This window comes from Panthera uncia, chromosome A2 (assembly GCF_023721935.1).
Source record: "Panthera uncia isolate 11264 chromosome A2, Puncia_PCG_1.0, whole genome shotgun sequence".
NCBI lineage: Eukaryota > Metazoa > Chordata > Mammalia > Carnivora > Felidae > Panthera > Panthera uncia.
In genome coordinates this window covers 107,346,907-107,480,283 of record NC_064816.1, presented here as the reverse complement: position 1 = coordinate 107,480,283, position 133,377 = coordinate 107,346,907, and the positions used below count along the sequence as shown (strand labels likewise).

Sequence of the window (133,377 nt, the reverse complement as noted above, 5' to 3'; positions counted from 1 at the left end):
TTTCTTTCTTTCTTTCTTTCTTTCTTTCTTTCTTTCTTTCTTTCTTTTTTTCATGCACACAATTTTCTAAACCTGGATAATATCCGACAGAGGTTTGCCTCAGGGCTTCTCACTCTGCATGCTTCTTCACCCTCAATCCAAAGCTAAGACACTTCCGACTATGGTAATTTGGGCTAAGCGGATGGAAAAGAGGAAAATCCTATGAATTTTGTAAGCCTCTTCCTCTAAATGAAATGCAATGGCTCAAAGAAACAGTATCTCCCTTCCAAACGATATCAGATGCCTTTTCCCCAGACCAGCCTGTGTGCCACTGAGCTTCACAGCCTCAATTAATCTCACTGAAACAGGACGATAGAAAAAGGTATGTCCATCTATCCCTACATTTCCCAGAAAAACAGTATTTTTTAAACATTCTGAATGATCACTGTCTGCCTAAACAAATAATACAGAGTTTGAGCAGGCAGAGCCACAAAGCAGCACAGAGCCTCACAGGTGTTTGGTAATTTTCGTTGCATCCCCTCTTCTCTGTTGCGCTCTTTGTAGCAAGTATTCGCAGATGTTCCCAGGACTCCTCCCACTCCCCAAAGAGGAGGAGTTTGATACACCTTCTCAAATCCCTTCTATATCCCTCCTCTATCTTTATCCACCTTCTCTGTCCTCGTGGCCGCTGTGGACTCGTGCCAACTTGCCACAGTGACTGTCCTCCTCTTCGCCTTAGCTCTCATCCCTTCCTCCTCGAGGACTCTGCCTCACCACTTCTCTTGTGCTTCTTCACTATCTCTACTCCTGTGGACCGCTGCCTTTTATTTACAAATGTAATCAAACCATCCTTACACACAATACCTCTATTTACCCACTTCCCAATCTCTCCAAAATTTCTAATATTCGCAAAATCTTTGACTTCCAGAATATTACAGCAAGAAAGAAACTTGCAAATCTTTAATCTAATTAAATAATGTTGCAAATAAAGGGAAAATTCCATGCCTTTGTTAGTCTTTCCTCTATGCCCACAATTTTAAGAAATCCATTCAAAGGTAAGGAATGACTCATATTTATTTTTTCTTAGTCTTTATCTTTTCTGGCTTTGCTATTTTTGGTAATTGTTTCTTCTCAGAGAATTATTTCCTCCCAGTTACCCAGAACCCTACATTTATTCCAACATACAGTCATCTGGGATCATCCCAGATCCACACAGCTATCACCAGCCTTCCCATAAGATCTTTGCCCCCAATTCTTAGAACCATCCATGATTCCCTCTTTTCATTCTTACTTTAAAAATAATAAGAAATTGGGGCACCTGGGTGGTTCAGTCTTGTAAGTGTCCAACTTTGATTTCAGCTCAGGTCATGATCTTGCAGTTCATGGGATCAAGCCCTGCATCAGGTTCTGTGCTGAAACTGTGGAGCCTGCTTGGGATCCTCTCTCTCTCTCTGTCCCTTCCCTGCTCATGCTCTCTCTCTCTCTCTCTCTCTCTCTAAATAAACGTTAATAAAATAGTAAAAAGAAATTGCATCCACATTCTCTCTTTTCTATTGCCCTTTATGGTTCTTACTTTTTCTTTATGAGCCCTTATAACAAGCTCCTAAACAGGATCCTCACATTCTCTATCCTCCCCAGTAAAATTGCATGTTGGTCACTCTACCCTTAAAACCATTCTTAAGCTTAAAGCTCCAACCCCAAATGCAGTTGCCAGCTAAATAAACTACAACATCTAGCACTCAAAGCCATTCTGAATCTGGTCCCAATTTTTATTTCAAGCTCATCATTCACTAGTGCTTTTTGAACCTTAAATTATAGTCAAATTGAGGGACTGGATGCTCTATAAATTTATTCCATGATTCGCACCTGTATACCATGCCACTCTCTGTTACATTCATTTCCAGTTTCCTATACTTCTTTCCTTCACCACCACTTCTATTAACTAAAAGACTCATGCAAGGTAAACCTCAAGGAACATCTCACTCATGTAGCCCATCCTGATCATTCAAAGAGAATAGAGCTTTCTCTCTTTGGGAAATCACAGCACCACACATTCCATTTGATGCCACCTAGGATATTCTGTCTTATCTTTGAAACACTTGGGTCCTTATATCATTCCTTGCCTGAGAGTATAACTGAGAGGCTTGAAATTGTTTGATTTTGTTCCTTCCAGAAATCTTTGCACATTGTCTTGTGTTTAGATAATCAGCTATCAGCTATAAGTTTAGGTCTTGTCTTACAGATTTTAGAAAACTCAACATCATTTAGACTAAACACTCTACCCACACCCCAACTTGATCCCTTACTAAAATTTCTCTTTACAGAAAAGCCCTAGACTGGGCTAAGGGTCCACCAGTGATTTGGTACTCCAGTCCAAAAAGCTCAAAGTCTTCTTAAATTTCTCATCTTTCAGCATAATTCCCACCAATCATTCACACTGGTAAATAAGTCTTGTTGATGTGCTATTCAAACTCCTTATTAATCTCTCACTCTTTTCCATCAACACTCCTCCATCTTAGATCAATTCCTCAATATTTCTTACTTTGACCATTGCCATAGTCTGGAAACCGTATCTGACTTCTCCTTGTGACCTGCCTTCCACACTGCAACTAGGGTGATTTCTCTCAATAAGATAACTGATCATTTTAACCTTCTTTAAATCTTTCCAGGCTCCCTATAACTTAGAGGTGTGTCCAAACTCTTTGTATGGCTTGCAAAGTCTTTCACAATTTGTCCTCTGCCTTCCTTTCCAGACTCATTTTATGTTACCAGTTTACATAAATCATGCAAACATAGAAAAATTTTATAATGCCACTCTCCCTTAAGTAAATTCTATTTATTCTTCAAGACCCAACTTGATCTTCCTTCTGGTACACAACATAAAGGTATATAGCATATCTTTTGTCTGTCAAATCACGTAGTAACTGTAAATTTACTTACCTATTTTCACCAGAAACAGAGAATCTCTCCAGAATGGAACCGTGTAAAATTTTAGTTCATATTCATAGGGTTTAACAAAATACCTCGAATATATCTGTAGAATTTTAAAAAATGTATAAATTAATTACAAACACACAGTAATTCACCTCTGATTTATATCAAACTACATGTACTTATAGTAGCCTTTTCATAAGTTCAAAAACAAAGAAAACTAAGTAAGGTTTTGTTTAGACATGCATATTTAAGTTAAAAGTAAAAAAATAAACAAGAATACAATAAAAACAAATTTTAAAATAATTGTTTATTCTGGTGGGAAGGTGAGGAAAGACAGGATAGTGGAACACAGAAGTAGATACAAAATACTGTTAACCTACTTCTTTAACTGGACAGTAAATTCACTGTTGCTCATTCTATGTTGATTAATTATGTTTTTAAAAATGTGGCCATTCATGTACCAACAATAATAAAGTGTCATGAACCAAAGGATGCACTTAATCTAATTTAAGGGGGTGTTTGGAAACCACATTGGGCATCAGATTTCTTTGGCTACTAATTAACAAAAACTGCAATATTTTATTACTTACATCATAATAATCAAATGTTTATTAAAAAGTGATGTTTTTATAAGAGGATGTGCCTTTTGAGAGAGAAAGAGAGTGCAAGCAAGGGAGAGAGGTAAAGGGAGGGAGGGAGGGAGAAAGAGATAGAGACAGAGAGAAAGAGAGAGGGAAAGAGACATCTTAAGCAGGCTCCACACTTAGCACAGAGCCCAACACAAAGCTCAATCCCACGACCCTGGAATTGCGACCTGAGCCGAATCAAGAATCAGGCACTTAACCAACTGAGCCACCCAGGTGTCCCTCACTATACTCTTTCTGATCTGTTGTGTCATTGGGAAAAATATGAAAATATGACAGAACAGATAGGACTCCACAAATGTGAACGTGCAGACAAATATATCTACACTAATGTTCAGATTTGTATGTGGAAATTTACTTACAAAACGGATCTCTTCTCTGAGGAAAATTAACTACAATAAAAATAATACTCACAATTGAGTGTTCTCTTGAATACACTAATTAGATTAATTCAGTCTGTCATCAAGCATTTATTGAGGAACGGCTATATTCCAGAATACAACAGATACCGGGGGCACAAAAATAAATACAACAGGATTTCTGACAACAAAGAGCACACACAAACCAAAGCTTCCTCTTATGTCACATTTGTATCTTGGAAAATAGGCTTAGCAGCAACTTGATAGAGTGCAATTCATAGAAATGATTTCTCCTCTGTCCAATTCAAGTGAAATTCTGAAAATTTTGTGAAAGGTTTCTTTATATAAATTTAACAGGATGAACTGTTTATGGTACCTTAATTCCCACTATACACGAGTGCTTTTTTTATTTCTCTAACAAATTCTCCAGCAAAAATCTCTAACAAGATGAATGTGACATTTTAAAAGTATCATTATAGGCTGGTTTCTCGGAAAATTAATATTAAATGCAGTAATAGTTATCAAATCTTCATATTATACTTTTAAAGCCTTATTATTCAGTAATTTATAAAGGGAGTTTTATATAATTTTATTTAAAATGGAATAATAGCTTCGGCCCATTTCATAGTGACTTTGGAAACACTGTTTAAAATAATGTGAATCAAATTATAAATTCTGACTTCTTGCCTTTGGAATTTTATAGTAATTATTTATAGACCTTTTTGATATATACACAGTATCTACCCACTTATTGGTGATATCATACGTAAGAAACAAAAGTGATACAAAACTTCATTCAAATGAGAATGGAATAAGATATATGTACATCAGAAGACCACAAATGTGAAAAAGTATAAATAAAACTCACTACAGACTTTATACAGAGTAACATTACCTGTGAGTAACAGGCATGGGGGAAATGTTATAAGTTGTGTGTAGTATTGTGAATAGCATACATGAGTTAAAGATTCAGCTCAACACTGTTTTATGGTAAGTAAAGAAAGTGAAGGATACAGTGACAAAGTAGAAAGGTGAGATTAAGGTAAATGATAAATCGTCTGATTCTTTTTACTTTTATTTTACTGTTATTTAACATGCATTTCACAATTACCATATGATTCACAGGTGATATGCTTGGAGGGGGAATCCATACTTGAAGAAAAGTATTTGTACAACACTCTTAGAAGTGGCATGTGTAGTCTAAGTCATCTAAGTCATCAAAACTTCATAAAAGGAAAAGAAAAAGAAAAAGAGGGAAGAAAGGAATGATAGTTTTGTTGTAGGGATAAGCCTATGAGATTTCAGTGATTTATCATAATGGAAAGGCAGTAAGTAAAGAGAGAAAAATGAGAGCTTTAGCAGAAAGTACTTAGCATAAAACTTCAAAGAGACTTTCCATAATGTCTGTGATCCTAGTTATAAAGAAAAAAGAAAAGAAAATATCCATCTACTTAAATCTAAAACAAATGGTCATTTATATGGCATAAGTACCCTTGGTCCAGACAGGAGGGTCAAACCTGAGAAAAGAAAGAAGGTAACAATTCCTTCTTTGGAACACAAAGAGAACTCAATTTCATGGCTACACTTTCTAATGTTAGGAATGGAAAATCTGAGCTTCCTTATTCTAAATTCTCTGCATTCTCAGTTTTGAGAACTGAATAAGCCAAATCTAAACACATCTTTATGATTTACATGTATACATTTGTTTCTATTCCCAATCATAATCTATCACTAAATCTTAAGACATCGGGAAGTAAGAGAGAATAGTTTTGTTTTTTCTCAATATCTTGATGGGTTTATAGCCACAAAAAATGACATCTGATGATTTATAAGGAGTTGAATATTATTTTAAATGTGAACTGGTAATTTCATGAATTGTTATTGCACTTTATTTTTTCAAAACATATGTATCAACTCATTTGATCATCTTGGCAGTGTGGTGACATACTTTGTCATGTTACAAATAAAAACACAATGACAAAAACATTAAACAGCTGACCTAAGAACTCAAACATGTCAAAGATAGATGTGCGAAGGAAGCCAGGCTCCATATGACCCAAGAGTACATTCTGAAAAGACAAAAAAAAACTCCTCCTATTACAATCAGGAGGAATTCAGATGACCATTCAGACTCTCAACACTATTTTAGGAGACCTGTCTTGGGAGGTGATCACCTGTACCTTCACCTTGTGAGTCAGTGTCATGTAACATTCAGGTGTACCTCTTAGTATTTGTGTTCTCCCTCATGCCAGCATCAGATGATCACACAACTACGAAAATTACACAAATAGTACACGTTGACTATGGAAAGACGAAAGGCAGAACAGATTGAGTCATGATTCCTAAAATATACCTTGAAATACCTCAACATAAGCAATGTGATATAATGTATACCACATTATATGTATAGTATGCATGTACATATTGTATACATATACATATAAGTAATAATACATATTACTTAAGTTAAGGCAACACCCAAGTGCCCACCAAGAAAGCATATTTGCAAAGTGGTCAACCGACATGCGAATCAAGAATACCAAGTTTCAACGCAGAAAGATACAGCATAATTTGAGAATGGGCCACACTTGAGAGGTGGCTACCTATTCCTACTAAAATTTCTGCCTTTGATCAACAGCCAACATTTTGTTAATTAGGTTACTGGATATCCAAAATGGGTTTTTATTGGTGAAACTAGTGACATATCTTGTTAATTTGAGTGATGAAATGAGCATTCATTAGCAAAATTAGAGGTAATTAAGATATATGGATTGCCTAAGATAATTTACAACTTTGCTACTGAAAGCAGGTCCAGTGTCCAACAGCATAAACATCACGTGGGAGCTTATCATAAATGTAAAAAATCTCAGGCTCCACTCCCACTGGCTATATCAGAACATGCATTTTAACATCATCCCCAAGTGATTCACAGATACTAGTTTAAAAGGATTCCTAGGCAGGTTAAAAATGAACTCTAGCGGGGCGCCTGGGTGGCGCAGTCGGTTGGGCGTCCGACTTCAGCCAGGTCACGATCTCGCGGTCCGTGAGTTCGAGCCCCGCGTCAGGCTCTGGGCTGATAGCTCGGAGCCTGGAGCCTGTTTCCGATTCTGTGTCTCCCTCTCTCTCTGCCCCTCCCCCGTTCATGCTCTGTCTCTCTCTGTCCCAAAAATAAATAAAAAACGTTGAAAAAAAAAATTTAAAAAAAAAAAAAAATGAACTCTAGCAAGACCTGTAACTTATACCCTAAGGATACTGCCTTGGGCTCAACCCTAGAGTGACTCTTCAATCATAACTTGGCTTCTGTTGACCAAAAGAATAACATAAAGCTGCTCTGGAATTCCGCACCTGCTTAAGTAAATCTTTTATTCACAGTGCTAAACAGGGTAGATGATAGGACAAAGAGCTTTGATTCATCAAATCTACAGATGAGGTAACTATACATCCAGGACAGACTTACTTTATGCCTACTGTCTCAGTGTAATTACATCTAACACTTGAACAACAAGAGCTTGAACTGTACAGGGTTCACTCATACATGGATTCTTTTAATAAATATAGTAGAATGCTATAAATATATTTTCTTTACTTGGGATTTCCTTAATAACATTTTCTTTTCTCTAGATTAGATTATTGAAAGAATATAGTATATAATACACTTAATATGCAAAATGTGTGTTAATTGACTATTTAGGTTATTGGTAACGCTTCCAGTCAATACTAGGTTATTAGTAGTTAAGTTTTCTGAGAGAGTCAAAGTTATATGTGGATTTTTAACTGTGCCCTTAACCCTGTGTTGTTCAAGAGTCAAGTATACTAATAATGACCCATTTCACTTTCAAAAGTTTGAGTTTACATTATAAATTATGTGATCAATCTAATTATCAAGTCATATGAATTTTCACTTTTGGGCTTGCTTATTAATAGTAGTCTCCCACATTGATAGTTTTTACGGGGATAAGAGATGCAGAGCTTTTCCTTTTGGACCTCTAGCATTTATGAGGTCTTAAGATTATCAGTTTATTCTGCCATCCCTACAGTTCATCCTATCTAAAAGAATTACCAACTATGATGAAGGAGGTCTCGGTGGATTGAGAATTACAAAAGAAATCAAATGTACTTTCAAACTTATAGTCTGCTACCCATAACTCTGTAAGTCAGCTCTTCTACAAAACATTTTATAATTTTAACAATAAGATGGGCTGGAAGATGCTCCAGTTCTAAAATAAACATATTGATGTGGAAGTAAATCAAAATTAAAATTTAAAATGTCTTAATCCAGGGGCGACTGGGTGGCTCTGTCTGTTGAGCGTCCAACTTCAGCTCAAGTCATGATCTCGCAGTTCATGAGTTTGAGCTCTGTGTCAGGCTCTGTGCTGACAGTTCAGAGCCTGCTTCGGATTCTGGGTCTCCCTCTGTCTCTGCCCCTCCCTCCTCTGCTCACTCTCTGTCTGTCCGTCTGTCTGTCTCTTTCTCAAAAATAAACATTAAAAAAATAAAAAATAAATAAAATGTCTGAATCCAAAAACTTAGTCCAAAAAAAAAAATCTAAAATGTTTATTATTTATCCAGCCACATCTTTGCTAGCATTAATACAACCACTAAAATCATATGCATTTTAGCCAGTATTAAATCTTAATCAATGTTTTGAATCCCTATCATAATATCTTACAATTAATAGGTAAATTGATGGAATTTTCAGGCTTTTTAAGTTCAAAAATCGAAGCACATCATCTAAACCAAACCACATTTGTAACAATGCAATTCAAGGCCATCATTCTAAGTTTTTGTTTTCTGAAAGTAAATAAAATGGTTTGGAGCTCTCATTTAAATAGATTCTAGATCTGTGGTATAGTTTTGGCAACGATAAGTTTTCTTGGTACATCAATGTTACCATAATGGTTAAGGAACTTATGAACATAGCATTTGTGGTAGTCAGTTTACAATTGAGAATCGAAAGATGCATTTTGGGGATCATAAATAAAACTAAATACCCTCTTATTCAAGAGAAGGAATATCCAAAACCTGACCAATTGTACAAGGATCCCAATTAACGAAGACGTTTCTTTCTAGCGTGCAGGCCAGTATGTGATTACAGTACAATTGTGGAAGAAGATCTCTGTGGACTTACTGTCTTAGACAATTCCCTTTTAATCTCAGCGACTTTCAACTATTCTTACATTAAACGTGGCAAATTAACTTGAACGTTAAGAAATAACAATAAATGCATTTATCAGACAGATTTATCAAGAACAAAATGGTAAATTGAAATACTGTATTGATTGGTCATAGAATTTTGTCAAAAAGATAGTTTTTGAGAGTACTGATAAATCAGGAGGAAAAGCTCACAACACACTCAGTTACAATGTTGCGACTGAATGAAATGCAAATAACCATTAATTTTTCATTCCAACTCATGTCATACTCCTCTCTCAATGGTTCTATATTAGTTTCTATTGGAAATTTATAAAGCACTGCTTTCAGAATTTGACAGAATACAGATAATTGTTTATAACTGACGAAAAATGGCCATTCAACACCACAAAACAAATCCATCCAGACAACTTAGCAGTCACACCAAAATATAGAAAGATAGGAGTATGTACACAGAACTGAAACACATAATCACTTAAACTAAATTTTTTGCCTTATCAGCAATCAATGCAATTTAAGAGTTAAAGAAATCGATGACAGTTAAATTCTCAACATTCCCATCATAACTGACATGTCAAATGTGTTGAAGACTAAGTTGCTAGAGATGTCTTTCAAATTGCAAATCTGTGAATATAAATTATTTTACCCTTGAACTTAGCAAAAGGAAACTAATGGACATCAATAACCTATATTTATTACCTACTATAAATTGGATACCCTATAGAAAGCACTAAATCAGAAGTTAGGAGATATCATAGGAGTTTCACTTCTACTCAACTACTCTTGTTTTATTCCTAACCACTGAGAGCATATGATCTAACTAGGTTCATATCTTAATTGAGCCACTTACTGGTCATGTGACCTTGGGCAAGTTACCCTCCCTTTGCCTCAGATTGATCATTTGTTATATGGGCATGAATATAATAGTTTTTCTTTGAATAGTAAGTGTGTTCATTCATACAAAAAGATTTAAAACAATGCCTGTCATAGAGAGTATTTAATAAATATTATCAGTACTCTGTAATGTGCTTGGTTTCACAAAAATTTAAGACAAGTGTTTCATAACAAGTATAGACTAAGTTTCTCCTTCCCCCTACATGCTCACTTGAGTAGATCTGATTTCAAGGCAGTCATCTTCAAACCTTTTATCTTACTCAGTACTGCATAGCTGAGGCAATCATAAGATAATCTTATTTAAACATATTTAAACTGTATTTTCAAACAGGATATGTATCTACAAGGAAATACCAAGGGAATATATGATGTCACAAAATAGTGTGACACATCCATATACAAATATAATCATATAAAAATTGAGGGGCTATAAAAAAGCAAATAATTAAACAATTAAACAGAACTATGAAGTAGAAAAGAGGTCACTACATTTTAAAGTAAAGCATAACAGAGATACTTCAATAGAATAATTTGAGAATCAGTACTCAAAACAATAAAGAAATGTGCCTTTTTTAACATTTATATCTCCGTGATTTGTGTAAGTAAACTTAGACCATGGATTCTACTACTGACGTGGCTGTTGACCTGATTTAAGTCAACTCTGGCACTAGAGGCTGAGAAATTCCAGCTGTCATTCTTGACAAACTGCTTCTTTTGTTGAAAGGTTCTTCTCCAAGGTTGTCTTTATGATAGCTGAGACATAACAATTTTATTATAACCAAAGACTCAAGTTCACAGGTTTTTGTAAAACCATCTTAAAGTTGCATGCATCAGTTTTATCTTTGTAAAAAAAAATTACTACTAACACTATGTACTTAAGAAAGCTCACAGTGGTTTTACCCAAAAGGAAAACATTGCTTTTGTCACCACACTGAAAACAAAAATACCTTTTAAAAACCTTGAAACAAAAAGTCATCCATCAAATACATCTTACTTATATAGAAACTAGTCATAGTTGTCTGGCAATGTGAATGTTTGAACTGACACACATGAGATTTTCTCATATCATAATAACAAGAATTTTGTACAAAATATAGTCATACTAAAACAAAGAAAGACCTTAAAAGAAAGGGAAATCCTGGTTTCCAGAATTATGGAGATATATCAAACTAGAAGTGGTAAGCAGAAGTGAGAGCTCAGGGGAGTTTAGACCCACCTGTGGGTTCAAGAGTCTGATGACTGGAATTCTACTGCTGGTATGGGTACAGGAGATGAGAAACATGGTAAGCACAACATCTTTAATAGCGCCTGAAAATCTACTTCCTCCTTGAAAAAGGAACACAGTCCGTCACTGACCCAGATCTAGAGACCAAAATAAAATAAGATGAAAAGAGGAGAGAAATCAAAATTTCAGGAAGGGATCAAGCATGAGAATGCAAACTGAATTTATACTATTTTGCCTTTATTGTTCTTGTATAGTTTTCTTTTTGTAAAACACAAATCCTTTGGGGGCGCCTGGGTGGCTCAGTTGGTTAAGCATCTGACTCTTGATTTCAGCTCAGGTCGTGATCTCAGGGTCATGACATGGAGCCGCACCTTGAGCCACATCTCATGCTGGGCATGGAGCCTGCTTAAGATTCTCTCACTCCCTTTCTACCCATCCCCTGTTTACACTCACTCTCTCAAATAAATAAATAAACAAACAAACAAATAAATAAATAAATAAATAAAATTACAAATCTTTTTTACCTCAAATTGTTAAATCTACTTTTTTCTAAAATTGTAACTAAAAATTAACTGAATTTTATATTTTATTTAACATTTTACTCCTCATCACTATATTTCCCAACAGAACTATTTGGTAAGAACAAAATTAAACTCAGAAGGAAGAAGTGGTATGCAATGATGAAGAAATAAAATATTAAAATGCTAGTAAATCTAAATAAGTATTTGCCAATAATAAGTAATAGTAGTACCTAATTTGGATAGTTTAAATATAAGATAAAAGGCACAGAAAGATGTAAATAAACAACTTTTTAATTCCCATGGTTGCCTTCAAGTAGAACTTGAACCAAAGCTTACTGGTGAGCTTGCTCCTTACTTGTACTCTCAACATATATATAACAAAATCACCCAAAACCCGAGCAACTATGACCATACTTCATTACAGCAATTATGAATGAAATGGAAGATAATATGGATAAATACTAAACCACTGAGTAGCAAAGGCTCTAGAATACATGCATTTAATTTAAAAGGCAGAAGAGTTCTGTGTGACTCAAAAAGAACACTAAAGTCAAGTTAATTTGTAATTTTCTACAAGGTTATTGAAATGATGCAGAACAAACAAAGGTTTTCAGTATGATGATCATTTGCATCATTTTGCTAATACAAGAAAAAAAACCTCTATATAAACCTACTTGACATTTATATACATATACATATATACATACATATATACATATACATATATACATGTATATATTTGAGACAATTTGTTTTGATCACCCTTGTAAACTTAGAGCAGATGTCTATGATTTGCCTATATTTACACATGAATATTTGTTGAATGAAAGAATGTAAATATTTGCCATATTTTTAAAATAAATAATAAATAAATGTAAGGAAACTAATACACTTGACAAAAATAATAGAAAAAAAATAGGATAGAGGAAAGTAGAGTTAAGGCATTCTTGAGTTCTTTTATTATTCCAGTGAAGGACTCAAATGCCCCTAGCGGCACCTGGATGGTCCAATCTGATGACCATCAGACTCTTGATTTCACCTCAGGTCTTGGTCCCAGGGTGATGTGATCAAGCCCCAGCAGCAGGAAGCCTGCTGGAGAGTCTCCCTCTCTCCCTCTGTCCCTCTCCAACTCATGTGCACTCTCTCTCTCTAAAATTAAAAAAAAAAATTATAATGCCATCTAAATTCAGGCTTTTTTAGTCAAATATGAATATTTAGTTCCCATAAAACTAAAGAAATAAAAGGTAGGGAAACATGATGAGGGAGAGAAAAATAGAAACTGCAAAATAAAATAGTTGAAATTATTACAAATATCTGAGAAATTATAAGAAGCAAAAAAAGCCACTTATCTATTAAAAGACCTGTAATTTCATCCTATATAATACAAGAGAAAATCCATGTATATCCTGTTGACAAGAATTTTGCAAAAATGAATAGCAAACACTCATAAATAAACTAGGACAAGGAAATAAAATAGAAACTACAAAATGGAAAGGAAAAACTAAAGTGTTACTTCTTGCATAAATATGATTTTCTGCATAATATATGGATAAGCATCTATAGAAAAATTATTATACCTAAAAAGAAAGTTCAGCAAGCTTTCTGAATTAAAGGTTAACATGTAAAAATCAACTGTACTTCTTTTTTTTAAATTTCTTTAAGTTTATTTTTTGAGATAGAGACAGTGCAAGTGGGGGAGGTGCAAAGAGAGAGGGAAAGAGAGAATCCCAAGTAGGCTGCTGCTGCCAGCACACAGCCTGATGTGGGGCTTGAACCCACGAAACTGGGAGATCATAACCTGTGCCAAAACCAAGAGTCAGATACTTAACCACCTGACCCACCCAGGCGCCCCTCAACTACACTTCTGTATAGTAGCAACAAATAAACAGAAAAATATACTTTAAAAATGTGTAAGGTCCCCCCCTGAAAAACTTAATCTGAGATTTCTCCATTAAAATATAATAAAAGCAAGAATAAAAATATTATTTAAACAACTGAAAAGTTATACCATTTTCTTTGATGGAACAATTCAGAGATTCAGTATGTTGAAGATATCAATTCTACCCAAAATAATCTACAATTCCAGTGAATTTCAATTATAATCACAGAAAGGTGTGTGTGTATGGTGTGTGTGTGTGTGTGTGTGTGTGTGTGTGTGTGAGATCAACATAACAAGCTTATTCTTAAATTCATATGGAAGGGTAAAGGGCAAAAATAATCAAGAAAAGTTTAAAGAAGTAAAAGAAGAGTCACTTGCCCTACTAGATAACACTGTAAAGCTAAAATAAAATTTAAAAACCTGGTAATAATTCATGTTTTATATAAATCAGTCAGAACAGAGAATACAGAAAGATACTTTTGCATACATAAGAACATACCGAATCACAGAGGGTAGCATTATTATAAATGAACAAGGTAATACTAGGATAGATAAGTAAGTAATGGTGGAGAAATGTTAGCCATAGAAAAAAAAGTTAGATTCCCACTGTATACCATCCATAAAAGTAAACTCCAGATGATCTAAATACAAATCTAAATATGAAAAACAGAACAATAAAATTTTTAAGAAAATATACAAGGATATATTTATGACCTCAATATCAGAAGCATTTCTTTAAAGCCATAAACACTAAAATCCATAAAGAAATATTTTGAAAGTTATGAAATCTAACATGTAGTAGGTACCTTCTCTGTACTGTTGTACTAGGAACCTGTGAAGTAGTATTATTGTTATTCCCATTATACAAATGAGTCTCAGAGAGGTTAAGTAGCCCAAGGTCTTAGGACTTACATGCAACCAAGACTTGATCCAAAGTCCATGTTCTTCATTATCATTTTATTTTGCATATTTGATTCAATTAAAATGAAAATCTTCAGTACACCACAAACCCAATTTAAACATAAGCCAGAAACTGAAAGACAACTGTCAACCTCTAGCCCATAAGTGATTACTATTGAAAAGATACTAACAACTCCCAAAATTAATTAAGGGCAATGCTTCTGTAAAGATAGGTAAAACAGTAACCACAGATATCAAATTAAAGCTACAGTAATACACTGGACTGGTAAAAATTTTAAAGTGTGCCAAATCAAGTATTTGAATATGTGAAGAGACAATTTCATAGGCTGCTGATGATGGTAAAACCAAACGAACCCTCTTCAAGTAAACTGGCATATGCTAACAATGCAGATCCAGTGATTTACGGTCTTAAGGAATTCAGGATATTTCTTATACAAGGAGGTGTATACAAAAATTTTTACTAGATCACTCATAATATCCGAACTGTTTGAAAATTAAAAGCCTATCAACACAAGAAAATATGAAATATTTATCATATGTGGAATTCTATGTAAGAGTTAAAAAGAACGCATAATTTGTCAACACATTCATCTAAAGTATATAATGCTGACTGAAAGACTGCAGGAAAAAAAGTACAGTATATCTGCATTAGTTTCTCATAAAAATTAGAAAACACTAAATATACTCTACATTTGTGAAACACATGGTTACGATAAAAATACAAAAGCTAAAAACACGGTTGGTTAGGAGGAAGACAAACAACTTCAAGATGTTCATTACATCTGGAAAGAAAGGGCAAAGAATGGGCTCAGAAGACATAGAAAGGGGACGTCTACTATATCTCTGATGCCTATGCCTTTAAGCATAGAAAGTTTGAAACAGGGGCACCTGGGTGGCTCAGCCGGTTAAGCACGTGACTTCTGCTCAGGTCATGATCTTATGGTTGGTGAGTTCAAGCTCCACATTGGGCTCCGTGCTGACAGCTCAGAGCCTGGAGCCTGCTTTGGATTCTGTGTCTTCCTCTCTCTCTACCCCTCCCCTGCTCATGCTCTGTCTCTCAAACGTAAATAAACATTTTAAAAAATTAAAAAGGGGTGCCTGGGTGGCTCAGTTGGTTGAGCTTCCGACTTCAACTCAGGTCATGATCTCAAGGTCTGTGAGTTCGAGCCCCACGTCAGGCTCTGTGCTGACAGCTCAGAGCCTGGAGCCTGCTTCGGATTCTGTGTCTCCCTCTCCCTCTAACCCTCCCCTGTTCACGCTCTTTGTCTCAAAAATAAACATTAAAAAAATTAAAAACAAAAAAAGAATTACTGGCAATGTTCTATACAAACTCAGAAAGTTTAGTGTTTCTCAAAGTGTCCCTGGACCACTAGCACCAGAATTACCTGGGGAGACTCAGAAATGCTTATTCTTGGACATAACACCACACATTTTGAATAGAAATCTCTAAAGAACTTGGGGTAATCTTCCTATTTAACATGTTTTCCAAATGAGTTTTTATTTTAAAAAATGAATTTAAGAACAACTGATCTGTAATTAGTATCTAATTAGTAACTAATCTGTAATTAGTATTTGAAAAACAAAATGACATTCACTACATTAAACCAAAGTCTTGAAAGCAAAGACACATACATAATGTATGTTAGGAGGACAGAGATTTTTCAACTTAAGAAACTTCTAATTTATTAAAGTACTGTTGCTTCCACCTGAGTAACGGAAGTACATAGCAATAAATGCTATGTATAAAAATATGCATTTTTTCAAAAGTAAAATTCTTTAGATTTGCAATTATTAGACCATTACCCTAGGACTCTATAAGATGATTATTTTGTAATCATGAAGAGTATTTTCTATAACCACTTTTGTAATAATACAACATAATTATTTTTATATTATGTATCCTCATATAATATAAATGTTAGGGTCGCAGCCTTCAGAGAGAAAAAAAAAGAATAAGTCAATTAGTAATTAAGGTCTAGGCCATTTTACCATTATTAATTGGTAAGAGCATGAGAATAATAAAAGATAAAACTACAGGTTTCATCTGATCCCCTAACTTTGAGCAATGTTACAATATACTTTTTTTTTATATTTATTGCAGCATTATTTACAATAGCCAAGATAAGGAAGCAACCTAAGTGTCCACTATTAGATGAATGGATAAAGAAGATGTGGTACATTTTATACATTATGCTAAATGAAATACTTAGAGAAAAACAGAGAAATTCCATAGGCTTTACTCATATGTGGAATCTAAAAAAAACAAAAAAACAAAAAAAAAGGGACAAACAAAAAAATAGAAACAGACCCATAAATACAGAGAACAAACTGGTGGTCATGAGAGGGGAGAAATGATGCTTTACTTATTATTTACATTACCATATTTTGTGTTTTCCATTTAACAAACAGTGGAAATGCATTAATAAGCACAGTACCTTCAAATATGGGCAGGAAATAGAAACTGGGGAGTTACTTTTATTAAAAGAAAAATTCTCATGGAACATTTCCTAACCTCATTATAAGAAGAGTGCATCAATAAAACATGGGAAATATGGAAGGAAATATATGAAAATAAAACAAAGAAGATAATAATATATCAAAGTAAGGGGTAACAAAAAATAGATATATGTAATATATTTATACAGTAGTAGGTCCTTTTTCTAACAATTTACTTTACATTTAAAGAAGGGTCTCTGGGAAGAGCATATAGTTGTGTCTTGTTTTTTGTCCAATTTGGGAATCCCTGCTTTTTAAATGGAGTGTATAGAACATTTACATTTAGTGTGCTTACTGATATGGTTGACATATTACTAGTTGTTTTATATTTGTTCCATCTATTTGTTCTTCCTGTCTCTCTTTTCTTATCGTCTTTTGGATTAACTGAAAAAAAGTTTATGTGTGATTCCATTTTATCGTTACTATTTGCTTTTCATGTGAACTCTTTGTTTCTTTACTGATTGCTCTATGGATTACATCATACACATTTAATTTATTATGGTCTACCATTAAATATCATACTACTTCATATATATTGAAAGACTCTTAAAACAATATAGTTCCAATTACTTCCTCCCATCCTTTCTATTTTTGTCATATATTTCACATTTTTGAGCAAAAAAATCAAGTATATAATAAAGACCATGATTTAAAGTTCTTTTTTTCTTTTTAATTCATTCTCTCTTAAGACCTATAAGAGAGCAATCTATCATTCCACAATCTGTACTTCTTTATTGAAGTTTAATTATCACACAGTGTTATATTAGTGTCAGGTGTATAATGATTCAATGATTCTATACATTACTCGGTGCTCATCAAGATAAATATACTCTTGATCCTCTTTACCTATTTCATCCCTTCCCATACCCACCTCCTCCTCTGATATCCACAAGTTTGTTCTCTGTATTTAAGAGTTTGGTATTTTGTTTGTCTCCTTTTTTCTTTGTTTACTCATTTGTTTCTTAAATTTCACATGAGTGAAATCATATGGTGTTTGTCCTCTCTGTCTGATTTATTTCACTTAACAACATACCCTCTAGGTCCATCCTTGTTATTGAAAATATCAAGATCTCACCTGTGTTTTTGGGCTGAGTAATATTCCATTGTAAATACATACCACACCTTCTTTATCCATTCATCTATCAGTCGACACTCAGATAGCTTCCATATCTTGGGTACTGTAAATAATGCTTCAATAAACACAGGAGTGCATATATCTTTTTGAATAAGTGTTCTCATTTTCTTTGGGTAAATACCCAATAGTGGAATTCGATTATGTGGTAATTCACTTGTACATGTTATAATTTTTAAATATTTTATTATTTTTCTTTTAGTTGTCAGTAATATATCAAGGATTTTTTTAAATATGTATTTCCAGTGATCTTTAGTCCTATACAAAGATATAAACTTTAACCTGCTATAATATTTTGCCTGACAAATTACCTGTAACTTTTCTTATAGCACAGGTCTGCTGACAATGAGTTCTCTCTGGTTTGTCTGGAACAGTCTTTATTTTTCTTTAATTTTTGGAAGGTATTTTGCTGCATATAATTCTAGAATAGAAATTTTTTGTTTGTTTGTTTTTTCTTTCAGTTAAGATGTTACTCTAGTGTCTCCTCACCTGCAAAGTTCATGACAAAAATTCTGCTGTCATATTTATACTTGTTCCATGTGTGTACTGTCTTTTTTCCTCTGCCTACCTGTAAACTGTCTCTTCATTACTTCTTTATCAGATATTTGGATATGATACGATTGTGTGGTTTTCTCCATATATCTTCTTGGAGTTCACTGAATTTTTGGATCTATGGTTTTACAGTTTTCAACAAATTTGGAAGATTTTTTACCATTATTTCTTTTATTATCATTTTTATTCTGCTACCTCTTCCTCCTGAATCTTCAATAACACATGTTAGAATACTTAATGTTGTCCCACAGTTCAATTTTCCACTACTTTTTTACAGATTTTTTTTTTCTCTTTGGACTTTGGTTTGTATGTTTTTCATTGCTGTATGTTCAAACTGAAAGAACTTTTCTGCAATGTTGAACCTGGTATTCATTAAGGCATTTGGTTGTATTTTTCGTTTCAAATGTTATGTTTTTCATCACTAGAAATTCATCTGAGTCTTTTCTATATATGTTTCTCTCTTATTAATATTCATTTTTCTTTACCTTCTGGAACATATAATAGCTGTTTTTCCATCTTTTTCTGCAAATTCTGTCATCTGTGTCATTTCTGGGTCTTTTCCTACTGATTGACTCATAGTTCTCATGGGCCAAATTTCCCAGCTTATCTGCATGCCTAGTAATTTTTAACATGATTCCAGGCAGTATGAATTCTATTTGTTGTATTACTTTAAATATTTTTTGAGAGAGAGAGAGACAGAGAGAGACAGAGTGTGACCAGGGGAGGAGAAGACAGAGACAGGGAGACACAGAATCAGAAGCAGACTCTGAGCTGTCAGCACAGAGCCCAACACAGGCTCGAACCCACAAACCATGAGATCACGACCTGAGACAAAGTTGGACACTTAACCAACTGAGCCACCCAGGCACACCAAATATTGTTTGATTTTAACTTAGGGATGCAGCTAATTTCAACGGAATCATTTTATACTTTGAGACCTGCTTTTTATCTTTTAAGAACAATTTCAGAAAAGCCTCTAATTGAGTATAATTTTGTTTTGCCACTAGGGCAATACACTTCTGAGGATTCCACCCAATGCCCTATATATTAGAAAATATTTCCACTTTGGCTGGTGGCAATGTAGATTATTTCCAGCCTCATGTGAGCTCCAGAGATTGCCTTGTCTACTCCTTCCTGTTGGTTACTTAGTTTCGTGTATTTTCCTCACATGTATGTGCACTGCAGGGCTCAGCTAAAACCTCAAAAGGATACCATGCAGATATTTGGAATTCTGTGTATGTGTTGCTCCCTCATATTGCTATTTTGCTCCACAAATTCTAGGTGACCTGGTCTCTCCAAACTCTCTCTCACCAACTTCACAAGGCTTCTAAGTATTGTTTAGATTTCTCTTAACTACATCACCTCCTGGAAACTTAAGGCCATGAGTTGAGGCAGTTATGAGATTCACATACTTTGTTCTCCTTCTCTTAAGGATCAATATTCTGTGCTACCTTTTGGCCACTTCCTGAAAATGAAATGTTCCACTTATTTTGTTCGGATTTACAGTTGTTTAATGTGAGAGAGTAAATTTGATCCCACTATTCCATCAGAGTGAAAAAAGGAAGTCTATACTGTTTCTTTTTCTGTGTAAGTTATTGAATGTTTTAAACAAGAGAACCTTCTAATAAGAGGAATAAAAGGTACAGCATAGGGAATATAGACAATGGTACTGTAATAATTTTGTATGGTGACAGGTGGTAGCTACACTTGGGAGCATAAATAGTATAACATATAAACTTGTTGAATCACTGAGTTGCACACCTAAAACTAATGTAACATTGTGTGCCAACTATATTTCAATATTTTTAAAGTATAACATTAAATTTTAATTCTTTTATTTCTATTCTAAGTTCTTCTCAATATACAATAAATTTTCAAATAAGATATGCTAGAAAATAAGTGCATTATGAAGCTTATTGTCATTGTATATTTAAATCATGTCTGAATATGTTATCAAATTGCTACATAAGATTGGCTTTCTTTTAGAGTCAAAAGTGTTAAGTTCAATTGTATTTTCCATTTCCAGTAAATATTGGGTTGCTAAATTCTAAAGACATTTTCAATGATTTCCTTTTCCTAAAAAGCAATCAGAATCAGAAATAATGCCAACTTTTAAAAAAGAGCTCCTCCTTGTAGAATTACATTTCAAAAATTCTGTATTTACTGTGGACTCTTCAAAGTTTTCATCTTTGCTTTTTCATTAATTATAGGACTAAAAGTAGAAGAGCCATAGCGTTGGGTCTCTCTATTGTTGGTTCTTCATAAGTAAGGGATAAAAGAATTTTTCATTCATCTCGGGGCTTAGAAGGAAAGAAGTTAAATGTTATCAAACATCATAGCTGAAAAGGAGATGTCTTTGTGAAGATAGGTTTATTGCCAATAAAACTATGTATCTGCTTGGGCTTCTCAGTCAATCTCCACTGAAAATACGGAGACAGCAATACAATTTCCAGTTTCTCTCAACTGAATATAAAACAGAGCTACTTGTGGTATCCTATTCAAAAGAGGATCATCTAATCATCCTTGCTTATTTCACCATGTTTGTTTGTTTTCATTTTTGAGGCTTTTTTTAAAGCAAGAATGAAAGATTGTCTTTGTCCAGAAAACTGGAATGAATCCACTGAGTCATCCAAAAAATTGAAAAAAGGAATTGAACTGAGGTAGACCCAAAATGATTGATCCCTGGATTTTAAATCCCCACAGCTCAATCTAGGTCAGCTAAGCCTTAATCTTTCATTTACAGAGTAAGTGCTTTTGAAACACATGTACTAAGAAAAGATTGTTTGGCAAAGAGTGCCATGTTCAGTGGTTGGGTAATATGCTATAATGACATTTTGATTGTGTACTACACAAAACTGTTATGTCGTTATGAAAACACTAGGCAACATTTGTCAAATCTAAGAGAAGGAGAAATTTCAAAGTTGCACCTAAAATTAGTGCAGTGTGAAATTTAAAATACTTTCATTTTTACTCCCAGACCAGATCTTGAAAGTGGTTAGAGTGACTCTTCCAAGATTTTGGATTAAATTAGAGGGCACAAACAATTTTTTTTCTTCCTCTTTAAATGACAGGAAACAGAAACAACTTCTCAATTAGGACAGACCTTAGACATTGCCTATGGAGAATGGTCACAAAACTGTTAGCTGCTACTCCCAGTTATTGTCAAGTCCTCTGATATGAGTCTTAACTAAAATTATAAGAGACCCATGGCATTTAAGCAATTGACATCTCCAATTTAAAATATTGTAAAAAAAAAAAAAGCAAAAGAAAATAAAAGAAAAAAGAAAACATGAAAAATACAATTTCAAAAAATTTCAAAATGCTATGAAATTAAAGTATATTTTTCTGAGTTACAATTTGAATCAAGTGGACTTAGAGGCTGGTGTAGTAGTGAGCCTTGGTGTCCACCCAAAGTATCTATACCTCACTTCAATGTTCTGATTTCATGGTTTCATTTATCTCCCTTCCCCAATGTTTTTAATAAGTCTCGTGAAATGAATAAAGCATTGTCTCTATAGAAAATCCCCCAAAATATCAAGAGCTAGCCTTGTTGATAGAAACAAAAAGAAAATGGAGTGGTCTAAAAAAGTAAGAGTTCCTTAGCCAGTAAACAGAAGTTATAGATAAATTAGAATAAACAATTCAAATGTGATGGTTGTATGAATAAGTTCACCACACACTATGTGCATTAAGTACAAAAAAGAAAAAAAAAAGAAAATATAACTAAGGAAACTACTTTAGCAATTACTTCTTACAGTACAAGAAGTGATCATTAAATGAGATAAAACTTTAAAAGAAAACTTGTGGTGTGAGGTTATACATAGGCCACACATAATTCTAAATGGAAATGTAATTGAGGAAAAAGCCAGAAGCCTATATAAGTACCCCATAAAGTAACAGGTGGCATAAGGCTTGTTTGTTTTAGAGATGTAAAGAATTAGAGGCTGTTCCTTAAAGTCAAGATTAGCTGATATAGAAATAAAATGTTTTTGCTCACATGAATCTCTCCAGTGCTTAACCCATGAACTATCAACACCATCCAGAGATACTATTTTAATTATGCATATTCAGGTAAGTCCATGGTTCATGTTTCCTTAGAAATGGTGTAGTGTGGAGTGTATTTTATTGGCATTTATTGTAAAAGCATGTATAAATGACTTCAGTGGTTTTTTTATACTATCATTACACATCTGGGGAGGTTCCTTATATTTTTCAATTTTATGTTGCTGATTTTTTATGGAGGTAATTATAAGGTAGAGTGATATTTTCAGATTTTTATTTACTAAAGATGATGGGATAAATTTTGTAGAAATAGCTAGGTTTTATGGCACACTTAAGGTGTAAAAACAATTGTTAAATAAAATTAGTGATTAAGATTTGAATATTTGTAGCTATGTTACACATTATGTATTCAAGTGCTAGACTTCATATGTAGAATTTTAAAAATGTGTATCAAGATTTCATTCCTACAATTAAATTCACAGTTTTGAAGGAATATAATAACAACCAAAATAAAGACAATTCCATTCAAATATGATGTTTTACATAAAGTTGGCAGAAAAACTGCTCAGTCTCAATATCTAAGATGGATTAACACCTAGACAGCCATCCAGCATGATGTTAAAGAATAGCTTGTTGATGAACATCAGTTGTAGAACACATGTAGCCCAGATGTCAACTGGCGTCTGCTTATGTCTTAAGATCTCAACTAGATTATTTGACTGCTCATTCATTCCATGTCCTTTAGATGAGTAATACCTTCCCAAACCTCTGGTCTTTCTGAGCAGCTGCTTCCACTGAATGAACTCAGTTTTGGATTATCTGAATATTCAGAGTGCTCTGTACCTGCCTACAATGCTTCAACCCAGATGGAGAATCAAGAACATTCTGTAATTTCTAACAAGTCAAAACAAAAGCCACTCATTCAAAATATGGGTCTGTCCTGTAAACTTTCCTGAAGATAATGAAGCAGTTTGCCTCAAGGGAGGGAAGATTTTCTATTACAACCATGTAGATGACTTCAAAGAGAAAATTAGACACAAACTTTTTTTAAAGGCTCCATCTGCCTATTTCTCAGAAATCACCCCATTAAATGCATGTCTCTTTTCCCAACCATAGGAAATTGGGAGATTTGGGAAGAGTTCAGCAGAGTGATTCTGACTTGGGCTGTGGTTTCAAGTAGACAGTAACAAGGGCTGCAACAGGTGGGGACTGGCTATACATTTCTCTCTTCATGTAGTCTCAGGGTTTCCCCATGTGACCTCTCCACACAGGCCAGTTTGTACTTCCTCACAGCATGGCAGCCTCTGAGAAACTGAACTGCTTACATAGTAGCTCAGGCTTTCACAGCGAACATTCAAGACATCAAGGCAGAACCTGAACTGCCTTTTAAGACCAGTCTCAGAAGTCAAAGAGGGTCACTTCCATGTAGTCACAAGTCCATCTAAGCTCAAGATCAAGTAAAAGACTCCCCTCTCAAAATCACATATAAAATCAAAGCATGGGATAGGACATACTGTGGCCATGTTTAGAAAACACAAATCTGCCACATATGTTTAATTATTTATCCTCAATTCTTACCCAGTTCTTTTTAACATACAGTACGAAAAGTAACAGTTACATATAAATGCATTAATCTAACGTTTTCTTACTATTATGAGTACTGTTTTCAGTCACTAATGGAATGTTTAAAGATCTGTAAAACAAACAAAAATGCATGTATTTTACAAAATTAATAGTATCTAATTAATTAGATACTAAGACTAATTCAGCTGCTACAGCTTTAATTAAAAGCATGTCAATGCCACTAAGTGTATAGAATCTAGAATTAGATTCTATTAGAAGAGGATAATGGTCTAAATCCCCCTGTAAACTCTGTGCCCTGAGGAAGGTGTTTAAACTTTCTGGCCCTTTTGGTTTGAGCCTCAATAAAATGTTTTTTTTTAAATAAATTTATAATGTTTTCTCTTTCCTTGACTGCATATAGGTATCATTATATCTTTTATAGATGATCCAATAAAGCTCTAAGAGATAAAGTATCTATCCAAAATTGAAAATCACTGTCAAAGTTAAGACCAAAACTGAGTTCTAAGTTCACTACTCTCAACCATGCAACCTACTTGATCAATACAACAAAATACCAACAGGTGAATGCATTATTATATCTAGAATAAAATTAGAGTGGCTACAAAATTGAATGCAATTTTCCATCTGCTTTATTGATAAAGTCACTAATTACTACATTTCAACCATACTGAAAATACAGTCAACTCAGGCCAATTTTTCTCATCTGAATTTGCCAAGATTTGTGTCTAAAGAATGCCAGCAGACACATCTGTCTTTGTATATGCCAAACTAGACTGACACAATCCACCCTATTGTATTTTGGGCATACTCCAATGGCTGCTCAACCTGTACATTTAATCTGTTCATACCCATAGTCTGAGAGTAAATGCACATTTGTTTACAGAGTGTACTAATTGCAGTTATTATGTTAACATATTTAGATGATGTACTAATACACAATGTAAAAATATGCTCAAATGCCAAAAAGGTAACAAGTTTGCATGCATCTGGCAACTTCTGATACATTGGCTTTCTTAAATCAAGAATGAGAAGGGAAATCCTTTGGATATGATTTAACAATTGCATTGCACACTATTTCTTTCCTTCTTATTTAAAAAAAAAAAAAGTTTGTTTATTGGTTTTTTAGTGCCAGGTGTTTATTTTCCCCACACAGTGAGATTGCTCACATATACAACACACACAGGCACTGGCACCATGGGAGAGAAGAGCACCCCCGGCCTCTGTGGGGAGAACAGGACTTTCTCTCAGCTCTTTGTCTCATGGCACAAGATGGGGGAGGAGAATGGCTTCTCTCTCCTACCCTCACTGGGGACTGAGGAGACCCATGAACAAATTCCACACCTTCCACCTCTCAGCCAAGGAGGAGCCACCTTGGTGACATGTTTAGTTCCAAACATGACAGTAGGTGGAAAAGGGACTGGCCTGGTCCCAACCATTATAGGGTAAGATGTAAATGATAAGGAAGGGGTATAGTTTGGCCACGAAGGGGACAGGTGACACCATCAGAAGCATGTGAGGGGTGGAGATGTGTGGGAGGTAGGAGCACAGTCACTGGGCTTCTGAGCTACCTACTCCCTGGCTTATCAGGAAAAGGAGGGGAGATGGATGGGCTTGTTTGGCATTGATGATATCCACAAACTTGGGCTTGAGGAAAGCCCCACCCACGAGGAAGCCATCCACATCAGGCTGGCTTGCTAGCTCCTTGCAGGTTGCCCCAGTCACAGAACCTCTATAGATGCTACGGGTACTCTAAGCCACTGCATCAGAGACATTAGACGTCAGCCATCCCTGGAGCTTTTCTTGTACTTCCTGAGCTTGTTGGGGCGTTGCAGTCTTGCCAATACCAATGACACATACAGGCTCATAGGCTCCAGTCAGTCCTTCACATTATCTGTGATGATCTTGGTTTGCTCAAAAACGACCTTCTCAGTGATGCCAGCTTCCCTCTCATCTAGTTTCTCCCCCATGCAGGGGTTTACTCCAAGTCCCTCTGCCAGGGCAGGGGCCACTTTCTGTCCAATCAGCTCATCTGACTTCCCAAAGACACGCCTTCTTTCCTCCCCCCCCCCCCCAGACTACCCACGTGGCTCCACAGTCTTTGATCATGGCAGGGCTGATCTCCCCAGTAAAGGCTGCGTTAGGCACTTTGTAGCATTCCTGCACAGCCACAGCAATCTTGGGATCTAGCTTCTGTCAGACAAAGTCGATTAGGCAGTTGGGGGGGTGGGGTGCACAAACCACTTGGATGTCATGTCAGCCAGCACCATGGTCATGTTCGGAGTGGTGATGAGTTCCTCCAGGTTCTTCTTCCGCCCATACATCTTCCTGTCCCCCTCCACATGCCCCCCTCCCCACGAAGAACTTCCTCGAGGGGGCCGTGGCGCTGGAATTGACACATGGAAGGTGTATCACCCTAAAAAATAACTTTTGAGATCTGTCACCTATGCACTTCACTCCAAGGGCACAGCTATGTACATTAAAGCTCTTTCTTGCAACAAAATTTGCATGGACTACTCCATGTAATTATGAAATTCTTAATTATACTGAGAATTTTCTAGGAAGAAAAAAAGTAGCTATCAACACTAACCCGGAGAAAAACAGAAAACTTGAATAGACCATCAACCATGGAGAAATTTGCAAAAAGCATTGACTAATCATTTTTACAAAAGGCTTCAAAGACAGATAGTTTTACTAGTGACCTCTTCAGAAATGCAAGAAACCTTTCATGTTTTGTCATAAAATTCTCTTAGGCTTTCTCAGTATATAAGCATACCTTCAAATATTAAATTGGATTTTCCTTTTTAAAAAAGGTAGTCTAGATAATCATTAAAAATAGGGTTACTGGAGTCAGATAGACCTGTTTTTGCATGCCAGCTCTACCGTGTATAAGATGTGTAACTTTGGTCAATTTAATTGACCTCTCCAAGTCACAGTCTCTTCATCAGCAAAATTAGAATAACAGCAATAATGGATTTCTAATAGCACCTGACGTATGGTAAATGTCATTAGATATCAAATAATATTATTGCTCATAACAATACTCATAAACATAATTATTGCTTTATTGGATATTCTGAACAATTCTAAAAGACACAGAATGGAAATAAAAGGTATAAGTAGAAAAGATTAAGTGACTATTATTATTAACCAGTGCACAATTTACATAACTGGAATTCCAAGAGAACTGCAAATTTCTTAGAATTATCATAGATTAGAAAAGTAGCCAGGTATAAGACAAATAAATAAAAACAATAGCTTTCCTTAATAAGTCAGAATAATTATTATAAAAGTATTTCATTTGTGGGGTACCTGGGTGGCTCAGTTGGTTAAGACTCTGAATCTTGATTTCAGCTCAGGTCATGATCTCATTGTTTGTGAGTATGAGCCCCCCATGGGGCCCTGCACAGAGCCTGCTTGGGATTCTCTCTCTCTCCCTCTCTCTCCCTCTACCTCTCTCTCTCTCTCTCTCTCTCTCTCTCTCTCTCTCTCTCTCCTTCTCTCTCCCTCTCTCTCCCTCTCTCTCCCTCTACCTACCTCTCTCTCCCTCTCTTTTTCCCTCCCTCTCTGCCTTGCCTCTGCTCATGCACTCTCTCTCTCTCTCTCAAAAAATAAACAAACATTAAAAAATATATTTCACTTGTATATGCAACAAAATTTTCCTGGAAGAATAAATGGAAGAGTATATATACAACAAATTTGGAAAGAAGAAGAAAGGGAAATTGATAAAGTTGTCATGAGAACTGACAGAAACCAATATGTCAGAAAATCTTTGTCTGGAAATACACACATTCAAACACACTTATGAGTTTAATATATGACAAAGAAAACATTGTAAATCAGTAGTGAAAGTATAGAACACCAATACTTGTTAGGAAAGCTATTTGGGAAATAATCAAGTTAGGTCTTCATCTATGTAATGACCACATGCCTACTGGTTGTGTCTGCAGCTCAAAATATTACCCCTTCCCCGGTAACTACCCTTCCCCTGATTCTTTGATAATGAATTTGATCCAGAGAATGGACTCTTAAAAGCCAGGGTTCATCCAATGTGACCTCATTTCAGGGCAACATTAAGCACCATATCCAAACTAGAAACACAGGGCCATTTTAGTGGAATTTGGACTGGAAGTGAAGATTTAGTCTTTCTCTGTATTGTTGGATGGTTCCCACTGGGACAAGGAAGTAGAGAAAACAAATGGGAAGGATGAGGAAATGGAATGAGGGCATAGGCCAGGGATGAAAAAGAATGGAATCCCAACAGCATGCCCATCCTGGTTCCCTGTCTCTCCCCAAAGTGTCACTGCATCCCAAACATGGTTCCGTGAAATATCCCTGTATTCATTAGAAGCAATCTAACCTTTGAAAGCTTCACAATTCTTGTGACTTGCATCCAAACTATTCCTAAATAAAATTACTTTATCTACCAAAATAAATCCCAAATGAAATATACACTAAATTTTAAAATGAAGCATAAGGCAACTATAAAAGTATTCATCTTTAGAAGGTAAAGAACATTCTAAACATAAAAGCTCCATAACAACAAAAAAAACTACATACTTAGTATTTCATACATATGTAGCATTAGTATGATTACAATCAAATAACGAAAACGTCTGCAACATATATGGCACAAATATACAAATGATTTATTAATATTTTCATGTAAAAAGCACTTTAAAATATGAAGAAATATACTAACACCCTAAATTAAAAGCAGGCAAATCAGAGAACACACAAATCACAGGAGAAATATAAAAGATCATTAAACACGTGAAAAATATTCTAGAAGTGAAAAGGAATGTTTTCACACTTAAAATGCGTATTACTTGTGTCAATATTGATACACAGAAATAAGTACTCCATGGCTCACAGTGCTGTCAGAAAGTAAATCGCAAGATGTATTAAAGACCTTTACATATGAAGCCAGTGTACTAAATCATAAATCAGCACGTCTGCTTACAAGGGCAGAAACCCAACTCAAAATGCTGTCATGAGAAAACGGATGGATTGGCTCACATAGGTAAAAATCCCAGCAGTGCTCATATGGAATCCCCCTGCTCAAACATGCATTATGAATCTCTTTCCATGTCCAGTCTGCTTTCAACTGTTATGGCTTTTCTTTTTTTTTCCTGAGGCAGGCCTTCCCTCAAGGTGAAAGATGGCAACCTGCCCTTGAGACTCCATGTTGTGCTGCCTCACTGAGCCGGCAGAAAGAGGACCTGAACTTCCCAATAGTTTACTGTAAAATCCCAAGATTACACCTCACTATATTTTACTGGCATGACTTGGGCCACATGCTCCCCCTGTGACACAATTACTTTGATGAGGAAACAAGTTCAACTTCTTGGGACAAGGGCTGGGTATGGGATTCACCCTGTGTGAATCAGGGCTTGACTGGCAGGGACAGAGATTAGGAAAGGTAGTTTACAAAGGAAAATCCAGATGCTATTTCTAAGAGAAGCAAGATGGATGTTGTAGACACATGATAACAGATGTCAATCCATACCCCATACATACAATTTTAACTTCTACTTATCTAGTCTAAAAACATAATGAGAAAGAAAGAGAAGATTGTGTAAAGCATTTTTAAATAACAGCTGTATTTCTTATAGTAGAAAAATGAAAATTTATAGTAGAAAAATGACTACATAAATTACAGTATAAGTATGTTATCATACAAAAGAGATAAAGTTACATACAGCTATCACATTCAATAGGGAGGGAAGGAAGGAACGCCAAGGGTTTTGAGACATTTGGGCTTAAGATAGATATTTTGAAGCAATTCGTGTATAAACCCAAGACATGAAGACAAGACAATACAATAGATGTATCATTTAAATATATAACTCTATCTAGTTTTATAAAAAATACATTTTTTTATTTTATTTACTTTATGTACTTTATGTATTTATTTACTTTATGTATGTATTGATTTTATGTAAAGTATAATGTAGACAGTGCAACCATGGGGCAAACACAATAGTATAAAAAAGTAGAATAAAAATCTATATACAGAGTATAATACCAGTTTTGTACATATTTGTATTTTCCCAGGGGAAGAAAAACTGAAAGGAAACAGACCATAATGACAATCTAGTGTGGTAGAATTTGGGGAATTTTCTATAGACACATATACTAGCTTTTATCAGTTAAAAACTCTGTTAAACAGTTACAAAATGCCAAAACTTGTTAGCTAATTATTTAGGTGCTCAGTACCTACTGTGCCTAGGCAGCCTGAAGTCATTAAATGCCTACATGCTAGTTAACCTCTGTACTACCTAAACCTGAGCATTGCTTGAAGACTTTGAACTTTAGTATCTACATCAGCAAAAGTGGGAATAAATTACATCTGCTTCGCAAACTTCACATATTATTATGAAAAGCAAACAGCATAAGTCAAAGCACTTTTTAAATTATAAAGTGCTAAAAATACTGATAGCTACTAGTGCCTGATACATACAAGGCACTTAAATGTAAATTCTCTGCCCACTTTTCTTCTTATACCCTACCTATTCCCTCATTTGTAAAATGTGCATGGCATAACTATTCAGAGTAGAGAGGAGAGTCGAATCCCTCCTTCCTTCCAGTTTTCATTTTTCCATGAAAGCCAAATCTCTTTCACAGAGCAAGGCAGTAGATTATGCAGTACAAAGAGCCAAACCAGTAGCTTCACAGATCCAGTGCTTACTACCTGGGGCAAGCTGGGCAGGTGTGACAGCACACAGTACTGCTCCACCTGTGGCTCAGAAGGTAGTTAGGCATACATAAAGGACCAGTGGGACTTTAGAGCCTCCAACATACCTCTTTCCAACTGGCTCCCCTAAGAAAATTGGGAAACTTAAACACAATGGATTTCATATGGAGTCATAGTGAGCGTATACACTACCTGCACACATTGCCAAATATTCAAGTTTAACTCAGTAAGAAGTGGGTCAAGGAATGATAAAAGAAACTACTTGAGAAAGCCATAGGACCTTCTAAATTTAAAAACTGTGACATTCCCTCTTTTGTCATAAAATTCAGCCTATCCCTATGACTCTGCCCCACTCCTGACCACCTAAATTCGGCCCCTCCCTTTTTCTGCAGCCTCTAGGGAAGTATATGCAGAATGCAAGTTCACCAGCGCCCACACTTCCCTTGCTCTGGCCTTGACCCTGTGGCAATTCTTCAAGACTTAAGACAAGAGCCTGTTTCTTTACCCAAATTACTACAGCCTGCTTAAAATGTTGGGCAGCTGAGAATGTAGCCTGTCCCCACAGGGTAGGAATGTATTAACCACCCTATAAAAGTTATTTTTAAAGTTTTATTTAAGGAACAGCAGCTGGAGAATAAAGAAAAGAAAGGCAAAACACAATTCCTTTATACCCAGGCTGCAATCCCTCCTACACCAATCTCCCATGGTTCTCTGTGGGAATTGCATCCATGAAAATGCTTTAAGCCTGACCTCCAAAACTGGAAATCAGAGAATCTAAAAATAAAACAAACAGGAAATGCAAAACAACCCTGTTTGATCAGACCCTTGTGGGTGCCTTGCTTAATTATATTAGGTAAGTTTGACAACAGGCTTGGAATTCTTTCATTGGATTTGGAGGGAATTACCAAAAAATTAAAAAGATATTAAAATACTATCATATATAATGAGCTCACTGCCATTTGGAAATTGTTTCTAATCAACAAGCTGTAGATGTTAACAATGAATATTTTCCAGGAGTTCATATCCTATCGATGAGAGAATAATCATTTGAGTAAAAGGGAAAAGAAATTTAGCAAACTACAAAGCCATGAAATAAATAAATACTAATGCAGTCTATATTTCATAAATCTCTAAATTGTGATAAAAATAATTCTGCCTCTCATTGCCTTTTTACTAATACTGCATTTGCAATATATGGTTGCTGTATTTGTTTGTTTAAAAAAAAATGCACTGCCAGTTTGCAATTCACCTCAATACAATAAGATTTATTGAAAGCACCTACTGTGCCTAAAAGACAGTTTCTACCTTAAGGAACTTACACAATCACAGAAGGAAAATATATATGTGCACACAGGAAAATAAATACACAAGATGGAAAGTGCTATGAGCTGAGAATGGGAAAAAAATCACATCCAATCAAGGGTTCCAGAAAAGGTCCACTGGAGATCACCGTGAAGAATGGGTAGAATTCTAACAGAATAGGAGAGAATAGTATAAGCAAGGGCAACAGTAGGAAAGGAGTGTGCATGTCTAGAAAACAATAAGTAATCTCTCAGCAGCATGAGACAGTGAACAAAGATTTCAGAGGAAAATGGGGTCTCAGCCTGATTCTACACTTGCTAGCTGTTTGACCTCTGGCAAGTTGCATAACTTCTCTAAATCTCTGTTTCCTCCTATTTAAAACTGAGCTACCAGTATGTGTGCCTTGTGAGGAAGACCATGCATGTGAAACACTTATCATTTGAACATATAGGGAATACTCAAAAAATGTTTAAAACAAATAAGGAAAGAGATGGAAGGAGGGAGAGTGGGAAGAAAGGAAGAAGAGTAGGAAAGAGATAAAAAGGAAGGAGGGAAAAAAGGAACGCCGAGGGTTTTGAGACATTTGGGCTTAAGACAGAGACTTTGGAGCAATTTGTATATAAACCCAAGACATGAAGACAAATGTCACAAACTAAACAAGGCAGAGGACAGAAGTACAGGGATACTTACCTTTTGTGGGTGGAAAGACAAAATGACATGTGAGGTCACCATGCAATGGAATAAGGATAGAACAAAGGTCCAGATTTTGGTTCTACCAAAGTCTGTGTAACTTTGAAAAAATTGCTAGAACTTTTTGAGTGGAAAAATATCTTCCCCACAGAATTGTCCTGAAGAATGAAAGAGATAGGATGTATATAAAAATCACATAACACCATGCCTTGTACATAGCTAACCATCTATAACTATTAGACCCCTCCTCACTTTCTTACTTGCCTCCCTTACAGAAAGGAAAAAGAACAACAAATTTAAAGAAAAAAAAAAACTGAAATAAGGGCATGACAGTGGCTCTAATGGAATAGAAGAGGAGAGAGAATAAGAAATGCTGTGAGAGTTATTGCATAGGCTTACCATTTATCCTAAGATTTCAGTTTCAGTAGAGGGTTTAGGTGGGAAAAATAGATTATAAATTGAAAATATTAAATCGGTGGTAAGGTCCATTTAGTGTGTTCCTACCTCATGTCAGGGTATTAAAGCAAAGATTTAAAAATAGTTTAACATGCATGGGAGTTAAGGTTAAGTGAATCCTATTAAATTTATTTAGGTATTTATTTTTATGGAATGGATAAAATGAAACCAAAAAGAAAATAGAAAGAAGAGGTACAGGATGAAGGCAAAATAAAAGGCATGTTTCATGGTGGCAAATTGAATCTAGTACATTGTTAGTCTTCAGAAGGAGATACATCTCCTCTTGAGTCACAGGTGTTGCGTTTGGTGGAGACACAAATTTCTTTTTTTGTTGTTGTTAATGTTTGTTTATTTCAAGGAAGAGAGAATGACAGGGGATGAGCAATGGAGGGGCAGAGAGAGAGGGAGACACAGAATCCAAAGCAGGCTCCAGGCTCTGAGCTGTCAGCACAGAGCCCAATGCAGGCTTCGAATCCACGAGCTGTGAGATCATGACCTGAGCCGAAGTTGGACACTCAACCAACTGAGCCACCCAGGCACCCTGAGACACACAAATTTCTTGAGAGGGAGAGGATGACAGCCAAGAAAGGTCATACTAAAAGTGTCCACCTTCTGAGTAGGATTCCAGGAGTGACTCTTATGAATGCCTGATACCCTGGAAGTAGGATGTTATCAATAGCTAAGAGTCCCCAAGTACTAGTGAAAGGCCTGTGAAAATGACAGATTATGGGGTGTCAACAAAACACATGGAGACAGAACAAAGGTGATAGACCAAAAGGATTCTGAGTTGGTGGAATGACGTCTTAAAATATCCATGGGAAAAGATGATTTAGAGTTCAAAGACTGGATCTAAGAGTTTTCAATTTTGGTTGGGCCCTCCCTTGCTGGAGGGGTCGGAGCATTAACACAATTGGAAGATCTACAGTTGATGGTGACATTCTTCTCAGCTGAGGCCTCAGGAAGATGCTAACATCAAGTGATTGGAGAGAATACCAACTAACAAACTGGATATAGGGTGAAAGAGATGGCCCAAACTGAGGATACCAAAAGCAAATAGTGAATGCAAAGGAATGAGCCAGCATTCAGCGAGCCAGTGAAGTAAAACCCTAATGGGTAAGAAGCATTCCCGGGGACACGCTTGGAGGAAGAGTCAGTTGCACCACAGCAGGAAGGGAGGCCTACCAAAGAGGCAAAGTAGACTCAACAAAAACTTTTCTATGCTCTAAAGGGGCTGAAGTGGAATGAAGGAAAAGGGTTCAGGTAGGCAAAAAACTGTAAGATCAGAATGCTAGAAAGCTCACTGATAGACTTTATGAAGTCTCCAAAGATGGTAACTGATGCACAGTGGAGAAATTGTTTAACAGACTTAACAAAAAATAGATGTAAAATTCCTGTGCACCTGGCTGCCTCAGTCAGAGGAGCATGTGACTCTTGATTTCTAGGTCATGAGTTTGAGTCCCAAGTTGGGTGTGACGCCTACTTAGAAAACAAACAAAATTAAAATTAAAAAATAAAAGTAGTGCTTCAATAAACATTCTGATGTAAAAAAAAAAAGAGCTAGCTTCCAGAATTTGAAAAAAGAAAAAAAATGATCACAGAATAAAAATTATGTACGTATCTTTAATTATAATAGCATATTATATAATTATATACTATACAATATGAAAGGGCGGGCCTACGCCAGCCGACTCCATCTTGTTCTGTGTCCTCCACCTTGACCACGCCTCCTCCCCTTGAGTAACTTCCCGCTCACCTGTTCAAACTTCCCGATCAAAACACACACAGCGACCTGCGTAACAGGGCTCTGACCCTTCCCCAGCCAATCGGCTAAGGCCACAGCCATTACCTCACCAACTGCCCCTAGACCCCAATAAAACCTTTGTGCTTTTGAAACTCGCTCTCTCTCCGATATCTCACCACTGCATCGGTGCAGGTAGAAGATTGAGCTCGAGCTAGCTTGAATAAAGGCTCTTTGCTTTTGCATCAGATTCGGCTCCCTGGTGGTCTTTGGGGGATCACGAATTCTGGGCATAACATAATATAGTTTATATAATAGTGTTTCCCTATAGTTACTACTATATATCTATAAAATAATTAAGAAATAATGTTACTCTAAATTGCATAAATGAATGTAGTCCTGTTTGAAGATGCTAATAGAAAATTAAATCTGGGGCACCTGATGGCTCAGTTGGTTGAGCGTCTGACCCGACTTTGGCTCAGGTCATAATCTCATGGTTTATGAGTTCAAGCCCCGCATCAGTCTCTGCGCTGACAGCTCGGGCCAGCTAGAGCCTGGATCGGATTCTCTGTCTCCCTATCTCTTTGCCCCTCCCCCACTCACATTCTCTCTCTCTCTCTCTCTCTCTCTCTCTCTCTCTCAAAAATAAATAAACATTAATTTTTTAAAAAAAAGAAAGAAAATTAAATGCTATAATTCCAAGGAAAACATTAATTTCAAATTTTTTAAAAAATCTGAGTGAATTATTTTGATTAAAATTTATAAAGCAATTATTTAGAATTTCTAGAAACTAAAGAATGATTGCATCTATTTATTTATTTAAAGAAAGTAATTTGTTTTCCTAAATATATAATGTCCACATGATATAGGCTGGAATTATTTTAAAAAATTGGACAGTCTTACATTTGATAAGTTGTACCAGGCAAAATGTGGATTATATAAATTATATAGCACACATACATTCAAAAATTAAGCTAGAACAATCAAAATGTTGTAAGATAATAACACTTGGAACACTGGCACATGATAAACTCATCTTATTTCCAATGTAGTTAATATTGAAGTGCTTACATTATTTTGTACATGTTTCTCTTCTTCAACAAAGCAGCCACAGAACTGCAAATGGCATGTTATAGGCATGTTGCACTATCATCCAAAACTTAATAAATTCTTATAATTACTGAATCAAACACATACTTCTACATATTTACTCTTCACATCTAAGTGCTACTATTTATATGCTAGAAACAACTTGCACGTTTCTATTAAGAATAGGCTCAATTTATTTTTTTAATTATTTTAAATTCTGCTGTTTAGATATGATCAATGGAAAAGAAATGTTACAAAACATCATAACAGAATATGTGCATTGGAATTAGCAGGAAAGAACTAACGGGGGTAAAAACATTTGTTCAGTTTAAAAAGTAGAGTTGGTAAATAATACACATACTGATAGGCTCCAATAATTATCAAACACCAAATCTACACAGGAGAGGTAGACTGATAATTCAATGGGTCCAGAAGGTAAGAGATTCCATAAGAATACTACTAAAAAAAACAAAGTCAATGATTTCTAATCCAGTGACAGGAAATAATTCCTTCTTGATCTGTTTTATCTTACTCTAACAAGGTGGTGAAAGAGCCACAAAGATACCAGAATACATAAGCAAAACCTGTCTCAGCTTTGGACATATTTCCACATGATATGAAGATCCTCACTGGAACCAAAAGAATTCTAACATACAATTATTAGGAGGCCTTTTATCATGCCTCTTTCAACTCAACATTAGATATTAGCAATCACTCCCTAATTATGCAAACACTCTTTACTTCAGGGCACCATTCTTTTCTGTATTTATTTTTTTTTAATAACTTGTTTTTTTTTATTTTTTTAAACTTACATCCAAATTAGTTAGCATATAGTGCAACAGTGATTTCAGTAGATTCCTTACTGCCCCTTACCCATTTAGTCCATCCCCCCTCCCACAACCCCTCCAGGAACCCTCAGTTTGTTCTCCATATTTGTGAGTCTCCTGTTTTGTCCCCCTCCCTGTTTTTATATTATTTTTGTTTCTCTTCCCTTAGGTTCATCTTTTTTGTCTCTTACAGTCCTCATATGAGTGAAGTCATATGATTTTTGTTTTTCTCTGGCTGACTAATTTCACTTAGCATAATACCCTCCAGTTCCATCCACGTAGTTACAAATGGCAAGATTTCATTCTTTTTGATTGCCCAGTAACGCATCTCTGGAGGCAAGGGAAACAAAAGCAAAAATGAACTACTGGGACCTCATCAAAATAAAAAGCTTCTGCACAGCGAAGGAAACAATCAGCAAAACTAAAAGGCAACTGACAGAATGGGAGAAGATATTTGCTAATGACATGTCAGATAAAGGGTTAGTATCCAAAATCTATAAAGAACTTATCAAACTCAACACCCAAAAAACAAATAATCCAGTGAAGAAATGGGCAGAAGACATGAATAAACACTTGTGTATTTCTTCACACAAGTCTGACCCAATTTCCAAATTCTCTTTCCCTAGTTTTTCTTTTGACTCCAATTATAACTCCTATATCTTGTCCAGTTTCCCCTTTTATTCATTCAACATACTGTATATTTATTCAGCTCCACTGTATGCCAGAAATTGCTCAAGGCACTAATATAAACAAAACATATTTAATTCTTGTTCTCATGGTCTTGACATTCTAATGGGAGGGGGAGTGAAAATGAGCACAAACAAATAAACTAATATTAAGTCAAGGTAGTGAGTTGATATGTAGTGAGTTGACTGGCACCACCATTGCCAAAAAAAAAGAATATGTCCAAGTCTTAATCCCCAATACGTATGAGTATGACCTTATTAGAAAAAGGATCTTTGCAGATATAATTAAAAATCTCAAGATCAGGTCATGATAGATTGCGGGGGGGGGGGGGGGGGGGGGGCTCAATCATATGACAGGTGTCTTTATAGGAAGAGTTTATATAATGAGTTAAGTATGCACTGACCTGTTTTAACAATGACATGATGGAAACAGAAACTTTCTGCAACACAATAAACGTAATTATAAGATAAATAAAAGAAAGTTTTTTGTTCAGCAAATAGCAGTATGCGAGGTCCATTACTGTAAGATGTGACAGAGTCTGATGATGCTCAGACTTAGCTCACTAGATTGTTTAGAGGAAAAGAAAGTTAAAACATGACATTTCATGGCATGGCTATTAAAAATGTGGATACCTGAATACTTACCACTCTTTCAGGTTATTTTAGTACTTTTGCCACAAAGATAAGATCTGTGAAGGAGACATATTAAGAAAATCTCATGCTCTCTCTTTTGAAAAGAGAATAAAAGGATGAAATTCTCCAAATACTTTGTTTCCCCCCATATTTACTAAATGAATGGGCCACAGCCTACAAAGGCAGGGCAATCAAGATCACTACAGAATCATGTGAAAGTAATTACTGCCACCTTGAGAAAAGAATGAATGACTTACAATCTGTGCCATGGTCTAGTTGGGAACACATCTAGATGTGGAAATAATAACAGTCATTATTTCCACAAGCAACAATCTTTAAAACTGCACCACAGGTTCTGGTAAATTTATGGTATAGATTTGTGGTCCCCATTTATTTGTAATTGGTCAAAAACAGCAAGAGATTTTAATTATAAAAATCATCTCAAAGTGAAATGAAAATTACATTAGTGATATGGATAATTTGGCCACAACTTAGACTCTCTATTGGTGTTTTGTTTTGTTTTGTTTTTAGTGAATGGGAGAAAATAAATGTTTGAAAAAGAGATAGCTATCACCACACAATCTTACCATTGGCTCTAAAGCCACCAGGACAGAGACAGAAAATTTGGGACTTCATCTTTTATTTCAAGGGCTCTATCTTATATCTTAGGATTCCAGGAATTCAATTTAGTTTTACTCACAATCTCATATGTTATTTTAAAAATTGCTGAAATTAAAAATAGTGGAAAGCTGATGGAAAATCTTTGTGGATGAAACATGTATTTTTATGAAGCTACTTTATTCCTGGCAACTATTTTCGTGGTATGGTGGTGATAGCATTCTTTAAATGCCAACATTCTGCTGGTACTCAACATTGGCACTTTTCACAAATAACTGAGAACTCTGAGGGCTAATCCATGTGAATTTCCCACCTCATGCTTGGTAGACTGCATCTCAGGGTAGACTGAACAGAAAGACAGAACCTCATAATGAATATTCAGATTTAGAGGTAGATTATCACTGTATATTCCCACTCATGCCTAATAAAATTTTAGGGGGGAAATGTGTTTAAACATTGAATCAATGGTTTCTTCCTGACTTCTGGTTTAGTTAGCTGGCTCACTAGTTATTTATTCTGTTTCATGTGAACATCCTAGTCTTTCTAATTTCTCTCCTTTCCTACCTTTCTTCCTGATGCAACTGGGAATCAAGGGACTGTACACGACCCTCTAGCGTCAGCCTCCTCAATGGTTCCTTTTTCTCCCCAACAAGCAACCAGAAATTTGTGGATCTTCCACATGGCATGAACAGGCCATGACCAGGAGTATAGTTTTTGGTTCATCTGTCTAATTAACCTATTCTAACTGTGGCCAAGGCTTGCGCAGAAAGCTATGTTTCTGCTGGAGTCTCAAGCTTCTCTGGACTATGCCTAAATGAGCAGACTTCTAATGCCAATGCATAATCTCCAAACAATGTACATGTTTGCCCATGCCCTTTAAGGTTTCACCCTAGTACAAGAACTTTTGCATCTGACTGTCTCCCAACTGTTCTGTTCTATGATATTTAGCAACCTGGATGTGTTGATAAAATTTTAAGGGATTTTGAAAATTCTTCAACTCTCTTAATAGTATTTTCCACTATAGACTCAAAAAAAAAAAAAAAAGCATCAGTACCTTCCCTCACCATCTCTTCAGTCAAGGTAACATCTGCTTTATTTCTGAACAGAAGAAAACCACTCAATGAGAAAGAAGTCAAAAGAAAACAGGATTTAATAACATTAAAATGCATCTGAAAAAATATCTAATTTCACCCCAGGAAACAAAGCAATAGTTTGTACTATCTACTTTCTCAGTACTGATAAACTTCCCAAATTCAAAGATAAGAATAGCCTTAAAAATGGTCTTCCAGAGATGATCTTTCTATCACTTCTGGGGGTACAAATGGGATAAGTGGCTGCAGAATGTCACAGCACATCTTTTAAAGCTGTTTGAAGGAAAACACTACATATTTAATGCTAAGTGTTGACAGCATAGTTAATGATGGTACAAAGCATGAAAGAGAATGTGCACAGTCCCTACAGATCTTCTCAAGAATCACTTTCATTAGTAACATATGCAGAGCCTGTTACTAAGACTGATTCCATAACCACAGTCCAGATTTACTGAATCAGAATATTTTAGAATGGAAGCTGATATTATCTATTTTAACAAGTTGCAGGGATAATTGTGATATACATCTTTTGGTATCCCATGAAGGGCTACAGACATTCTCCCTTCTCTAGAAAATCTGTGAAGCCTGTACTCCACTCCACTGGATCTATGCTGATCCAACCTTTGGTAGTTGGCTTAGCAGAGATTAGAGAAAAGGGATACATGTATTGGATTCTAAATAATAATACAAATAACATTACAATGCAAAACTTACTATATGATGTCCAAAAATCCCCAATTCATTATCTCCTGGCATGTAGCAAACCTCAGTCATCACTAATGATTCATCACCTATTGAATTATATTTCATTAATCATGAAGACTCTTCTTGAAGCTACTGATAATTTAAGGTTTTATGAACACACAATTTATCAAATTCATATACTGATTGGCAAACGTATCTGCTTTCATGTTAACGGGCAACAGAAGGCCTCAGCAACTTTACCTTATTTTTAAGGTATTTTAAATTATTGTTTTTTAATTATTTTTTAATGTTTATTTATTTTTGAGAGAGAAACAGAGGGAGAGAAAGAGAGAGAGAGGGACACAAAGAATCTGAAGCAGGCTCCAGGCTCTGAGCTGTCAGCACAGAGCCTGACATGGGGCTCGAACTCACAAACTGTGAGAGCATGACCTGAGCCAAAGTCAGACACTTAATTGACTGAACCATCCAGGTGCCCCAGTTGTTTAAATTATTTTTTAATTGAGGTATAGTGGACAATGTTATATTACTTTTACATATACAACATAGTGTTTGACAATTCTACACATTATGCAAAGCTCACCATGATGAATATAGTTATCATCTGTCACCAGACAACATTATCACAATATTATTGACTGTATTCTCTATGCTGTACTTTTCTAAAAGTTTCTTAATTTTTGATGCATCTGCCCACACTCCACACACAAATTACCTTATACATTTCTTGTCCTTATTTTCCATATTCCTCCAACATCATTTTTAAGTTTAATTAGCTTTAATTATTTATTTTTGTGAATTTACTTTTTGTTTTAATTATTTTATTTATTTTACTTTTGAAAAGCCACACATCAGCATATCTCCCCAGAATTTAGTTTTAAGTTATGTACCATTAGAAAGAAATATTTATTCCTCACTATTCAAATTTCCCTAAAGCGAGATTTCTGAACACTTCTAGTCTCTCCCCATCCTCTGGGAGAGGACAGGATGGAGAGCTGTACCTGACTAACAGGATGTGCAACAAGAAATTGACCCTCAGTCCCCTCACTCTTCTTCCTTTTGAAAACCTTCCTGTCTACATTGAGAATCCATTCTGGTTTGCTCTTCCAAGGCATACATTTTACAAGACAAGAACGCCCATGTAGGGAAGTCTGTGGCTGGTTAAGTCTGTCTGTAACTTGGTGGGTAAACCTAATTCTGAGGATCAACATGTCATCATTGCCACATCCTGCGATGTATCACTCATCTGCGTTAAGCTCATATTTTGATAGCCATCTGTCTAAATGGTTTGTGTCTATCTCCAAATTGGTATTAAACTCAGAAGGAAAACAAAAGTAACATTTATTGTATGCCTTCAAACCCCAAACCTATTATATAATTTAAGTAAATATATGTCTAATTTGTAACATACGACCACTCTTCTTGGGATTTCCTATTCCTCTTTGTCAACCTTCCAAGTAGACTCCATATTTACATTTAAGAAAAGCTATGTGGGAGTCTGCAAATAGTAGCCAATATATTCCAGAATAAAAGTCACCCAATAAATTGGAAGGTTAAGTGAGGCAGCATTATAAGATCTTTTTTACTTTAAATCTTAGCCGAAGATGATTAGTAATATCATTAAGGGAGAATTTCCATTCCCCAGTCCTTTGGTTTCTCTGTGGAAAAGCTTCTATTAGAGTAAAATACTTGACTCTGTCTGAAGGATGAAGTTATGAGGGAAAACCTGAGAATATCTGGCCCAGCCCTTCTGAATCCTTTCTTTGGGACAAGCCTACCTCAGAGAATATCTGTACTGGGTGTTCCCGAATAAGGAGCATTGGGGGGTGGCCTCTGCCTTTCCACAATTTCTTGTGTCTTTGCAGGGAATTCTGCTGAAGATCAGGTACAGTGATCTGAAGCCCATTATTTCCACCAACCTGAGCTATATTCTCCAAATAGTTTTGTCAGTAATTTAGGACACAGTTTAATCTCTGGTTTTCCCAACTCCTGTGCCTACTGGTTGTTTTCAAATCAATTGGGGTAGGAGGTGGGGGGGGGTGTTATTTATTAGGTGTCCCTAGACATCAACAATAATATACTTCCCATTTGAGCAGGCATTTTATTTTTTTCATTCCCATAGTGTCAGCACCTAGAATTGTGCTTATTGTACATTGGGCACTCAATAAATATTTGCTATATTTGTTGAAATAACTGGAATTTTATCATTTTCATACTTTACCTGAGGCAGTAACAATGATATATGCCTTCAGTTTTTCGAGGAAAGACTCAAAAAATATGAGGAACTGAAATTCTACTTTAGATATTTATATATCCTTTGGGATTAAAAGCTTTTTAAGGTTCATTTTATCTTCATAAGCCTAGAGATCTTAGACTCTTAGAATAAAGAATACTCAAAGCAACATCTTAAAACACAATGAACAGCTATCAAAATTCCTATAAAATAACAAGCACATCAAATGCTGATGAAGATGCAAAGGAAGTAGATTGTTCATACATTGCTGGTAAGAATGTAAACTGGTGCAACCTATCTGGAAAACGGTCTGGCAGTTTTCTTTAAAAAAACTCAATATGCAACTAACATACAACCTAGCAATTGCACTCCTAGGCATTTATCACAGAGAAGTGAAGATATGTATTTATACAAAAACTCGTACATGAAAGTTTATAGCCACTTTACTCATAATAGGCAAAAACTGGAAACAACCCACATGTCCTTCAGTGGGTGAATGGTTAAACACACTGGCATACCCATACCACAGAATATGACTCATCAATAAAAAAGGGGGGGGGGAACTATTGATATAATCTATAACTTGGATGAATCTCAAGGGAATAATACTGAATAAAAAAAGATCAATTCCAAAAGGTTGCTCAATGTATTATTCCATTTATATAATATTCTTGAAATGACAAAACCAGAGAAATAAAGAAGAGAGTAGTTGTTGCCATGGGTTAGGGATGGGGTGGAGGAGGAAGACAGATACAGATATAAAAAAATCATAATAAGGATCTTCACGGTGTTGGAACTGTTCTATGTCTTGATTGCAGGAGTGGATACACGAACCTACATAAATGATAACACTGTGTAGAATTAAATACACCCACACACATATGAGTACACATAAAGGTGGGAAATTTAAATAAGACCTGTGATCTTAGTATCTTGGTGCGATACTGTATCACAGTTTTTCTAGTATGTTATCAAGGGAGGAAATTGGGTAAAGACTTCACAGGATCTCTGAATAATTTCTATAACTTCAGGTGAATCTGCATTTATCTCAAAATAAAAATTCAATTAAAAAATCTAATTATTGGTGGTAGGGGTAGTTAACAGCAACAATCAGAAAGAAAGCATTTGTTTTTTCCTAAATTACATGATTTATGTTAACTCATTTATTTCCTTCTTTCTTTTTTATTTCTTTAAATATGTTTCAAAGTTTTTTTTTTTCTAATTACAAGAACAATCATACACACAGATAACAAGTCAATAAAGAAATGTGTAAAGCAATGTTCATAATCTTTTCCTCCCTCTCTCCCAACCCACTGTCCCCAAATAATAAACAGGTGTTCATACTTTTTAAAAACACTTTTAGATATATCCTTCTTACACCTTCTCCATGAAGCATAGACATATGTACTTATATGTAGCCTTTTTTTTAGAGAGAGAGAGAGAGAGTGTGCATGAGCAGGGGAGAGGGAAAGAGGAAGAGAAGGAGAGAGGGAGAGGGAGAGAGAGAGAAACAGAGAGAGAGAGAGAGAGAGAGAGAGAGAGAGAGAGATTCTTAAGTAGGCTGTATGCTCAGCGTGGAGTCCCATGGGAGGTTCAATCCCACCAACCCAGGATCATGACCTGAGCTGAAATCCAGTCGGACGCTCAACCAACTGAGCCACCCAGGCACCCCTATATGTAGTTTTTATATAGCAACATCATATTCCATATGGAGATATATCATAATTGAATCAATCAGTAATAGAAATTCATATATTGCCCATTTTCATGAGGATACTTGGTACCAAAATTAAGTTTTAATAAATATTCTTTTAGGTTTATCCTTATATTGTAGTGCCTTTATTTTTAGAAAACAGATTTTTCTAAATAAGTTATTCAGCCACTATTCACATTTTATCAACTAATGTCTAGATTTTAAAAAGCTCAACACTGAACATTACTTAAAATCTTCCATTTGAGGTCTTTATGAGTATCTAAGGAAATATGGGATAACCAATGACAGTCTGGTAATTATAAGTGTAATTTTTCTCCACTCAGAGGAAAAAGTCCAGAATTTCAGCATTTTAACGCAATATTTCATAAAAAAATTCTTCCCCTTTTTATACTTTGCAAGATTGTAATTTTTTTAAAATTATTGGTTGTCTAGCTTGCATCTTATATTTGGGGCTTTAACTTAAAAAATCTTATATTTAATATTTTAATAAAATTTAATTTTAATCTATAAATACTCTAAAAAGCTAAGAAATTTGTGTATGGTGCACTATTTGCACTATTATTATGCTTTCCAGTATATGTATCATTAACTTGCACCCAATTTTGTAATTTAGGTAGTTGACAGAGGACATTGATAGAAAACAGTAAAGAACGAAATCTATCATGATCCAAGCAACATTCCAACACATATAGTCTTTACAGCCAACTTCCTAGTAAACAGTCCCCTGTTGGGTTTTAATTCAATTGGGTACCGGTTTTGGCTGGTTCCCAGCGGAAGTCACACAGCCAGAAGCAGCTAGACCAGGGATGTGGAAGGCATCACGTTAGACCAATGAGGAGGAAACCTCACACAGGAGTCTTAAGGTTGGCAGCTGTGCTGGTCACTTAGGTGGCTGTCCCTTGCCCAAGAAAGACAACTTTGTATAAGAACAGGAATAAAGAGAGGGCATCAAGTTTCTGGGTCTTATTACCATTCTAGCCAGGGTACAAACTTCCAGCCAAAAGGCAGGCTTTCTCCTCCCATAGAGTAGTCATGGGCTAGAGGACTGCAACCTAAGCGACGGACATGAAAGTGTTCCAATAAGACTGTACTCCTTGAAAAGCCCCTGAAATAAAAGTAATGGAAGAAAAGAGAGAGTATTTGGGGTGCCTGGGTGGCTCAGTCGGTTGTGCGTCCAACTTCAGCTCAGGTCATGATCTCGCAGTTCATGAGTTCAAGCCCCGCATCGGGCTCTATGCTGACAGCTCAGAGCCTGGAGCCTGCTTCAGATTCTGTCTCTCCCTCTCTCTCTGCCCCTTCCCCGCTCATGCTCTGTCTCTCTCTGTCTCTCAAAAATGAATAAACGTTAAAAAAGAAAAAAAAAAAAGAAAAGAGAGAGTATTCACCAAGTTTGTACCAGCTCAGAGTCCAGATGAAAAGCACTGGAAGCCCTGTAGTATATCTACTCTTATCGGGATACCCAAATCTCGATTATGAATTGCCTGTGTGGCACAACCCTCTTGATTTCTAAAGTCCACACAGCATGCTGAGCAGGGGGACGTATGATTTTTGTTAATGCCTTCCAATCCCAATGGGTCATTTCATATCCATTTCCTATTGCTTCAATTATCTCCTTAGTAAAGGAGCTTTGGACACTGTTCTCAGCAACACTTCATTTCAATTCCCTACAGACAGTAAAAGGGAGGGAATCATTCCTAGGTTGATGTCCAGCAGTAGTAATGACAGGGAATGTATGAAACTCCCCAGTAGCATATCCCTCTGGTAAACATTGCTGCATAACCCATGGTTTATGTCCCTCCCATACAGGTATTGGTTTTAAGCAATCGGGAGGAATAGGGACAGGAGGAGACGGTGGAGGAAGGTCATCCGTTGTAGGAGGTGCCAGAGGAAAGGCAGATGTTAGGTTTTCTTTCTTAATTTGTTCCTTCTCTAGAGATACATGTAACATACAATATGCTGTAGGGACTAAACTCCAGGTCACTAAAATGGGAGCAGGAACCTTTTCTCCCTTTTTATGTTTTCTTTTTAAATTTCTTCCTTCTTGTTCTTGTAGATCTAAATCAATTGTACCATCGTTGGGAAACTAGAGGTAGATGTCTCATATTGTTGCTAACAATTTAATTAATTGATCTTCTGTAACAATACAATGAACCACCTTTAAAAGCTGCTGCAAAGTTTTTAAATACAATAGCTGTTTTGTTATCATTTGTTGACCCATAGTAAAGAAGGAGAAAAGAAATACTCTCACTGAATACTAGACATGTTGGCAGCTATCCCAAGCAGGCACTGCTGTCCCTTACCGAGATGAGGTCTGTTTGAAGTCTAGATGGTTTCACTTTTGTCTCCTGAACATGTTGATTCTGCTGCCTGAAAATCTTCCTCTCAAAGCTATCACTATCACATTGGGGTCACCAAGTGTCTGTTCTGCTCTTGGCTTTGTCCAGCAAAGCCAAGGGTGGCAGAAAGTATTACTCAAGACTCTATGCAAGTCAAAAGAGGTGAAAGGGATACTAAGGGAAGTTCTCCAAGCTGCTGTCAAGCTTGCCTATTTATTAAGTGTCCATTTAGAAAAAGAGTACACAATGCATCAGTGGGCTACGTGCCAGTAAGAAGGTATTGAAAGCCTGCAGAAAAACAAGTTAAGACATTCCCAAGACTACAAAAGTGGAGATGTAGAAAACAGGGTGGAAAACAAGATAAGATATTCTATATGATAACATGGTCTAAGGAATTTATGAGCACAGGCAGGACCCAACCCCTAGATATACATTAGATAACAGGCAAGGCATGCCCCTTAGGTATACATTAACTAGACAAGTGAAAGCTGTTTTCAGCAAGGCCAGAAAGCAGAGTTCTGCTTTGCAATGTGTTCCCTATGATCTCCTAACCCAGGACATGGCTATTTGATTTCCCACAAAGTTGAAAATGTCAATTTAAAATATTTGTTACTAATAATACCCAGTACTGGTAAAAGTACAAGAGAATTCACTGATTCATAGCTCCTTCTAGGAATTAGTAAATATTGACAAACAGCTGTGTATATATGCATACTCTTTAACGGAATACCTACACTTCTGGGAGTTTGGACAAGCAAATAATCACAAAGTAAAAATAAATTTTTAGAAAAAATATTCAATAAGATTGAGAAATGTCCACAATATGTTGCTAAATAAAATAGTTTATAGAAACATTATGTTAGTTAAGGTTATTCTGCTATTAAAATAAATAAAACCCACTCCAGCTCAGTTAAGCAAAAAAGAAACGTATCAAAAAAAAAAAAAAAAAAAAAAAAGACAGGAATTTATTGGAGCCTTGGAAACATTAACCATGGCCTCCATGGTATTTAGAACCCCCTCCCTGTTTCTGAATTCTGTTCTTTTCCACTGGTTTGCCTTACCTCCATCCCCTGCTGCAACCTGACTTTCTCTGACTTCCGGTCTACATGTCAGAAAATGTTTGGTTTCCTTGTGTCCAACAGACTAAGGAGTGTTAGGCTGGAATCTATTAATTCCAGTTCCAAATCCCCTAGATAAAGGTTTCATTGGCCCTGGTTAGGCCACTTACCCCCCTAATCAGCTGTTTGAGTATGGAGCTGGGGGAAAGGAGAGAAAGAGAGAAAAGCCATGTAATATGGCTATAGACACAGGGAGTCTTGCCTCACATGAGTAGGAAAGATACATGTATATATTTGTGGTTAGCCACCCAGCAATTTCATTTCCATAATATATTTAGGTGAATAGACATATAAAGCCATGGATATTAATAAAGATTATACTATTTAGGAATACATGTAAAACACATCTAAATGCTAACCAAATATTATCTGGTTATTACAGTGATAAGTTGTCATTTTTTATTTTTCTATATATTTTTTAAAATTTTCTCAATAAATATGAATTACTTTTATAATAAACACAAATATATTAAAATAAATATGTCAAATAAAGTTGAATAATAAATTATCAAAGACTTGCATTAATTTTCATTTATTGTTTCATCAACAGATGTTCCGAAGATGTACATGCAAGTTTTAAACTAAATCAGCCTAAAATATAGAAGGACATTTGAAAAGTACACACTCAGTACAATATTAAATTTAGTACACACAAATTACTGATATAGATTATAGACTTAGAATGTTAATCTATAGTGGCACCTGGGTGGCTCAGTCGGTTAAGCGTCTGACTTCAGCTCAGGTCATGATCTTATGGTTTGTGGGTTCGAGCCCTACATTGGGCTCTGTGTTGACAGCTTGCTCAGAACCTGGAGCCTGCTTCAGATTCTGTGTCTCCTTCTCTCTCTGCCCCTCCCCTGCTCATGCTCTACCCTTCTCGTTCTCTCAAAAATAAATAAATTATTGTCAATGTTATTGAGAATAATTACTAAAGCATGCCAAAAGAGAAATTTGGTTAATGAAGCATTTTACAGATGTAAGTACTGAATGTTTGTCTAGGATTATAATAATTACTATGCCTAAAAAATTAATGCGATAATTATTTAAGTTATTTTTATCTATATTTTTTAAACAAAACATAATATTCCTTTGAATATCATTGAAAGGGTCTTAAAAGCCAGTAAACAGACAGTAAATATAAACTATTATCTGGAAAATTTTTGCATGCCACTGTAGCTAGGTTTGTGCATTTTTAATGAATTTCCATTAAAGCTTGAATTAATTGTTCTGTAACTAAATATCAGTACACAGATTGAAGCCAGAAGTCAGCTAAAATAAGAAGACTGATTCAGGGAATAGGAAACTAGTCGGGATCTCTAGCTCCAGATCATTTCAGTGGTTTAACATTATTTTTATAATCTTTGTTCATTGATTTCAAAAATATAAAACATTATTCCATATATTCATACCAACAAATTGCAAGAAATATGAATGTAAACTCAATTTCTTGATCAAGAGAATCATAACTGAACTGTATTCAGTGAATCTGCCATTTTGATACTCTTATAATTATTGTGGTTTCCCTCTTGATACAATGCTGCTTCTTAACATCCATGTAACTCTGACATTAAGTTGTCCCTAGAGCCTGCGATTGCATCCAGAATGCCTGCGCCACTCAGATTTGATAAGTCTGCCACTATAAAGGGGCACATTAAATTCTGCCAGGTGTAACTTGCATCCACAAGAACGGCACAATTAGGTCTTGGAGTTAGCAGGGATCATACAAATGTTTGAACAGTTTTTAGATTATCTAAGGGCTGTGACTGTCTTAGAAAAACACTTCAGTTGTTTTGGCTGAAGTCAACCTAATAAAACCTCTCCCTAGGACAGTTGGAGTTAGTAATAGGAGGAAAGAAAGCAGGCTCTGAAAACACAATTCCCCTGATGATGTAGAATGTAGAAAACACAGGGAAATTGCCCACTCAGTCTTTGGTCCTCATCACAGGGTGTACCTACCCTAGTGTTCAAATATAGCATCCCCAATAAATGGGATAGGGCCTGGAGCTGGATGAAATCATCTGTGTACCTTCCAAAATATCCGTTCTATCCGTTATGCCCGTGCTATGCTGCTAGTTTTCCTTCAAATTAGAAGCCAAAGTAAAATTATGAACTCATCTAATGGAAAGACATATTCAGTTGTGTTTTTCAAACTCAGCTGCAACTATTTTTTTCATGCTATATTCTGCCTTTTCCCCCAGAAAATTCCTTTTTTGCTGACGCTGGAGAGCAGGAGCCAGGAGTGTGGTGGTCCTTACACCTTTACACCCCATTAGTTGAGGGACCGCTACCTAGAAGTGCCAAAACCTGTCACTTTGATATCTAGATGACAAGAAAAACTAAAAAGTTACATAGGGACACATGAAGCTAGAGGAAGGGATTACATAGATGTTGAATTCAGATTTCTATTCCCTACTCTAAAAGACAGAATGATGGCAGAGGCCCAGGAATCACTGGCCTTAAGCCCAGAGCTAGGCTTGTTAAAGGGTCCAACAGTGACCTTGAACACAGATCTAAAATCATGTGGGTTTGGGAATGGGAAAACACCAAGGCCTTATTTTCGTTCACAAACTCCTAGCAGCAGTTTGAGCTTCTCTCTCCCTGTGAGCTGCAAGATCTTAGGCAGATGTGATCCTAGACCATTTCTTTCAAGGAGTCTATCAGAGAGATAGCATATTTGACATGTCAATTTTGAAAAAAAAAACAGAGCAAAAATATGCTACTGCCTGAACATCAGTTGTAAAGATTAAAAAATAATAAGTTGGAAATGCTAGAAATATAAAACCCTTCTATAAAGTTTTATGCCCGCCGTGCTTAAAATTACACATTAATCCAATTTGCAGAGTTGGTAATCTGATAAAAATAAACAAAGCTCATATTTAGATATGAACTAAATTCCTCCATCTGTCAGAAAGCAACTACCATTTAAGCTGCTTTTTCACTAAAATGTGTCTATTTTGGGTCTTGCAACCACTAATGTGCTTGAATCATAAAATGAAAAAGCCTAAAATTTCATGTAAGATAACCTTTCCTCAGCATTCAAAATACTTTGCAATGTGATCCTCTTCTTAGTTTAAAAATCAAACTTTGGTTTACATCAAAAGCACTATGAATAATGAAATTGCTGTATGGTAAGCTTGGAAATAGATCAGAGCAGAAGTGGGGGAGGTGGATGGAAGGGTGCCCTAACTAGAAGACTTCAGTCTTGTTTCCCCAGTCAGGCTGTATTAGTTCAGGTCACCAAGAGCACAGAAGGCCTCCTTCCCTCCCCTAAGCCTAATCTTTATGTCTCTCTTTTTCACCCAGAGGCAATGTAAATAACTAAAGTTCATTAGGTAATTATTTCACACAAATCATTATGTTAAATTCTCACAACCCCCCCCCCCCCAGGAGGTAGGCCTTATTGTTATCTTCACTTTAAAGATAAGCAAATGGTTCACCCAGGGTTCCAGCAGCCTTATTCACAACAGCTCAAAGGTAGAAGCAACCAGGGTGCCTTGACAGATGAGGGGATAAACAAAATGTAGTGTGTGTGTGTGTGTGTGTGTGTGTGTACACGAATATCTATATCTATCTGTATCTGTACAGATAGATGGATGGATATAGATAAATAGATAGAGATATAATCCAGCTTAAAAATGAAGAAAATTCTGACATGTGCTACAATGTGGATGAAACTTACAATATTATGATATGGGAAATAAGCCAATGACAAAAAAATAATAACAATAATACTGCATGATTCCACTTACATAAGGTACCTAGAACAGTCGAATTCATAGAAACAGAAAGTAGAACAAGTGTTGCCAGAGGCTGGGGGGAGGAGAGAGGGAGCTGCTGTTTAAGGAGTACAGAGGTTTAGTTTTACAAGATGAAAAGAGTTGTGGAGACTGGTTGAAAAGCAACTTGAAGGTCATTAGCAAACTGTACATTTAAAAATAGTTAAGATGGTAAATTTTATGCAATGTGTATTTTACCACATTTTTAAAAAGATAAGCAAAGTGAGATACAAAGTCACAACACATTAACTTCACTTATACTAAATTACATATTAACTTCACTTAGAAGTTTTGTGTTACTACCATGGAACACCTGAGTGGCTCAGGAGCCTCCTACTTTGGCTCAGGGCGTGATCTCACCGTCCATGAGTTCGAGCCCCATCTCTGGCTCTGTGCCAACAGCTCAGGGCCTGGAGCCTGCCTCAGATTCTGTATCTCCTTTTCTCTCTGCCCCTACCCCACTTATGCTCTCTCTCAAAATATATTAAGAACATAAAAAAAAAGAAAAAAACTATTTTAAAAAACGTTTTGTCTTACTGCAATGCTATATTGAAATGGCTTTAATATTTTTAAAAATAACTTCAAAATTTTTAAAGGAAATAAATTCATGACCAACATCCAGTCAACCCCTAATTCTTATTGATTAAACCAATAAAATATCCCTTCTTTTTTTTTTTAATTTTTTATTTTTGAGGTGGGGAGGGACAGAGAGAGACAGAGGATCTGAAGCCAGGTCTGTGCTGACAGCAGAGAGCCCTATGTGGGGCTCAAACTCATGAACCATGAGATATGACCCGAGCCAAAGTCAGACATGTAACCAAATGAGCCACCCAGGCACCCAAATACCCTTTATTTCTATCTGTTCCTCCTTACCACAACTTCTCCTGCTTTATCCCAGGCTGTCATCACAGGAACCTCTGTATTCACTTCCTGTCTTATCTCCCTGTGTCCAACAAGATTCTTCATCCTGTGATCATGAGTCCCTAGACTGAAATCCGTCAAAATCAAACCCTGTCAAATGAAGCTTAATGTCCTTCAAGTGACAAACAAGGTCCTTCCTGCCAAAGAAATGTTTCATCCCCTATCTCATCTCATACCACTATCTCTGTTCCATAAGCTCCAGACAAAACCTGCACTCTGGAGGACCCAACTATGTCATGTGACTATTCAACTCTGCTGCCTCTGAATATGCTGTTCCCTCCATCTGCAAATCCTCCTTTCCCTTCTCACTAAAAAATATTTCCACTTATCCTTAAAGACTTATTTCACAGGTATCTAGTCTGGGAAGCCATTCTTAGTACCCAAGGCTGCAAAGGACTCCCTCACAATGATGTAATAGTTTTATCGACTATAGAAAGTAGATGAGTTAAAAATGCTTCTATATTCTCCATTTCATTATGGAGACTGAAGATTTGCTAGAGAGCACAGAAGAATTATTCAGACAGAGGCGCCTGGGTGGCTCAGTTAAGCGTCCGACTTTGGCTCAGGTCATGATCTCGCGGTCCGTGAGTTCGAGCCCCGTATCAGGCTCTGTGCTGACAGCTCAGAGCCTGGAGCCTGTTTCAGATTCTGTGTCCCCTCTCTCTCTGACCCTCCCCCGTTCATCCTCTGTCTCTCCCTGTCTCAAAAATAAATAAACGTTAAAAAAATTTTTTTAATTAAAAAATAAAAATTAAAAAAAAGAATTATTCAGACAAAAGAAACAGTTTCTAGAAAGAAGATAATTCAAAGCCAGTCTCAAGGGGTGGTCAACAGAAAAAAGTAATACTTTGACATAGACTAGGAAAAGAGAAGAAATTCTATTCCATACTATTGCAACACTCGATCAATACATATGAGGCTTTCCACAGAGGCTACAGCTAGAATTTTTGCAAGAGAACAGATGACACCTTTTTCTTCAAGAAATGGTTTAAAAAAATGCTGAGTCCTTGAAAAACCTGAAGACAATTATTAATCCCAAAATGAAAAGATGTACATTAGCAGTTGACAGCTTCCTGATTAAAAAAAAAACAAAAATACAAGGACCAGCATAATGAAGAAGTGCTGTGTCTCATTAAGAGGGGAGCTTATACTTCTGGAGCAAGTATATGAGATGTGAATACAAGTTAATCATTAGTTAATCAAACCCACCAACTGCTATCAGTTGATGACTGACTCACCTGGGAGGACACCTGCCTCACTCACACAGGAGAATTTAATACAAAAGAAATGGAGGGTGCATTTCTAATGACTTTAAAATCCTTATTGAAAAAAAACTGGAGGACTTGAGGGCTTAAGTATTATTTTTTTCCCCAGTTGAAGGTCTTGAATTTAAAAGGAAAGTAATAATGAGGTTGAGAAGTAGCTTAAGTCAGATCATGGAGCAAAGAATTTGGAGTTTACCCAACAAGTAATTAGGAGCCATTGAAGTTCTTTGCAGAGGGAAGTAAATTTGCATTCTACCTTATAAATTAGACTCGCATAAATTGAATTTATGGAATCAATTAAGTGCGACATAAATGTCTCTAGAATCTATTAAAACTAAATAATTTCACGAGACTTGAAAGACAAAGTATTAAATCCTGAGTGGCAATAACTCTACTAAGCTTTATTGGACCCTGAAATCATTGGCCAAATATTCTTCAGTCCTCTATACATCACTTCTTATTTTTTTAATCTGAAATGTGTAAGGGTACTTACGAATACTACATGTACATCAACTCATATGTGTCTTGCGGGAATGTGAGAACAGCCCACCCCGAGTCCATTCTTCCTACTAACAAGGGTAATAAAACAGCAGCAATAATAGTATAATGACACATATACATGCACATCTATCTTTCCTGAATTACATCCCCGAAAATGGATAGGTATGATCTCTCATTCTTAGAGGGTTTATTGGGGGAATGTCCATTAAAATACAGATTTATACCAGACATAAATTTTCTTATGGAGCCTCAAGTACCAAGGTACAGCAAGATGTTTATGTGTCTGCCAACTGGAAAGGATATGCCATATTTTAAAAGGTACATTGGACATAAATAAATATGAATTCATATTTAAAACTGAAAAAGTCTCGGCAGTATACTCTTAGTTGCAAACATGGTATTTAATTAAACTGCTTGTGATTTGTACAACTCTACATAGTTTGCCCAGGATAGTGAGAACAGTATTATTTTTAACTATGTTCAATGATTCTCCAAAGCAACCCAAATGAGATTAGAATGTATATGTATTCAACACACTGTTGCTAAAAGGATGTTCATTATGGGACCCATGGAGTCTTATACAGTTCCAATGAAGCCAAGAAAGCAGAAGGCCCAGCACTTCGTGTTAACTAAACTGTTTGACAGTACAAGTATTACTGGCCCAAATTTTATCACAACAATAGCTCATGTATGTATGTATGTATGTATGTATGTGTGTGTGTGTGTATACACACACACACACACACACACACACACACACACACACACATATATATATATATACACATGGCACTTGCTATATGCCAGGTACTATTCTAATACAGAAGAGGATAGATTGATAGATATATTCATTTCATCTCCATCTATAATAAATGCAATCTTCATAACATCCTATAAACTAGATATTTACTATTCACATTTACATAAGAGGAAACAGAGACACATAGACCCTAAATAACATAACCAACATCACAAAGGGAGGAAATGGCAAAGCTGAGATTTAAATCTAGGTAGCTGGGCTCCAGAGTCCATTCTCAATCACCAAGTTTCAATGGTGCTTCTATAAGTGTTGACTCCATTTCACCCTTGTCTGTGCTTGTACAGCACCCTATAAATGCCTCCACGGTGGTGCTTTTCAAACTATGGTAAAATAACAGTATATGTGTGTGTATACAGTAATATTTTATTTATAGATATACACTATATGTTTATAGAAATATAGTAATATAACATATTAACAAATAATGATATATTGTTAGGGATATATAAATAATAATATATTATTATTAACATGTAACAATATATTATATTAATATTATATTATATAACTATGTAATTTTTAGTAATATAGTCCAAAATCCACTGTGAGCCCATTTGGGGCAGAAAGGATAATTGTTCCACATCTCTTTGTGCCCATATTCCTAACACAGTGATCAATATACCATAAACACCTAATGAATATCTGCTAATGAAAACCCATGTAAACATCACAGCTGCTTGCTACTATGGGGTTTTCTTACCTGCTCAGCTAGCATTTGCACTGTCTTTATGACACCTGACTTTCACTTTCAACTTCTGAACCCTGATCCCCTTTCAAATTCCCGCCCCTAGAACTAAAGCAGCAACAATATAACACCTATTATTAATGAAAATAATACCCACAATAAGGATAGGAGTTAATATTTATTGAGCATCAACTATGATTTCAGTCTTTGTTACCCATCACTGTCACAGTGACTGGGCTCTATGTGATACAAAAAGGAGTCTTCTTGAAGGCTGGTCTGCATGGGCCATGCAACTGTCATCCCAAGAGTACTCTAGAATAGAATACTTATTCTAAAAAAAAAAATACTTATTCTAAAAAAAAAATAATCAAGAAACAACAGAGAGAACACTGTACTTCCCTGCTCTGTGAGAGAATCTATACCTTTTCTTTTTAAAATCAAACAATAGTTTTTTTCTTGTGGGTCACAGAGTATCATCTCTAGCCAGGGAGTGCACTTAATTGAATACAAAACCCTACTGCTTAGAATATTAGCTAATGTTTCAACCTACCTCTGGAATGCAATTAGAGGCAGTAACACTAAGTCACAGTTTATCTCACTGTAACGATTTCTGGCTTATATATATAAGCATATATATATATATATATATATATATATATATATATATATATATGCATACACACACATACACACACACATGCTATTAAAGAATGAGACCAAGAGCTTTCTTCTTCACAATTAATATTTACTAAGTCTCCAGGGCTGAAATTACCTCAGTCTTTTTCTTCAAGTCTACAATCACAGCTGTAGTTTTTTTTTTTTTCCATTACTATAGCAACCACAGGAATGCAAGCATTGTGTTTCCTTCTCTATCCAAAACATATAAAAGGGGCCAAAGTAGCAACAACCACCAAGAGACAGATAAATACCCTAAAAAATGGTCATAATTAAGAATTTACATTTATGGGGGTATTTTGAAAGCACAACTGACTTCAGAGTACTTAGATCATTCAACTATGACAAAATACATATTCATTCAAGTTTATTGAATCAAGATTCATTAGTTTCATTTACAGAGACTTCCCACAGAAGAATCCTAAATTTACCAGTTTTGTCTTTTTGTATAAACAAATGATAGGAAAAAATCTCCTCCATTAAAGTTATAGAGAACTTTCCAAATTACATAAAACAATGTCTTATTTATACCCAAAAGGGAGCTAGAAAAAGACCAAAGTGTAAGAAGTTAATAGGTTGATCCCCGATTTTGTTGTTTATACTTCAAAATCATAGTAATAGTAAGGACATTCCTTCATGCCTACAGTTGTATCTTTAGTCTAAATTCATTATAAAGTAACACAAGCACAGTATTTTAAAAAGAACTCAATGGAACTTTCAAACATCTGACTTCCATTCTGTGTATCTATGGTTGTGACTTAGAAGTCCTCTGCCCCATTCTGCTATAATAAAACAAATTTTAAGGTGAAAGACCCATGGCATAAATAACATTATTCTTCAATGTAAATCAGTAATTTGAGGTTTTGGACACAGGCACATCTGGAGATTTGGTTCATATATATATTTGGGGAGAAACACAGGGATCATCTATTCTGATCTCTTTTTTCAGAAAAAAGAACTGATGAAGAGATAAAATGATAGATAGGTAGAAAGATATCCCAGTTCTCACAAAGAAGGTTTCCATCATTGAGTAATTGTTGTTGTTGTTGTTGAATTTCCAAGGAAGATGGCTACCCTAATTATTTTCTAAGGACAATATGTGCACTAGCTCCGCCAGACTATGTAGGGCTCTTCCTTGGGAGATAGACCCCGACTTCAATATGTATAATTTACTGAGGTAAGTGCTATAATAGATACATTTACAAAGCACAATGGAATCACATAGGATGGGCCCAACTCTTCCTGGAGCAGCTTCAAAGAGGGAGGATTGCTTTCTGTTGGGTGTTAAACACCGTGTTCACCAGAGGAAGGCATGAATTTTGGCACAGGGAGCCATGGGAAGGAAGTGTGCCAGAAGCAGAAGATGAAGCAGAAAGTGAGCAGGAAACGGGAGAACTAGCAAATAGGTGATAATTTTAAAAGGATAACTGGGGAGATGGATTGCAGTGAAGAGAGACTGTAGAACAGTAAACCAAGGAAGAAGTTAAAGAAGTTATGGTAAAATAGAGGAGATTAATTAGAAAGATATTTAGGAGGGAGACTTTACAGGAGTTAATTGCCTTGGATATATCTAAGAGTCAGTGAAATAAACTAGTTGCAAATAACCATGATAACTTCTTTTTGTTGGTATATAATTGACATATAATATTATATTGGTTTCAGGTGTACAACATGATGATTCGATATTTGGATATATTGAGTAATGATCACCACAGTAAGTATAATTAACATCCATCACCTCACACAGTTACAACTTTCTTTTCTTTAAGATCTACTCTCAGTAACTTTCAAATATACGACAACAGTATTATTAACTATAGTCACCATGCTGTATATAACATCCCCATGGCTTATATATTTTATAACTGGAAGTTTGTACCTTTTGACCATCTTCACCTGTGATAACTTCTAATTGGAAAAACATAAAAAGCCTAAACAGTGAGTCATATATAAAATTCTAGATTTGTCCTCAAAATTATGTGTCAACTTCTCTATTTTGTAGTATTCTCCACTCTATGCACTCTATCTTTGCTCTCCAGTTTACCATTATAGTTAAAATTAGTTAGTTTAACACCTTCTCTGACATTTAACTGAAAATGGAAAACACGTACCAAAATAGTCTATGCAAAAAAATACCACAAAAAAAAAAATAAACAAGTGATCTCTTCAGTTCTCAAATAAACCAAGAGATTTAAATATGTTATAATTATTTTTCCTTCATCCTTTGACTGCCATTCCTTTTGAGAGAGAAGAAAAACTCTTTAAAAATGTAACAATCTGGACTGCCTGGGTGGGCCAGTTGGTTGAGCATGTGACTCTTGATTTCAGCTCAAGCCATGATCCAGGGTCGTGGGATTGAGCCCTGAGTCAGGCTCCGGGCTAAGCATGGAGCCTACTTGGGATTCTCTCTCTCTCCCTCTGCCCCTCTCCCCTGCTTGTGCTCTCTCTTGCAAATAAAAAAGAAAATGTAGCAATCCAACAAATATAGTTTTAAATATGAAGGAAAGAATAGCAACTCACAATCATATTATCGGGAAAAAAATCTACCTCAGTTTTTTTCTAATAAATTCATCTTATTAGGTAGTGTGTTAAGAAATAACTATAGCTTGGGTCACCTGGGTGACTCAGTCGGTTGAGCGTCCAACTTCGTTTGGCTCAGGTCATGACCTCACAGTCATGAGTTTGAGCCCCATGTCAGGCTCTATGCTGACAGAATCCTACTTCAGATTCTGTGTCTCCCTCTCTCTCTGCCTCTCTCCCACTCATGCTCTATCCCTCTCTCTCAAAAATAAATAAATATTTAAAAATAAAAAATTTAGAAATAACTATAGCTTTGGAACATGTTACATAACTATGTAATATTACTATAAAAGCTGCTGCCTTGCTAATAGGACAACATAAGACAAAACTATAATCATATTACTTCATTACTATTAAAGCATAAGAAAGAAAACAGCATATTAGAAAGCGTAAGTATCACATTCTCTATATTTCCTTCTTTATTCAATATTACATTGTTATGATTTATATCGTATGTCATTCAGTTCCTTCGTTTCTAACTGCTGCATTGTAATAGGTCACATCTATTTCATTTCTTGTGCAATCTGCTTGCATTAGATATCTAGGCTTCCTTCACCTCCCTGCTACCACAAATAATACTGTAAGAAATAGACTTAATTTTGCTATGTACTGTAAGATTGCTTTCCAGAATGACCACTTAGGTCTGCACTTTCATTAGCAGTGCAAAAAAAAATTATGTCTTCCCACACCTTTGCCTGCATTTGCTAATAACCCCCTTTCTTAATTTCTGCCATTCTGAGTGAATTGAATGATGATTGATATATGAATTTTCACCTCTTGCATTACTAGTAAGTTTGAGCATCTCTTCATATACTTGAAAGCCATTCATAGCTCCCCTTCTATGAATTGCCTAGTCATGCTAGTTACCCATTTTGCAACTTTGTTTCCTGTTTTATATACTCATTATATAAATTAAAGTCACAGGTGCACATAAACTCCTCACATTTTACATAGATAACTGAGTATTTTAAGTATGTGACTAAGTATACAAAGCACCTGCCTGTGAATAGGTTTGCAAAGTACTTTTCTTTCCTTTCTAATTTAACCTAACAATTGTAAGGCATTATTTATCAGAAACTTTATTCTTCAATATTCACATCACCTGAGAATTTACACTAAGTGAAAAATTCAATTGAAATGAGAATCTATAGGCAGAGCATCAGGAATCTCTAAAATTTCCACAGTAGCAGAAACGTGAAGTAAATTCTACTAGAACAGTATGGTAGAACATACTGTTACCAATAAAATTACAGTTACAAAGGTTGTATAATAATTCACTTCAGAAATACCTATTGAGTGCTTATGGAGGACCAAGTGCCACATTAGATGCAAGGAATACAGACATTACGTTTTGGCTCCACACAAAGAGCTCATCATCTAGTTAAGAGAAAATACATGCAATTATTAAAGATTCCTTGCATCCTGTATAGACATGCTTACGCACAATGTGCTATAAGATATAAGAGCTCAGATGACAAGAAACCTGCGCCAGGTGAAAGGGAAGTGCTTTGAAGGGGAGTCTAAAGGTAGGCTGAGTTGTAAGGGACATATGTTTGTCAAGTGCTCCAGCAGAGGAGAGAGACTGCCCTCTGGGAAGAAAAAGAAAACATATGCAAAGGCACTGAGGTGTGAAGGGAACATCTTGGGAATTCCCCACTGTTCCTTACTACTACAATCCTAGATATGTAACCAAGTCTTGCTGGAGTGAGATTCGAGGCTAGGGAGATATGCAGGAGGCATGTGATGAAAGATTTTTATGTCCTTCTGTGGAGGCCTCCAGATGCTGGACACATAAGTAACAGAGGCTTATAAACTCAGATATCAGGCATTGGCCTGGGGGTTGGGGATGTGGTGGTGTACAGGACAGACAAGCCTCTGTCGAAGGGTGTAAAGTGAAGAACTGACAATCCTATCTTATATTTTCAATGGTTGGTCTAGGTGCAGTGTGGAATTAAGAGCAGGAACTGAAGCATAGAGGCTAGTTACATTACTACTACAATACACCAGACCAAAACTAAAGCAAAAAAAGTATTTATGATATAATTATGGGAAGTAAAATATGCAGATACAAAGTTGTGGTAATTAGCACAACCACCTTTTGAAGAGTATTTCCCAGTATAAAAACTTTCAAGTGAATGGTCTAACTAATTCTTCCAGTAGTCTCTGAGAATAATATTATGATTGCCTCCATTTTTTAGGCGGATACTGAGCACCGTATCCAAGGCAAACAGCCAGGGGATGGAAGAAAAGGGATGCTATCGTAATTTACTTGGTTTGATATCCATCAAACGTTTAATGAATAACCTGTGCTATGTGTCCGACACTAAGAGAAGGGGCAGAGTGGGGGATTCCACCAAAGTAAACCCTTCTTCCCACAAGAGTCTGCAGTCTAGAGAAAGAAACCAGTAAGTGAATAGCCAAATACAATGCAGTACAATTGGTGTGCTGATCAGGGCTAAGCCAGAACTGCCTGTCCACTCAGAAATGTGTGAAGTATAATAAAGACATAAAGCCAAATAAGGAAGGAAAATCCATTGCACGAAGGGTGGCAGTGCTGGAATTTGTGTGTTTTCTTAAAAGTCACTTAATGTTGTTACGATGACACTCTACAAGGCTAAGGTCAGACAAAGGAAAGAGAATAATCATCAAACCCAGAGCAAAGATGACTTCATGGCAGTCATTTCTTTCCTTTCTATTAACAGAGCTCACAGAAACTGTGTGGTAACTCACAGGTAAATATTTGAAACAAAGGAGATAGCTATGTAGAATTTCCCTCAGCTTAAAGCTAAGTGTTTAATAATCAATACCAGGAAACAGACTGAAGAGGTGAAACATAGTAAAATATCAAGAACTAAAGAAACTGGATCAGATGACACTGTTTACAGTAAAGGATAAACATGTCAAATTGGACTTAATTACCAATGATGCCTACAGTTTTGCCAGCTGCATCATAATTCAAATCACTCCTCCACTTCTTCACCAAAATATGTTTGAGAATTTGTTTTGTGATACATGAGAACCTCATGTAACAAGTGCCAACTCTAGACTGAGTTTAAAAAAAAAAAACACAAATTCATTTTTCATATTGCATGAAGACATATTATCCACAATATGCTCAAGTAAATTAAGAATTAGGGTATTTGCCTGTTACATATAAATTGTTAGTTTGGGTGTGGGGGGAACTATGGGTAAGGGTGGTTGGGGCGACGGCCTGGAAGATCAAACCATTATTTTATCATTACATTACTATGTAGGTTTTGTCTTAGTACATACTACATATCGATCAGAATGTTCATCAGGTACAAGTCTGAGGGACAATATCTTTTTTGTCTTTGATGAGGCCGTGGTGGATTTTGGACAGAACACTGGATTTGAATCTGGAAAGTCTATGTTTTGGTCTACTTCTTGCCAGCTGTGTATCCTTGGGCAAGCCACTTAATAGCTCTGAAATCCAAATTCCTCGGGCAATTTCACATAAAGTTGTTGTGATGTTTAAGTGAGATAACATGTGCCAGCATTTGCAAAACAATAAAATGCCACATAAATATCAGTTATTTATTACCCTATGTGTAATTGTAAATGGCATTACTAAACTCTAATCAAAACCAAAACAGAGTTAAGTTTAAAAAAAAATTCTTGACTAGAAGCAGGCTTTATCTGCTTTCATTACCTTGTCACCTCATAATATTCGTGTTGAAGCTTTTTTTTGGTTGTTGTTGTTGAAGATGTAGGGTCATAATTGATGGGCTCCAACAGAACACAATCCAGAACTTTGGAGAACAAGGAAAAGATTAACATTTTTCAAGTGCTGCAGGGAAACTCTAGTAATTAAAGAGTGTACTTTCTGAGAATTTTGATACTCAAAATCCCTACATAATTAACTATTCCTCTGTCCATTTTTGGTTCGGGTTAGTAATTTTATCCTCTTCTTAAGGGAGAGAAACAAAGGTTAAGTGACTTATACAAAGTTCACGCTAGAAACAATCTTTAGATCTTCAGACTCTGAATCCAGGCCTTTATTAGCTATGTCACAATAAACCTTTCAAGTTGCCACTGACTCAGATAAAACCTTCACATCAGCCCATTTGTGCCATTGTTCCTTTATCTGTTGTGCCTACTTGAAATATTACCTTGTTTCATAACAGATCAAGATAGTGACCTAAAGCAGCCACATATTCCTTCCACTAACACTTCTGTTACCTTGAGAGATTCAAGCCACATCTAAAAAGCCTCAATGAGAAAACTTTCTGTGAAGCAAAATGGCAAATAAAGCATTTCTAAGCATTACATAGAGGAAATAATTTAGGTAAAGGTTCTTTTCTCATTAGCCTTATAATTAGCAAGTTGAAGTTCTGACAGGGGTAACACTAATTGTTTCCTTGAGTTCTATGATACGCCTATTTAGGGTAAAATACATTTTCTCTGGTTACTACATAAGTATTTCCATTATAGTCTGAGATAAAAACAGCAACAACAGTAATAATACCTGTAATTACACAGCATATACTGTGTGTCATACACTGTCCTATGTATTATATTACCTCATTGTCCCTACATATCACCAACACTATCTGTAAAAGTAGCCCACTGTTACCCTTCAGGTAACAACAATAATCTTTAGGAAACTCTGAAGCAGCTCCTAAAAGAGATACAAGTTCCACCCTCCTAGCAAAACCACCTTCTAGAAAACAAGCAGAACAATTTTAATCCCCTCTAGTGTCGTCAGGGGATTTAGTACCAAGAGGGAGGAGACATTCTGAGAAACAAAATTTTGTGAGCAACATAAGAAAGAAATTTCCTTCCAGATAATATACAAATGAAAACCGAACTTTTCCTGCCCAAGTTGAGGGAGGTCAATGAAATCCTGCTTACCCGAAGCGCAAAAGGCCTTTTGCAGCAGATAGATTTTTGCTAAGTGTTAGCAGAATCATTCACATTGAAAAAACATCTGCTTCCCAAAAATTGCACTTATTTGTGCCATAGAAAATAGGAAGAGAAATAACCAGGGCCAGTAGAAATACAGGCACAATAGCTCGATGCTTCACAGATGGCATCTGAGCAAATGCAGACATAAACAAAGCACTCTGCAATGAGGATATGGGCTCAGGTTCAAGGAAGTGATCAGTATGTGGGTCTGGAAGATGTGCAGGGCAGTACAGATCATGGGAGTGAAGACCCAAAGCCAGGGAAATGGCGGGAGGGGGTCTTGTATGATCATGTTCTCCAACACTATTCCAGCGTGAGCAGGTCAACGGCAGGCTGTTTGCTGTTTTGTTTTGATTTGTTTTAACTTAAAAGCTAAATTTGGTTGTTTAAAAAATGGTCTACTATGAATTCAATTCATCTTTAAGCAGTCTTTTGTTGAACTCATGAATCTGCTGTCAGAGGCTGCCTCTCTCTTTGTCTTGTCAGGAAGAATTCCCCAGCCTGTTGTGAGCAACCAAAGTTGTGGCCACCATTTTGAGAGGTCCATACGGGGGCAGAGCAGGCAGCAGCTCTTTTGACAAAAGTACTTTTCTTGAATCCGCACACCCTTCTTGTGTATATCCTGAGCACAGAGCATGAAGAGGCAGCAAGAGGGATTACTTGTACTAACCCCATAACCCTTCACAGAGCAAAAGGCAGCAATTACGGCACAAAAGCAAATGCACAAGAGCCTGACCTAATTCTGAAGCACTTTTAATTAACTTATAAACTAAACTTGAAATCACACCCAATCTCAACAGAATTATAACAATACTTTTCTTAATTCCAGACCACTGTGTTGAATCTAGAAATTAAGGGAAAGGGCACAGTTTGTCTTTTGAACTGGCCAAATACTGCTGATATGAAAGTAAAATAATTCCAAAATAGGAATCACAAAACTTTTTCTATAATTATTAAAGGCTGTATCATAGCATAAAGCTCCAGTTACTTAATTCCATTAAGTATCTACTTGACAACGCTAAATGCAGGCGAAGTACATTATTGTTGCTATTTAAAATAAGATGAAATGTTAAGCTCTTTAGACATTACAAAGCAGTGGAGCCTGATTTTCATACTTACAACTCGATATGACTATTTCCACAGAATAAGAACCCGGCTTAAGTTGTGTAATCATTTCAAAGGTCCCAATGTCTACTTCCTGGCTCTCTTCTCACCTCTCAAATGTCAAAAACACATTTCCTGACACAGCTGAGATGCATGCCAGCTCCCTGTCAATGAAAAGTAAGAATGAGAACTTTGACACGATGGCCATCAACAGCCCTCTGTGGACGCCACTGTTTGGAACCTGTTTCTCTCTCTGGTGATGAAACATCTTGGTCTGGTGCCTCTACTCTCAGTTCTACATCCTTTTCAAGCAATCGTGTCTTTGTGGGACTTTTCAAGATTCCAAACAAGCCATGTAATTTGTCTCTACTCTCAGCCACTACTTGGTTTTGGAACACAAAACCATTTCTTAAGATGATCAGGCACCAAAATAATCAAACCCTTAATTGTCTAGCATTCCTGTAAATCTGCAGTGACTGGAAACCCAAAAGAAAATACATACCCGGGGAAATAATACAATATGTAAATTTTAAGCTTACTGGAAGTTTAGGAATCAAATGATAAATAATGGAAAATTGAATTAGGACAAAAGTAATGTCAGGGATAAGTAGGATTGTACCATTTTGCCTTGTCATTTTATTTAGTGAACTCAGTGTTTATTCACAATAACTAGCATATAAGTATTCAATAAATATTTGCTGTTAGCATTTATAGTAGTGATTGAGGATCCAGGTATCTCTAAACAGGAATGAAAACAAAAGCAGAAAGAGAAATATATACTACTACATATAATATGAATTTAAAAATATTTAGGCAGAGAGTCTTCTGAGGAGATATTCCTTGGAAAAAATACTGTGCACATGGTAAAAGGCAGCAGCTACACTTGTGGTCAGCACAGCATAAGATATAAAGATACTGGGTCACTATGTTATACAACTGAAACTAATGTAACAGTGTATATCAACTCCACTCAAATTCAAAAATGTTTTAAATAATAATAATGAAAAAAATACTGTTATCAGTGGAAAACTCCATGGAGAAGAGATCCTGTCTTCTTGTTCTCTGTTTAAGTCTGAATAAATGGGAATAACGTCTGCCACATTTAAGACACTAAAAATATACTGAATGAATGAAAGAATGAATGAATGCAATCACTCATACTAAAACTTCCCTGTGAGATTCACAACACACATGTGCTAATCAAAGGCCCTAAGAAGTCCTGCTGTAAAAGAAGTCTATTTACTTTCTTTTTTAACCTACAATTTTTAAAATTTATTTGGCACAGAACACTTTTTCTTTTTTGGATGGGGGACTACTCATATTTCAGGGAGCTGATATATAAAGAAATGTATCTAAGGACTAGAAATTAAGGGACTACCCAGTAAGTGCAGCATACTGACCCCAAACATAAAGATACAATTTGTATCCTCAAAGAGCTCAGAGTCACACAGTAAAGACTGATATATTATCTATGATATATATATATATATATATATATATATATATATATATTATATATATATATATAATTATGATAAAAGACCAAGATGAAACATGCTATATTTATTATAAATATTTAAATATATTTTATATACACATTTTGTATACTACTATAAATGTTATATTAGTATAAACATATTAGTATAATATGTTAATAACTACTGTACTTTACTGTTACAATCTATCATAAAATATTAATATTGTGATCATATAATAGTATTAGACTAATATAATGTAAATGTTATTGAAGGTTAGAGGCTCTTGTGGTAAAACCAACTCACAGAGAGAAACAGGAGCAAACAATTTTTTTTAATGTTCATTTATTTTTGAGCACGCACGCGCACATGAGAGAGAGAGAGAGAGAAAGAAAGAGCAGGGGGTGAGGGGCAGAGAGAGAAGGGGACAGAGGATCCGAAGGGGGCTCTGTACCGACAGCAGACAGCCCGATGCAGGGTTCGAACTCACAAACTGTGAGATCATGACCTGAGCCAAAGTTGGATGCTTAACCAACTGAGCCACCCAGGTGCCCCAGAGCAAACAATTTTTTTTTAAATGAACTCTCAGTTTAATGTAAGATTTTAGTAAATTGAATATGTAAAAATTAAAGAGAATTCTCATTTCCCTTCTAAATCTTCCCACTTTTCCATTATGTACAAAATCACCTTGACATCAGATCATTCCAATGAATCTTTTATCATGTATGAGTCATAGCATCTTATCTCAGTAGGGTTAGCTAGCCATCAGTTAGTATAAATTTTCATTCACAAGATGACAAAAGAAACACCTAGTAAATTATTCTTTTCTTCTTTGCTCATATTATACATAATATTGTTCCAAAAAATTTCAAAAAAGCTTACACAAACATATTTTCCAACATTACTCAGGTAAAGCTGAAACTAAAAGTTGGAGACATTCCGAAAGTGTCAAGCACTTTTCTGATGCTCAAAAAAGATAGCGTGCCTCAATCATATGCTATCTCTAAAAGTGTTACTCTGTTATTTTGTTTTTAATCACTGTTGAAAATCCTAATGTAACAACACCTTTATAAAAAGGAATTAGGGCTTGGACATAACCAAAAGTGAAAAGCAGAATTCTGGTCCTGGTAGAAGTAGACACATGTACAGGTAATAATAACAAATACCAATAATAAAGTCCACACAGCTTACAACACATGTCCTGAGAAAGCCCCCACGAGATAGAAGAAAACAAATCTTTGTTCATCCAATGAGCAATTATATTCTAGATGGAGTATTTGAACGTTTACATCCATGACACCATGTAGTCCAACAATATTTACAAGTTGACATGATACCTCGATTAAAAGTACGAACACTGGGGTTTAGAGAACAAGACTGACCATTTCCAAATATTCTCCTCACCCTCTCCAAAACAACCAAATCGACAAGCATTAAGAATTAATCCACACTAGAACTATGGCTTCAGCATTAGATAGACCACACTCCAAGTTCAAATCATACCTAAGTTAGAAGAAAGATAAAACACATTCCAGCAGGGTTTGCACCACCTGTCCACCCCTGAAACCAGCCTGTGGATACAGAAAACAGTGACGGGGAAACTGAAAAGGATCTGTGAAAGGGCAGAGGATATACTTAGAGGAAACACAGGCAAAATATCCACAGAAAAAGAAAGTGAAACAATAAATGCAAAAATGATGTCAACAGGTACAGACTTGGTAGTTCATGAGCCTGGCAAAAGGGAAGGAGGTTGGAAAGTCAGGGGATCAGAAGTGGTGAAACCCGTGTGTAGAAACTTCTGAAATTCCAGAGGTGGGGGATGGCGATGTGGGAGGATACAGAGTTTGGGCTTGTTTCACTGAATTACATAGTTTGTGTCATGAGGCCGCCCACAGTAGGATGCATTTTCAACTATGGCCCCAGTCAGGAATCGGGAGAAGTAAAACATTCCCATACCTCACTCTTTCCAATCACAGCAGAGGTATATGATCACAGAACAGACTCTCCAGTTAGAAGTTGACCTGCAGTATTGAACAAATGAGGGAAGTCAATGCTTGAGTAATAATAATTCATAAGATATTCTGCAGGGCTTATGAAGGGGAAAAATAAAAACTTCCATAGTAATGGTATTGATCCATATTGAGAGATCTTAGACCAGTTGCAGTAGCAGAGATAAAGTATCTTCTGCAAGTAGAAACAGGGTCACTGAAACAAAGGAAAAAGGCACACAAGCACATGAGATAAGCAAAATTGGGAACACACAGAAGAAGATCATAACTACCTGTGTAAGACCAGAACTGAACAATTCTCTTATCCATACTCTCTTACCCATATCCATTTTCACCAAGTCCCTGAATAAAATGACTTGAGGTTTACAGTATTTCTCCTGTAAGTTGTTATATAATAATATTTAGATTAACTGAATAGAAATCTGTATTGTTCTTACTATAATTCAGTCATCCTCAAAGATTATGCATATCACCTTCATGAAGTTCTTGATTAAAGAATGTTTCTAAGTACTTATATTCAGATGTGTGGGGCTGTGTGAATTCTACCTCATTACTACAATCATATTTTGGGGCCCAAGGTCAGGAAAACCAGTTAAGTTACACCCTTTAAAAAATATACCTTAGCCACATTTGTTTGTTTCCATGTGTTACATGTGACACCTTGACTCATTAAGAATTTTAACTGAAATGGAGGGCAGCTAGTTTTGCAGAAAACAGGTAATGATGTGAACAAATTTATTTCCATGTATTTGTTATGTATCCAATTACAGACACCTATTTTAAGTTCGTAAGATAAAGATATTTCTTTGTTTTCGTGCAGTAACATTTCATGCAAGGGATTGAATGAAGGGTCTATTTCCAGGAGACTGTTTTTGCCATTGAAAACTCTGTCTTCTTCAGGCATCTGCTGAATGATGCATTAGCAGGAGCTACAAGGATCACATTGTTTCACACCAAATAGCCTCTACACTTTGATTCATATATCACACATGTTCTGTTTCTTACATTTCTGTTTTCACACCCACTACCTAAGTGCAAAGGGATTTGAAGACAAGTACCACAGTTTTCTAACTTTCAGCTGCTTTGGTTGTATTGATGGAGGAAGTTATGGAACATGTAGAAAATAGAATCAAGATTAAGGAGATCATATTTCTGTTTTATGCCCTGTGATACAGTGAAGTTCACCAAGTAACAATTACTCAAAACATTCATTTTAGATCATTTAGCTTCACTGAAAATCCCTTAAGTTGGCAAACACAACTTTTAAAAAAGATATTTATTTTAGAGAAGAGAGAGCCAGAGGTGTGACTTCATGGAATGTGAAGAAGGCTATCAATAACAATAAATGATTGTCATATAAGAGAAATTGATACATAAGTCTCCATATCTTTTAAGAAAGTCAAAATATGGAAGTAAGCTTAACTCACTCCAGGAAAGTTCATTTCTTATAGATACTGAGATATAATAATGAGGATGGTTACACACTTTTCTTAATGGTGTTCAAAAATACATGTGCGTTCTACTAATGAGTCCTGAAATCTTCAGTAGTTATACTGCCCAGTGATTCCCAGATTCTAAAAAAATTAATTAAACAGATAACCTTAGGGAGTCTTGTCTAATACTATTAATTCACCCTTTATAAATTACTTTAGGTAAGTTCCTGATCCACCAAGTGAATAGGTAACCCATGTTCAACTCCCTAATAGAACAGAAATAATAGAACTAATTTTATAATGGAAGGGACCCAAGTAACCAAATAACTAAACCCTTTCATTCTACAGAGGATGGAAATAAGGCTAGAAAATATTACAGACCTTTTCAATACCACATAGTGGTAGTAACGAATTCTGTATAGCCCAGGAACCTGGTTTCCAAGTCGATGGCTTTTGCCACTATATCTCATTTGCCACTTTATCCGAAACTACAAATTTGTTATTTTTGTCAGATCTACCTTGAAGGCAAGCTTCCTAACCTCCAAAGTGCCTGTAAAGAGACTTGAGTATCTGTTCTCACGCCACTGCACAACGTTTTCTGCATAATTTTTTAATGACCACCGTGGAGCACGTAGAGTGAAACTATAAAAGCAGTACTGTATTGATGTTAACAAAGTGAGGATGAGAAAAATCAAATAGAAAGGCAAGGGGTGACTTAGGCACAAATTAAATCAAGTTTATGAAGGAACAAGTGAGACGGTGACCAGAGAACAGAGAGAACAATGCCTAAAACATAGAAAGCACTAAATCAATATTTGTAAATCAATCAGGAGAGGGATAGAGAGTAAACAGTATCTACAAAGGATAAACATGTGGAGTCTTGTCCACCTCCTTTTATCTTTCTATCCTAATTCACAATTTCTACTTTTAGCAACAGTTTGCCATCCACTGAACACCTACCTACCACGTTACTCTGCTCTACCAGATTCTACTTTTCATTTGTCCTTAGCAAAAGTACTCCTGGAACACAGCTTAGCACTCTTATCTTTATTCAACTACATTCTAGTTTTCAACTTAATCAGAAACCTGAACAACCTATCAGAAGCATTGTCTAGCGGACCCAAAGACATTTAGACTGTTCAATGAAAAAAAAAATGCTTTGAAAACATATTTTTGACTAAGTAGGAAAAGATTCCATATGTATATTTGTTATATATATACGCACATGCATATACAAATCTGGCCACACCAAGTAGATGGAGAATAAAATACTAAATATCATTTAGCATTCAATGGCACTTACCCACGTTATCACCATTCCAAATGATTCTAAACAAAGATTGACATAAAACAAAAACAAAAATCTAATGTTTCCAAGCAAGGGCTTAATTAAAATAAAAAGCTGGTCTTCAAAAATCATTGACAGTAAGCACTAGGGCTTTTGATGGATAGAACATTTGACTTTAAAGAAATATAAATTCTACACAGAAACTCTTCACTATGTCAAAGAATAAAGTCAAAATTCCACTGTTCTGATTCATGAAATCCTTAGAGCATTTTCTAGGCATTACACATGCAGATACCCATGATGCTTTCCTCAAGTAATCACTGACCACTAAGGCACCTGGAAAAGAAGGAAGACAATAACTCTTAAAAAGGAGAAGATCTTATCGCAAAGGGAGGCCAGATGAAAGTTCAAAAAGAAGGGAAAAGACTATCAACATCAGCAAAGCTGTGCTTAAAGGCAACTCCATCAGTATTGACTTGTCTAAGATCATCTAAGAAGCTACACTGTTAGCATCTTTCTTAGACCCCTTGTATTATTAAAACAAAATTTGAAGTTGATTTTTAATGTTTCTTTTTGTTTTTAATAAAGTTTTCTGGTGATTCAGAAAAAAAGAGTACAGTGCAGTGTCCCTTGCCTTCTCCCCCAAAACAAGCACAGGATCCAGACCAGTCTCTGCCATTTCCCAACACAAGACAAGAACCCAGACATCAGTAACTAACTACAAAGGAAAGGTCTTCGATGTTAGGTCATCTTGGATAGCACATGTCTGTGGAGGGAACTGATATACCAATACCTGTATTTTCTTTTGTGAACAGTGACTGGGGAGTCTAAGCATACCTAAAGTTATCTAGCCTCTTTAGATTTGTTTATTTTATTTAAAGAGAGATTTCCTAGCTTCCGAGTCATTTGTATTAAGCCATATATATCTCTCCATATTTATGTTTAACCAAAAAAGGTACATAGGTACAAAGAAATTTCATTCCTGCCACTTGAAAAACCTAAAACCATCTGGTTAGAGCTATACATTTACTTTATAATTAGTATTTGATGAAGAATTACAGAGACCCATCTAGTCTGAAAGGTAATTCTTTGCTATGGTCTTTCCACATTTCACATGTCACCATAGTTTTTCCTAATGCATAAAATACTTTTATTTATTTGAAAAATAGCACAATTCTCAATCATAAAAAGTAGCCTTACACGTAATTCATAGGGTCCAACAAATACACATACCAACTGAATACCTGAAAAACAGCTGACATTACCTAGGTCCTTTATCAAAAGGCTCCTGATTGATTTTTAAAAGGTATGCCCCAAAGCATCTTGCAAGTAATAAGGCTACAGCAATCTCCTGCATAATAGACACAGCAAATCCTGCTAAATCCTACCTTTAAATCAAATATTTGCATTTAGCACACATGTTCTTGTCAGTGAACGTTCAGTTCTCAGAAACATAATCTAAATGGAATTCAGACAACTGATGACATATGCCTATGGGGAACCTGTATAAGTGCAGAGGACTTATAGCAGTGCCTTCAAAACCACTTTAATGTAATCATTGGAATTATTTTTTTCTATTTTTTTTTTTTTGCTTTAACAACATATATGAGATGTTTTTAAAAAATAGACAGTGGAAGACAGAATGGTTCATATACAACCTGTGTTCTAATGTCCCTCAGTTTTGCATGAGAGCCATTCTTAAGGAGAAAAAACTGACAAAGCGAGAACTGACAGAATAAAGAAAATACAAAGCCTTGATTCTTCCCCTCTGGATATCTAGGATCTCATATGATACCACATCCTCCTCAGTTCTTGATTTTCAAAGAAAGGAATGTGTATCTTATCATGTGGTCTCTATATCCAGGCACAAAATTATGTTACTATGTGATTTAATTTAATTCCCTTGTTTGAAGATACCTAAAATGAATTACTTATTAAAATTTTATATTTGCTTTTGACTATTTCTACTGCAATTTTTTTAGTAGTAGGAAAACAGAATTTTTGTTTTCTTATTAACCTGGTGAGGAGTTAGCTACACCTAGAGAGACCTCACAGCAGTGAGTGGATAGCAATGAGGTACCAATTGAACCTTTTAAAAAGGAAGAGCCTTTCCAAATCCAAGAATTCCAAAATCTTGTTTAAAAATATATAATCCCATGGGGCACCTGGGTGGCTTAGTTGGTTGAGCGTCCGACTTCAGCTCAGGTCATGATCTCACAGTTCATATATATATATATATATATATATATATATATATATATATAATATCCCAAATAGGACACATTTACCTCTTTCTCTACCTGCTTGGTCCCCATTGACCACTAGTGTGTGACCTCAACAGAGAGGAAAATGGATTTTTTAAATAATACTAAATAATCCAGATCCTGGAAGATACATTAAAAATGACGGCAGGATTGTCAATCTAAAGGCAAAAGGATACCACTGTATCATTCACGAACTCCCTGAAATCACATGCAGTTTAAATGAACTCTTCTTTTCTATCCACAATTATTTATTACCCCAATTTTAATGTTTTTAGGCAAAGCATAGCACATAGCTCCAAGCATAGCTCAGTAGCCATCTCTCCCGCACTGAGTCTTTTAACCCTATTTTGATATTTTGTGTGTCTCTACACTGCTTTGTAATCATATTTGTGCTTTTATCCTTTACCTACTCCCTCTTTATCAACTTTCATTTATCTTTAAAATGAAGATAGACAGGGGTCCCTGGGTGGCTCCGACGGTAAAGTGTCCGACTTCGGCACAGGTCATGATCTCACAGTCACGAGTTCACGCCCCGCATCGGGCTCTGTGCTGACAGCTCGGAGCCTGGAGCCTGCTTCGGATTCTGTGTCTCCCTCTCTCTCTGCCCCTCCCCTGCTCACACTCTGTCTCTCCCTCTCTCTCTCTCAAAAATAAATAAACAGTTAAAAAAAATTTTAAATGAGGACAGACAAACAAATATTATGCAATGAATGTGTAAAGTGATACTGACATAATGGTCATGGCTACTGAAATTTTGAATGTGCTGCTATGGTTTCCTTTATTTTAGACATATTACACACAAAGAAATCCTAAGTAACTACCTAGCAGAATCCAAGAAAGAAAATGGCTGCAAAAATATGACATCAAGGAATTTGTGCAAGACTTTACGCTTAAGAAAATAGAGAGTTTTGTTCTTCACAATGGAGTAACCACATTCTGATAGAATACATTATTAAATTTAGAATGTGAAGCGCAAATAAAATACACTGGGAAGATCAACACATGTTAGGAACAGTATAAAATGCAGCTTGAACTAATAAGGGTTTGGATCTACTTAGTTATGCTAAATTGAAATATATCTACAAAGTGAACTCTGGTTTCCTAAGACTATGGTTTCAATACATTAAATGCTTAAGCAGATCTCGCACTTAAATCATACTCTTGTGGCTTAAGGGTACTGATGATCTTGTGCACATGGACAAAACAGTGAAGTTAGGAATCACAGGTACACATTTATATTTTGAAGACCAACTTAAGATTGTGAAAAGTAATTTTTCTATAAATATTGTTCTCTAATTTCTCTCTTTTCTGTTGTTGCTTCCCTCTCCCAATTATGAAAACTTCAGTTCATTTTGTGTGTACAATTTGTTGCCAAGGCATAGGAACAAACCTACTATCAGGCCAACAGGGTAGTCCAAGGTGCCAAAATCTTGTTTAAAAATACATTATCCTGAAAGTGATTGAGCTTGCTTTTATGCACATCACAGTGTACCACACGCTCATCTTTCTGGCAGCATGTGTGTGTTTGGGATGGAAAAGTCCTTTGTAACAGGTCATTTCCTGTAACAATCACTTATATTTTGGTTTAGTCAGAGAACTAACATTTGTTTCACAGACCTTCTCCTCTACCAGCTCAACTTCAAGCTGAATGCGGTTCTTTTGGAACATGCTAAATTTCCTCAGAGAGACCTAGTGGTTACATACAGGATTGTTCCTACAGCCGGAATGATGTGTGGTGTGATTCTGGCCTGCCTCATCGTGGCACTACACAAGCAACCGGCAGTCACTGCTGTCCCTAGAAAACCACAGTGACTGGAAACACTGTCTTTGTGGCTGTGCCAGAATGAATTCCTATTATCAGTTCCTGCCTCAGATATCCATTCATGATTCATAATTTCACTCCTTGAACCTAAGCTCCATTGCGATGTGACAACTCAACAAAGAAGAAAGTAAGTGTCGCCACATGAATGTCATCCCAAGCTTACACACAAACATGTCTTTGGTTATTAGAGCTTCATATTCACACTGGGGTAACTTCTCATACCTCTAACATTTCACAAGCACTCACTGAAAGGTTGATAAATTGAAAAGATGGCATCTCCTTCTTTGTACAGTCTTTTGCCAGCCTCCCCAAAATTGCCATGCAGTATTATATAATACTTCCTTAGCTAGATTCCAAGAATTCTATAAGCTGTAATTTAATCCTAGGGAAACCAGAGGATATTAAATGATCTAAACTGTCTTAGCCAGAAATCTCTGATTTGGCTGCCCTTTGAAGTTTCTATCTGAAACTTTTTGATGTCTTAATATTGTTTTAGAAATTAGGGGGGAGAGTTGACTTTGTAAATCATTTTAGGATTGCAAAAATGACATTATGATGATGAATGGCATAAAGCTTTAAAAAAAAGTTTCTCTGAATATTAAATTAATCACAAACCAAGGCTGTCTAACATTAGCTCCTGATAACGTAGAGATCTTGTGGCATTCCAGATGCTCTATGAAACAGAAATATTCTGTCTCTATTATGAGCACCTTTCCACATCTGCAATTCTGTTATACAATAAAGTCTTGTTCTTTTGTTGCAAGATTGCCCTGGTTCATTTTTTTATTATTAATTTAAACCATGTGGGTAAAGGGTAATCCAGTAAGCCATAGGATTTCAGATCAGAGCTTTCATACAATCACATGTAACACCAAACATCTGGATATTTAGATGGATAGGATAGGAAAAAAAAAATTAAAAGAACGAAAGCATTGTCTGAATGAATAGATATTAATTGTATTTAATTTTATACACTTTGAATACAACATATTCTGAGCATACCTTCTATGAACAATGGCCAGGTTACAGAAATTAAAAACCATAACCCAATTGCATCAGCCACATATAAATATATAATAACCAAATTGCTTTCAGTAAAAAGACCTTAAAATTATTATAAATTGCTTAAGTAACCTAGAATCACTTTTACTATATCTAAAAGCAAGTTTAACAATCCACTTAAAGAGAACATAATATACAAGTTTTCTTGGAGCACTAAGTCACATGGCTGTCTATTTAACATAAAACCTGTCCCAGAAACATTTCCCCTCTAAGGCATATTACTCAATTATACACAATAATTAATGTTTGCCTTCCTCTATTTTTTGCCAATCCCTACACATTTCCTATCCCTGCTTCCATAAAAGTTTTGATAAAAAGGAAGTCATGATAATGTACAATTGGAAAAAAATCTTGTTTGAAATTTTTACATTCTTCCAAGCTACCTAAAACTTAAAGACAATAAATAATATAAAGGAAATTTCTAAGAATCTTGCCAGTGAATGATTCTCTCCTGCATTTCAGAAGTCTGTCTAAAGCAAAGCAAAAAGGTACACTTAAGAAGCAAAACTTGTCCTTCTTAGTAAAATACTAGATTAATATCATTTGTATTAAAATGAGATTGAGAATAGTAAAAAGACCTATTCAGTACCAAAGAGGGAGGCATAATAGGTCTATCCCCCCAAAAAAGTTAAAGTTGAAAATCATATAAAATTATATAAAGTTCCTACTGCAGTCCAAATCAATTTATTTCCAAAGCATGATGCAGATACCAAGGCAGCTATTCTTAAAGGTTTGCCTGAATGGATGTTATTTACATTCTGTAATCCAGATGCTGTGTATTTTACTGCATTTGCCAGGTGTGGACATTCAAAAGTAAAAACCTAAAGATCAAAGAAACAAAGGCTGATCCTGTTGAAATGTTTAGCCACAAGTCATTCATATGACTAGAGATTTTTTGTTTCATGAGGTGTTTACATCCTTTGTTGTTAAAGCTATTTATTACCTTTGAAAACAGTTCACCTCCCTTTTTGGAATACTATAGAGTGTGATAAGGTCTTAATGTGTGTTAAGGGAACATCCACATTTGCAAAGGTGATCCAAATGCCACCACTATTACTGCAAAAATAAATTCAATCTTTGGGGTTAGAAAATAAAAACAGGTCAATGTTTTAACAAAGAGGGGGCTCAGGCCCATAAGTAAAATATGATATAAATTAGATATATATGGAAACACAAAAGCAAAGTAAATGGGAAGAAAAATTTTTGAAAACTCAACTAGCCTCCAAAAGGTGGTTAAACAAGACAGGGCTGAAGCCACAAGTTATAATTTCTGTGGCACCATGCTCTTTTTCTCCTGATCAGCCTCAAGAGTTGACCCTCTGACTTTAGCATCTTCTTATCCATTAACTCAACAAATATTTACTGAGCACTTTCTTTCTTTATGCCATACAATGTACACACCAGTGAAAACAAGCTCCCTTAAGGAGCTTACCATCTACTGGAAGAGACAAAGGCGTTGCATTTTTCAGTAGAGTAGGACAGGGGTTAGATTGAGCAAAATTCATGCAGTCACACAAACATTAAGAAAGGAGACATCTAACTTTTTAGTGCATCTGAGCAGACTTTCCAAAGTGATTTCTATTCTCAGATTAGAAAAATACATGTTGCTCATTAGTCAGAGAAAGGGTTAGGGGTGAGGGACCCTGGCAGGAGGAAGGGACGTGCAGCTTCCCAGAGATGAGGCAGCCCAACAAATATACATAACCACACACAGAAAATGAGGACTCTAAGGCAAGCAATGGGGAGACTTAATGAATAAGAGGTAAAAAAAAAATCTCCAGATCATGACGAATTTTATATCTTATTTCATCTTTTTTTCCCCAGGAAGGGAGTCATCTCAACTCAGCTTGTACTGTTCCATACTCAGTTCAACCTTAGGCAATAAATTCTTTAAGTATCATCTGAGGACTTACAGTCTTTCACTACCTGGCCCAAACTGCAAGGCATACATTCTTCCAAAATACAAAAGTATTCTATTTAAAATGAAAGAAATACACAGAGAACATTTCACACTGGCATCCAAATATTTACTACTTACTCAAGAAAATATTTTTTTAATCATCTGCAAATAGCAGTGGGAAGGACTGGGAAGGACTGGGATTCTACTGGACCCTTTGCTCAAAAATAGAGAAAATATAGACTTAATCTGTTTGTAAACAATCTTTCTTGCTGCTACCTTTTATTTCCATTCTTATGATTTATATGGTGATAATTAAATTAATATTAATAAATTGGGCATCAGGCATCTAATATCTTCCAGACATTCCCATGGGTTTTTCATGAGTTCTCTATTTGTTCTTCACAATACAGACTTATAAACTCATTACAGTCATTATCTTCATTTTACAGAGTAAGATACTGAGTGTCAGCTATCTAGGTAGATCACAGGTCTGTTCAATACAGATTCAGGACACAAAGGTAGGACATATGAAAGTACACAAATATGCATGGTAAGTTTTCATACATTGTGATAATATATACACAGTCCCAGATGGAGAAATGAATAAAGATTCATCTCACAAAACAAAAATTTCCCAGGTCTATATGGTCCCACAGAGAAATGCTAACTGTTTTCTGGGGAATGATGAAAGAATTCCTAAGAGATACACTCTCCAGCATTATAACAACAGAATCATTTTCAGGTTCATCAGATTCATCCACAGTTGCAAATACATTTGTCTCTATTTCTTTCTGGAATTCTTTGGCCAATAGGTCCCTGCAATGATTAGTTTCAAACTCAGTCCAATCCCTAAACATTTAGCAACTACTTATTATTTCCTGCTTTTTGCCCCTGTTATCATAGATAGAAATAAACTATTTTAGTAAGAAGAGAGTCCACATGGTCCCATTGACACATTTTGTTTTAATACAATTACCCATAACATCCCATAAGCCTGAGCAACTATTTGGAGATCAAGTGTTCCTATTACCCAGTACTGAATATGAGTCATCTCCAAAACTTAATGGCTTCAAACAATTATTTCTCTCACATTGTTCTGTGAGTTGACTGAGTTCAATTAAAGTGGCTCTTCTTTGGGGTCTCTCATTTGATTATAGGGAAAGAGGAGCTGAGGTTATCTCAAGGTTTCTTCACTCACATGTCTGACACCTGTACTGAAATGGCTAGGATAGCCAGAGGCTAACCAGACATCCATACGGGTCTCCAGGTGGCCCAATGAGTTTCTTCATAGCATGACTCTCCAGCAAAGTCTTCTTACATGGAAGCTTTTTGCACTCACAATGAGCATTCCACGACATTATCATTGGAAACTACCAGTTTCTTAAAAGCTAGGCTTGGAAAGAGACACAGGTCACATTGTCATACTGTACCGATCAGAAAAGTCACCAAGCTCACTTAGATTCCAGAAGTGGGGATAAGACCCTAAACCTCAATGAAAAAAAAAGCTCAAGTAATTTGTGACAACTTTTAATCTATGATACTAAACTCTTGGCTTGAAATAAGGCCTTAACTTTATTATTATTATTGTTATTATTATTATTATTTCAAAATTAATCTTAAAAATCTTAAAATTGATTTCAAACAATTTTAAGTTCCTAAATGTCTAAAAGGAGAAAAAGTATTTAAATTCAATATGTTTAATCATTGTTCATAGGAAGAAAGTGACTTATATTGTATTAGATATTTAAGTGTGAATTAGCCTAAAACTAGTACAAAACGTTGACCAGTAGTTCAAGTGTACATATTCATGTTAGCCACTAGTCTGAAAATTTGATGGATGGTGTTATTTGGGGATTATAACCTTGATTCAGTTCAGAAGAATTGGCAAAGATGCCAAGATTCAAGATTAGAGGGAAGAAAATGGCAATTCTTTCATAGTACTTAAAATTATTTGGAAAAGTCAGAATTTATGATAGACTGCATAGCAAATAATATGCTCCTTTTGAATGACTTTATAATGATAGCAACAATTTTCATACACTTCCATGGGAGAATTTTTCTTTCCATAAGTATTTTTTAATGACTATTTAAACAATACTTGATATTCACACAGAATTTAAACCACACTATAATGGCTTGATTCACTTCATTAGTAAGTCTGTGGGAAAATCAGTGGCCCCTTAATTTGGGACTAAAAGGTTTCTTCCTCTGGCCTTTAATTTAAATTCCCAGGGAGAAGCATAGGATGTGAGTCTTTAAAGTTACATATATGAAGTTAGATTATCTCAAATCCAGTTTTAACAGCACTGTTTTATGCTAAATAAAATTTATGATCCAATCCACAAGAGAAGGTATGCAAAGACTGTTCGCAACGATAAGGAATAGGAGATCTGTGAGTCCACCACTGGGAAGAGGACAGATAAAGTGTACATATGCCTATTATAAACCACTGTCTGGCAACAGGGGAAATATTGAATAGGCATTTAAAAAGTAACATAGATCTTAAAATGTAATGCTAAATAGAAGAAAATAAGAAAATTAGACATATATAATGATACAATTTATGTAAGCTAAAAATCCCCACAACAATACACATAATTTTTAAAAGAACAAATACAAACAGTAGGATGTTCTCAAACAGGGTGAGAACATAGAATGGAAATTGAAGATAAAATGGGGTAAATGATTTTTTTAAACAGAGGAAATTTGCCCTGACCAATGACATGATTTGCTACAAAGTGAGAAGTTATGCTTGATTTAGACCTTGTCACCAAATAAGCAAATTATGAACCAATTACTATCATCTATTTTCAGGTTTAAATGACTAGATATTATAGATTCTATTCTGCAGATTGATAAATACAACTACTTATTGGTTAAATGTCATATCGGACAAAGGAAACTATTATAACATCATTACACATAAAAGTCAGTCATATCAAAATAATTTTTAATATCGAACCAAAAGGGAACTTGCTAAAATCTCCCAAGATCTATTCACACTTTTCTAGCCCATGTTAACAGTCTCTGTTAACATGCATATTTTAAGGTTGGCCTATGTCCAAACAACTGCTTTAGGAGATTGATCATAAAGGAATATTAATTCCAAGAGGATTCTGGGAGTATAGTGGAATAGGAAGCACCAGGAACCTGTGTCCCCACCTAGACTACAATAGCACTAGCAAAATATGTCTGATGCAACTATTTTGGGACCCTAGAGACCAGGAGGGTTTGCAATCTACAAAAAGGCTTAGAAGGTCAACTGTGGTTAATTTTGGTCAATTTCAGCTCTTGGCACAATAACAGGAACCTGGTGCCTATTCCCCAGCCACATAACAGGCAGCCATGCAGTCATTCCAGGAACAGCTAATACACAGTTTCCAAAAACCACAGTGGGTAAAAAGGACCCTGTCTTCCAAATATCAGGGATCTGTGCTCTGATTGCTGACTGCGGCTTCTAATCACAAAGATGTAGACAAAGAGGCAGGTGGCCATTTTTGCTGTACCACCCCCCTGTTGCAAGCCCTTGCCCTATAAAACTCTTAGAAGAAAACACAGGGGAAAAACTTCATGGCATTGGATTTGGCAATGATTTCTTGAATATGACACCAAAGGTACAGGCAACAAAATAAAAAACAGAAAATTAGACTTCATGAAAATTTAAAAATTATGTACATTTAAAGACACTATCAGCAGATTAAAAAAGAAGCCCACAGAATGGGATATAATATTTGCAAACCATATATCTGATAGTTTATTAATATCCAGAATATATAGATAACTCCCAAAACTCAACAACAACAAAAACCCAATTTGGAAACAGGCAAAGAATTTGAATAGACATTTCTCTAAAGAAAATACACAAAGAACTATAAGACATGAAAAGATGATTAACATTGCTTATCATTAGGGAAATACAAATGAAAATTACAATGAGATACTACCACCTCATACACTTTAGGATCGCTACTATTAAAAACAAACAAAAAAAAACTCAAAAAAATAACAAGTGTTGACAAGGATGTAGAGAAACTGGCATTGTGCACTGTTGGTGAAAATGTATAGCTGCTGTGGAAAACAGTATGATGGTTCCTCAAAAAGTTTAAAATAGAATTACTATATGATCTAGTAATTCCACTTCCAAGTATATGCCAAAAAGAATACAAAGCAAGGTCTTTAAGAGATATGTGTACATCCATGTTCATAGCAGCATTAGTTACAGTAGCTTAAACATGAAAGCAACTCAAGTACTCATCAATGGATGAATAGAGAAAATATAATATATAAATACAATGGAATATTATTTAGACTCAAACAGGAAGGAGATTCTGACATGCTACAACATGGATGAACCTTGAGAACACTGTACTAAGTGAAATATGCCAGTTACAAAAGACAAATATTTTATTCTTCCAATTAAGTGAAGTACTCAGAATAGTCAAAAATCATAGAGACACAAAGTAGAATGGAGGCTGCCATGCGCTAAGGGAAGGGAGATTAAAGAGTTATTGTTTAATGGGTATAGTGTTTCAGTTTTACAAGACGAGACAAGTTCTAAAGCTGGATGGTGGTGATAGTTGCACAATATGAATGTATTTAATACCGTTAAACTGTACAGTTAAAATGGGTGAGATGGTAAATTTTATGTGAGGTATATTTTACCTCTAAAAAAGGGAGAAAAGGGGAGGAAGGGGTAAGGAAGGCTCATAGCAATCGAGGATCTATTACAACTCAGAAATACAGCTAAACACTCATCAATTCCTTGATTAAAGCCAGATCAGTCGCCTGAGAGTGATTTACCATGGCTATTGGCTTTGCCTTCTGGCCTGTGTTTAGAGCTGAATAACTTTCTCTGTCTGCTTCAAGTCTATGAAAGATAGAAGACCCAGAGATCTCTTATCATCATAAGATGACTCTCTGCTTGTTATGTTCAAGTTAGTATATTTTCTTTAAAAGCCAGGTGGGTTTCTTGCTTATCAAATTATAATCCATACCACCCTACATATGAATGAAGTAAAGTTGAATCAACAAGGAAAGGAAAAGCTTATTTATGACGTTAGACAGTTGTGAGAATTTATGTTAAAATTCAAACTTCATAATATAGTCAACAATAATGCTTTTATATATTTTTCTAGCATGGATTTATACGCAGAACATTTTAACTGTTTTTGATAGCATTATGTAAATTGGCTGTAAATGTCTAAGAAATTTTGAATAACATTTGTTGATATTGATAAATTCAGAGTTAATTTTAAATTTTATAATTCTTGAATTCAATATTATCACAAGAGTTAGAGAATTTAATTAACTTAAACACAAGTTTAAATCTGATGTTCTTCCAGGGCGTCTTGGTAGCTCAGTCAGTTAAGCATTCAATTCTTGATTTCAGCTCAGGTTATGATCTCATGGTTCATGGATCAAGCCCTGACAGTGCAGAGCCTGCTTGGGATTCTCTCTCTCCCTCTCTCTCTCTCTGTCTCTGCCCCTTCCCCAGTCATGTTCTTTCCCTTTCAGAATAAACATTTTTTTAAAACTGATGTTTTTCCCTTAAGTTCATATCAATTCCTCTAAAAAATATGAATCAGTTTTGTCAAAATGAATGTAAATGCTAAAGGAAAATGATTTGTGGTTCTTAATTACATTTTTTGAAAACTTTTAAGTATATTTCAAACAATTTGGGTATATAAATCTTCTTTTTCAACTGTAAGTTTTATGAAATTTAAATATAGATCAAGTATACCCAATGAAAATTTAGTGTCCAATTTGAGATGTGCTGTAAGTACAAAATATACTTTGGATTTTAAATAGTACTAAAAGATTGGAACATATCTCATTAATAATGCTTATTTTAATTAACTGTTAAAATGATATTATTTTGACATACTGCATTAAATACAATATATTATTAAAATTAATTTCACCCATTTTATATATGGTTATGTGTCAATTATCAATTTAGTGCCTCTGAGCTCAAAATTCACTCTCCAGTACTTGTTCTTAACAATGGATGGGATTCTTTTTTTTTTTTAACGTTTTATTTTATTTTTTAAAAGATAGACAGGGACAGAGCATGAGCAAGGGAGGGGCAGAGAGGGAGTCACAAAATCCAAAGCAGGCTCCAATGCTCTGAGCTGTCAGGAAAGAGCCTGATGCAGGGCTCGAACCCACAAAAGCGAGATCATGACCTGAGTCAAAGTTGGATGCTCAACCAACTGAGCCACCCAGGCACCCTGCAAGGGACTGAATTCTTAAAGCATTTGGCCTTTACAGTCCACATACTTTCAAACTTTGTCTGAGGGTGTTAGATGCTGCGGGATGAAGAGGACTCCTCTACTTGATTCCGAATGCTGAGCTCTTGGTTTTTATCTTGCTCTTGCTGCACAGTCATCAGTAGTATGGATATTTAGGATATCTGGTGGTACTCTGCCCTAGCCAAATTTCTAGAGAACACAATCCCTCAGCGACCTCAGCTTTGGAGTAGTGCCCCCTTTCCAAGATTATCCTTCCTTGAGTACTCTTCCTCAGGTCTAGGGTATCTTCTACAGTTTTCCTTATATCTTCATAGTTACTCTTCTTTCTCAATAATTCTTCATATTAAACTGTATGTGATTTATGTCTCTTGATTAGACTCAAATTGTTATAGGGTACAGGTACAGAAAATTTGTAATAACCTATGTGGCTTGCATTGTGTTTATTTCAGGTAGTGTTGCTGTCAAGCATTTAACTAGAGAAGGCAGAGAGATGGGAAGAAGCAGAAAGTGTTGAAAACAGTAATTTAAAATTTTTAATTATAGGAGTGCCTGGGTGGCTCAGTCAGTTAAGCATCCAACTTCAGCTCAGGTCATGATCTCACAGTTCATGGGTTCAAGATCCATGTGTGGGTGACAGCTCAGAGCCTGGAACCTGCTTTGGATTCTGTGTCTCCCTCTCTCTATGCCTCTTCCTCTATCATGCTCTATTTCTCTGTCTCTGTCTCTCTCTCAAAAATAAACATTTTTTAATTAAAAATTTTAATTATATTTAAATAAAATTAAGAACTGAAAAATCATTTCAGACTTCAAGAGACAAATGAATTGTTTCAACTGAAACTTCAAAATGATATGGAAATAAGACTCTACCTATTAAGATTCAAAGATTTTGATGGAGAAAGTCTGGAAGTCTTACCTGAGAGGTCACAGTATTTATTCCACTGAAAGGTAGTTTAAGCCACACCTCAACTGAAGAAAATAGAGAAGAAGATGCAGAAATGATTTTTTTAAAAAAAGGTAAGTCTTTATACAAACTAGCTATGTTTGGAAAAGGTCAAGGCAATATCAAAAATGACAGTTTGTACAATTAAGCCATGATCAAAATATGAATATCTGAAAAAAATAGTCTGTTTACTCCTTACAAACTACTAGTCCAAGCCTCAATTAGCATAAGTGAGCACAAATTAAACCATAAAATAAAACCACATCTTAACCTTATAATGTGAATTGAGATGAGCAACATTCAGATATAAACAATCCACTTAGAAATGTATGATACTCCTTAGAAAAAGGACTAATCATTTTTGTCTATTCAGAATGGCCCCACCAAATCATTTAAAGTTAGGCGAATCTCATTGATTAAGAAGACAATAACTAATACTGTCTATATGAGCAATGTTATAATCATGATTTCATGTTTGATGGGAGACATATCTAATACTACTCCTTGGTCCAAAAATTCTAATTAATTTTTCTCTATGTGGTCTAAAAATGCATTTGGATATTTTAACATAATAACTAAAGGTCTTCCTAACATGAGATATAGACCATCATATTAATCAATAACAACAGTCAGCAAAAGAAGGGAGGAGAATTTTACAGCAATGTAAATTCCAGTGCACTCTAACTATAATTTCAGTCATGCAAGGGCCAGAATATTAAGCCATCAAAAAAATAATCCATGAGAAAACTGCTGATTCCATGTTTTCTTGTACTGAGTATAGCCCTAAAAATATGTTTCAGAAAGTTTGTTTAGTATTATATAACTACTGGGGTTATGTGGTTTTCATATTTTGTAGTCTATTTACCAAAACCATTGGTCCTACATTTAATTGCTCATCACACAGAAAGGCTTTCTAAGCTTCCAATAATAGAATCGCACTAAATTTCATCAAAGTTTAAGATGAGAATTGCATCAGGTTACATAGAGATGATAAATATAATCAAGACATTTTTACAAGCATGCTCAGTACATGCGATCCATTAAAAAATACTAATTTAAAATTATGATATGAAGGCGTTGTCCAGAGTTACCAAAATCAATTAAAGCAATTACAAATTCGACTTCACAATACTCTACCCACCTTAAATGCTATATACATAATCTGAACAACAGGGTACAGAGCAATCTCACTGAATTGCTGGCGGCACAAAACCAGGAGACTGATTTCAAGAAATGCGTAACTGGACACCATGGGCCAGAATCCTAAGCCGATAAAACAACTTTTAAGGTTTTGGGAATTCCCAGTCTACACCTCAAGAACCCAGATCTATTCCCAAGCCACTGGCACCCACATTCTTCACACCCACTGGTTTGTGACTCTCACTTTTTTTGGTGTGTACCACTCAGTCTGCTGAGTAATCGCACCTCTCATCAACTCTGGAAAGCTAAAAAGGAGCTCAAGGGAAGTTCTGTCTATTAGGGATACTCTATTTTGTGTATATGTGTGGTTTTTCTTTTGGGTTTTTTGTTTGTTTGGTTTTGGGGTGTTTTTGGTAAAAGCAACCTTATTAAAGTGTAACTGATATATAGTAAATGTCACCTATTTAAACACAAGTTGGTAAGTTTTCACATGGGTATACATCTGTAAAATTACCACTGCAATCAAAATAATAAGTATATCCATCACCACCAAGTTTCATGTCCTTTTCTAAGTACTCCCTCCCAACCATATACCCTCATTCACTGGCCAACACTGATTTGCTTGCAGTTATTATAGGTCAGTTCACATTTTCTAAAAATTTACATAAGTGGAATCATAACATGTACTCTCTTCTGTCTTCACTAACTCAGCATAATTATTTTAAGATCCATCTGTGTTGTAGTATGTATCAATAATGCATCCCTTTTTATTACTGAGTAGTATTCCAATTGTTTAGATATACCATTGTTTGTTTACCCCTTTATCTGTTGATGTGGACTGTTCCCAGTATGAGGCTATTAAAGTAAAGCTGTTATGAATATTCATGTGCAATACCTATGCTTTCATTTCTCTTGGATAAATACCTAAGACTGAATAGTTGGACCATATGGTAAGTGTATGTTTAAATTTCTAAGAAACTGCTAAATTGTCTTACAAAGTAGTCATATCATTTTACATTACAACTAGCAGAATATAAGAGTTCTAGTTTCTCCAAACTTTAGTCTTTTTAATTTATCCTTTCTGATAGGTATACAGTGGTATCTTATTGTGGTTTTAATTTGTATTTATTGACTAATAACGCTGAACCTCTTTTTTTGTGCTTCTCATCATGAATATATTTGCTTCATTAAAGTGTCCAAAATTTTCCCTAGTTTTTTGTGTAGCTTGTTTTCTTATAACTGAGTTCTGAAAGTATTTTTAATATATTCTAAATATACTTCCTATGTATTCAAATATACAAATTTGTAAATAGTTTCTCCTAGCTTGTGGCTGGTCTTTTCTGTCTCTTAAGAATATCACTTGAAAATCAAAAGTTTTAATTTTGATGAAGTTCAAGTCATCAATTTAGTATTTTTATGAATCATGTTTTTGGAGTCAAATCTCAGAAATTTTTGCCTAACTCAAGATCACAAGGATTTTCTCCTGTTTTTTTCTGAAGTCTTGTAGTTTTAGGCTTTACATAAGCCCAAGATCCATTTTGAAAATTTGATTTATCTCAATATACAAAAAAATGAAATTTATTGATGTGGTGTCACTGAAGAAATACATGTAGATAGTTAGGTGGCCAAAGTTACAACCATAAGTTTTGTGATAGAGATTTTTAGGATTGTTTGAAAATCCTACCACCTGAGATGTTTTATTTTGTCTACTTTTTTTCTGTTTTAAGCAGCAGAGTAAATTCAGTTCCTATTTTTCCACCTTGCCCAAAGGTCCTCTATTCTTTTTTTTTTTCATGTTTATTTATTTTGAGACAGAGGGAGAGGGAGAAAGAGAGAGAGAGAGAGAGAGAGAGAGAGAGAGAGAGAGAGAGAACACATGCAGAAGGGGCAGGGAAAGGGAGAAAGAGAATCCCAAGCAGGCTCCATGCTCAGCATGGAGCCCAATGTGGGGTTTGATCCCACAACCATGAGATTATGATCTGAGTCAAAATCAAAAGTTGGACACTCAGCCAACTGAGCCTCCCAGGTGCCCCTCTGTTATTTATTTTTTAAAAGCACTAACTATACAATCTCTGTAATTACTTCCTACCTGGAGAAATGGAAGCAAAACAAAACAAAACAAAAAACCAGAAGGATGTGGTACCAAGGGTGTGGAGAAAATACCAGGCCAAAGGAGTTGGAGAATAACTATGTCCTATCACAGGAATTCAAAGAGGCCAAAAATGTGTAGAATAAAGTAAAAAGGTAAGAGATGAGTCTAGAGAGGATGAGAGAAATGAGATTACTGAAGACCTTCTAAGGCATATAATGGATTTCTAATTATATCCTAAGAATAACTGAAGTCACTGAGAGGCTGTAAACAGGATAGTTGTGATTAGATTTGCAATTTTTAAAGAGTTACTTTTAGTGACAGAGTAAAAAAAAAACAAAAACATTATAGTGGGGTAAGATATTCAGAAACCAGTAAGAAAATGTGAAACATTTTGAACAGATATATGAATAAAGTCAGGGCTGTGGATGAGAGGTTAAGAGTGTACTGTAACCAAAGGCAAATAATCAGGAACAAAGGAAGCATATTTCTGACATGGTTAAGAGAGAGCATGTGAGATTTAGTCGTACATTAGAAAACAGAGAGTCTGGGGAGTCTTTAATGATAACGAATGGAGTTCATATTATATGAATCACAACATTAAATATTGAGCAAATTGAAGGTTTTTTGTGGAGGAGTGTCAGAGAAGTTCTTTAGGTTGGTAATAAGACAGCCCATGTATTAAAAGAGATGAGGATGAATTTCAAGGACATTTGAAGACAGCTACAGATATTGAATCAAACCAATATAGGATTTAGATTGATTTGCTAAAATGGGAATGAAATCAGAACAAAAATCTCTTTAGTCTTAAAGCCTCACAATTTATTCACAGTCACTCATTAAAGCAATCTCATTTCTCAATTCTGCCATATTTATAAATGATTATCTTATACACCTAAAATACTGCTTAGCCCCCAAAATGTTTTATGTATTTTAAGTATCTTTACCATACCACTTTGTAATATTTTCTATATTATGCAAAGCATTTCTGACTATATTTAGCATTATTTCCAACCACATAATTCTGATTAAGCTTAGCATCTTAATTATAAAAATCTTATCCATCCATTGATTTATACCCTAATCTGCTTTAGCATTTATAGATTAATGGTAATAAAATGATTAATAGTCAAATAAAACAAATTAACATCTTAATGACTCTCATTATTTATCAATGAAGGCAAACGATAATAGACTGATGCATGTCCATTTCCCCTTTCCTTTGGGGCAAATATCCTTAAGAAACCGATCTCTTTTGTGAAGAAAATATGTTGTGTACTAAAATTTGAGGTTTGGGGACCACCCAGGAGGCTCAGTCATTTAAGTGTCCAACTCTTGATTTTGACTCAGGTGGTGGTCTCATGGGTTCATGAGTTCAAGCCCCACATCTGGCTCTGGGCTGACAGTGAGGAGCCTGCTTGGGACTCTCTCCCTCTCTCTCTATCTTTCTGTCTCTCCCTCTCTCCCTGCCCCTCCCCTACTTGTGTTCTCTCTCTCTCTCAAAATAAATAAGCTTAAAAAAATAAAATAAAATTTGAGATTTGACTATTTGATTCAAAAATCGCCATTATAAAACAACTACTGATTTTTTCCCTCAGTCTAAATTATAATTACTATTTTCAAAACCAAAATACTACATCATATCAATGAAACAAATGCTCAGGTTCAATAAAATTATTATCACCACAGACTTCAAATTAAAAATGACAATTCAGTAACTGTACAGGTAAATATACATCCTTTATCACACTATGTCTGATGGTTGAGCTAGATTCCATTAATATATGACTCACCATACCCCAGGAAGTCATTTAGGAGATGTCCTGATACACAAACAGCACATTAATCTGAGTTTTGAGTATGTCTTAGCAATATAAAAGTGATAACACTCAGCATCAGGTGTGGTAACCAGGCCTTTAAGCATCAGATTTCCATCACTTTCAAAATAGGTAAGATGGATGTAAAGAATTTTTCTTTTCAATTTAAGTGCTACTTTTATCATGATCTTTCAAAACTCAGGGGATCTTTGATGTTCACAGACAGATAAATGGATAAAGAAGATGTGGTAAATATATACAATGGAATGTTACTCAGGCATAAAAAATAACGGTATCTTGCCACTTGTGACAATATGAATGAACCAGAGGGTACTATGCTAAGTGAATAAGTCAGACAGAGAAAGATAGATACCATATGATTTCTTACATATGGAATCTAAAACACAAAGCAAACAAAAACAGAAATGGAATCATAATTACAAAAAACAAACTGGTGATTGCCAGAGGGAAGGGGTTGAGGGAATGGGCAAAATAGGTGAAGGGTATTAAGAGGTACAAACTCCGTTATAAAATAAGTCACATGGAATGAAAAATACAGCATAGGGAATACAGACAATAATATTGTGATAAAATTGTATGGTGATGGATGGTAAGTACACTCATCATGGTGAGCAAAGCTTAATGTACAGAATTGTCAAAGAATTATGTTGTACACCTGAAACTAATACAACACTGTATTTCAACTATACTTCAATTGAAAAATAAAAAATATTAAATGTTAGTTGTTGTTACTACTAAAAAACATATTCCATTTTTTAGTACAAAATTTAACTTGACTTCAAGATGATCACATTTTTATTCCTAGGCTAATAACACAACACAAATATTCCAGTTGTTATTATTGATTCTAAATGCATCTCATCTTCCTTCTTGTTGGAAGTGCTGACTGAACTGAGTCTATAGGAATCTAACTCTGATTAAGCCCACATAACATGAGGTCAGAAAGAAGACAAAATCAACGTAAGACTTCACTATTTAGGCAATATTGCTTTCCCAACCCATGAATTCAACTGTAAGTGCTTTAGAGTCACTTGGGGAATTCACTTTAAGTGCTCATTTCTCTTGAATATTATCACACTATCAATAGTTTTCAATTCATAGCAATTCCAATATGCAGACAGGATTGAGAACAGCTATTAGACTTAACCCAGGAATGAAAATCTTTAGCATACATAGCAATATGCTGGGTGGGGAAACCTCTGTCTACCACCAGATACTGTGATTCCGTAACTCAAGAGTGGGTCCAGAAATCTGTCTTTTAGCAAGCAGGTCACTTTGAGATAGGAGGTGTATAGATCCAGCAAGAATCATTGTCCTTAACACAAAACAAGCTTTGTATTTTTCTGATCTCTGTTTATTAAGGCCTGTCTAAAGTACACATCCCCAGTTTCAGAGGAAAATAAGACCCAGAGAGTCAGAAAGGAGAGTGAAATCAGAGGCAGGGTGACATGTGAGCACTCCAGCACTTTCACCACATCCACACAATGTAATGAAGAGCAGTTAAACAAAGAATAAAATGCCCAGATGAGAAGTTCCTTCTGTGCAAGCCCTAACCACTATGACTATGATCCAATAAAATGTCCTAGAATCTGCACCGGAAATTACTTCTCCTTGTGAGGTAAGATGAGGACTAGAGAGAGGCCTTGTGCTAAATGCTAGTGTTTTCTTTGTAATTACTGTTACTATAAAGAGTCTCAGTTGATTTCTTCAAGACTCTAATAGCACTCTATGAACTTTAATTTTTCATAACTTTAAATAAATTAAGAACCCGAAGATGGCATATTTTAGCATGTAAATGTACAACTTCATGCCACGATGATTCCAACATTCATCAAAACCAACTTTCTCTCCTTAGAAAACCCTGAATTGTAACATTCCAGGCCAATATTTTACTGAGGTAAAATAACTAATCCACTGTTTTACTTGGGTATTATTCATTGCCATATCCTATCAGAAAAAGAACTGCTCCCCCTGGGTATTCATGATGAAAACTAAAACTGATTGTTTAAATGCAATAAAATGTCTTAGGAGACACACGAAGAGAAATACTTAATCTGGAATGAATTCATACCTTGGATGAGGAGAAACGACAAGAGGTAAACAGCACATGCACAGAGCGTGAGATATAGTTAAGTGCTCAACAGCCCTGTATCATAGGGTGACCACTCCCTCACTGCCCGCCCAGGCGGGCTACCCAGACTCCACCGAGGTGGACAAGTCCTTGTCCAATTCCTTCCGGGAGGTGCTGCCGCCACCACCCACCACCATGCCTAAGGCCGGCGGATTCTCCTGTTGCCCGGCCCTAGGCTGGGGTGGCGCTCAGCCCCTTTCGCCCAGCGAGTTTGATCACAGCAAGCAAGGCCCTGCCCTTGAGGCTAGCACCTGCGTCTCCCGGAAGCTCCACCGCCTAGTCCCCGGAGCGAGGCCCCGGACCGATGCCCCAGGACCGAGGAAGCACCGCCCACGCCCATCAGCGAGTCCCCGCCCACCCGGCTCCTCTCTGGCCCCCTGCCCGCTTCCCCCGGCGCCGCAGACTCGGCCGACCACACGGAGGGCTTTGGGGTCCCTCGCCGCGACCCGCTGACAACTCAAGTTTCCCCCCCACCCCACTGCCCACCCCTCCCCCATTTGTTAGGTGGACCCCCAGGTGATGATGGCGGCGCTGCCGCCGCCACCGGAGCAGGCTCGGCTAACAGAAGGCCTCAGTCGTAACCGGAAGTCCCTGGCCCGCCTCAACGCCGGCACTTCCGCCCCCAGTGCCAAAATCAAGGGGCTGGCGGGTACCTACCGAGCCAGTAGACCGCTCAGCGTCCGAAGCAAGCACGATGACAAGGGAGGTCGGGCACCCCTGTCCAGAAAGTCCTCAGTCACAGAACGGCCACTCGAAACCCAAGTGGGTCGGCAGCCCCGCCCAGCTTCCCATCTGCCTCAACTTGGCCTACCTACCCAGTGCGAACAGCGCCTTCCTGGTGGACGAGGAGCTCTTCCCACCCGCGCGCGCTCTGCTCCTTTCCGCTAGCAGCGCCAAGACCAGAGCAAGAAAGAGGGCATGCGCGGGCGTCCTGGCCGTGCTGCCCACGGGCAAGTGGGATCGCGATTTCCAAAGATTTAAAGTGGGCCCTTTTTAATTTAATATTATAGTGTCAGTGATGATAGAGCCTATGGCCTAATGGAAAAGCATGAGATGTAAAAGTCAGTTAGTAGAAATACGGCAAGAAGACCAGAGCAACATGAGTAGAAAGAAAAAGGCACAATATAGAACCCTGAAAAAGTCTACGGCCCCGTCCATTGTAATACTGTGTGTGTTTGTGATGTTTCTTCTCGGATAAGAAAAAACGAATCGACAGTGGCTAACAACATATGGTATTGCTTGCTATGTCGTTTTCTTTATTCCAAGGGCAACACTGAACCAGCTCATAGTTTCCATACTACCCATAGCATGCCAAGTTCAAACCTGATACCCAAACAAGGTCAAAGTCACCACACTGTGAACTACAGTTGGAACAAAACAAATCATGCAAAAATTTTTTTACCTATAAAGTACAGATAAATTGTCAGAAACTTTAAAAACCACTTGATCTTTTTTCTCTAACATCTTAATTTAACTATAGTATCTGATCTTCCCTGCGATTTTCAATTGTCTACCATATTATAACTGTACCTTGTAATGAATTGAAAGAAGTGTATCATCTACTTCCTGGTGGATTCCAACTGAAGATAACCAATCTGGAGATAATAGTCCCAAGAGCCACTTCAAAGTCAACTGCCCACGGAGAAAAATAACAGATAAAATCATGGTGCATAATCATAAATCCAAGTAGGAGTAACAGAGACTAAATTTTAAAGCCTTGAGAAATAGATAAACTGGGACTGCATACATTTGTGAGATAAATTTTAAGGAGACTTGAGAATAGAGCTACCCATATGGCCACAGGTGTGGCAACTTAATTTTTAACGTCCTTTACGTTAGGGCACCTGGGTAGCTCAGTCCATTAAGCCTCCCACTTTGGTTCAGATCATGATCTCCCAGTTGGTAAGTTCCAGCCCTGTGATGTGCTGACAGCTCCGAGCCTGGACCCTACTTTGGATTCTGGTTCTCCCTTTCTCTACTCTTTACCCATTCATATTTTCTCTCTCTCTCTCTCTCTCTCTCTCTCTCTCTCTCTCTCCCCGCCCCCCTCGCATGCACACTCTCTCTCTCAAAAGGAAAAACCATTAAAAAAATTTAAAACTAACAAAGTTATTTGCATTAATAGTATGTGAGTGAGCCCGTGTGGCTCTAAAAGACAGAGGTGGGATAGACTCAAATTTGGATCTGAGAACTGTGTGAAATCCTGAGGGAATGTATTCAAAGAGGTCTAGAAAGTGGGTAACAAAAGTGTGTAACAAGCCATTTTGCCAAATAAGATGACTGATGTGATATTATTGCCACTGGGATAGGATTAAAGATAAATTTGTTTTAAAAGGATTTTTCTCTTGACATAGAGCAACACTTGTAAGACTGCTCTGGAGGCTCATCATCTTTCAGGACCCACAGAGATAATCACAGTAATGGCTTCCACCATGATGATGGTTTTCTCCATCCATGATACTAACCAATATGGAGATTCCATAATCCTCAAATGATAGCTATAAGAAGCCACAAAGAGGCTAAAGACAGTGGCAGGAGAACCAGAAAACCCTGCCCAAGGAAGGCTGATGAGTCAAGAAGCAGAAAGATGGCTAGGAACCATTTCACTTCAAAGTTCCACTTTGTTTGTTTTGAAACAGCCAGCATTTTAAAGCTTAAGTAAATCACTTAAATTTAGAAGAGACAATATGGGACAGAAATAAATCTAAATGATACTCTTGGTATCTTTGCTTAAACAAAGTTATTTAATAAAAAATATCTAGTTAACCTAATGCAATATTCTTCATTGAAGAAAAAAAAAAGGTGATAAATGGCTTCCAAACTCCATGCAAATAAAATTGAATATTCAAATTCCATAGACTGAAAATTATTGAAGAAATATTACGTTAGACTCTGACAGGTGCTGTTTTCAGAAAGATGAAGACATGAGTTAGTGGGAAGCATTGTAACTTGGTAATCAAACCCCCTGGGTTCCGACTTTGAATCCCAACAGGAGCATTTACACATTTGTGAACTCTTTCATTTTGAGATTCCTTTTAAAAATGGAAAGTAAGAGAATCTACTGCATAAGATTGTTTATTAAATGAAATAATACATGCACAGCACTTAATATATAGTAAGTATTCAATAACTATTATTCTTATTGCAAAATGGTAGGGTTTTTATGGTTGTTTTCTAGTTTCTTGGGAGGAGTAACTCCCCTCCATTACTCATAGGTAACTCCTGTGAAAGATAAAGGAGGAGAAAACAGAATTGAGCTGGGAAAAGCTTGAGACTGGAATACTAATCTGATATCTGTGAAAGAAAAAAGAAAGAGGAGGAATGAAGACTACACAGGAAAACCTCATACTATGATGCAAAGCTGAGAAAAAAATCAGCAAACGTAATAGGGAATTCTGGAGCAAATATGATCTACTAAAAAGTCTCATGTTAGGCACAAATGGCCAACCTCTGGTACTCCTTTTGTGCTGAGGCTGACAGAAAGAGTACATGCTGAATATATTTGAATGCTGCAGTGACTCCTAAGGCACCGAGGATGAAGCCGGTTGGCTCATTGCAATCTTTGCACTTGAAAGAGAAATCCAATCAGTGTACTTCCATGGTCACCATTTGATTTCAAATTCTAATAAGGGAAACCAAAATTACACAAGTGAAGAAACAAATATATACCGTGCCAGATGTTTTGTGTGTGCTTTGGAGAAAGATAAAGCAAGTTAGGGAGTGCAAGGCAGAGGGAGCACTAGTTTATATAGGATGGTCAGGGGGTGCTTCCCTGATAAGCCAGCATCATCCAGGACCTGAAGGAAGAAAGGGAGTGAGCGAGGTGGATATCTAAGAGATGAATATTGCAGCCATAGGCAACAGAAATGTAAAGACACTAGGATAGATATTGTGCCTACATGTTTGAGGAATAGCAAAGAGACCAGCATAGCCAAAGCCGAGTGAGGGAGGAGGAAAATAAGAGATGAGTTCTCATGGGTAGGGGATGGGAAAATAGTGTATCATGTAAAATGGTGCCTTTTAAGACATAGTGATAACGTTTACCCCAAGAGAGATAGAAAGAAGCTTACTCAGTGTCCCCACTTGACTGTTAATAAATATATTAAGATGTTCAGAGCTGAACTCCTGATCTTCACCCTCCCCCACATCTGCTCTTCCTGGGATCTTTCTCCTTTCAGTTGATCACACACTTTCTTTCCAGTTGCTCAGGCCAAAACCTTGGGATTGCCCTTGACTCCTTTTTCTTCAAATGCCACATACAAGCATAAGCAAATCTTGTTGAATACTCCTCAAAATATATCCCAGATATAACCACTGTATGTCACAGCAACTGCTACCAACAGGTTACCAAAAGACCTGACCTCTGGTCAGGTCCCCCTATCTCTCTCTTGTTCCCCATCAAATTTATTCTGAACACATTAGCCAAAGGGATGATTTTAAATAGTAAGTAAATCTTCAGAAGGCTCCAGTGGATCCTCATCATATTCAAAGTAAAAACCAAGGTGGAAAAGGCCCTACATAATACAACCTTGCCCCATACTACCTTACTGACTCATCTCCTAGTATTCTTCCTTCAGTTCTTTCGGTCTAGTGGCCTCTGTGATGTTCCTCCAGTATCTCAGTCATTCTTCCACTTTATCTTGTCTGAAATGTTCTCTAAAATGACTCTGAAACACTCTCACTTGATATGCAACTAACTACCTCCCTGCTACCTTCAAGCATTTATTCAAATTAGACTTTCCAATTAGACTGTTACATGATAACTATTTAAAATAGCAACTTTCAGTATTCATGATCGTATTTATACTAACCAACTTTTTTCCATATTACTTACCACTCTCAATACCATAACATTTTTTTGTGCGTTTCCTACCTTATTTACTGATACACTGATTATCAGTACACATGGTACTGATACCAAATTCCTAGATCAACCCCACAAGGATCAGGCACATTATAGGCATTCAATAAAAATTGGTTGAAAAAACTTGTATTGTGTATTTTTTAATTTACTGTGCAATGCATTTGCTGTACAATAGAATAACAGGTTATAATTTAAATATATTGATGCACGTAGTACATTCATGTATAATATTATTTTAAATATAATTCCATTTCCTTATTAAGTAGGAGTGTTATTGAATATGTTAAGTTAAACCAATTAAGTTGCCCAATTTTTAGGTCAAAAATGGTTAGATTTTTGGAAGTTACATATGTCTCAACTTAATACTAATATTTTCCCCATATTGTAAATGAATAGTATAATGGAAAAAAACTTTTGAAAAATTATTAAATTGCAAAGTCACACATATACTGTTCAATATCCAAGTCTACAAGGAATTTATGGACTTGAGGATGACTGTCAAACCTACAATGTTTATTACAAAAGAAAGTCACATTTAAAAATAATGTGCCAAAATATAGGAAATGAGATTAAAAAGGAAATTATTTGGGGGTAGGTTTATAACATCCTGAGGGATCTTTTTTCTTCATACCACTTTAGTTTTCCACATGTTTTTCAAAAAGAAAGACTTTGGAGACGGTTCAAACAACAACCAATGTAATAACTAGTATAAGTGAAATTTGTAAAATAGATTTATTCCAAAAGATAATTTAAATGGAACTATTTGGTGTGAAAAAGAAAAACCTGAGACAAAAAAAAAAGGATTTAATATCTAACTGTAAGCCAGTTTTATAAGTGACACTGTAAAAACAGATCTAAAGTAGCGTATCTATCTGTTTAATCCTTCAAATCATTGACTGTTTTTTTTTTTTTCAGGTACCAGTAGAAAAGACACCACAAAGTAAAGAGATCTGAGATACACTGGAAGAATATTTTTTCTCATATATTAATCTGAATTTGAGAGGTACAGCTCTACTCCATTATATCATTCCAAGTCCCAACTTTCTGTTGTTCTGCCATCACATAGGGCAGGATTCAATAAACTACAGCCTGAGAATCAAATTCTGCCTACCACCTTCTTTTTAAGTAACATTCTATTGGAACTCTGCTATACCCATTCATTTATATATTTTCTGTAGCTGTTTTCATCTTTTTTAAAATGTTTTTATTTATTTTTGAAGGAGAGACAGAGCATGAGCAGGGGAGGAGCAGAGAGAGAGGGAGACAGAATTTGAAGCAGGCTCCAGGCTCTGAGCTGTCAGCACAGAGCCTGAGGTGGGGCTCAAACTCACGAACTGTGAGATCATGACCCGAGCAGAAGTCGGACGCCTAACCGACTGAGCCACCCAGGCACCCCATGTTTTCATATTACAATGGTAGAGTTTAGTAGTTATGACAGAGATTGTACAAACCTGAAACAGGTACTATCTGGCGCTATATAGAAAAAGTCTTTCAGTCCCTGCCATAGTGTGTTGTCCTTGTCTACATGGTCAGCGCTAACTCGCTGCCAAAGCACCCAAGCCAGAAGAGAGCAAAGGGCCAAGTGGGAGGCAAGCAATTTCATTTCCAAAGACCAACTTGAACTTGCACATATTATGTCTCATTGACTCCACTGTCGTGGGCTAGACATATGCCCAGCTAAAATGCAGTGGGTCAGAAATGGGCCCAACTAACATATGTGTGGGTAGGTCTGTTACTAAAAGGAAAAAGGGTAAGTAGATGCCAGGGAATGCTGAGCAGTTTCTGCCACAATGATGAGGGGGAAAGAGTGGTTTAGGTGGAAATAAGAGGGAAATGATAAATAAGCCTCTTGAAGCAGCTGCCTTCATTGAATGGATTTTGACAATTAGAAGCACTTCACAAAGTAAAAAACTGCTTTCCGGGAATTTTGCCTTTTCTTTACTTATTTCTACTTAAGTGTAATTCACCCAAAACCTAGTAATACTAATATTTTAAAGAGCATATCATCATATTTGGTATTTGTTTTCAGTGACTATAAATAAGCCTTGAGTCTCTGCAATGGTAATGTTAGCTTGGTGTATGCCTCCCATGCAGAGCCTCTCCTTGTTACTCTAACACCTCAGTGTAATTTCAAAGACAGTACCTACAGATTCAGTTGCTTCACTTCAGGAGCATTTTTCCATTCCTTGTCCATCACACATATGTGTGATGTGTCCAACACACATATACACATGTAAACAAGATACATGCTCAACAACTTAATATTCGCTTACATGTTTGAGTGTCTTATCTTAGCAAGTCCCCCTAATAAGTATCCCAAGGAATGTGAAGATAGGCTTATTAAATAGGGCAGGGTCAGCAAACTACAGTTCAAGGGTGAAATCCTGCCCACTGCCTGATGTTGGAAATAAAGTTTTAGAGAACGCAGCCATTCTTTTTCATTTACATATGGTCTATGGCTACTTTTATACTACAAAATCAAAACTGAGTAGTTCAGCAGAGATTCTATGACTTGCAAAAAGCCTAAATTACTATTTTGCCAATTAAAGAAAGTTTGCCAATCCCTGAACTACAGCATCCTGAGGAGCCCTTACTTTCATTTGAACTCAGGATTATAAGTAGAATAGCAAGCAGTTAGTTTGAATGTAAGCAAGAATTTCTTAACTCTAAATATAAACAAACCCTAGAATTTATTTCCTTTTACATTTCCTGAAAATTTTCCTGGAGCTTCCAAATGGCAGAAAAGGCAGTCATTCCATTTGTAAATATTTTAATAAAATGAATAAGTTTCTTGAGGTTTAATGGTTCCTTCCAAAGGGATGAAATGTTTTAAATCATTTTTATAAATTTATTACATTTACTGTGTATATTTACTTTGAAACCAAATATCCACAAAAGCATTTTAAAAAGAGTAGATGTTTCAAAATAAACAGAGAAAAACAATTTCACTTATTTCTATTCTATCATTATACTTATAAACAAAAAATAGAGTCAGTCATTATAATTTAGATTTTAACATTTGTGTCACCATGATTAGAACCTTAAAGGATAAATTCAGATTATTGTGGTATAAACTGAAGTGTTTTCTTGGGATGTTATGATTAAAATTAAGAGAGAGGTATTTTTAAACTATTGCTACAAACATACCTATTAAGATATTTTTATGTTTCCTAATATTTTAATATTAATATTTCAACCCCATCCTGTGTAGTGTTCCATTAATTCTGCTACAGTACCTAATTTCATTAATTTTCTTTTGTGATAAGATTGTTGAAATATTCATCCCCTTTCATAAAATCCAAAAAATCCAAGAGAAGTGCCTCTTTAGATTCCCATGATAGCTTTTTACACCTATGGTATTAAATTTTACTTCTAAATATCTGTCATGTTTCCCTTCAGTAAGTGTCCTAATGTATTTTATTGCCAAACTAGATTCTCACAAGATGAGGTATTTAATCCACTTATGTTGGCATTTAAAACAGAAATGTTATGGGACACCTAGGTGGCTCAGTTGGTTAAACTTTCGACTTTGGCTCAGGTCATGATCTCATGGCATGAGTTTGAGCCCCATGTAGGGCTCTGTCCTGACAACTCAGAGCCTGAAGACTGCTTTGGAAAGAGTCTCTGCCCCTCCCCAGCTGGCACTCTATCTCTCTTTCTCTCAAAAATAAATAAACATTTAAAAAAATTTTTAAGAGAAAAGTTATGAGAAACATTTAACAACTACAAATCAAATTAATCCTCCCATTTACTTATTCTTTAGCCACTGTTGAAATTTCAATTCATTTTTTCTTATTTTTCAGTCTGCTCTTTGAAAGAGGTTGGGTAAAAATCAACAGGCAATCATAATCAAGAATCTCATTTTCATTAACATCTTTCAAGAACATAAATTTCAATTCTTCTCTGCCTGAGTTATCACAATGCACACTGGAGCATGAAAAATAAATGCAAGAGAAAAGAAAATCAACTAAAGGACAAAAGAACAAGAGAGAACACAGAGACGAATGTATTAAAAAATGAATGAAAGAAAAAGAAGAATTCATAACGATACTGCTTTAATAGTATCTGGAAGCACAAACTGGGAGGTTAGGAAGAAAAGGAATTGTGCTGACCTGTTAGAAATAGGCGGTTTCTGGGAGCTGTCCAATGTACTAACTGAACGGTCATACAACTCCCTCCTTAATAGGAATTGATGTCTTCAGGAATTTTTTCTTGAACCAAGGCGCCTCTTTACTCGTCTTTTTAGGCTCTTTTAACCTATCTTTAAAACAATTTTCTAACATGTTTTTCTGCTCTTCTGTGTCTTCTTAAAAATCCCTACGCCGAATAATTAAATAAATATAGCTACTGGCAAAGAAGGAAAAATGAACACTTCTTTGTTAAAATATTAGCGATAATATGAAATTAGTAAAATTTTGTCTTTGTCACACCAAATTTCAAATATCTTTACGTCTCAAAAATATGATATAAAGATAACTTTAAAATCTCCCTTAAATAGAATTCAATACAGCATAGTTTCCACTGGTAAGTCCTGTAGGGCAGTACAAATCAATGAGGAAAATGACCCAGATGGAAGTCAAGATTTATCTTTGTTCACAAATACCGAGCGGCAATTTAAACATTGCAAGACTTCTCAACAGAGAGTGAGCGGATCGACTTATTGCTTTATCAAAGGGTAAATCGCATTTTTGAGAGGAGATTGAAGTTGTTTTGTTTTGGGGCGCGAGTGTTTGCTTTTGCTTTGCCCCCCGACCCCCCCCCCCGCCACGCTGGGGTTACACAATTAAGCACACTCGGGAGAAAAATATTATGAGCTTCCTTCCCCCCCACCCCATTATCATTTTGCCCTGAATTAAAATCTTCCACTTTACATGAGGAAGATATAAGTAGGGAAAGGAAAGTCAAGTATCTCAGTCGTTAGGCTGATTACAACAAAACAGACTTTGGAAGTCAGGGTTTGTAACGCGGCAGGAGAGCCGTTTAGATGCCCTGGAAGGAGAAAGCCGGTTCCAACAGCGACTCTGGGGAATGCGCTCTCGGCCCCCCCTACCGTGCTTACTTAAGCTAATGGAAGATCTTGCCTTTCAGTAGCCGCTGCACTGGGATACCAGACAAACAGCTCTCCTCGACCCCTGGCAGACAGGGCCCCTCTTCAGGACATCATTAAAAGCACATGCACTTGTTTCAGACCCATTGGCAACCTCGGGTGGCAAGATTCGGGACTTCTACTCTGAAGCCAAGGAGAAGCCAGAGCGGTGGAAAACATCCTCGCTTTGAAAATCCAAAGCTAAATTAAAGAGCTACATGAGATAAGGAGCCTGAAGAATATTAGTTGGCTGCGGGGGTGAGGAGAGACACAAAAAGCACAGCAGGTAAGAGCCGGGGGTTGATGCCAAAAAGGAACTGTCCCAGGTGGCGAGCGAAAAGGATCTCAGCGTTGGAGGCCTATCCGTTTGAGATTTCCTAGCGCGCTCAAGCTTGCTTGTCTTTTTCCATCAGTTTCCAGAGGACGGACATTGTCAGAGCCTTCCCTATCGGTGCCACTAATCCTGTTATCAGCTTGGTTATAAATGTTAATTCCCCTGGCCCTTCGGTGATGGTGCCGCATCAGATTGGGAGCTGTTAGGAAGCCCCTCACCAGAATCTCGCCCCTCCCTGCGAGAAACCGATGAGAGGCAGGGCCAAGGCAACGCGATGGCGGCCTATCCAGAGAGGTGCGTGGACGCCACCGTGCTGGACTTCGTCGCAGACCTGTCCCTGGCCTCCCCGGGGCACCCACTCCTCTGCGACTTCGCACCTGGTGTTCCCTTTGGGGACCGAGACCTTGTGCTCCGAGAGGGAAGACGCAGGAGGCTGGCACGCTTTGAGGAGGAGGATCCCGAAGAGGAGGGCGAAGTAGACGAGGGGGAGGAGGAGGAGGAGGAAGAGGAGCATGGGAGAGGCGCGTCCCCGCTGGGCCGTCCCAAGAGGAAAAGGGTGATCACCTATGCCCAGCGCCAGGCAGCCAACATCCGCGAGAGGAAGCGGATGTTCAACCTCAACGAGGCCTTCGACCAGCTGCGAAGGAAGGTGCCCACTTTTGCTTACGAGAAGAGGCTGTCCCGGATCGAGACCCTACGCCTGGCCATCGTCTACATTTCCTTCATGACCGAGCTCTTGGAGAGCTTCGAAAAGAAGGAAACCGGCTGAGTCCGGGTGGGATGGAGGTGTCTGTCCCCTCCTCTCGTGGGCGTGCGCGGGCTTGGGGGTGCATCAGGACCCAGCAGGGTGCGGCCGAGAGACCTGGAGGGACTCTTTAAGACAGAAAGTCTGGCCTTCTGGAGCTTGGTCCGGACTTGAGAAATCCCCACAGCTATGGAGAAGAGTGGCAGCCGGAGAGTTAACATACACGCGATTGCTTTCTAAGGAGCCTGGGGCGCCTTAGGAGGTAGAATTCGCTGGGCCTGTTGAGGCGACAGCCCAGAAGCGGTTTCTGCCGGCCTGGTGGGTGGGGAGCTAATCCTCTCCCCAAACTGTAGACTTCGGGGCCTTCTACGGAGTCCAAACTCTTCTCTTTACCTTAAAAAAAAAAAAAAATAGAAGTAATAAAATAGACATTCCTACTTTTTTTTTTTTTTTTTTTTGCCTCAACAGTCTGTGCTGTCCAATTCTGTGCAGGCGCTCCGCTCAGCTCCCCTTCCTAGCGCTTAGGTAGGTCCTGGAACAGACACAGGGGCGCAGGGTGGAGGGTCTCCTGGGAGGCCGAGGGACTCCGGACCTCTTGTTCAATCCTCTTGGGCTTGTCGAGAGACGGAAGGAAGGAAGGAAGTGAAGAAGGAACGGAAGTCCAGGGGACAAGCGACCTCTTAGAAGGGACATCATTCTCCCCTCTCTTCGCCTTAAGGCGCAAAACCAGAAACCTTGTTGGTGTTCCTCCCGGAGACTGATGCTCGAACTCAGAGGAGGACGGAGAGAGCTCCAGTCCTACAGGCGGGGACGCTCCTGGGCTTGCCAGGATCTTGGGCTACAAGCTTTGGCCGCGGAGCTGGACTTTCCCCTGCGCTTCCGGGAAAAGGACCTGGTCTTCCCAGGCTCGGCGCAGCTTCAGCGCGCACTTTTACATTTTTATCTGTAGGTAGAGAAGACAGCTTCCTTTCTAGTCACAACTAGGAACAAGAAAATCAAAACTCAGAGGAGGAGATGCATGCTTCCACTTTGCAAATATGTGTGTGTTGGAGAGGAGGCTGAAGCAGGACCAAGTTGAGGACCCATCTTCAGTTTGGATCCTCTGCCATTCCACGGTTCTTCCTTCTGGGCGACCTGCTAACACCTGAACTGGGGTTCTTCAGATAGGAGTAGGTAAGTGAGGAGAGGAATCCGAATGAACAAGGCCCACCCAACTGCAAATTCCGTATTTCTTTATTTTGCCACTTCACCTCACACACCTTTGTGCACCCAAACACACACACACACACACACACACACACACACACACACATTCTCCCTATCATACCTTTAGAAATATTTTTATTAATAACTAATATATACTTATCCTAGAAAGTTTGGAAAACAAAAGCTAAAAAAGTAAATAAAATTTAAATCATTCCACATCACCACATAGTTAGCATTTTTATTTCCTTCTAGTCTTTTTTTTTCTGTATAGATATGAATTAAATATGCTTAACAAATTTGAGGTACGTTTGGATATTGATCTTTCCCCACACTCATCAGTATAGAAAGAGCCCTTTCCCCCTGACTTTAAATATTATTCAAACATAATTTGATTACTGTATTTTATTGTCATAACGATGTATCACAGCTTAATGCCAGTCCTTTACAGGTACACAGCTAAGATACTTCCTTTTTAAAAAATAAATGGCAATGCAAAGAGCATTCTTCTAGATGTCTTGTCTGCCTGTGATAACTTCCTGATGTTAGAGAATAAGAAATAAAATTTCTTCATCAAATGAACATTTCAGTTTGTGGCTACAAATGGCCAGATTGCCTTCCAGGTAGGTTCTGCCAGTCCACACTCTTTCCCACCAGCACTGCCAGGATTTACTAGTCTCTCAAGTGTCTGCATTTAAAACTCTTCTAGTTCTCCTATCTATAGGAACCGAATTAGTTCCGAAATTTTGTCATTTCAGAACTAATTCTAATTGTCTTCCAGAGACAATTTCTTATTTTGACTGTGTCTTTTCACTAGGATTTTTTCCACCTCTACCATAGGAACGTCAGGATAAATAGGTAAAAGAAAAAAATGTAACCAGGTAAGACCAAAAAAAAAAAAAAAACAACAGCAAAATTAGGGAGTATATTTTTATTCTCTTGTCACTTTACAAAATAAACTGAAACTTAGACAATGACCTCTGTATCAGTTTTATAAAATAAAATTACTCATTTCCACTTCTTTTTCTAGACAACTTTTTGGCTACTGAGGCCAGTACATCTGTATTTTTAAAGATAAATTTAAAGTTACTCATTTCAATATGTTGACAAAAATAATTATTTCTGAACTTTTCATTAAACAGAATTCTGTTCCCTATCTTCTTATGGAGTGCTAGTGTCTCCATCAATACCTCATGTTTATTCAGTTATTTTTTAACCACTTTTTAAAAAAATGTGTCAACATTTTACATATAGTGTGAATGAGTTCAAAACTAAAAGAACTTGCAGAAGCTTCCTTATTTCTCCCCCTTACAGTCCCCCTGAGAATTAAACATCATGTAAAAAAAATCTACAAGTGTTAAGTTTTTTAAAAATGGCTCAAATCCAGGAATCATCATTTTTTTTAAACCAGAAATTAAAGAAAGAAATGTGTGTAGACAAAGGACCTCTAAACCACTGGGTCCTAAAGAGTAAATACAAGCATCCATCATGCTTAATCCTCTCCCTCATGTTACAGACCATTTTGTTACGTTCTTAGTAAGCGCATAATATCTTACAGTGAATAGTTCTTCAGCACATAAATAAAATCTAAAGAGCCTCCAAATAAAAAGTGATTTCCCCATTATTACCAGAAGAATTATGTCCACAATTCTTCAGTCTGTTAAATCGCATGAATGTTTTGTTCTCTGTAAATTTTTTGTATGTTTAGAAGCTGCTCTAAAATGCAAAGTCACTTAAGGCATTTTCTTAATCATTGTACTGATAGAATACTTTGAAGCCAAACAAGGATTGTAAACACAGAGAAATGGGTTGACTTATTTCTTACACCAAGTTATCCACAGAGATAAGTCATCTGCATTTTGAACGTGAATCCACTACACCTCCAAATCTCAACACTCAACTTTTCTAAGCAATGCGACCATTTTAGTTCTTTTCATGTTAGATCCATAAATTCAGCATACTTTTAATTTTTTTAATTCTTTTTTTTTTTTTTACCTTAGTTGACACACATATTACATTAGTTTCAGGTGTACAACAGAATGACTCAACAACTCTATACATTATGCTATGTTCACCACAGGTGCAGCTATCATCTGTCAGTGTACTTTGTTTTTTTTTTTTTAAATGTTGATTTATTTATTTTGAGAGAGAGAGAGTACAGGGAGGGGCAGAGAGAGAGAGAGGGAGAGAGAGAATCTCAAGCAGGCTCTGTGTCATCAGTGCAGGGCCTGACTCAGGGCTCCATCACAAGAACCATGAGATCATGACCTGAGCCAAAATCAAGAGCTGGATGCTTAACCAACTGAGCACCCAGGTGCCCCTGTCGGTGTATGTTTTAACACAACTGTTTTTAGTATAACGTAACCTATGTTAACATTGTTTTATTCTTTATCTTTTAAACCAACACCAATAAAATATCAGTAGATACTGGTTTTTTAATACTTTCCACCAGTTTTAAAAAATCCTAATGTCAATTACTTCTGGAAATTCTTAATAATGTTTTTGAAATCTAAAAGTTATTTGGACATTTGGTATCTAAATACCATTTTAAACATTGCATAGAGGTGATTTATTTATATACAATTTACTGACTGAAACCTGCCTTTTGGTCTCAAACTAAATTCCCCATAATTTTCAGGTTACTAGTAGTATTTAGACATTTATACCAAAGAAAAAAAGATCTAAATGAAATCATATTTGAAAGACATAATCAGACTTTCCAAGGAAAGTAAAAATCAGAAGCCTTTGCCATCAACAGGCAGCCATTCAGGATGATCATCTTTTACAGCTGCCCAACGTGAAAGCCGATTTTGGCAAAAGTAGCAGTGAAAACTGAATCAAATATTATGCTAGTATTTATGCATAATTTCTGCATGAACATACAATTAAGATCCTAGGATTTTTATTGCTATTTATTATTGCATTTGTCAGCATTTCCATTATAAAAAACAATGTGGTGGAAGGTTTATAACAAAACTATAAAAATTCTGAGATAAAATTTGATAAGCACCGTTTAGTATAACTTATTCTTAACTACAAATCTTCAAAGAAAATTTCAAAGGTAATGAAAACACTTGAGTACATTTCACATGTAGGCTTTCAAAATGGACCTGCAATTTGAAAAACTAAGAGACTGTACTTAATACAAAATGCAAATTATTTTATTTTGATCAAAAATAACTGGCAGATTAATGTTGAATTTTTAAGTACTAAATCTCCTTTTTATAGGGTGACATTTCATTAAATTTTCTTTAATGTAAAATAGAAAAGTGTTAAAGGTTTGGTACATATCTGTATCTTGGTGCAAGTTCACTCAAAGGTTTCTGAACTTTGCCAACATTTTGGGTGAAGTTAGTCCCAGTTTCTGGTCAGCGCCCTCTCTTCCTGTGAATGCTGAACTAAAAAAGGTTACAAAACAAAAGTCAGCAGTTCTGACCATTTTGTTTTGACTTTGGGGTTTCTTTGAATCCAAAGCTCAAAACCAAACCTGGCGGAGGAGGAGAAGGAAGGGAAAAAAACCCATGCAGGCTGAAATGAATAAAATACCAGAAAGATGGAAAAAGACTTCAAGTATCTATAAACCAAAGCCTATAAAATTCCACAATCTTCCCTGTGACCCCAAATTTTTAGTTCTGTACCTGAAACATATTCCATAAAGAAATATAAATAATTGCAAAAAATAGTATGAACACATTTTAAAACACTCTTTATGGTTAATATTTGGCAGAATTCCACCTTCAATCTTGCAGAAAGCATAGAACTTTTAATATTCAGTGAAACCAAGAATTTAATAAATATGATGGAAATTATCAGAATAAAATGACTTATGGTTACTTAGCGCTTTATGGTTTTCAAAGCACCATTCACATACTTCCTCTCATTTGATCCTCCCAAATTGGATTTTAACACGATCTAGAGTCCCTCTATTAAATTGAGTCATCAGTGTACCATCTTAAAAATTCATTCACTCATTAAAATCAGCATGATACCAAGATAACCTAAACAGGACCAATGGTCACATATAAGCAACACATTGTTTTCAAAGATATTGTTTCCAAAGATCAAAAGCACCTTAACACACTTTGTGGATGATAAATTATACAAAAGGCTAGTAGAGTCTGGCTCCCTCAAAGGCCAAATTTTACCACCTTCTATTTAGAGTTCTGTGAAAGAGATTTCCACCTGCAGTCAGCAAACATAGATGACCTCAAAGCAGCTGTTATAGACAGCTTTTTATAATTTCCAGTCTTCAAAAGGGAGGAAAATATCTATAAGAATTTGGAAATAGATCAAACAGTTGGTGAACAATAAAAGGCAACAACATCACATACATGTGTTTGAATGAACGAATGAATGGATAGGATTACACAATTTGTTTTTACTGCAGATAATTTTGTGACTTCTCCAAAACTTAGTAAAATCACAAGCTGTCTTTGTTACTCATCATATCTTGAACTAATTGACTACACTTAGTCCTACAGTTTAGTGAAATGTTCGCTATATTTAATCCCATAGTTTAGTGAAATATTGGAGAAGCTAGAAACGGTTTCGAGGAGAAAAACCAAATAATTGAATTCTTAGGTCTGGACAAAGTAATAATATGTATAATAATAAGTAGTAATATATGTAACCATATATTTATTGTATTGCTTACTTATATTGAGTTGCGTTCTTTACATAGTTCGAATAATAACTTTAGGATATAGACATTATGATCACCTAGTAATGATGAAGACACGATGGAATAGAGAAGTTAAATAACTTTCCCAGGTTCAATCAAGATTTACACCCCATCAAGGATTTGAGACCAAATTCTTAGGGGCTGAGGTTATTTGTCAATGAATATATGATTATTATTCTTAAGTAGAAATGATATGGTAAAAATAAAAAAAACTATTTTTATCTTTACTGAGGATCAGAAACGTGGACATGGGTTTACCATGTACCAGAGGGATACAGTCTCCGCAATGAAACTGGAAAGGTGAACTACTGGTGTAAGTTTTTGAAGAGGCCTTGAAATAATCTTCCATGGATATTCTAAAGCCACAACTTTCCTCTAGTGGCTTCAGTGCATTCCTGCCAGAAAAGAAGAGACAAAACTCTTTTGATGAGCATAATGATTATAAACACAAGCTTTGGAATTTGACAGAAGTGGGTTTGAATTTCAAGTACATCACATCATGTTCTAAAAGCTAGTAAAACTTACTTAAATTTGTTGACCCTCAGTTTATTCATCTTTAAACTAGGAATAATAATATTCAGCAAACAGGGCTCTTATGAGGATTGACTGAATTATGTATGCAGAGTAAATGCTTTACAAGCACTCACTAAATGGTAACTACTATTAAAATACTCATCATCATCATCATCATCACCATTATCATCGTAACCATCCCAGTTCTATGGCAACAAAGAACTGTTCTATGAACAAAGCATCACCTTTACCACCAATGGTAATACATGAGCGTATAATATAGAAAAAAGCAGAACTCATTATATAATACTTTTAAATGAATTGAAAAAAAAATCAGATTTTTTAAAATTATCCAATATTTCCTTATTCCTGGAATACTTGAGTGCCAGCATTTAGTCCTGGTCTATGTATCTTTCTAAGTAAAACAATACACACCCAACAAATGAACAGAGAGTTCAAAACCCTCTCCTTTAATGTGCTACTGCAATAACATGTATATTAAAAAGAAAGCATAAGTAAGTCACTTTAAATCTGAGAAAAAGTGATCAGAATTCATTCACAGAAGTTCTATTTTACCAGCAGCCTAGATATTACAGTTTAGTATATATTTTCCACAACAGTGTGCATTTATTCAAATCAGATAATTTCTGATCGAATAGTTCTATATCTTAATTGCAAGAGTGGTTGCACTAACCCACATTTGTGACAGAATGACATAAAACTGTCTTTTTACACTAATGTTAATTTCCTGGCTTTGCTAATGTACTATAGTTATGTAAGATGTAACCTATGGAGAAAACTGAGTGAAGGGTACATGGAACCTCTCTGTACCACCTTTGTAAGATCCTATGAATCTATAATTATTTCAAAACAAAAAATGAAAAAATCAGATAATTACTATGGCATTTCTTTGAACCTATAGAGCACCTTAGAAATGTAAATTATCATTAATTTTAGGGAGACATTCACATATACTTGACTCATGTCCTGTTCTATAATTTTTCTTCACGGGTCTCATGAAAGTGAAAACAAGTTTTGTGCATGGTATTATGTGTATCCTGGAATGAAAATCAGGACTCTACCCGTAGAGGTCATAGCCAAGAATTGAGTATCTGATTCTGGATTCCTTGACCAAATACATTCCCAAGTATGGATTTGAGTGGTGGAGGAGCCACTTACAAAATTAGATAACTCACTTAAAATGTCTGGGCTTCAATACCTACCCTGGTCTGTAAAGTACAAGTAATAAATACAGAACTCTTTAAAGTATCAGAGGGGTTAAATCAAGTACTTAGTACAGTGCCTCACACAAAGTAAATATTTAGGGAATGCTGTTATTATTATTGTTTATGCTATTTCAATGTTCAATGTGTATACAGAGAAAAATGACAATTCAGCCTTTTAGAAGGACTCAAGAGAACACACACAGAAACAATAATAAATTGCCTTGCTTCTCCTAAACAGAATCAGTCTTTTAAATAGCATGGCATTTGTGGCAAATTTAATCTGCCATCAGAATGGTGTGTTTTTGTTTAATTTTGTTTTTAAGGCATAGAAATTTATTAAAAAAAATTTTTTTTAACGTTTATTTATTTTTGAGACAGAGAGAGACAGAGCATGAACGGGTGAGGGTCAGAGAGAGGGAGACACAGAATCCGAAACAGGCTTCAGGCTCTGAGCTGTCAGCACAGAGCCCGACTCGGGGCTCGAACTCACGGACCGCGAGATCATGACCTGAGCCGAAGTTGGCCGCCCAACCGACTGAGCTACCCAGGCGCCCCAAGGCATAGAAATTTAAAGGCAAAGTTTCTGGTTCATGACATGTAATCACAATCTTTGATCTGCCAGGAAAGCCACTGTAAACCCTACATTTCTAAATAACCTCTAAAATTTGCATATAAAGCTTTTTATATGAAAAGTTGATACTTCTATTGGTATATCCTCTGGGATTTATTTTTGAGCAAATTCAACTTGAAAGCTGTGGTGTTGTGTAGGACTGCTTCAATTACCAAGCATTTATGCATACCTGATCAGATCTAGACAAACAGGAAGTATGAAAATCTGGAACTCAGCGTAATCAATGGAATGGAGTACATGGTCATGCCTTGTTTTAGGTTCCCCGAGGGACATAGGAGTCCCTGTGCACCTAAGAAGGTTAAATGACCACCACCTGCTTTCCACTGAGGACAGTCAGGGAGGAAAAGAGAAAAGGCCCCTCTTGGGAGCAGCAGCAGAGAGGGAAGCTGGATCTAGAAGTGCACTCTGGGACATCATCCTGTGCTATTTCTGCCATTTACACTTTTTGAAAATTTGGTGCCTGGCTTTATCCTCTTTACTCGCATAATTTTTTTCACTCTGATGCTAGATTTATACAAAATCTTTGAAAAGTTTTGAATATTCTGGCCTAAACTTACCGGCAATTTAAATAGGAGGTTTTTGAAAAGATAAAGTTGACCTGAACTTACACATAATTTCTCAACATTTAAAAATGGGTAACTCTAGGAGCAACTGGGTGGCTCAGTCGGCTGAGTGTCTGACTCTTGATTTTAGCTCAGGTCATGATCCCAGGGTCATGGGATCAAGGCCCACATTAGGCTCCACGCTGAGCGGGCAGCCTACTTAAGAATGTCTGCCTCTCTCCCTCCGCCCCTCTCCCCTGATTGAGCTCTCTCTCTCTCTCTCTAAAATAAAATAATAAAAAATTTAAAGCAAGATGGGTAACTCTAAAAAAATAAAATAAAATAATAAAAATGGGTAACCTTTTTTATATCTATTTTAATAATTTTTCTTCCTTGCATAGAAAGACAAAAGGATAATTATATCTTGTTCCTTTCAAAAGCTTTGATTCAGCTTCAAATGGTCTATTTGAGGGTTGATGGTAAAGGGCCTCCTGAAACTTACTAAAATTCTTCTGACTTGGGAAACATACCCAGTTTCAAATATTCTCACCATGCGTTCATATTGTTTACTAAAAAATGTGGTAACTGTAGTTAACAAGCATTTGACAAGTAGTGGTTTTGTTAATTGTAGATCTTATTGAACATACCATACCATTTCTTTCATCACTATTCATTTGTTTAATCTCATCGAAGTTTATTAAAATTAGAGCAGATGAGCTCAGTTAAAATATACATATTGGACGCCACTTTTTTTCAAGATGACACAACCACAAATTAAATTTCATGCCCTTATTCTTTTATTGTATTTCATCAAATTCAATCAACTGCTTCTAAAGTTAACATGAAAAAGGCTGAAAAATACCCAGAACTCAAGTGTATTACACAACAAAACACAACAAAAATTTTCCCAAATTACATCCAAATATCTCAGTCCAAACCTCATGGTCTTTAACCACGACATCCTCAGAGCTTCTCTATGATTATAACCCCTCTCCCGTTGTATGAGCCACATGCATGCAAACATGCACACATGTGAAAGTATTTTTATTAGAATGCCTTCACATGTATTTTAGAATGGATGGTACATATGTAAATTTTTTTCACTACTAGCTCAAATCTTAAAAATGGTTTCATTTGTCTTTCTTCTCCATACTTTGGTAGTTTTACTGTTTTTTACTAATAGCCATCTCTTTCCTTAATATTTCATATGGTCATAATATTAATGATTGTTGAACTTTTCTAACCTTTGTCAGAATTCAAGTGGGCATCTTTGTCTTTACATATATTGAAAACAAGCCCCAAAATTACTCCAATTATCAACTGAACATTAGCTCCACATTAGTATATCAGACCTGCATATAATTACTAAGACCAGCAGCCAGTAAATTGTAGAAAAGAAAGTGTCTGGAATTGCCATTCAGGAAACCTACAGAACACTCACTGATTAGATGAGGGTCATTTACTCAATGAGAAAAACAGAATTTTCCCTGGGAGCAGAGCTACTTCCTCTTGGAGAGATTCAACTATCTGAAGTTCAGGTAATTTACCATATCAAGAAAGGCATTATAAAGGATTCAAGAATGCTCTCTGAACTTTGGCTCTAGTTGGGAAGATCTAAGCCAGATTTTATAACATTAGGGACATTCTGTGGATTCTTACAGCTTGCTCATGGAAATTTCACTGGTGCCTAAGGAAATAATCAATACTATGTACAAAGAGTAGATTACAAAAGATGTATCTGGGTATTGTTTATAACATCAAAATTGAGAAAATAACCTAGATACCTTTAATATAAGTCCTTGTTTTAAACTGTTATGGGTGATGTACAAAAGAGACTGTGCTATGGGAAGATGAATCCAATAAATGATACGTGAAAAATTATTCATATGGAAAGGTGTGTAAATATATGTGTGCATGCATGCATATCTTTATATATATAAATGTTCATTTTATATATGCTATAGGAAAACTGGTCATTTTTGTACTTGCTTGTATTTTTTCCAGTTTTCTAGCAATCTTTTGTAGTCTAACGTTATTTTAAAACAAGTGGGACTACATCAAACAAAAAAGCTTTGCACAGCAAAAGAAACCATCATAAAATTAAAAGACAACCTATGGAATAAGAGAAAATATTTGCAAACCATCTATCTGACAAGCCGTTAATATCCAAAATATACAAATACACAATATACACAACTCAACAGCAAAAACACAAATAATCCAATTAAAAATGGGCAAAGGACATGAATGCACATTTTTCCAAAGAAAATCTGCAAATGACCAACAGGTACATAAAAAGGTGCTCAACATCATGAATCATCAAGTTGTAAACCAAAACCACAATGAGATAGCACCTCACATCCCATCAGAATGGCAATTATCAAAAAGATAAGAGATAATGATCATTGGTAAGGATGTGGAGAAAGGGAAACCCTTGTGCACTGTTGGTGAGAATCTAAATTAGTACAGCAACTGTGGATAACAGCTTGGAGGGCCCTCAAAAAATTAAAATAAAACTATGATATGACCCAGCAATCCCACTTCTGGGTATCTATCTGAAGGAAATGAAACCACTATCTGGAAGAGATATCTGCACCCTTCGTGTTCACTGCAGCATTATTCACAATAACCAAGACATGGAAACAACCTAGTGTCCACTGACAAATGAGTGGATAAAGAAACTGTGGGATATTCATACAATGAAATACTATTCAGTCACAAAAAAGAAGGAAATTCTGTCTTGCAACAAAGTGATGGATTTTGAGGACATGATGCTAAGTGAAATAAGTCATAGAAAGACAAATACTGTATGTCCTTACTTATATGTGGAATCTAAAAATGCCAAAATCATAGAAATAGAGTAGAATGGTGACTGCCAGGAGTTGCAGAGCAGAGGAAATGGGGAGATGTTGGTCAAAGGGTACAAACTTCCAGTTATAAGTTCTGAGGGTCTAATATACAGCATGACAACTATAGTTAACAATACTGTATTACAGGATTGAAAGTTCTTAAGAGAACTATTAAATGTCATCAAAACAAAAAAATAAAAATAATGAAATCATTTTATGTTAAAAATAGCCACACAGTAAAATTTGTGAGTTCTGCTAGTTGTATGTCAGGACGGTGTTACTTAAGTGAGAATTATTGCCTTCTTAGCACTAAAACATTTAAAACTAGATATTTAACATACTTAGACATGATATTCTGTAATATTTTTCTTTGGATACCACAGAGCATAACGTTATCAGCATATGAGAGGCCCCTCTTATGCTTCCCTCCACTTACTACTCTTCTCTCCCTACAAGGATATCCAGTAACCTGATCTCTAACAGCCTTGAATCGCTTCCCAGTTATTGTTTTGTTTTATATAAATGCAATCATTGGGTTTTGGGAAAAGAGGGCTTTTCTATTATAAATCTGTATTCAATAAAACAAGTATTCTGACATTGACCCTCAACATGCAAGAGAAGTTGAAATTAATTAGAAAGATAGGGATTAAATTTACCTTTAAATACACAGAGTTAACAACTAAAAGGAAAAGTACTTCACAAATATGCACTTCAATTTTATTGACACTGAAATGGAAAATGCAAATGGAAATTTTAACAGTGTTGTGAGCCTTCTCAAAAACAGCTGAGTTCACCCGCAATTCACACACATACACACAAACGCACTCCTAATGAAAATAACTACAGTAAACTATACTTATTTCTAATGATATTCCTGGTTTTTAAACAATTAGTACCAAATTTTGCTTCCTATTTAGCCCCATGGGAATTACAACGCATATATGAGTGTGTGTGCATGTGTGTGTGAAGGCTCATATTGTATTGACATTTGATGTTTACTTCATTTTTTAAAAGGATTAATATTAGAACCAAGTGAGTGTGATCCCCAAAACTTTACGTATTCATATGCATATTCATTTTCATGGACTTTTCGTATTCACGTTTGAAAACTGCCATACACTAAAAGAAAAAAAGTACATTTCTAACAAGTAATTTCAAAATATTTCAAACTTGCACTGCTTTTAATAACTTTTATTGTTTTTAACATGTGACATTTTATCCCCATTAGAAATAACAGATGTCTAATGCATTAAAAAGGAAAATCCTGCACACATGTTGAAATAGAGGACTTTACTGAAAGGAAAGCATGTGCTTTGATTTATATTAGTCAAAATTTAGATACTGTACTTGGTGCTATTTCAGGAAATGAAAAGGTGAGGAAATAGTTATATACCAGTAAACCAGAGCAAAAGTCTCCATAGAAACCAAAACAGTTTCAGTGGGAGCCACATAAGCTAAATTAATACCTAGAATATGGTCATATTAGCCCCTAGAGAGCTAATTCGAACAAAATAAAACACCGTTCGTTGGTTCATGCATGTTACACCATATTTACAATTCTTCTTTGTTCACAGTTAATTGTCAAAACCTAATCAGTCATCAAGACTATGAAAATTTGGGTGAACGCTAAGGAGAAAAGATCACCAAAACAACAGTGTTTACTTACTCTTCCCCAACTCCATGATCTTCACCACTACTCAAAAGAAACACAAAGGGCAAATTGAAAAATAATGAACGATAAATCCCATTTTATTTGTTTAGCTAGTGTTTGGCCTCAGTTTTCACAGGCACTCCTGTAGACTCCTCACCTGACTTAGTGCTCCCCCACCCCACTGCAGACAGTACTGAGTGAGGAACCACAAGCCAGTAGGGGCAGCAATTAATTTATTGAACAACTACTATGCACTGGCTGGCTACATATACTATGCCATCCAATCCTTACAAAATACTATGATGAATATTAATATATGCTTTACAAATAAAAAAATTAAGTTCAAATTAAATGAAATATCCTGTCCAAGCTTAGACAGCGGTGGAGCCAGATTTTGACCCAGTTGTCTCCTTCTCTGGAGGTAATGGTGACAAACGTTGCCATTATATAGCTCTATGCCTCTGTCAATTAGCTGAAGAATAGCATATACTCCTTGCAAAGGTGACCCAGCATTCATTGTGTGTCCAGCTGGTTACAGCATAGACTGAAGAATTAAGAATTACTATCAGTTCCTAATGGTTTCAATTTATACCATCTTTCAAATGGCGTATTTGTTGCTAGTGGGATAATTTCTATTCCATGCAATTTGTATTTTATTCCTTTACACTCATTTTCTATGTTATTATTGTTTTGTGTTCATAGAGTGTGATAGAAATAGCTTCTTCCATCTAACCTGGGCTGTTTTCTTAAATGCTTCAGAAATACATCCGTGGGTGTATGTCACATAAAGGTATAGCTTCCAACTGCCTGATCCTATCACAAAAGGGCTACCACCTCGAGATCACATAATCCTTGATATTTCCTTCACACGATTCATTTCATTACAAACTGATTCATAATTAACCATAAGGTATACCATCAGCTAAAGTATCCTATATATATTTATCATCTTTATGATGTTTGGAACAGCAAAAAGGGAAGTGCATTAGATATAAGCATAGATATAAGCATAATATATAAGCATGAGATACATCTATCCCGTGTTTTGGCAGGTCTGTCCCACTAGTCAAACTAGGTATCACTACACTTGTCCTACTGGACAGAGTTACTTTCAGGTTTTTCTCTTTTTGTTCACTTCATTTTCTTGCTCCCCAGCAAAACTAAAATTAAATTGAGAGGATCTTCTTAAGTGTGAGATTTTAACCTTAAAACAGAGAAAATTTGCTCATAAAGGTACTTATTTCATCATCTCCACAAAAGAAAAACCCGACTTCTGGGTTGAAATTAAGGCTGGTTTGTATCTCTACAATTCTGGTATAAAATATAATTTGCCAACTTATGATGTAATAGCCAAGAAACCCAAAACAATGTCAAGAGCATTACCAAGGTCAGAAATGCTGAGTCCTAGCTGCAATAGGACAGTGTGGACAAGTCCCAAAGAAGAATCTTTTAAAAGGAAAGGGTACTACTCAGACTAACCTGAACTATGAATTTGAGGGTGGCTGGAAACTTCATGGAGGCTGACCACAAATTTACTACCGAACGGATCAAGTGGCAAAAGTGAATACAATTCTCAGATTTATGACATTTAATTCAGAAACAGAGGTTCTGTTGAAATAAAATTCCAACCATTGGGAGAATTTCCATGTCAGAAGATACAATTTATAATACTTTCTTCATCAGTTTAAAGTTTAAGGCCATTATTATGTCTCTGATTTTGTGGATGTTCTTTAGACGATACTATTTTATAAATCTGCTTTTCCTTCAAACTCTGGCTGATTTGCTACAAGTTAGTTGTGTTGCTTTTTAGAGTTCCTATATCATTAGTAATTGGCTCTCAATGTATTACTCTGTATTACAGTTCTAGTTATTCATCCCTCATTGCCACAAAGGTAAGTGGCTATGTATGACAAAGAAAAAATTAAACAAAATCATTATAGATCTCTCTTGCTTCCCTTCTCTTCTCTTTCTCCCCACAGTTTTTTTTTCTCTTGTCCATGCCATCATTCTGTTGGATTCACTGACTAAATTTTATATAGTAGCATAGAAAATTAAGTTTCTTTTCTAGATTCTCTCCTTCTGTGAACATGTATGCAAATGTTTTCTACAGAAATTATAGAGAAATAAAACACCAAGATATATTTTATTCAGTCTAGTGAAGTTAGTGGGCTACATAAATATCTCCCTTGGGAGAAAGAAGTTGACAAAATGATCAAGAAGGTGAACAATTTCCTGACTCCCCTTTCCTAAGTCAATGTTCATGGTCATTCTTCTGTGTAGCCCTAAACTAAACAAGCACATAAATGTCATAGTGAGGAGAGAGTGAAAAGTAGCAATAATGTAGGCTCAGTTTACATTTAAATTGGGCTGGATCGAATTGAGTTTTCTTGCTCCGTTCAGTACCCAGTTCCTGTGCTAACTTTCACTACCAATTTAACAAAAATCTATCAAATTATTTATTGGATATTTACTTGTACTTGGCTTTGTTCTCAACATAATTTTTTTTCATTCAGTTAAGGTATCTTGTCTAAAATGAGATCATAGTAGAATGAGAGACATACACTTAACCAGCTTGTGTAGACACTGGATGGAATATGTAGAAACAGTAGTTGTTGGGATATAATAGAAGAAAGGTAGTTAATATATTGTAAGTTCCATAGTAACCTATACCTAAATGCCCTTAGGTTGAGGCTTCTGGGAGGAGGAGTGTTGGCAGGTGGAGTGAAAGGGCTATATACCCAGCATGCACACTATGACTAGGTCTAAAGGAGTAATTCTAAGCTAAAAGCCAACTTGAAGCCAAAGTTCATGATCATTTTGTTCACTACTTGGTAAATAGCCTGCTAGTTACCTAACAATATCCATTCTCTCTTTCTTCCTTTAACAATATAGCCTGTAAAGGTTATGCTTCACATGGCTATCCAGCTAATGACTACCTTTCACAGCCTCCCTTGTAGATAGTCGTGGCTATGTGACTAGAATCTAGTAATGGGATATGAGCACTAGCCACATGTAATTTCTAGATAGGGCCCCTAAAAGAGGGACATGTCTTCCCTTGGCTTTTCTCCCTTCCCAATGGCTAGAATGCAAAATTGAAATGAGTTTGGGGTGGCCATTTGGTCCATGAAATGGAAGTCCTATTTTGAGGACAAAAGAATAAGACATTAAATCTCCACCATGGTTCAGCCAGCGAGCCAAGACTGTAACATCTATCCAAATTTCTCATAAGATAAATAAACTCTGTTGTTTAATCCACTATATTTTTTTATCTCTTTATTATAGTGCCATATCTTACTTAATGTGTCTCTTCCTCCCAGGTACCTAGGACAGTGCCTGACATATAACAGGGTCTCATTAATATTGTGGACCGTTAAGGGGCAGAATGATCTCACACTACATAGGTTTTTAAGCCTAAGGCCAGAGTACAAATACGCAAGGACTACATTGCAATTCTTCTGAACAAGCTGATATAAGAGAGGGAGAACTACACACTATGCCTTTTCCCTACCCCAGTATGTAACACACCTCAGCTCCTCATACCCTGACATCACCTCACAAGGTACCATTGTGATGTCTCAGAAGGGAAAAAACAGTCTAGCTCTACAAAATGAAAGAAAGCATGAAATGTGAAAGAGGAAAATCAGCTTCTATGCTGTATAATACACAGCTGAAAGCTAGTGTCATTCTATGACAGTATAAACAATATAAATTTGAATGCAATAAAATTTTTCAAAAAACAATTAAAATGTATCTAAATTCAAATTTTTATATTATAAGAAATTTAGCAGACTTTTAGTTTATCTGTCTTTTGTTGTGACTTTCTCTTTGACAATGCACATTTGGGCTAAAAGTACCCAACTATAGAAGATGGTAACTGTTAATTGTTATACCCTTGCCTCCAAATAGGGGCAACAGAGCATTCAAATTCAGCATGTCTTCCATTTCAGATACTGCTGGACTCAAGGGTTTTCCCAACCTAGACTAATGCATTTTACTATCAAATTTCAGGGAGCATAATCTCAAAATCACCTCTCAATAACTTTCAATATCTCTGCTAAGAAAGACAACATTTACTGAAGATAGCCAGAAGTATATTATTCAAGATACTCAAATATCTCTGTTAGAATTAGGCGCTCCTGGGTGGCTTAGTCGGTTAAAAGTCCGACTCTTGGTTTTGGCTCAGGTCACGATCTCAATGCTCTTGAGTTCAAGCCCTGCATTGGGCGCTGCACTGGCAATCAGAACCTGTTTGGTATTTTCTCTCTCTCTCCCTCTCTTTCTCCCTCTCTCTCTGCCTCTCCCCTGCTCATGCTCTTTGTCTCTAAAAATAAATAAATAAACTTAAAGCACATTTTTAAAAATTCTGTGACAGGATTAGACCCCATAATCAGAAAGAAATTAGCAAATTAGTAAATCATTTTTGCCACCATATCACAAACCTATATTAAATAACATTATTTTTAAAAAAGGAACAGCCTGTGAAATTTATTGGATATTTTATATATATTGTCATGAATACTGTCTTTTATTAACCTTAAGGCTTCCTTTCCCAATTAAGTTAAAAAAATTCTTTCAGGCAAGTCACAGTATCGGAAATAGTCGGACTTCTGGATTCCGTGTGTGTGTGTGTGTGTGTGTGTGTGTGTGTGTGTGCGTATTTCCTTCACAGACCCTATAGATGTTACAAATTGTTTGTGATACCTATTCATGTTGTATACTAGACTTCTTAGAGCCAAGTTTCTGATAATTAAAAAATATATAGAACAAGAAAGACAACCAGTTTACTAGAATCCCTGGCATCTGAAATATAAGCTGCAAGTCCTCAAAAAATACATAGGACATTCTTCTGCTAACTTGAGTTTTACTTTATACAGTTTCTTTTTTTTTTTATTCATGTATCTTCCTTATGTTTAATGTATGTCTTCCTTCTGGCTTTTTTCTATTCATGTTATCTACCTTAAATCTTCCTCTGGAAGTGTTATTTATTAATACATGAATATTTTTATAAGATGTTCTCCTTCAAGAATTTTTTGCTTAGGGGTGCCTGGGTGTCTCAGTCAGTTAAGTCCCCTACTTCAGCTCAAGTCATGATTCATGGGTGGTGGGTTCGAGGCCGACGTCAGTCTCTGTGCTGACAGCTCAGAGCCTGGCCTGCTTCAGAGTGTGTCTCCCTCTCTCTCTGCCCTTCCCCTGCTTGTGCTCTGTCTACCTCTAAAATAAATGAATATCAAAATAAATTTTTTTTAATAAGTTTTTGTTTAGAGGGGCGCCTGGGTGGCTCAGTTGATTGGGCATCCGACTTCAGCTTAGGTCACGATCTCACAGTTTGTGAGTTCAAGCCCCGTGTCGAGTTCTGTGTTGACAGCTCAGAGCTTGGAGCCTGCTTCGGATTCTATGTCTCCCTCTCTCTCTGCCCCTCCCCTGCCCATGCTCTGCCTCTCTCTGTCTCAAATATAAATAAAACATTAAAATTTTTTTTTAAAAAAAGATTTTGTTTAGTTTCACACTTACTCTTCTTGTTTTTATAACAACTGATTAGACTTTGGTTGCTGTATTTCCTTGTATCATTGCTCATCTCATTCTTGTGTCATTCTCAGTAAGCTAAGAGTAAACTTGACCTTTTGTTGTTGTTAAGAGGATAAAATGGTATTTTCTGAGTCTTCCACACTTGTTCACACGTGTAAATGTGACTTTGGTTGGTTATATGAACTTCGTGGACTATAATATCCTTTTGGCCTGTGTTCTTTTGGAAAAGACCTAAGTAGCCAGATTTTCTTTTTTTTTTTTAAATAAATAACCTATGTTCTCTATCTGGATGCCTATAGGATGGCTTATCTTCAACATTCAATATTTTTCTGACAATATTAATGGGTATGGATCTGTTTTCACTCACTTTGCTTGGAATACAGTGTGCCATTCCATTTTATGAACTGTGTTAGTTTTTTTTTTTTTTCCTACTCTGGAGAATTATGTCTTTTATTAATGATTATTGCTTCTCAATTTGTCCTAGTTTCTTCTTGGAAAAATGAATTATCTCTAATTTCACAAATATCACCCTACTTAAAATTGTACTCTCCTCATTAATCCCTATATCCCTTCTCTGATTGTTTTCTCTATAGAGTGATAACCATCTTTTTGTTTTTCACTCAACTCTTCCTCACATATACTCCCATAGTGATCACCTCCAGTTAAATAGCTCCAAAGGCCATGGCTATGCTGATATATTCCAAGTTTTACCTTCAGTCCAGACCTCTCTCACCAACTCCAGACTCACAAGTCCAACTGCCACCCAGCAATTCCACTTGGATTTCTAACCGACATCTCAAACTCAACATGTTTGAAATGAACTCTCCCCCCTGAAATGTGTTCCACCACAGCCTTCTCCATCTCAGGGGTTGCCAATGCCCCCCCCGCCCCGCCTCACTTTTTCTCAAATAAAAAGCCCTAAAGTCATTCTTGATGCCTCCTCCACACACCTCATATCTTATCTTTAGTGAATCCTATTAGTTCTACCTTCAAAATATATCTAGAATCTACTCACTTCTTTCCAACTCCAACTCCACGGTTAACATCTAGTTTAGGTCATAAACACCTCTCATCTACATTACTGCAGTGGCCTGCTAACTAGTCTCTGTTCCCTTGAAGAAAAGCCCATACATGCCAGAGACCTTGGCACAATTCTGGGTCGATACCATTTCTTCTTCTACACAGGAATATCATCAAGTGAATACTCTTGAGTTCTGACACTTGTGGTGGAGTGAGATCTTCATATGACTGAATGGACCACTTAAATGGTTGGATCATTCCGAGGAATCAGAAAAGGAACAGGATAGACATTTCAGCAGTCAAAGGACTGACCATCCTTCCCATTTGAATTGCTACAGCCTTAGATTGGACATTCCCTTAGTATTTTCTTCCAACTATTTTATTACACAAACCTCCAGCTCTTTGAAACAATTAGGCTGAAAAGTCTTCCTTGTCTTCCAGGTCAGGGTCAACTGCTTTAGCTTCTTCTTTGCAAAGAAAATAAAACAGAGAATTTACAGATACTTTTTGCTTTATTGTAGTCTTTTCCCTCCTCATCAATATTTGTGCTGGTGCTGCTATACAGAAAAAAACCTGCTAAATATATATATATGTGTGTGTGTGTGTGTGTGTGTGTGTGTGTGTATGTATATATATGCGTGTATATATATGTATATATACATATATATACATATATGTACATATCCTATATGTGTATATGTATATGTATATATCCTATACATACATATATATAGGAAAAAACTGCTAAATATATATATATGTACATATCCTATATATGTATATGTATGTGTGTGTGTGTGTGTGTGTGTGTGTATGGCATATATAGCTATAACAATACTAGATATGTTTATTGAATAATTTAAGAATCCAGTTAGTGGTAATATTTGATTGAATATCTGTGGAAGGAAACAGTCTCCAAATTATTTTTTTAAGTTTATTTGTTTAGTTTGAGAGAGAGAAAGAGAGAACACAAGCAGGGGAGGGACAGAGAGAGAGGGAGAGAGAATCGGGCTATCAGCACAAAGCCCAATGCAAGGGCTTGATCCCAGGAACTGTGAGATCATGACGTGAGCTGAAATCAAGAGTCAGATGTTTAACTGACTGAGCAACACAGGCACCCTTTCAAATTAGTATTTTTAAAGAAAGTGTTTTTAATCTCTGACTTTTAAGGAATAGATATTACTCTATCTTATTGTTGTTTGAGTACACTGGCTAAAATGTAAGTTTAAGATAAGACTGAGGTAAATTAAGGTATATTTAACTTGTGATTGTACTTGCACTTTTTGTACATTTCTAAAGAGAAAAATAATCAATAAATGGGTATTTATGGAGTACCCATTGTGCACACTATGGAGCCCATGTGGAATATGAGAAAAGTCTGGTTTCCTACAGCAAGTAGCCTTGCTGGGAATAAAATACTAACACAAATGAAACAGACTCCAATATAAGCCACTTAACACTAAGTTATGCTACAGGGAGTCTCAATGGTGTGGACCCTGGAAATGCCATCTCTGTTGGAGTTCAACAAACACTAAATAGTACTTCTTACCATTGGGTGAATACTCAGTCTGTGTGTCTTGGTGGGAAACTGCACTCCTTGTGATCACCTGGATGCAGGAAAGGGTGGGCTAAGGGAAAGAGACACATTAATGATGGCTTCTAGGTTTTTAGGCTAAGCAATTAGACAAACAACTTACTGAAATTGTGGGAGGAACAAATTACGACTAACAGTAAGTTCAAGATGTCTGTGAGAAACCTGCATTGTAGTATCAAGTGGACAGTTGAATATGAGAGTCTTTAGCTCAGACAAGATACCGCCTACTATGGAAAATGGAGGTCATATGCCTCCTGTTACCATTTTTTGGTAGCTAGTGCATGGATAAATTATTGAACCTCCTCCAATTAGTGTCCTCATCCTAAACTTTGAGTCCTCAGGGACTGAAATAAGGATATAGGAACTGATGCTCTTCAAACAGAACTCAATCATCAATTAATTTCCTCATTTACCCTTTAAGCCCTTCCTTTATACTTGGAATTGAATACAAATGCTACATCTCAGTCTACAAGGTACTGCATAACTCAGTCCTCATTTAAAGTAATAATATCAAACACATATCAAGTGCCAGGCACCATTTTAAGCACTTATGACTCTATTTCATCATGACAACTAATGATGCACTTTATTCCCTCTTTTTCCCAGGAAGCATGGAGGGGCAAGTAACCTATATAAGATTACACACAGGTAGTGAGAAGTTGAGTCATATTTGAACCTAGGTTGACTGGCTCCAGGATCTGGGTTGTCAGGTACTACACTGTTCTCTATGGCCATTCTATGTTGCCAGAAAGGAAGAATCACTCTGGACTTCTAAATCGTCTTCTTGCTCTAGCAGTGTATGACTTTACTGAAGTGCTTTTTTTTTTTTTTTTTTTTGAAAATATAAGCAGTTTCTCCAGTTCTGCAATTGTAATGTTTTAAGAATTTTATAATAAATTAAATGAAAATTATCATCTTATTTAATTTAACTAGGGAAATTATGCAGATTGTTATTTTTAATCTGCTTTCATTATTTTTCATTCTGTTCTATCCTATTCTGTTCTCCAATAATGTGATCTTCTGCCATACCTATTACCTCAAGTAAATGGCAAAAGCCACAGCGCCTTGTGATTGCAGCTTTCATTGCTGATAGATTCACAAATAAAAACCAATAGTCTTTCTGTCTTAACCAAAGTTTGCCATGAAATTCTCTCTCTCCCATTTAAAATGCATACTAAACAAAGTACTTTAAAGTGTTTTGATGAACCTCTATAAAATATCAGGGTGCCCAGTTTTTCATGTAAGAATCAATATAATGAACACAATAGTGAATAAATGTTACATAAGCCTAGAAGTGGAGTTGATTTTTCCGAATAATTGCATCAGACTGTAGTCTATTTTGGAGAATAACTCTGTTAAAGAAGAAATATAACTTACTTGCAGTATTGGTTCTTCAGACATTTCAAGCCTGCCGATATTCTTCAAATTTAACATCTGTGTCTTCCTCTTTAGAGTATTTTTAACAATTATTTATCCCCAGCCCAAAAACTTGGCTGTGAAATTAAAATTGCTGTTAAAGTTGCTTTATGACCACCAATGGCTATTTCTGTTTTTCTCAGTCATTGTATGTACTTCATGCTCCCTAGAAACAGCTCTACCCATGAATATAATAAGTACATCTAAATAGGTCAGTTATGATTAAAGCAAAGAGATTGTGATTGTTTGTTCTTAACACACATCTGATAGTGAGACAGAAGAGTATGCTCTATTTGATAGCCACTTTTCAAGGTTCTAAGACCTTGGCAGAAATCGAGATGATGAGACAGGGGCAGTGGGTTCCGGTTTCCTCACTAGCTCATTGTGTTCTGCCTAGAATTGAATCCAAAAGACAGAACTGGATGACATCAGTCACACTGAAGGCATGGAAGGCTCAGACAGGCCAGGATGTTAGTCCAACACCCACCTAGAAAAAGTGCAAAGGTACTAGTACTACAACCATTTCTTTCTTCACAACTTTCCTTGACTTTCAGTCAGGGCTCTTCAATTTGTCCCAGTATCCTTCGGCTAGCCTAGGCCCCTCCTTTCCTGAGAAAAATGTCATGCAATCAAATTCACTCAAAGGTGTCAATGAGCTAATGTGTTACCTCACCTTGGGGACTTTACCATCTAAAAGACGAGCCTGGAGAAGACAACGGCAGGCTCCAACTTAATGAGTTGTCAGTGATAGATTTCAAGCATGGCTATGGGAAGTATTAAGTGGTTTTGGAGAAAGCCCCTTCAAACCACTTCACTACCTATTTTACTCATTTTTGGCATAAAAGTTTAGGACCACAGTTGGCCACAAGCAGTTTCCAGAACTAGAAGGAAATTCATTCTCATTACTTAGGAAAATGCTTTCAGGTTCTAGATATTGCCAAATCATAGAGTTAGAAGCAGTCATAGAGAAAACTTTTTCATCCATAAAACTAAGAGGCTAGATAATTTCTAAAATCTTTCAAGTTTACACATTTTTTTAACTTTTTCATATTATCTATCCAACTACTTCATTTTACAGATGAGGAAACTGATACCTCCAAATTTCCCTGAATCCATTTTCCCTCAGCTTTATATTATACTGTCCACATACCCCATAACTACTGCAATGGTATAAGTTCTCATAAGTAAACTGATGCATTTATAGGACATATATTGTGGGCTGACACAAGAACTTCCTAAATATAATCACATAACTGTCTAACCCATCCCCTGCACCGTCCACAGGCTCGTATGTCTAAAATATAAATCTGATTGTGTCTTTTCCCTGTTTAACATTCTTCAGTTTCCCCAACTCCATTTAGAGCTAAACCCAAATTCTCTAGCATGTCACACAGTTAGTGATCTAAACTTTGTATCATTTCTAGCTGTTCCCACACCCATTCCATCTCCAGCCATGCAAGATTCCTTACAGCACCCCGAGCAGGTCATACACGCTCCTGCCTCCCTGCCTTTATCCATGCCACTCCCAGTGTCTTTCCTTCCTCCTCCCCTTTCTACTCCTCATCTGGTTCACCCCAAACATCCTTGAAGACTAAAGCTGAGATAAAGGGTACTTTAGGAAGACTGCAATGTATGCTTCCTGTTAGATTTATGAATATTCCGTTCTGCTGAAGAGAATAAGAGAAACAAAGAAAATAGACAACATTAAGAATGGAAGTAAGTAACCTATAAGACATCTTAGACATCACTAAAGTAAGTAGGAATGGACAGAAAGGCTATGTAAGCATCAGATAGTCATGGACTCTCAGGGAATCCCATATTCATGAGGTCTTCAGCTCCCTGTTGGTGACATTCAACTTGGCCCACTTGTCCTCTGGCCAAGACTGAAAGATAAAACCCACAGCTGCTCAGAGGCTAATATCAAGCCCAGCTGTGGACAAGAGTATTTACCTTCTCTAACAGAGCAAGTTAATTTAGCTCCAAGAACCCTACATCATTGCTAACCCTCACTTTGGACCTCTTAACTACACCATCAGCAAGGAAAGCTGCTGGAGGGCAGAGTCACCGTGAACCTGTGTACTCCAGGATTTGGGTAGCATGGCCCTTCCTGCCTGTTTGCAACCTATTCTAGTATATTAACCTACTGTAATTCCCTTTCTTACTGTATGTTTCTAATCAACTTAATAAACCAGGTTGATATGTACATCTTCACTTGGTCTGTGGGCCTTTCTGTGTGTGTCTCTGGCTGGGACAAGCTTCCTGGAAATATATTTAGAGGCTATCATTGCAGTGAGGTAATCTCCCCATGCACCAAGGCATCCTGTCACCTCAGACCAGGTCCAGGGTCCTTGGCACTCTTTGAAATATCCATCACAGTAGTTAGCTCTCCATGCCACAAAACTGTTTTCAGATTTTATTTCTCATTAGACTGTGACATCCTTGATGTCAGGGGCTAAATATTCTTACTCCAAGTACCTAACATAATTAGAGGTGGACACATTTTTGTTAAATTATGAAAGAATCAATAGACGTGTTATAACTAATTAGTGCCAGTTGAAACCAGAATTCAGGTCTCCTGAATGCACCATTAGGCAGAACCAGAACCTCACGATCTCTCAAGGTCTTGAGTAGGAGTGAGTGAGAATAAAATGTATCACTACAACTATGTCTTTCCTGAGGTATCTGAGGTGGGGAAGACACAGGCATTGATGCTGGCTAACCACAGGCAAAAAACACCAAGTTTGATCTCCATTGTGGAGGTCAAATAGAAAACAATGAGCCAGGATTTCTAAAATCCTATCATAATTCAAAGCATTTTTCACACAGTAATGGCATCAAGTGTCCCCCCAGACGTCTTCCCCTCTACCATCTTGAGAGGCAAGAACGACAACATGTAATACCTTTACTCTAATTCCAGATAGACCATATCTATTCAAGGAACATTACCCTCATTAAAAGTTTCCCAGCCCTCCACAAAGTTCCTTACTTTTTGTTAGCACTTCAGCGAGAATGACAGGGATTTTTAAAATCAAATGCCTACACCAAGGGACAGGTAGCTACTTACAACAATCTCTGTGAGCAGAAACTGAGGCAAATAATCCAGGTGCTTTTCTATTTCCCACTAAATGCATTTCTTTCTTTCTTTTCAGATGTAAGCCTTTTCTCTTGTCACTGACTCCTCCATATTAAGCCTTATTCTTTTTTCTCTTTCGGTCTCCCACCAGTTGTCCCAGCACCCTCTTACACTCTCTTCACATTCTTCTCTGTCTTGTTCTCATTTTTGCTCTGGTTTTTCCTTCTTGTCCTTTTCTCTTCTTCTCTTTCCAGCATCTCTGGTCCACAGCTCAGTTCCTCCAGCAGGGTCTCAGAGAGTGTGATTAGGAATGTATCTGCAAGAAGACACATATGCAAAACAAAAAAAGCATTGAGTTCCAAATGAAGCAGCGATTCCCCAGTTTGACTGTCACCAGCATTCTACCAGAACTATAAAATTCATCTAAAAAAATATCAAGACATAATTCATTTTAATTTAATTTACAAAGTAATCAGATGCTCTGAAATCTTTTTTGAGAAAAAGTAATAGGAAAGAGGACAGTGATCTTAAATTAAAGAGTGTGTATCATAATTTGGGGGAAGTGTTGGGAATCTGTATCTTAATATCCTATTTTTCCATATCTTTGAAAAATAATTTAGTTCTTATGACATGTGTTAAAATAGAACTGGCAAATCATAAAACATAATTTCCATGCATTTGTTCACATAAAGACAACCCAAATGCTGAAACTAAAAATTCAAACTTTCAAAGGTATTCTGGAATAGTAACATATTTTTAAAAAAAGATTGTTTTTCATTGCCAAACATGGCTCTAAAATTGAGCAAGTAAAATTCCAGATCACTCACAGTTTTGTACAAACCTCTACTAATGCAAAATAAATGTTTTCCCTTAAAATGGTAGCATTTTAGTACATTTTCATTCATGTTTTTCTTTTATTTTCTACAATAAAGAGAAAAGATAAAATCTTCCAAGACATCCCAGGTTTGAATGCCAACTTATGTGTATATATGGTTTTTTCATTTATTTTTAAAATGATTTTTATTTTTTAAGTTTTAATTTTTTTAGTTTACATCAAAGTTACTTAAGAAAAGTGACATAAATGAAATAGGCATCCCCAAAATGACATTCACTGTGCAATATTTTTTGCTATTTTGTAAGCCTTCTACAAGTGTCTTTTTAAACAAAGTTCTCTAGGAAATTGTGTCCTCTTGTGGTCACTGGCAAAAACAACATGTTTTGTGCAGGAAGAATCAATCAAAACAATGGAAATAGGATTTAAGGCTTCAGGAAAAGTCATCTGTGAAAAAAGGAAATCCCTTGAAGTGTAGAGAGATGAAAGTTAGGAGTAATCAGAGTAGGAACTTTTTCTGGAAAAAACACAGAATATAAACCATTAGATTTATATTTAAATTGCTTGATGATTAGACAGAAAAGATAAAAACGCTTACTAAGTAGGAAGACTATGGTCATGATAAAAGCCGCTATGAATAAGTACATATTTCTTACATTATTTCTTCAGTTACTCCAGCAGCTCTCTGAAATAGGCGAGTATGTATGTCACCAAGATTAACTGGCAGCAAAGACAGGACACAGTCTCTCTAGCCTGCACACCCAACAAGCTAATAAAAGCTGGGTGGGGAGGAGGCTCTTCAAGACACCATACTTTTCCACACTCTGATTCCTCTTTATGTACAAGTTCAGCATATGCTGTTTCTTTATCTTACCTTCATTTTGAATGCACAATGTCAGATATTGTAAAGATTAATTTATTTGAAATTTGATTTGCTTGTTTAAGGTGCTCCTGGCAACTCAATTTCTTATGCTTTATCCTTTTTCATTTTACTTCCAGACTGAAAGCTTCACATTTGATAATTTTAGTTCCTGATCCTTAAAGAAGTTTGGAAAGAGAAATATAGAATCAGTTAGATTCATGAATTAAACTACCATGAAAAGAGAAAGAGAATGACCTCTTCTTTAGGGTAAGGTATTCAAACACGAAGGCTGCCTGTGTCACCAATCCAAGTCACTTGTGCTGACACAGACTTCATACTCCGCTTTGAAAAAATTCTCTTACTTAACTATCAAACTAGGCAATCCCCCATGGAGTGTTCAAAACAAGATGAAATCTAAGATGTCCATTCAACTGCATCCTTCTCCAATTTGCGCCCCCTTCTGTGTGAACACTCCTGTGCCACGTTCATGCAATTCAGAGAAATTATTTCATAGAACTCTAAGCCAGCCTCCAGGTGGTAGGTCATCCAAAGAATAAGGAGAAAGAGTAGGAAGAGAGAGTCTCAAGCACTCACCTTTTGTGCAATCCCAGCTCCCAAATTTACCACCTTGCTAACAATTCTATAGTATATGCATGTTTCTTTTCCTTCTCTGAAAGTATTTATAAATGAATGTTGCTAAGAGAATGCCAGTGGGTACACATTCAGACCGTAAAAATACAGATAGATACATACTTACTGCATCTGCTCAGTAGGAGATTCCTAACTCTGTTTCTTCTAACAGTTTTTTTTTTTTTTTCACTTTTTAACACAGCACACATTCCTCAGGAAGGACTGCTAACATGCCAAGTTTGCAGTTTTGAAAACAAAGCTCGTTTTGAATTATCCAAGTGCAAAAGAAAAACTTTTTTGTTTTCAGTTCTTTTTTTTTTTTTCAGGGAATTTGTTTTAGAAGTAGACAAAATGATTTAATTTCAATTAATCCAGTATTCCCAAAGAAGGCAGTTCTCCACTAATGTTCTTCAAGTCAGGCTGAGTTCAGCCCCAAGGGGAAATTTCTAAAACCGTTTTTTAAGAGCCTGAAATTAGGATTTTAGAACTAGGGATGCTTTCCCCCAGCAAGTGTGGACAAGAAAATTGTTAGATAAAATGTTACGTAGGATATAGCTGCAGATGAACAGGGTGGGACCAGGAAATATTACAGTTTGCAAAGCAGGGAGTATTGAGCCCCAGACATTTTGAGAGGTAATTCATTTGGCAAGCCACAGCCTTCTGCTCAAAAAGTAACATGTAGGCACTGAAAACCCCTCTCATTCTCTTCGTCCATTTCTTCAAAGAGCTCAAGAGAAATTTCTTCTCAGAACTAAAGTCATTGATTATGACTCTGTCAGGAAGATTCCATGCCGAGATGGTTCTAGTTAGGTCATTCATTTTCAGCCCTCCAGTAAGCATTCTGGCATCCAGAGCGCAGCCTCAGCCCCCGGGGATCCCTGGTGCCCAACAGCCAGGAGCTCTTCATTCCCTAGAAGTTTAGTTGCTCAGAACAGGGCTGGGTTAATTTGTTTAAGAACTAGTCTTAGAGATTGATGACTCTGCAAGTCTGGCTGGCTAAGGAT

The 133,377-nt window shown here is 36.2% G+C and overlaps 1 protein-coding gene, 1 long non-coding RNA gene and 2 pseudogenes across 3 annotated transcripts; 2 read left to right on the top strand and 2 right to left on the bottom strand.

The window, feature by feature from the left end:
- Positions 1 to 25,821: 25,821 nt before the first annotated feature.
- Positions 25,822 to 75,590, bottom strand: LOC125930435 (triosephosphate isomerase-like; annotated as a pseudogene).
- A 57-nt stretch (positions 75,591 to 75,647) lies between these two features.
- LOC125930434 (microtubule-associated protein 1S-like) lies at positions 75,648 to 103,236 on the top strand (annotated as a pseudogene).
- Positions 103,237 to 103,627: 391 nt separating this feature from the next.
- FERD3L (Fer3 like bHLH transcription factor) lies at positions 103,628 to 104,348 on the top strand. Its single transcript, XM_049643146.1, has one exon. The coding sequence runs from the start codon at positions 103,654 to 103,656 to the stop codon at positions 104,146 to 104,148; it is 495 nt and encodes a 164-aa protein (XP_049499103.1). The 5' UTR covers positions 103,628 to 103,653; the 3' UTR covers positions 104,149 to 104,348.
- An 11,107-nt stretch (positions 104,349 to 115,455) lies between these two features.
- LOC125929982 (uncharacterized) lies at positions 115,456 to 132,376 on the bottom strand. Of its 2 annotated transcripts, none has more exons than XR_007460024.1 (4): positions 131,756 to 132,376; positions 130,041 to 130,365; positions 125,516 to 125,594; positions 115,456 to 125,038 (listed from the first exon to the last, which is right to left on the bottom strand). It is a non-coding gene; the product is annotated as an uncharacterized LOC125929982 (long non-coding RNA). The 2 variants fall into 2 exon arrangements; XR_007460025.1 differs by having other exon boundaries at positions 130,221 to 130,365; positions 131,756 to 132,364.
- Between the last annotated feature and the right edge of the window lie 1,001 nt (positions 132,377 to 133,377).

What these genes read in the sequence shown, in the direction of transcription:
- FERD3L (XM_049643146.1), top strand. Translation starts at nt 103,654, where the DNA reads ATGGCGGCCTATCCAGAGAGGTGCGTGGACGCCACCGTGCTGGACTTC.